We start from the raw sequence: 130,242 nt of genomic DNA on the forward strand, positions 1-130,242 counted from the left end.
TCCATCGCTGATGGGTGGCGCTTCCTTGTCTTCTTTATTTCAGTTGCCTGGAGAAAGAAATAAACAAAAATTACTCTTGCAATAAAAATCAGGTGAAAATCACAGGCAGGAAATAAAAATAAATAATAAAAGTCAAATTAGCAGTTACATGATCAATATAAGCAATGATGTAAAAATGGGGAAAATTGTTATTTTCACTTCTTCTCATTTCAGAAAGATTTTCACATTTGTTCTGATTTATTAATTGAGCATTTTGAGATATTTTCTTGCTTAATCATTTTACTTTATTTCAAGGTAGATAACTTAGCATGAATAATGCATAACACTTTGTGATAAAGTTTTTTTACAATGGGAGATACCTATATACTTGTACCCTAATAGGCAATCAATAGCAAACAGAGGGATTATGAGGAAAACAAAGACCTGAAACATTGGTTCTCTTCACAACTCATCACAGTTTATTTACATTCCTTTGAGACCAACCATGCCTTTGCTAGACCATTTCTGAACTGGATTAAAAACGGCCGGTCTAACTCTTGGTCTGATTCAGGCATATTTAATAAGATGAAAATATAATGAAGACAAAGATGTATTATGCAGGTCACATTTGTTACAGGGTGTAACAAAGAATTATAACAAAGCATGGATATTTTTATTCTTATAAGTTGTTGATGCGGTCAAATAAAAAGAAAAAAAAAACATTTCAAAAGTTACTTGGTTTATATTCCAATCCAAAAATACAAATTTGTAAAAAAAAATATTTTGTCCAACGGAAGAATGGGTAGTGTAAAAAAAAATGTTTTGTCCTTTGTCTGCTAATCATTCAGCATAATGGATTGACGGTAGGTTGAAATTGTGTGTCTGGATTTCCAGTGTCTTGAGTGATACATGTGTAAGTTCAACACAATAGTTTGCAATTTGTGAGCATAGTATTGGGGTCCTTGTGTGCCAAAAGTCACTCGTGGCAGGCCAGCGTACGTGCCAAAAGTCGTATGAAGCAAGCTAAAAGTTAAATACTTGAGGATAAATCTAGATCTATAGTCTAAAATAAATCTGTTCTCCCACATGCAGCACACTTCTGCAAATTGACGGAAAGCATGACACAGCCTGCAATAAAACAAAAAAAAAATCTTCCTAGTTAGGTCTAGACCTGAACATTTATCAAGCCTACATGGAGTCAAATTATAATAGGTCTAGATCTAACTTAGATCTAGACCAGTTTATGTTTCATTTTGATTTGTTTTATTCTCCTTACGACAGAATGTTAAATATTTTTGTTTAATATTATGATCAGCCCCATCTTCACAGTTTTTCAATAGATGCCTCCATGGGGGTAACATAGTTTAGTCTAGATCTAGACTCTATAGTCTAGTCCAGTCAAAAGTGGACTTGTGAAACTTGTTTCAAAGAAATTATGTATATGATTAGGAGTGGGCTATACATGGGTCAAAAATACTTTTTTTGTAATTTCAATATGGGAACAGTTTTTTTTTATTCCTTGTAATGTATCTCAACATGAAATGACAATATTTTTTGTCACGGGTCTGAGAAAAAAGTGTGCTGGGCCAAAATCCAAAATGGCCGCCAAAACCCCCCAAAATCACAGTTTTGGCCACAACTTCTTTATTTGGTGGTCTTTTTCTTTGGTTTTGGTGTCAATTCATATGTATTTAGGGGCAGGCAATTTGTTTTTCCTATAATAAATACTTTTAAATCAATATTTGTAGATTTAAAAGGTAATTAAACCTAAATTTTCCAATTTTTATAGCCTTTTTTCAGTCAAAAAGTAGGTTTTATCGTCCTGGGGTTCTTTGATATTAGATGGTACGAGGTCAACAATAGCAAGCAGCTTCTTAGAGCTATATCGCTTTTATTCCCCTACTATGGGTTTACGGATATTTGTGAAATATATCTTATTAAATAAAAAATGTTAATTATCCATAGCGGCTATACAGTATACAATGCAATGTACATGCTGCACTGCATGAATGCATTTGCCACCATGACAAGGCCTGTATAAACTTATAGTGTTATTCATGTAGAAATGAGCTCTTAGGTTTAGAATTAGATGCCACAGAAATTGAAGATATGTTTTTTTCCAGAAACTGAGGACATGTTTTGTTAAATTCAGGGGGCGGCCAAAGGTAATTAAGCCCACATCATGACATTTACACTGTAGCTATTCTGGGCCCCGTTGCATAAAATAATACCATTATGTTAACTTAACCTAATGATAACTTGTATGGAATCCTTGGTTCTGATTAGCTGTTGATCAACGTTACCATGATAGTTACCTGACCCTATAAACATAGGCCAGTTAGACACCACAACCAGGTAAAAAAAGCCTCAAAATGAAGAAGATATGGCTAGATATGTGATGTACATATATAATATATATGTGTGATATTTTCATGTGCAAGTTACGTTGCTGGTTTCATCATGTACATCAGCTGACAAGCAATCAAATTCACAATTCACAATCTAATTTGAAACCTTAGGAGCTTATTTCTATGACACTATAGATTATATACAGGCCTTATCCTACATGTATGTCATGGTAGTCAATGCATGGATACATGTATGCAGTGTAGTATGTACAGTAACAGTACATTGTATACTGTATAGCCCCTATGGATAATTAATATTTAACCTATAGTAGAGGAATAAAAGCAATATAGCTCTATGAAGCTGCTTGCAATTGTTGACCTCGTACTATCTGATATCCAAGAACTCCAGGACGATAAAACCTACTTTTGGGCTGAAAAAAGGCTATAAGAATTGGAAAATTTAGGTATAATTACCTTTTAACTATACAAATAAATATTTAAAAGTGCTAATTATAGGAAAAATAAATTGCCTGCCCCCCAAAACATATGAATAGACACCAAAACCAGAGAAAAAGACCACCAAATAAAGAAGTTGTGGCCAAAACTGTGATTTTGGGGGGTTGTGGCGGCCATTTTGGATTTTGGCCCGGCACACTTTTTCTTCAGACCCGAGACAAAAAATATTGTCATTTCATGTTGAGATACGGTAAAAGGAACACAAAAAAACTGTTCCCACAGTAAGACCAAAAGTCACTCATTTATAGCCTACTCCTAATATGATACATATAAATTAATATTAGGCCTGTGATCAAGTAGATCTAATGTTTACATTAAGACTTACATTATATTCTTCAGTCGAAGTTGGGTCAGTCTTCTCATGAACAGGCTTGCCATCATGAAAACCCCGATTCTGCCCCATCAGTCCTTGTCTATCCTGCTGCTCTCCATCCCCGCTTGGCCCTGGTCCTGGAGAAGTTGGATGACTCTGGCCCTGACAAAATAAAAGTCGTATGAAGCAAGCTAAAAGTTAAATACTTGAGGATAAATCTAGATCTATAGTCTAAAATAAATCTGTTCTCCCACATGCAGCACACTTCTGCAAATTGACGGAAAGCATGACACAGCCTGCAATAAAAAAAAAAAAATCTTCCTAGTTAGATCTAGACCTGAACATTTATCAAGCATACATGGAGTCAAATTATAGGTCTAGATCTAACTTAGATCTAGACCAGTTTATGTTTCATTTTGATTTGTTTTATTCTCCTTACGACAGAATGTTAAATATTTTTGTTTAATATTATGATCAGCCCCATCTTCACAGTTTTTCAATAGATGCCTCCATGGGGGTAACATAGTTTAGTCTAGATCTAGACTCTATAGTCTAGTCCAGTCAAAAGTGGACTTGTGAAACTTGTTTCAAAGAAATTATGTATATGATACATATAAATTAATATTAGGCCTGTGATCAAGTAGATCTAATGTTTACATTAAGACTTACATTATATTCTTCAGTCGAAGTTGGGTCAGTCTTCTCATGAACAGGCTTGCCATCATGAAAACCCCGATTCTGCCCCATCAGTCCTTGTCCTTCCTGCTGCTCTCCATCCCCGCTTGGCCCTGGTCCTGGAGAAGTTGGATGACTCTGGCCCTGACAAAATAAAAGTCGTATGAAGCAAGCTAAAAGTTAAATACTTGAGGATAAATCTAGATCTATAGTCTAAAATAAATCTGTTCTCCCACATACAGCACACTTCTGCAAATTGTCGGAAAGCATGACACAGCCTGCAATAAAAAAAAAAAAATCTTCCTAGTTAGATCTAGACCTGAACATTTATCAAGCATACATGGAGTCAAATTATAGGTCTAGATCTAACTTAGATCTAGACCAGTTTATGTTTCATTTTGATTTGTTTTATTCTCCTTACGACAGAATGTTAAATATTTTTGTTCAATATTATAATCAGCCCCATCTTCACAGTTTTTCAATAGATGCCTCCATGGGGGTAACATAGTTTAGTCTAGATCTAGACTCTATAGTCTAGTCCAGTCAAAAGTGGACTTGTGAAACTTGTTTCAAAGAAATTATTTATATGATACATATAAATTAATATTAGGCCTGTGATCAAGTAGATCTAATGTTTACATTAAGACTTACATTATATTCTTCAGTCGAAGTTGGGTCAGTCTTCTCATGAACAGGCTTGCCATCATGAATACCCCGATTCTGCCCCATCAGTCCTTGTCCTTCCTGCTGCTCTCCATCCCCGCTTGGCCCTGGTCCTGGAGAAGTTGGATGACTCTGGCCCTGACAAAATAAAAGCAACAAACAAACTAGATTTAATTCGTTACTGCGACGAATGGGGTGATCTGCAGCACATCAACCTGATGATCATGTATAAGCATATTTGATTGTCATATTTCATTTTCAATCAGGGTGACCAGATTTCACAAAATGAAATACGGGACAATCGACAAAAAGATCAAATAAGGCTACACGTGTTACACCTGTGAAAAATTATAAAGAACTGGAAGGGAGGGTGAACGAAAGAATGAAGGAGAGAACGAGAAAGACGAAAGAAAAGAGATGAATTGAGAAGAAAGAAAGACAAAAGTAAGGGAAAATGAAGGGGAAAAAAGAAAGTTAGAATAAAAGGATGAAAGAAAGAATAAAAGAGAGAAAAATGTTTCCGTCATTCTTTGAATTGAATACAGAAGGAAAGAAAAACAAAGAAATGGAAGAAGAATACAATTTGTGAAAGATAACATAAAGGAGAGAAAGAAAAAAAGGAGGAATAAAAGAATGAAGGAAAGAAAAATGTTTCCTTCATTCTTTGAAAGAAAGAAGGAAAGCAGTAAGGGAAGAGGAAAGGAAGGAATTAAGGGAGGGAGGGAGAGAAAGAATAAGGGAAAAAATTAGAATAGTAAAATGAAGAATGAAAGAAAGGAGGAAAGAGAGGGAGGAAGAATTGAGGTGAGGAGGGAATGAAAACATAATGGAAGAAGAGAAAGAATTAAAAGAAAAAGGAGAGGAAGGGATGGGGAGAAAAAAAAGGAATATTTGTTAAAGAAGACGGGTAAGAAAAAGGAGGATAGAAAGAAAAATGAACAGAGAGAGAGAGAGAAAGGATCAGGAAAGACAAATATGAAATAAAGATAGATGGAACAAAAACGGGCAAGCAGGAAGGACGAAGAAAGAAGGATAGAAAAGAAAGAAAGGTGAGGAAAAAAGTTCAAACATCAAGCAAAAAAATCCAATCATCTAACAAAAATCATAATATTTGGTGTTTTTCAAATATATTGTTAGAATAAAAAAAAATGTTTTAGAAATGAATAAAATTTCAAAGTGATATTTTTACTTAAAATTGGATGAAACATAGCGGCATCATTTTAACAAGACTCAAAACGAAAGCTGAAACAACTAGATCTAGTTATGAAAACTCAATAACTTGTTCCTCCGAGATTACTTTGGCATCTCCAAATCAGTAATCTGAGAACCCATAATATAGTCATACAAATTTCCCGCCTATTTTGTGATTTTTTGCATGTTTGGTGGAGAGAATCTGCTCAGATCCTACATGCCTAGCTAGTAGCCTGCCACATAATGGCAGGAGGCCAGTTTGTTTGCGATGTATTGGGTTAGCAAGAAAATAACAGCAGAACTTGCAAAAGTTTATTTAGATCTATAGATTTTATTGTCTCTGCTTCGTCATCTGTTGCAGTGTTGGTTATTTTGATGAAAATTCGTCCGTTTAAATACATTTTGTTCAATATTCTGAAATACGGGACAAATAGGCGTCCCGGGAAGGGTTTGTCGGGACGCCGGGACAAAGAAGCAAAATACGGGACAATCCCGGGAAATACGGGACGTCTGGTCACCCTGTTTTCAATGGGCAAATGTTGGCAAAATTGTTGCCTACACAAAAAAGCGACTGCAATAATTTATTAGCTAAGTAACGTCTGGAGATGAGACTAATAAAGAGAGAAGTGTTTATTATGCGTCAAAATTTTATAACCACAAAAACGACAAATTGATATAGGCGCAAATATTTATATCTGAATGACACGCGCCTTAAAACCCAAGCGAACAACAACAACAACAAGTTTTGGGTTAGAATATCACGCACCAAGTTTGAATGCGATTGGAGATGATTTGTTTTTATTATGAATTTTAATTGAATATTTTAAATATATTGTAATAAATTAAAATTCTACATTAAATGTGGACAGACGATGAGGTCTGGTGAATTTTAAAGGAAAGACAATGTGACATTCATTTTAATCTCAAATAATTAATTTTGCCTTGGAGTTTGTACACAAAATGTCTAGTATACTATAGTTATTCATTAGCCACGTCAAGTCTGGAGATGAGACTACTACAGAAGAAGAGTTTGTCCTTTGAACGTCAACTGAATGCTGCAGATCACCTAACAAGAAAAATCTTAGTTTTGTTAGATCTAGATTATAACAAATTATTCAGTTTTGAGATCTACACTAATAAATCTTTGCAGAATACCCACCTTTCAACTTCTCCCATTCAAAAACATGTACGTAGGCCTATGTAGGATTGGCCCAAGACTGTCAGCTTTTTCAACTGATAGAGAGTTATCTTTTTCATATAAAATAAAACACAGAACGTTGACCTTTGTCTGCCAAACATTCAGCATAATGGATTGACGGAAGGTTGAAATTGTGTGTCTGGATTTCCAGTGTCTTGAGTGATACATGTTTACGTTAAATACTCATGTTAAATACTCAAGGATATCTCTAGGTCTAGAGCTATCTAGTCTAAAATAAATCTGTTCTCCCACATGCACCACACTTCTGCAAATTGTCCGAAACCATGACACAGCCTGTGATAAAACAATTTTAAAAAATCATTTCCTACAAATCCTAGTTGGTCTAACTTAGAGCTAAAAATTTATCAAGCCTACAATACAAACTAGCCTACACGGAGTCAAATTAGATATTAATACAATTAGACCTCTAATAGGTCTAGATCTAACTTAGGCCTAGATCTAGACCAGTTTATGTTGCATTTTGATTTGCTTTATTCTCCTTAATTATGACAAAACTAAACATTTCTGTTTCATTTCATGATAGTCTAACTTAAGTTAGATCTAGACTCTCAGAGTCTAGTCTCTCTAAAAGAAGACTAACTTAGACTAAAGTTAGACTAGAGTCTCAGACTCTGAGACTCTAGTCTAACTTTAAGTTAGTCTTCTTCTAGAGAGACTAGACTAAGACTCTAACGTTAGATAGTCCCGTCAAGAGTGGACTTGTGAAGCTTGTTTGAAAGAAATTATGTCTAAAAAGTATGATACATATAAATTAATATTATTAGGCCTATATAATCCAGTAGATCTAATGTTTACATTAAGACTTACATTATATTCTTCAGTCCAAGTTGGGTCAGTCTTCTCATGAACAGGCTTGCCATCATGAAAACCCCGATTCTGCCCCACCAGTCCTTGTCCTTCCTGCTTCTCTCCATCCCTGCTTGGCCCTGGGCCTGGAGAAGTTGGATGACTCTCGGCCGGACGAATCAACACCAAACACCAAAATAACAAAGTTATGATTTTCCAATTCATTATGAAAATTTGATGAAGGTTCTCGCGAAATTTTAGGCCAGCAGACTTAGCAGAATCAAACAACTTTCGCGAATTGCATGAAGTGTTTACGTACATGTATACATGTATGCACAGCTAGCTGGCTCAATTTCTCGCGCGAACGTGTGCACGCACAAAGAGTGCATTGCTATTGAGTAAACAAGACTAAACTTTTTTTCTACAAGCTTAGGCGGCGATTTGCGGTTTAGGTGCAATTTGCGGTTTAGGGCCTTAACAATCATCTCTCCTTCCAGTGTAGATTTCTGCATGAACGATGTAACCACTGTTGCTGTCACACAAGAGATATGTCTTTATACCCCACCGAATAGGTTTGTCTTTGATGTACTGTTTGATAGACAAGGAGTTCTTCGTTGGAATCATGCCCTCATCAGTCCAGGAACGAAATGTCGTTTGAATCGTTCAAGAACAAAGTTGAACACTGGTCTTGATTTATATATTTTATCAGTTTTGTCAACAGTTGGGTCAGCCTCATCAACACAATGCAACATCGACCAGATTGAAAGGAATCTGTCACGAGTCATGACTTTTGGAAACCCAGGCGTTTCTGTTTGCAAGTTGTCCTTTGCCCTCCAATACTGTTCGTAGCGATCCTTGTGAATGAGCATCTCGATTGTTACTCTGCATCCAAAAAATGCTTTCATTTCCTCAATACTTACATCTTGCCACTTGTTCGCAACATAGTTATTGGGCTTAGCAATCTTTGTAAGGGCTGCATAGTTGTTTGTCTCAGTAACAAGTACCTGCCATAAGGTATCTTCCCAAAAGAGAGAGAAGAAATCCTCAGGAGTACTATCTGAAGAAATATTTTGAGGTAAATTTTTTGGACCAGGTCGTTCATTTGGTCGAAAGTTCTGTTGAATATAACCACCTGTGTCTGCCTTCCATTGATCGTTTGCGTCATCATTTCTAACTTGTCCCCTGGCCCTTTGTTGACCTCCACGACCATGACCTTGACCACATTGAACTGCAACAGCCACTTGTCTATGTGCAGCGCCTCGTTGTGGAGTATGGTCATTTCTACCAGGACTGCTGTCATCACTGCTGACATCAGACCTGTCACTTTCAGTATTTACCTGCAATGAAAATAATTGAAAAAAATGAAGTGTAAAAAAAAAAGAAATTGGAAAAAACGAAGACAAAAAAGGCAATTTGAGAAATAACTTACTCATTCTATGAAATTTTCCAAATATATTTCAATTCTGTTTTTGTCTCACCTGCTAAGCAAAGTGAGACAAGAGGCGCCACTTTTCCGACGGCGGCGGCGTCAACATCAAATCTTAACCTGAGGTTAAGTTTTTGAAATGACGTCATAACTTAAAAAGTATATAGACCTAGTTCATAAAACTTGGCCATAAGGGTAATCAAGTATTACTGAAAATCCTATCAGAGTTTCATGTCACATGACCAAGGTCAAAGGTCATTTAGGGTCAATGAACTTAGACCATGTTGGAGGAATCAACATCGAAATCTTAACCTGAGGTTAAGTTTTTGAAATGTCATCATAACTTAGAAGATATATGGACCTAGAAACTTGGACATAAGGTTAATCAAGTATCACTGAACATCCTGCATGAGTTTCACGTCACATGACCAAAGTCAAAGGTCATTTAGGGTCAATGAACTTTGGCCGAATTGGGGATATCTGTTGAATTACCATCATAACTTTGAAAGTTTATTGGTCTAGTTCATTAAACTTGGACATGAGAGTAATCAAATATCACTCAACATCCTGTGCGCGTTTCAGGTCACATGACCAAGGTCAAAGATCAATGAACTTTGGCCGAATTGGGTGTATCTGTTGAATTACCATCATAACTTTGAAAGTTTATGGATCTGATTCATGAAACTTGTACATTAGAGTAATCAAGTATCACTGAACATCCTGTGCGAGTTTCAGGTCACATGATCAAGGTCAAAGGTCATGTAAGGTCAATGAACTTTGGCCATGTTGGGGTTTTTTGTCTCACCTGCGAAGCAAAGTGAGACTATAGGCGCCGCTTTTCCGACGGCGGCGGCGGCGTCAACATCAAATCTTAACCTGAGGTTAAGTTTTTGAAATGACGTCATAACTTAAAAAGTGTATGGACCTAGTTAATAAAACTTGGCCATAAGGTTAATCAAGTATTACTGAACATCCTATTAGAGTTTCATGTCACATGACCAAGGTCAAAGGTCATTTAGGGTCAATGAAATTTGGCCGAATTGGGGATATCTGTTGAATTCCCATCATAACTTTGAAAGTTTATGGATCTGATTCATGAAACTTGGACATAATAGTAATCAAGCATCACTGAAAATTTTGTGCAAGTTTCAGGTCTCATGATTAAGGTCAAAGGTCATTTAGGGTCAATGAAATTTGGCCGAATTGGGGATATCTGTTGAATTCCCATCATAACTTTGAAAGTTTATGGATCTGATTCATGAAACTTGGACATAATAGTAATCAAGCATCACTGAAAATTTTGTGCAAGTTTCAGGTCTCATGATTAAGGTCAAAGGTCATTTTGGGTCAATGAACTTTGGCCAAATCGGGGGTATCTGTTGAATTACCATCATAACTTTGAAAGTTTATTGGTCTAGTTCATTAAACTTGGACATTAGAGTAATCAAGTATCACTGAACATCCTGTGCGCGTTTCAGGTCACATGACCAAGGTCAAAGGTCAATGAACTTTGGCCGAATTGGGTGTATCTGTTGAATTACCATCATAACTTTGAAAGTTTATGGATCTGATTCATGAAACTTGTACATAAGAGTAATCAAGTATCACTGAACATCCTGTTTGAGTTTCAGGTCACATGATCAAGGTCAAAGGTCATGTAAGGTCAATGAACTTTGGCCATGTTGGGGTTTTTTGTTGAATAACCATCATATCTCTGTAAGTTTATTGGTCTAGTTCATAAAAAAGAGAAATAAGAGTAACCATGTATCACTGAACATCTTGTGCGAGTTAGAGTAGTATTCAAAGTGAGCACTGCTGCTATATTGAACCGCGTGATGCAGGTGAGACGGCCAGAGGCATTCCACTTGTTTGTTGAATAACCATCATATCTCTGTAAGTTTATTGGTCTAGTTCATAAAAAGTGGACATAAGAGTAACCATGTATCACTGAATATCTTGTGCGAGTTAGAGTAGTATTTAAAGTCAGCACTGCTGCTATATTGAATTGCGTGATGCAGGTGAGACGGCCAGAGGCATTCCACTTGTATTGACTAAATCATACAAAATAGAGTTCCGTTACCAAAAATTCATCATTTTGTCCAATAATCATAAGAATGATAAAAGTAAACATGATTATTATGGTAACAATAAAAATGATGATACTGATAATAAAAATAACAACATTGATATTAATATATTAGATGTTATTCAAAATTTTGTTTCAATATATAAAATACTTGTGCCACATTGTGTAGACCTCGACCACCACGAACTTGTACCCTTCCTTGTCCCCGGGTAGGTTGAACTCTACCAATGCCACCATGAGAAACAACATCATTTGCGGCTATATCGGTATTCACCTAGAAAAAAAAAGGGAATTACTTATTTCTGAAGGTAGGGTGATGATTATATATGGATAAGGTTGCATTTTTTTTTACATGAGTCATCACTAATAACAATTATCAATATAAACTAGACAGAGACAGAATGAATAAAGAAAAGTTCAATAACTATGATGTCGATAGTTCTGAGTAAAATAATAAAAAATAAAAAAAGACAATATATATAACAACAATGATAATTACAATAATAATGATAATAATGGAATACGGACAAGTGTTACAAAAAAGTATGATAACTCACTTTTGCTCCACGACCACGACCTCAACCATGACTTCTGGGAAAACGGCCACCACGAACTCGAGTCCTTCCTCGTCACGGGGCAGCGCCTGGAAGATGAGCTCTACCATCACCACATGCACCTCTATAATCACCAATGTCACTTTCACTGCTAGTATCCATGCTTTCCACCTAAAAATAAACACATCAAGAAAAAAAAGATTTTGATGTCAATGCACTGCAGGATGCAGAGTGGAAGTGCTTCACCAGCTAAAGCTATGTCCTTATATTCATGATTTATCACGCATTTAGAACTTCAGACAAGAGACATGACTAGAGGCAGTAGCGTACCTAGGATTTTCCACAGGGGGGGCAAAATCGTCCGCCAAAAAATTTGACAAGCAAAAAAATAAAAAAAAGGTCTTCAACCAAAAATATAAAGGATTTCGTACCAGAAAAAAAAAATTGACAAGCAAAAAAAGTTCCTCAACAGCATATAAAGGACATTTCGTACCAGAAAAAAAATTGACAAGCAAAAAAAAAAGGTCCTCAACAGGTTATAAATGACATTTTGCACCAGAAAAAAAAATTGACAAGCCAAAAAAAAAAAGGCTCGTCAGGGATCAGCTGTGACGCTTCAGAGGGGGCAGGCATACGTCCCTTGCATGAGTTGTGACTCGTCAGGGGGTCAGTCTGCCCCCCCATAGGTACGCTAGTGACTAGAGGGGACCAATATAGGCAACTGAGTGGAGCATGATTATTGTAATAATGTTTTATAATACAGCTTGAACTACAACAAAAAATATAATAGGGTTTATGTATTATAATAGAATAATAATAAATAAAGTCAGCAGAAGTGTTTACCTCAGTCAATGGCGGTGACACGCCCCCTTTGCTTTGTTGACTTGGATGACTACCACCATGGTCTCCTCCCGGGTCTCCTCTCCCAGCCCCAGCGGCATCCTGATCCGTACTTTCCCCGTTGGTACCCGGCTGATGTCGTGCTGCATCTTGTAAATTTGATAGCTCATCCTCAGTGTCCGTTTCCTCTTCAAAGTCACTGCTTTGACTGTAGTAAGATTTATCAATAGCTTCCTCGTATTCGGCGCAAGAATCGCCAAGTATTATCGCACGAGCTTCCTCAGTAGAATAATACCTTTTGGCCATTTTTTTATGCTAAATCAAACTCGAAACCATTGAAATGTCGGCCTGAATATTTCTAAAAGCCGTGATTTCAAGATGTCATTTTAGAAAGGTCACCTGACATCTACAGCTCAGGTTTTTCAAGTCACATGCTTTTTGGCCAGTATACCGGCCTATCGGGTATTTGCGAGTTTACGCTCAGGCCGGTATGCCGGCCTATCGGGCTCAAAGGGTTAAGCAACTCGTTGGGAAATATGAGATTGATCGGTTGAGTCATGCATGAGTAATCAAAGATTGAATTAAAAATGACCATTTTTTAAAGTCACTAGAGTGGTGTTTCAGATTGTGCAAATACAAAGTTGTTTTTTGTGTGAATTTTATGGTGTTATACTGTTGTACTATCCATCATTTTAGCCACTCCACACAAGATTTTGATATTGCATGGTTGAGTGAGCACATTGTATTGCAGGGGCCGCGGAAGCAGGAGGGGGGTTCAGCCCCCCCCCCACTTTCTTAAAAAGCATGTACACAAATGTAAAAATGACCATACGATTGTGATTTTTTGCATGGTCAGACCCCACCCTCCCACTTTTGGCTCAGTTCCCCCTCCCACTTTGAAAACCATTCCGCAGCCTCTGTATATTGTGAAGTATCATCATAGGGGTTTATGGTAGTATCCTTTACAACTTGCTAGATCATGTTAAAATTTGTAAATATTGGTGGCTCCCCCAATTATAAGCCCTCCCCATTTTAAAATTCTGGGTCCACCACTGATTTGACCATAAATTAAACTGATCATGAGAAATTGTTACGAAAAGAATACATTTATGCCGTATAAACAGTATTCATTCCTAAGTTTTCGAATGTGCTCGCTCAACTATAAAAATTTTTAAAGTTCGGAAAGTGTGTGGTGATAGAAATGATGGATTATAAAACAATAACATTTGAAACCGTATTTGCCCTCAACGTTCACTTTATCATCCTTTAAAATGAGTCTGTGACATTGAAAATACCAATTTTTCCACTTTGATGCATGCTCACTCATCCATGAATAAACATATCGATTTCATTTTTGCACAGAATTCTGCCCCCAGAATGATAAACATTACTGCCATATTACATTGCTAAAGACAGCCTTGAAAAAAGTTCCACCATATTGAACGAGCGGTTACTTATTCTTAAACATAAGCACCCATAATGTACACAAATCTATGAGAGAAGAAGTCAAAATTTTCACAAATATGAAATGAGGTTTTGTTTCATGGACGGTTTTTGCTACTTCTGCCAACAGTTATTTCATGAAACTTCGCACATGGCTTCAGAGTAACACTATCCAAAAGGCGAGGACACCAAAATAACCATTCAACACGGCACAGAGTGGGGCCAAGGCCTTGAACTTTCTTCTCATTTGCGTAATTTTCGATTATTGTGTGCTCACTGATGCATAAAGCATCGGGATTTTCATAAAAATCAAATCAAATGAACTATGCAAGGAGGTTTGTGACAGATATCCAGTTACAAATTGCATTTTTTCCAATAACGTAAAAAAGAGCTAATCACATTCCACATGTTCATTCAAGCGTGAATGTTTAATTAAACGCCTTTGAATCATTGAAGAATGTTAAATGGTCGTGAACATAACAAAAAAGTTGAGAAAAGATCATTTTCAGTTACCAAAATGAAACAATACTTGCCTATGATATTTGAAAATTGTATTTTTTGTTTTCAATAAATGTACATTGAACCGAGAAACGATGAATATTGTTGAAGATACTCTTCCCAAAAATAACTGTCATCATATTCTTTCATTCTTACTGATAAAAATTTGTAAAAAATCAAATTTACTATCAATAACTGGGATATACTCATTTGATTTGCTAGTTCATTACAATTAGCTAGCACACCGAATAAAAGTACACAATTTTTCCTGCGCGCACGCAGCATCTCCCTACGCACGCACTATCCCAAGATCATCACGCAAATTGGCGTCCATATCCTCTTTTACTTTCGCCTGCCGCCGTGATCAGACGTTAGCTAAGTACACTCCCACTTTGCTCTTTTTAAAGTGTCCGTTGTTGACATATTTATTTATATTTTTACTACCTATTTCAATCCTTTGCCCTTAGGCTTCTGATTGATTTCATTTTTATGTACTCTGCGTGGAGCTTTCGTGTTATTTATTCACGTTTTTCTTTAATTAAGTTGTGTGAGGTCCGAACAGTCAGTTTCGTTTTCACACAGACGGGTTTCTCCGCTCCCTTATCCCATAGCTCCGCGCTCTACTGCGTGCCGCGGGCTTTAATGCGACGCTTCATTTCCTTTTTAATTCATTATAATTCTTTTAATTCTTTACTTGCTCCTTTACCTCGTCTTGAATTGAATTAATTTTATTTTCCTCTCCACAGCTTAGGCTATGCTGGACAGGTAGGAGCGTCGCCCTTTATTTGTTCTCAAACTTGTTTTCAACTTGTTGTTGTTCTTGTTTTGAGTTGATTGATTGTTCTCTTATGTTTCAATCGATCTTTTATTCTTAATTGATTAATTGATCAATTGTTATTCAACCTTTTGATTAATTGTTTAATTAATCACCCTTCTTTTGTTCTCAAACTTGTTTTCAACTTTTTGTTGTTCTTGTTTTGAGTTGGTTGATTGTTCTCTTAGGTTCCAATCAATCTTTTATTCTTAATTGATTAATTGATCAATTGTTGATTAACCTTTTGGTTAATTGTTTAATTATTAATTAATTTTAATAATTATTTTGTATAAAAAAATTTTCTCTTAAATTTTTGGGAAGCCCTCCTGATTCTTGTTAGCATCTTTGTTTTCGCTAATTAGTTTCCGGCTTCCAGTTTAAAGGAAGTGAGCCCTTGCTACTTCCTCTCAGATCAGCTTAGGGCGTCTTTTTGCCGCCTATTACTTGTTTCCTTTTCGACCCTTGTCAAAAGAACAAAAAACAAAAAAATCCTTGTTTTTTTTTTTTAGCTGATCCTGCTCTTCGTCTTGGACTTAGACATTTTCTGTTTTTAATTAATTAACGTCATGTCGAGCCCTGCCCGCTCGTGTTGTTTGTTCTCTTAACTCATGTTTAAGAAGGTGATCCTGTTTTTTACCTGACTCATTAATTTTATTAATTTCTGGAATGGATCTTATTTTGTCACCATTCTTGCCCACCCACCCCTCCACCCCCTCTCTGTTTTCGCCCCTACTTGTTCTTTTCAGGTTAAGAACTTACCAGGTAGATGAGCTCTTCGACTCATCTCTTGATGACTCCAACCTGCCGCTGGGAGAGAACCGGACATGGTATTGTCCCTGTGATCAGCGGCGGTAGGTATGAGGGCAAGAGAGCGAGACCCTTTGCGTTGGGCTCTTAGGGTGGAACCGTGGTTTGCGTCCACGTGCCCTGGAAAAGGAAGGGTGGAACCGTGGAGTTGCGTCCACGTGCCCAACAGGGTGGAACCGTGGAACTGCGTCCACGTGCCCGAGCGTTTCAGTGTGGAACCGTGGCGCAGTGGCCATGTGCCTGAAAGGTGATAGCCAAGGCTCCCTCGACGGGACCTGAACCTATTTGGGGAGTGTTGTACTAGTATAGAAAACCTCACTCCTCCAGGACTGCTTGACCCACCGGCTATCGGGTCCGACAAGTCCAGGTTAAGAGCGTGGGACTCTTTTCATGGCACAGACTAGGCTCGATGCTTTGTCAGTCTCCGTCAGGGAGCATTAGCAAAGGGCTACCAGCCCCTAGTCGCTAGAGACACGTGAGCTTGACCCCGTCAATCTCACGATTAACTGATCAGGGTGGAACCGTGGAATTGCGTCCACGTGCCCTTTAAGGTGGAACCATGAAATTGCGTTCATGTGCCTGAACGGCTTGATCAGATTGGGTGACTTTTCTCATGCGAGATATCACGTCCCCCTCCCTGTCTCTTGTGCCCTCTTCTGCCCCCCCGGCGGGGGCCACTCAGAAGAGGAAGAAGAAGAAGAAATTCTAGGTCGCTAATCCCGCTTTGCGGGCAGACCTTTCTTTCTGATTCTTGTGCCGATGGCCAGGCGTCGTAACTTCATGTTACAACAGAACGCCCTCGAGCATCACGGATCTTTATCCTCATGCTCCCTGTCAGCTAAAACCGCCGTGTCGAGCACCGGGCAGGTCAAGCAGACAGTTGCCATCTCGCACCTCGGAAAGTCACCGGCAATATCATGATTCGCCGGCTCACGCACCTGCAAGGGAAATCCCCGCTAATACACGGGTGTTATTGACATACGGGCGTCGCCCTCCATTATGTCCCCAGACTCCCGATAATTGTACCCTCTTCTGCCCCCCGGCGGGGGCCGCACAGAAGAGGAAGAAGAAGAAATTCTAGGTCGCTAATCCCGCTTTGCGGGCAGACCTTTCTTTCTGATTCTTGTGCCGATGGCCAGGCGTCGTAACTTCATGTTACAACAGAACGCCCTCGAGCATCACGGATCTTTATCCTCATGCTCCCTGTCAGCTAAAACCGCCGTGTCGAGCACCGGGCAGGTTAAGCAGACATTCGCCATCTTGCACCTCGGAGAGTCACCGGCAATATCATGATTCGCCGGCTCACGCACCTGCAAGGGAAATCCCCGCTAATACACAGGTGTTATCGACATACTGGCGTCGCCCTCCATTATGTCACCAGACTCCCGATATTTGTGGGTCAGGCGTCGCAACTCTCATGTTGCTTCATACTCCCATGAGCATGAAGTATGAGCATGAGTGCGGGTAATTCACCCACGCTTCATATCAGCTTCAGCCGCCTTGCTAAGCACTGTGCGGTTCAAGCAATCACCTGTCCTCTCACACCGGGCATTTATTGAAACGCTTTTCACCTACACGGTGACCCCCGTTTCTATGCAGGTGCTTCCGACATACGGCTTTCAAGCATCAACATGTCGGCAAGCTCTCGGTGAACGACGGCTGGACGTTGCATCCGTACAGGTTGCATCTATGCGTCCCCGAACATTACGGGTTCTTACCCTCGTGTTCTCCGTCATTATAAGACCGCCGCGGTCTTATTGCCGGTGTCGGGTATTGAGCGGATTAAGATTTCTCCCGCCAACCCGCACTCTGGGCAGCCATCGGCGAGTTTACCTGCATGGGTATCCCCCATTATTATGCAGGTACTCCGAATTCGCCCTCTACGTCAAGTTTCACGTATGGCGACGGCTCTTTCAGCGGTAATTCTCTCCATTCTACCCCCTAAGCGGGCCTGTAGATTGAAGGTAAGAATCTCTCGCATGCCGCCCTTCTCTCGTGAGAATGTTTGGCTGCTTTTGAGAGGGCAACCTATCACGCCCGCGGACCGTCCGCCCAGGCGACGGGACCGTCGGCTTTTGGCCTGAACCTCACTTTCTATTCGAAAGTAAGGGTGCCCTGTCTTTACTTTAACTCCTACTCTTGTAAGGTTAGAGTCAGGGCTAGTACAGACACCCGTCCTCCAGCGATCGCCGCTGTAGAGAGGGCGTCTCCGATATGAGCACCATCACCTCTAAGCGGTATGTCTCACTATCTTGTAGCTCTCCGAGCTTATGAGTATGTACATGTATATCGGATCTGAATGTCACGGCGATTAATAAGTTCACCTGTCCTTAGTAATCGCTATGCCTTCACCACCCGGTGCATTATGGTTATTTTAACCTATTTGTCTCGTATTTGGGCGGCTCGTACGAGCCCTGCCCGAGCTGCCATCACCGGTCGTCCCCCCGGACACCGCCGGCAGCACCCGCACCGAATACCTGGAGAGAATCAGCTTTTCATATGCTAGATATCCCTCCTGTTGACATTCACAGCTGTTCCCCGAGTCTTTCCCGGTCGGGTAAGCATCATCTCGGAGGAAAAGAAACAGCCGTATATCTCATGAGATTGTTGGCTGTGTACGTGCGTTCAGGCTTGTTTAAAGCCCCAGGATTCTCTGTCGGCATTTCTATGCCTACTTTCTGGGCACACCCACCGTGCCGGGTCGGCGAGTTTACACCAAACTGTACGCCGCCAGGCCATCGGTCGAGCTCTAACAGTCTATCTTATAGACTGCCCTCTATGTGGGTCAAGCTTGCGGGCGTCTCCGCCGTTTCCTCCTTGTGTGGAGTGGGCTACGGTCGATGTTTTTACCGTGCCCGTTTGTCGAGTCGTCTTCTTATTTAGAAGCTTTTTCACTCGGCACACTCGAGTCGCCTCGCATGCTGCTTTCATCCTCCTTCCATGCAATGCAGGTGGCCATGGTCACCGCGCGACCGAGGATGATGTTACCGTGGATGTATGCTTATGCCTGCCTAACCACGATCACCACGACCCGCCTTCTCTCGGGCCGACTGGATGAGTCTCTCCATTTAAGTGATTTACTTCACTGGAGTTCTTCTTTTAGAAACTTAGATTCTCATCCCCCGCTGCTTAGGGCGTCATTTTACCGCCCCCCGCAGCTTTTCGGAACTCCTTATCGGACGATATCGGACTGTTCCACGCTGCCGCAACCGGCGCCGGCGGTGCTTGCTCTTACAATCACCAGAGAAACCAGGCCTTGTGGCTGTTTTCATAAACAACTGGTTCTCACCGCAGACTGAGGGAAATTTTTGTGATTATTTTCCTCAAGTCTCCTTACTCCTCCGCTTGTTTCTTCAAGCGAGGACATCGACACTCTTGGCCAGTTTCCGTCCCTAACTTTGATAGGACAGGGCCGTTGTTACCTCATTCGATTCCGTGGGGAACGTAGCTGTTGAGGTATCATATCTGGCGATGTCTGTTGGTTTAGAGCATCTCTTGATTGTCGTTTACACGTAAGATCATGACAGAGACTTTGTTCGCCAGCTCACCTCTGGCGTACGCTTGCTGCTGCTAGGGATTTCCCCGCCCAGCGGACATCCATCGCAGCCTAGCCTTATGGGCTCTCTCGGCGATGGTGGCTTGAGGCAAGCCACCTCTTCCACCGCGGGCACTGCACCCTCTGGCGGGTGCTTTATTTAGTACGGGAGAAAGGGGATCCGGGATTCTCTCTTGATCACTCGGTCTATCACACTTGTTTTGTCGTGATGCGTACCGCGTTATTTCTCTGACACGCCCGGTTGAGCTGTTTTGACCAGACTGTTCTATTCTACATAGGCAGCAGGTCCGTGGCATTTTCTTATTAACAGGATGGCACTCAGTCGTTTTTCTCGACACATTGACTGCCTTACGAGTGGTTTTCTTTAACCTTACTCTCTGTCGTTCCAGGTCCTTATCAGACCGCTAGAAACGTTCTGCCACAGCTCTCTATCAGAATTCTGCAGATGTTCTGCCCTCACGCATTTGAGACAGATATCAAATTCTGGGCGCTTTCTCCCACGCGGAGGCTTCTGAGATATCTCGCCTTCTCAGATTGATTGATCACTTACTGAACCTTCAAAGCTTCAGTTTTCCGATCACGATTCTTGTTGAAATTTTCAACAAAATCCGAATCTTACAAACTCTTGAGTTCTTCTCAAATGTCGAGCTTGTATAGCTTAGTCCGTCATGGCACCTGTCGGTCGTTTTTGACGCTTGACTAACTCCCTCTTGGGTTGGTTTTCAGGGTATCTTGTCTGTCTATCAGTCGAGTTCCCTCCTGTATCTGTTTAAATGTAACCGTTTACAGTACAAAACTTGCATTCCTATGCATTGCTCCCGAACCGTTGCCGGGATTGGCTTAGATTAGGTGCGACTTCTAACCCTGGTCTTTGCCATTCATCAGACAATTCCCAACTCTGTGCAGTTGGTTGTTTTGTCGCGCGAGCCGTTTGCGACAGCTTCTTGAGACATCTTTCACTCTGGATTGTTGAAGCGATCTAGTCAGTTGGTGATGATGTTCTCCTGACACTAGGCCGAGGGCCCATGATTCTATAGTATCTTTCTTATTGGGCTCTTTCTATGGAATCGTCGTTTACGACTTCTTGAGGACCGCCTATTGACGCTCTTCTTTCCTTCACTTCCTTGTATTTAAGGACTTTTCTTCACATGAGGCCTTATTTGCCTCCTCTGTCCTTAAGGCAGCGGCCTTTGTGTCTTCATCTCCCTATTTTTACGCACTTCTTAGTCTAGACATGCCTCCCTTCACGTTGAATCCGTGTTGGTCTAGCAAATCAAATGAGTATATCCCAGTTATTGATAGTAAATTATGAAAATACTTATCATGATTTTTTTATTTACGAGATAACTGGATATACTCATTTGAACCCTCCCACCGACCCCTCGCCTTGCGTGGCAACATATCCTGCGTTCAGGCTCTTAAGAGGATATGGACGCCAATTTGCGTGATGATCCTGGGATAGTGCGTGCGTAGGGAGATGCTGCGCGCGCGCAGGAAAAATTGTGTACTTTTATTCGGCGTGCTAGCTAATTGTAATGAACTAGCAAATCAAATGAGTATATCCAATTATCTCGTAAATAAAATCATGGTAAGTATTTTCATAATTAGAGCAAATAAGGACCTGTGTTTATTCAACCGTGAAATTTAGCCAAAAAGGTTGTATCGTCTTTTAGACAGTACCTTTAACAAGCTTTCTGACTATTTTTCATGATGAGAATGTGGAATTAGTTCCAATAAAATGGAATCAAAGTCATGATATTTTGCTTGTGACTTTTGAAAAGTGACATTTTTGCCTTCTGACGGTGCTCACTGAAGCATGACGCAAAATTTGTCCACAACATTTACGCAGAGGATAACTTATAAAATTACCTACACGCTCATGTAAAAATATATTAAAAACTCGCATTGGATCGGAAATTATTGATGTTTGTTTAAGGGGGGACTTACTTTTTTGTTGTGTATAGATCAATAATTGATTGGTGTTTGACTGGAAGTCAGTTGATCACTGTATTAATCAATTAAATGAATGATACATACATGTAGATTAGTTATTTGTTAGTTGATTAATTCATTCATCGATATAATATTTACATGTATGTATAAACATATACTAAACCCCAATACAGAAACTACGAGATGCACAAGATGCTCTTCATGATATTCAGGCTGAGAGGAAGGAGCCGCAAAGCAAGTCAGACCCTGAGAGCGATGCTAGGCTTCAAGCTGCCATTGAAGAGACTAATAAACTTAAGAATGCTCTTCGGAGACAACAGAGGGCCGCAGAGGTAAGAAATTGATATTCATTGATACATAACATGGATTGCCTAATTTAACACATGTTAAATGAAATTATGCAGAAATCACTAATATTGCATAACTCGTTGTTATAATTCAAGACATACATACATGTATTATTTACTCAGTCCATGGATTGCCTAATTTAACACATGTTAACCCTATCTAGGCCTCGGAGGCCCCCCCCCTCAACAAATCGCGCGATATTTTCGCCGTGCAAAATTTTTTGACCGCGCCGCTCGCTGACTTTTTACTTTCAAGTCTTGTGCAACTTTTGAGACCAATTTTGTTTCACCCGGGTACGTGGTTCTGAAATTACGCAACATTATGTAAGTGCATGTCAGACCGAAAATTGCTCAAAAACGTGATTTCGTGTACAAAGTCAATGCAAATTGTGTTTTCAACCAAAATACATAAATGTATGATTATTTTTAGTTTTGCTAGTCTAAATGTATTCATTTTATGATCACAGAAGAGTCCCCAACAAATTTCATTGAAAAAACAATGAAAAACAAAAGGTCAAAAAAACAAGGAAATACATAAGAAAATGATTTGCTATCACCAATTTTTTCATGTACACTTGCTAAGGACACCACAAAGAGTTTCTGTACCAAAAATTAGTACATTTGGAGCTTTATTTAGGGAGTTAGAGGAAAAAGTAAGATTTCGCATACTAATTACGCATAAATTAGCATAATCACTTAATAGTGATTCGCGTGAAATAAATTACTATACAATCTTGTAGATTATGTCCCAGGCAACCCGCGTGCCAAATTTCGGCGCGACCGTGCGGTCGACGGCCGAGATCTTGGGGGGGGCCTGGGAGGCCCCCCCCGGCCATAGGAACTCCCCAAATACTCCGGCCTAGATAGGGTTGAATGAAATTATGCAGAAATCACTAATATTGCATAACTCGTTGTTATAATTCAAGACATACATACATGTATTATTTACTCAGTCCCTGTTTGACCTTGTAAATATAGGCTGAAAAGGAGGCACTAGAAGAGGAGATAAAAGCTCAATGCAGTGAACTAGAGCAGTTATCAGAGCAGTCAAGAAGAAGACAAGCCAGGGGTAGTCAAACAGAGGCTCAGAATAGAAATATTACCAACCAGCTTGCAGAGGCACAGGTACAGTTGATTAATTCCTTAGTTTCTTTTCTGAGAGATTAGATAACATTCTACATATTCCATTCAATACTACATGTACTCTTTCACAAGCAGCTTAAGATGAATTAATAACGGACTTCTGTTTCCTCATTGACTGTGGTACAGAAGTTGCAATTAGATTCTTATTTTTCATTTTTTGTCAGAAAAGAAAAATACCAACAAATATCAGAATTTTGTATAAAATGAAAACATATCACCTCATCTCTCAGAAAAGTTAGCCATACATGTAAGTCATGGGATTCAAGCATTGATCACAGAAAGGACTGAAAATGTACACTCTGAACTACAGTGTAAATGATTCATAAGTCACTCATACATGACTGATCACAATATGCAACCGGGTAAAAACAATTGATATACAATTCATTACATTCATGATAGGCGGGTTAGGATTATTTGTTTAAAGCATACATGTACTTCATCTTCTCCTTGACAGTATGTTTAATATCAAGTGTACAGAAAACAAATTAGGGCTTTGTATAATTGTTGCCAATTTTATTGCAAAGTAACACTTACATGTATCCCATTTAAATACATGAAAATTCTTTTAAACCAGTACACACTGGTAATCAAATGATAACAATCATGTTTTCGAGGTTACTAATTTAAAGTCAAAAGTCATGAAAATTGGAAGTCAATATAAACTAAACTGGGTTCTAAAAGAAACTGATCAAACTTTAGAAAGGCATGGCACAAATTCTATGCGCCCAAAATGAACAATATTTTTACACAGGCTAGCTTCAATATTCTTTGCTAAGCACATGTCAATAATTGAGAGATTAATTCAATCTCAGAGAGGCTATAACCCATCACTTCAATTGGTTTCAGGTTCCAAAGTCACAAAAGGGCAAAGGAAAGACCAATGAAAATAAGATGGGATTAAACAAACTTCCCAGTTTATCACAAAGATCCTTCACAGTTATTGGCTTGATCACAAAAGAATCTACAGGAAGTTAAAATTGAAATGATTGGAGCAATCACACAGCCACACACCCTTTGGGTATGATCTTAACAGTGTTATCTGTGTGTGGCTGAGTGAGATACAGTGTTCAGATTATCGCTTACTGGGACATCCCAATGGGGCTTTGTGTGGCTGTGTAATTCATTTAAACTTTTGATGTTAATTTCCTTTAGCTTCTTTGAAATTTAGCCAATCATTAAACATGCCAGTGAAGGACATGTAATAAACTGAAAAGATTGTTTAATCCCACCTCATTTTCATTGGTCTTTCTTTTGCCCTTTTGTGACTTTGGATTTTGAAACCAATTGATGTGAGGGGCTATAGACTCTCTATGATTGAATTAATCTCTTAATTATTGACATTTGTTTCGCAAAGATTATTGAAGCTACATGTAGTCTGTGTAAAAAAAAATTGTTTATTTTGACTAAGGGGAATTGTAATCTATAATAAGTTTTTGTCTCACCTGCATAGCAGAGTGAGACTATAGGCGCCGCTTTTCCAACAGCGGCGAAAGGTTAATCAAGTATTACTGAACATCCTGCCTGAGTTTTATGTCACATGACCAAGGTCAAAGATCATTTAGGGTCAATGAACTTACCGTAGACCATGTTGGGGGAATCAAAATCAAAATCTTAACCTAAGGTTAAGTTTTTGAAATATCATAACATAGAAAATATATGGACCTAGTTCATGAAACTTGGACATAAGGTTAATCAAGTGTCACTGAACATCCTGCATGAGTTTCACATCACATGACCAAGGTCAAAGGTCATTTAGGGTCAATGAACTTTGGCCAAACTAGGGGTATCTGTTGAATTACCATCATAACTTTGAAAGTTTATGGATCTGATTCATGAAACTTGGACATAATAGTAATCAAGTATCACTGAACATCCTGTACAAGTTTCAGGTCACATGATCAAGGTTAAAGGTCATGTGAGGTCAATGAACTTTGGCCACGTTAGGGGGTATTTGTTGAATTACCATCATATCTCTGTAAGTGTATTGGTCTAGTTCATAAAACGTGGAAAAAAGAGTTACCAAGTATCACTGAACATCTTGTGCGAGTTCTAGTAGTTTTCAAAGTCAGCACTGCTGCTTTATTGACTGACGTGATGCAGATGAGACCGCCAGAGGCATTCCACTTGTTGTTTTTACCCACCTTATAACTACCCCTTAATTTCAATTTGAAATTATTTTTACAGAAAGAAAACCAAGAAGATTTTGTGAAGGGAATTTGTGCAGTGCCCTTGTAATGTTATTTTTTTTACCCACCTTATAACTGCCCCTTAATTTCATTTTGAAATGATTATTACAGAAAGCCAACCAAGACATGAGGAACCGCCTCCGTGACCGACAAGCCCAGTACGACGACCTCCTCAACTCATCCCTCCAACCTGAAGATGTAGCTCAGCGTATCAACCATGTTGGCAATATGATGGCAACCGAGCAAGTCAAGGAAGAGAGTCTAGTGGGACCTCAGGGAGAGGGTGATGTAGTAGGGCAATCTCTGGCAGGATTACAGGTACAGGTGATGGAGAGGATGAGACAGGCACAACAGGAAGCCGAGAGGGCCAAACGCTACCAGCAAAAGGTTGAAGATATGCAGGCCTTAAATTTCTTTATATTTAGGACCAGACCACAATATGTATATTTCTATATTGTAGCACAAAAGAGAAATTAAAAGAAATCTTCATGGCAAATGAAAGGGGCATCAAGGTCAGTCAAAAGGTCATCCATAGTCATAACCTTCAAGAGCATTGTATTGACTGACGTTCTTGTAGAGGAAATGTTTTGCCTAGGAGCGATGAGTATGAAACAACAAGGCATTCTTCCAGGTTCAGAATAATTGTTTTGATAACTGAACTCTTCACTATTGAAAATTCTAGTTAATTTTCTGAGAGCAAATCTATATTGAACATTCACTACAGAATTTTGTTATGGCAACATGCTTTTAATGAAATTGTTAACAGCTTAAGAAATATTGGAAAAACTAGGTTTAAATGCAAGTTACATGTAATTTACTTGTTTTAAAACTTATTTTTGTATGTGATAATAATGATATGGTTGATGACTTTGTATATTGCAGCCAATATAGAGATATACTCTGCTGCACTCTGGTACCTGTATTATACTGCACACTTAAAATTTCAAAATATTCATAATAATTGTTATGGTAGCAGCAATACATGTATTGTGCTAAATTAATTTTGAAAAACAAAATACACTGAAATAGAACTCTGATAACTTGGAAGTGAAAGATAATGGCTCAAATTCACAAAGGTGGTCTTGAAAACTCACAGTTCAGTCCATGGATTATGCAAATTTCATGTATAAATTACGCTTATTTTACCGCATATATTGAAAAATGTCCAATGCTGATGCACGCTTTTGTCACAGTGCGCCAAATTGACGCCTGTTGCCGTGGTTATCCACGCTATTTTATTAATGAGTCCACATTTTTTATTCATGAGTCCACTCATGAATAAACTAGCGTATCTAACCATGGTAACCGGCATCAATTTGGCACACTGACAAAAGCATGCATCACATTGGACATTTTTTATACACGCGCCCGATACACGCTAAATTAAGCGTAATTTATACAAGAAATCTGCATAAACCATGGATTCAAGTGGGTTTTCAAAACCACCTTTGTGAATTCCGGCCAATAAGGTATGGTGCTTATTATTTTTTAACAGGCAGAATGGGAGGCAAAGTCTTTGAGACATCACCTAGAACAGATGCAAGCAAGGATGAGAGACATGGCAATGAGAGACAAAGACCAAAACAAGGTTAGAAGATCTCAAACATGATAGCTTCATGGTCAGGTTGATTATATGTTGATTACAAAATGGAAAGCAAAAGAAGGAGACGACGGCAGGGGCCCATCATACAAAGAGTTGTGATTGATCGGATCAGCTATGTTAAAAAGAGCACACACATTTTTAAAGAAATTTGTGCATACATGTACAGTGTATAAGTGGAAATAACATTTAAACAGACGCAGAAGAAACAATGTTTTTGGGAAGAATACATGTAGGTAGCACATCAGAAACAAAAGGCAACGACCTCCAAAATCATGTCTGCCAACATGGCAATTTGTTGGATTAGAATAGCTTTAGAGGATGAGGTGAGTATGATCATCACGTTGTTGGATAGACGCTGAAGGAACAGCTGTTTGAGGATGCTCTCTTTGAGAGTCAAATTGCCAAGAAGCTGTCTCATGAGAGTTGTGAAGGTTTCTAATCACCAGGTTCTTTTGCATTGAGACGCTAATTTTCAGAAACAGTTCTCAAAACTTACTCCGCTTACAGCTTGTAGTATCTGTCTTGGACTTGTAGGGCTGGTGATGAAATCCTGAATCTCCTGCGCCAATTTGGCTTGCAGAGAACTAATAACATGAGCGAACTTGTACATGTAGTCTCTTGCTTCATAATATTGCAAATAAGGAACTGTACTTCCACTCGCGCGAACCATAGTCCTGGGTACCTGGACCAGTACGGCAGAGTTTTCAGTCCAAGGTAAGCAGCCACAGCTGACCTGGTGTCGTAGTTCTCGTTCTTTGTGCATGGATAGAAAGTGAAAAAAACATATCTATTTCGATCGGAGAATCACACACAACAAAAATATGGGTCACCACAGAAAAAAATATTCTTTTTTTTCTAACAAAGGAATGCATCTTAAGCTCTGAAAATGAAGCAAGCATGGATTGTAGCTGGCAGTAGATTTACTTGGATTTGATCAGTCGGCTGAACAATACTGTAGAGTTCAGAAAGACTCATGAGTCGCAGAATATCTTAAAAGAGGCCAAGAATATATGTAATGCATAAATGAAGAAACATTCTTTTGAAACAAGATGAAAGACATGACTAAAATATGGCTGATAATAAGTAATACATATGATTTGGGCATTAAAATTTTCATGTTTTCATTATTCATCAACATATTTTTGTCGTGCTTGCATAGCACCACTTTATTGACAGCAGTTGCGGTGTTGTCAACATTGAAGTCTTAACTCTTAACTTGCCACGCACACTACTAACCCAACGCCACAGTGCTAATCCGATGCTAATCCCCTGTGCCAGCCACAAAACCCCCCTGTGCCACATTGATTTTTGGATCGCGAGTCGTATTCACTCCTTTCAATAGTCATGATTACAATTGCTTGTAACTCTCTAACGATTAGTTTATCCACGAAATATTGTGTAGTAAAGTTGTAGGAAATTTCATACCCCTTATAATGGTGTCCTCATTATATGGATTGGTTATTATCTTTACCGCTAAAATATGAATTGTATCAAGTAGTTCCATTTTGTGGAGTGTTTTGTATGGATCAAAAAACCTACATGTAGGTCTCTTCCCTCTCAGAGGCGGAGCCATATCTTGTAAAAAATGTAGAAATACTCGAAAAAATTGAATGTAAGCCGCGTGAGTAAGTTGATCTGTCAGAAAGCAGAGTTCGCACTGCACACAATAGTGCTAATTACGGCGTGCATGCGATGCACAATACAATGCAAAACGGCGTAACAATGATTGTGATTCCGAATGTGCGCAGTCATGCACGAAGCAGGCGAGGGTAGGAAACAATGCAAGCACAAAGCAATCAATAGTAAGCGTGCGAGCACGAGTGTGGCATGTTATAGTAGGATACGTAGCGTGCACGAAGCACTCATTGAGTTAACCAAGATTAAGTGTTTGAAATGTCACCATAACTTAGTGAATTAACCTAGTTCATGAAACTTGAACATATGAGTAATCAAGTATTAACATCCTGCCTGAGTTTCAGGTCGCATGACTAAGGTCGAAGGTACGTATATTGGGGGGTTACTGTTGAATTGCATCACTGAACATCTTGCGCAAGTCTTAGGTCACATGATCAATGTCAAATGTCATTTACTGTCAATTATTACTGTAAATGAATGGTGTTTTTTGTATTTTATAGTTGTTTTCAAAGTCAGGACTGCTGCTATATTGAATTGCGTAATGCAGGAGAGACTGCCAGAGGTACTCCACTTGTTTACGGCAAGAGTTTGGCATCTCTATTTAAGGCCCTCCTCAGTCTTTTAGGTTAAAACTTTTTACGAGGGCCAATTCATAAAGCTGTAAGTTTAGAGTGGCTTTACATTGAAAGAACAATTGGTGAACCTTTGTGGTACATGTAAATGATATTCACCATTAATATTTACTATCAATAACTGGGATATACTCATTTGATTTGCTTGTTCATTACGATTAACTTGCACGCCGAATAGAAGTACACAATTTTTCCTGCGCGCGCGCAGCATCTCCCTACGCACACACTATCCCAAGATCATCACACAGATAGGCGTCCATTTCCTCTTTTACTTTCGCCTGCCGCCGTGATCAGACGTAGCTAAGTACACTCCCACTTTGCCCCTTTTAAAGTGTCCGTTGTTGACATATTTATCTATATTTTTACTACCTATTTCAATCCTTTGCCCTTCGGCTTCTGATTGATTTCATTTTTATCTACTCTGCGTGGAGCTTTCGTGTTATTTATTCACGTTTTTCTTTAATTAAATTGTGTGAGGTCCGAACAGTCAGTTTCGTTTTCACACAGACGGGTTGCTCCGCTTCCTTATCCCATAGCTCCGCGCTCTACTGCGTGCCGCGGGCATTAATGCGATGCTTCACTTTTCTTTTTAATTCCTTATAGTTCTTTTAATTCTTGACTTGCTCCTTTGCCTCGTCTTGAATTGAATTGATTTTATTTCCCTCTCCACAGCTTAGGCTATGCTGGACAGGTAGGAGCGTCGCCCTATATTTGTTCTCAAACTTGTTTTCAACTTGTCGTTGTTCTTGTTTTGAGTCGGTTGATTGTTCTCTTATGTTTCAATCAATCTTTTATTCTTAATTGATTAATTGATCAATTGTTAATTAACCTTTTGGTTAATTGTTTAATTATTAATTAATTTTAATAATTATTTTGTATTGAAATGAAAAATTTTTTGGGGACTTTTTGTCTTAAAATTTTTTTTTCTCTTAAAACTTTGGGAAGCCCTCCTGATCTTTATTAGCGTCTTGTTTTCGCTAATTAGTTTCCGGCTTCCAGTTTAAAGGAAGTGAGTCCTTACTACTTCCTCACAGATCAGCTTAGGGCGTCATTTTTGCCGCCTATTACTTGTTTCTTTTTTCGACCTTTGTCAATAGAACAAAAAAAAAAAAAATCCTTGTGTTTTTTTTTCTTAGCTGATCCTGCTCTTCGTCTTGGACTTAGACGTTTTCTGTTTTTAATTAATTAATGTCATGTCGAGCCCTGCCCGCTCGTGTAATTAAAAAAAAAAAAAAACTTCTTAACTTTGTTCTCATAACTCATGTTTAAGAAGGTGATCCTGTTATTTACCTGACTTATTAATTTTATCATTAATAATTTCTGGAAGGGATCTTGTTTTGTCACCTTTCTTGCCCACCTACCCCTCCAACTCTCTGTTTTCACCGCTACTTTGTTCTTTCAGGTTAAGAACTTACCAGGTAGATGTGCTCTTCGACTCATCTCTTGATGACTCCAACCTGCCGCTGGGAGAGAACCAGACATGGTATTGTCCCTGTGATCAGCGGCGGTGAGTATGAGGGCAAGAGAGCGAGACCCTTTGCATTGGGCTCTATATAGGGTGGAACCGTGGTTTGCGTCCACGTGCCCTGGAAAAAGAAGGGTGGAACCGTGGAGTCGCGTGCACGTGCCCGAGAGGGTGGAACCGTGGAACCGCGTCCACGTGCCCGAGCGTTTCAGTGTGGAACCGTGGCGCGGTGGCCATGTGCCTGAAAGGTGATAGCCAAGGCTCCCTCGACGGGACCTGAACCTATTTGGGGAGTGTTGTACTAGTATAGAAACCTCACTCCTCCAGGGCTGCTTGACTCACCGGCTATCGGGTCCGACAAGTCCGGGTTAAGAGCGTGGGACTCTTTTCCTGGCACAGACTAGGCTTGATGCTTTCTCAGTCTCCGTCAGGGAGCATTAGCAAAGGGCTACCAGCCCCTAGTCGCTAGAGACACATGAGCTCGACCCCGTCAATCTCACGATTAACTGATCAGGGTGGAACCGTGGAATCACGTCCACCTGCCCTTTAAGGTGGAACCATGAAATTGCGTTCTTGTGCCTGAACGGCTTGATCAGATTGGGTGACTTTTCTCATGCGAGATATCACATCCCCCTCCCTGTCTCTTGTGCCCTCTTCTGCCCCCCCGGAGGGGGCCGCACAGAAGAGGAAGAAGAAGAAATTCTAGGTCACTAATCCCGCTTTGCGGGCAGACCTTTCTTTCTTATTCTTGTGTCGATGGCCAGGCATCGTAACTTCATGTTTACAACAGAACGCCCTCGAGTATCAGGGATCTTTATCCTCATGCTCCCTGTCAGCTAAAACCGCCGTGTCGAGCACCGGGCAGGTCAAGCAGACATTCGCCATCTCGCACCTCGGAGAGTCAACGGCAATATCATGATTCGCCGGCTCACGCACCTGCAAGGGAAATCCCCGCTAATACACAGGTGTTATCGACATACGGGCGTCGCCCTCCATTATGTCACCAGACTCCCAATAATTGTTGGTCAGGCGTCGCAACTCTCATGTTGCTTCACACACCCATGAGCAGTGCGGGTAATTCCCCCACACTTCATATCAGCTTCAGCCGCCTTGCTAAGCACTGTGCGGTTCAAGCAGTCACCTGTCCTCTCACACCGGGCATTTATTGAAACGCTGTTCTACACGGTGATCCCCGTTTCTATGCAGGTGCTTCCGACATATGGCTTTCAAGCATCAACATGTCGGCAAGCTCTCGGTGACCGATGGCTGGATGTTGCATCCGTACAGGTTGCATCTATACGTCCCCGAGCATTACGGGTTCTTACCCTCGTGTTCTTCGTCATTCCCGACCTTTCGTTTGAGGACGCTTACGCTTATTTAGAACGGTAGTTCCTTTTGGGCCCGTCGTCATGGTCGTAAATCTCCGTCCTGTAATGCAAATTGTGTGACATGAGATTTTTTTTCGTTTCGCATCTGGAACGGAAACATGCAATTTGCGTTTCGTGTGCAAAATTCTGGTTGCTACTATGGTAACAGCGATATATCTGATTTAGGACGACTTTCCAAATCCTAATTTGGTTCCTCCCAGAGCTCGAGAGGCCGCCCGGGGGACCCACTTCCATTGAATGGTGGATACCAGGCGCGACCACACGTAAAAAGGGAAAGAGTGGGTATACGTATAGGCCTATGGGTGTGAGAAACAATGATTAAAATACTAAAAAGGATATATTTCCACTAATTGTAGGGTGTCACAACCCAAATACTTGTTGAGAGATTCATTTTCATAATCTGGAAAAGACCTTCCCTTGTTTAGGGTGCTTTTCGAAACCCCATGGTCGCGCCTGGTATCCACTCATCAATGGAAGTGTACCCCCTGGCAAACCCCCCATTTTTGCGGAAAAGTAAAACATACTGCCCATTACATTGTGTGCTAAAGGCATATCGTTTATGTAGAAGGTGCTGGCAAAAGAAAAAAAACTCTGCAAATTTAGACGGTTTATGGCCTGTTGCATGCTGTGTACATGTCAACGCATGGGAAATGATTCGGCTTGAGAGGTGATCAATTGCCAGTGATCCACAAATAATGCACATTAAATGCAATATCGATTCAATGGACTGTAATGATCTATATATATCTAAGCCTTAATTCGGTAAGTTTTTCCTTACTCAATATGTACTCGATTTGTTTGAAAAAACACTTTCTTATCCATGTCATAATGTACATTTTGCATGTCTCCAGCCAGCTGTAGTCATAGCCATGATACGTACAGGTACAGTCCCGCCGCGAGTTTAGGCATGCAAATGGCATGGCATGCTGGTATCGTATGAAAGAGCTTTGCACACGAAAAGCAAGATCTATAGGGCCTGTAACACAAAGCTTGGCAATGATTGTAAAACAGTTTTCTACGTTTGATTGTATTGACTGTAATGTATAATCAGTCTAGAAATTTGAGTCTATGATTAATCGTTAACTTTTGAGTTACCCGACTCTAATCTCGCGTTGTAGAGATTTGCGAAAGGTGCCTATTATAAGGCTACGCGGCGGCCGAGCTTCATCGGCAGCCTCGCACCAACCGCCGGCTCTTTTTTTATGAAATTGCCGGCCCTTTCACCCACACAGGTGAATTCTCTATGTACAGGTGCTGCCGTCGTATGGGTCTCACCAAGCAAGTCGGCAAGCTCTTGAAATCGCTGGTTGAGATTTCTCCCGCCAACCCGCACTCCGGGGAGCCATTGGCGAGTTTACCTGCATGGGTATCCCCCATTAATATGCAGGTACTCTTGAATTCGCCCTCTACATCAAGTTTCACGTACGGCAACGGCTCTTTCAGCGGTAACTCTCTCCATTCTTAAAGGGGGCCTGTAGATTGGAGGTAAGAATTTCTTACATACCGCATGCCGTCCTTCTCATGAGAATGTTTGGCTGCTTTTGAGAGGGCAACCTATCACGCCCAGGCAACGGGACCGTCAGCTTTTGGCCTGAACCTCACTTTCTATTCGAAAGTAAGGGTGCCCTGTCTTTACTTTTAACTCCTACCCTTGTAAGGTTAGAGTCCGGGCTAGTACAGACACCTGTCCTCCAGCGATCGCTGCTGTAGAGAGGGCGACTCCGATATGAGCACCATCACCTCTAAGCGGTATGTCTCACTATCTCGTAGCTCTCCGAGCTTATGAGCATGAATATCGGATCTGAATGTCACAGCGATTAATAGTTCTCCTGTGCTTAGTAATCGCTATGCCTTCACCACCCGGTGCATTATGGTTATTTTAACCTATTTGTCTCGTATTCGGGCGGCTCGTACGAGCCCTGCCCGAGCTTCCATCATCGGTCGTCCCCCCGGACACCGCCGGCAGCACCCGCACCGAACACCTGGAGGGAATCGGCTATTTATATTGCTAGATACCCCTCCTGTTGACATTCACAGCTGTTCCCTGAGTATTTCCCGGTCGGGTAAGCACCATCTCGGAGGAAAGAAACAGCTGTATATCTCATTAGATTGTTGGCAGTGTACGTGCGTTCAGGCTTGTTTAAAGCCCCAGGATTTTCTGTCAGCATTTCTATGCCTACTTTCTGGGCGCACCCATCGTGCCGGGTCAGCGAGTTTACACCAAACTTTACGCCGCCAGGCCATCGGTCGAGCTCTAACAGTCTATCTTATAGACTGCCCTCTATGTGGGTCAAGCTTCCTCCTTGTGTGAAGTGGGCTACGGTCGATGTTTTTACCGTGCCCGTTTGTCGAGTCGTCTTCTTATTTAGAAGCTTTTTCACTCGGCACACTCAAGTCGCCTCGCATGCTGCTTTTATCCTCCTTCCATGCAATGCATGTGGCCATGGTCACCGCGCGACCGAGGATGATGTAATCGTGGATGGATGTATGCTTATGCCTGTCTTACCACGATCACCACGACCCGCTTTCTCTCGGGCCGACTGTGGATGAGTCTCTCCATGAAAGTGATTTACTTCACTGGAGTTCTTATTTTAGAAACTTAGATTCTCATCCCCCGCTGCTTATGGCGTCATTTTTGCCGCCCCCCGCAGCTTTTCAGAACTCCTTATCTTACCAATATCGGACTGTTCTACGCTGTCGCAACCGGCGCCAATTGCTTGCTCTTACGATCACCAGAGAAACCAGGCCTTGTGGCTGTTTTCACAAACAACTGGTTCTCACCGCAGACTGAGGGAAATGTTGGTAATTATTTTCCTCAAGTCGCCTTACTCCTCCGCTTGTTTCTTCAAGCGAGGACTTCGACACTCTTAGCCAGTTTCCGTCCCTAACCTTGATAGGACAGGGCCGTTGTTACTTCACTCGATTCCGTCGGGAACGTAACTGTTGAGGTATCATGTCTGGCGATGTCTGTTGGTTCAGAGCATCTCTTGATTGTCGTTTACACGTAAGATCATGACAGAGACATTGTTCGCCAGCTCACCTTTGGCGTACGCTTGCTGCTGCTAGGGATTTCTCCGCTCAGCGGACATCCATCGCAGCCTAGCCTTACGGGCCCTCTCGGCGATGATGGCTTCAGCCAAGCCACCTCTTCTACCGCGGGCGCTTCACCCTCTGGCGGGTGCTTTATTTAGTACGGGAGAAAGGGAATCCGGGATTCTCTCTCGATCGCTCAGTCTATCACACTTGTTATGTCGTGATGCGTGCCGCGTTATTTCTCCGACACGCCCGGTTGAGCTGTTTTGACAAGACTGTTCTATTCTACATAGACAGCAGGTCCGTGGCATTTTCTTATTATCAGGATGGGACTCAGTCGTTTTTCTCGACACATTGACTGCCTTACGGGTGGTTTTCTTCAACCTTACTCTCTGTCGTTCCAGGTCCTTATCGGTCCGCTGGAAACGTTCTGCCACAGCTCTCTATCAGAATTCTGCAGATGTTCTGCCCTCACGCATTTGAGACAGATATCGAATTCTGGGCGCTTTCTCCCACGCGGGGGCTTCTGGGATTTCTCGCATTGCTTACGTTTGCATGGTTTGCGGCTTGGCTTAAATTATTAAGCTGGTGACTCTACCGTGGCTTTTATTAGCCCCGCTGTTGCCTTCTCAGATTGATTGATTGATCACTTACTGAACCGTACAAGCTTCAGTCTTCCGATCACGATTCTTGTTGAAATTTTCAACAAAATCCGAATCTTACAAACTCTAGAGTTCTTTTCAAATGTTGAGCTTGTATGGCTTAGTCCGTCACGGCACCTGTCGGTCATTCTTGACGCTTGACTAACTGCCTCTTGGGTCGGTATTCTGGGTATCTTTTGTCTATCAGTCGAGTTCCCTCCTGTATCTGTTTATATGTAACCATTTACAGTACAAAGCTTTGCATTCTTATGCATCACTCCCGAACCGTTGCCGGTATTGGCTTAGATTAGGTGTGACTTCTAACCCTGGTCCTTGTTTGCCATTCATCAGACATTTCCCAACTCTGTGCAGTTGGTTGTTTTGCCGCGCGAGCCGTTTGCGGCAGCTTCTTGAGACATCTTTTCACTCTGGATTGTTGAAACGATCAAGTCAGTTGGTGATGATGTTCTTCTTCTGATACTAGGCCGAGGGCCCATGATACTATAGTATCATTCTTCTTGGGCTCTTTCTATGGAATTGTCGTGTACAACCCGCCTATTTGACGCTCTTATATTCCTTCACTTCCTTGTTCTTAAGGACTTTACTTCGCATGAGGTCTTGTTTGCCTCCTCTGTCCTTAAGGCAGCGGCCTTCGTGTCTTCATCTCCCTATTTTTACGCACTTCTTAGTCTAGACATGCCTCCCTTCACATTGAATCCGTGTTTGTCTAGCAAATCAAATGAGTATATCCCAGTTATTGATAGTAAATTATGAAAATACCATGATTTTCTTATTTACGAGATAACTGGATATACTCATTTGAACCCTCCCACCGACCCCTCGCCTTGCGTGGCAACATATCCTGCGTTCAGGCTCTTAAGAGGATATGGACGCCAATTTGCGTGATGATCCTGGGATAGTGCGTGCGTAGGGAGATGCTGCGCACGCGCAGGAAAAATTGTGTACTTTTATTCGGCGTGCTAGCTAATCGTAATGAACTAGCAAATCAAATGGGTATATCCAGTTATCTCGTAAATAAGAAAATCATGGTAAGTATTTTCATAGTTCATTTGTGATTATGCAGCGCGTAAGAACGTTTCACCAGTTGTTCTTAGAGTCGCTGTTAACAGATTTACATGTATGAAACGATTCTAGGACTTCTACCCCTTGGACATCCACCATCCGGACATCCACCCACGGGACACCACCCCCTTAAGACAAGTACCCCCTAGGACAAGTACCCCTAGGACATCTACCCCCTGGACCAGATTGATAAAGAGCGCAAAGCGCGAACAAAGAAAAATTGAGATCTAGAAAAAGGTGGATGTCTGGGGGGTTAGATGTCCGGAGGGTTGATGTCAGTGGGGGGTAGATGTCCAGGGGTAGATGTCCTCGGGGTATTTGTCCTAGGGGGTAGTTGTCCTAAGGTGGTGGATGTCCAGGGGGTGGATTTTTAAAAATTAATTATGCAAATTAGCATATGAAATTTGCCCTTAATTTGTTTTTGTTTTTTTTGTATGTTTTTGTCTTTAACTCATTTTGTATAGCTAGTAGAATGCTAATCTTGATGAGAGTATCAATTTGATCCCCCCCCCAGTTTAATAATGGTTAAATATTAAATGTATGTGTTTTTGTGTTACAGGGTAAAGGTACTGATGAGGAGGAGATGATGAGAATGAGGGATGAAGTTGGAAGATTGAGACGTCAACTCCAGCATGCCAAAAACCAGCAGGTGATAATGAAAATTGTGACTTTTACTCATGAAAACACAGAAGCTTTATTAAATCCATGTACCTTGCGAATCATATCATTTTTCATATTAATGTAATTTTGTAGCTGGCATGGTGAAAGGAGTCTCACTCTGACCAATAAAAGTAGAAGTCCAACAAATAGAGAAGCTGTCCATCAAGAAGCATCATCATTGTTGTTATTATTTTTACTATCATCACCAGCCTCCACCAAGGTCTCCTCCTGAGCCGTCTGCTGTAATGATAGATTCTAGAGATGAGCCCTCTCAGATGTACCCTGGGGTCAATGAACACATGCAAAGGTTGCAAGGTGATGTGGCCAATTTGAGGGACCAACTCCAGAACAAGGATCGAATGGCGGCACAACAAGTATGTCACAATACCTTTATTTGGCCATTCTATGAAATGTGAATGTCCAACCCTCTACGTGTTGGGGTGGGTACTCTGTATATTTTGGGCCTTGGGTTTGTGCTTCGGAGGGGACCCCCCTTTTTCCACAAAATTTTCTGTTACATGGCATACCATTTTCCCTTTCATGGCCAGGTGCAAAAGAAAACCTGTAACGAGAAAGTTTCTCTCCACTTCACACATACATGTAGAAGTTAGAATCCCCATACCATCGTAGTTGAGGGAATTCCTGGCCACTGATTGACTGTTATCCTCTTCCCTTCCTTTCCGAGCTCTGTGTATGAGAATCACATACCTTAGAGCACTACACGCTGTTGGTAAAGCTGCCAGTGTGTAGAGTTTTGGTATACGTTTAGTATTTAGCATTTGAAGTCAAATTAAGAAACATGTGGTTTTCATTAAGGCATTAGAAAAGTCCAAGAAACAAGTTCCTAACACAAATTTAGTCAAGTAGACTATGTGGGATGAAACCACCCCCCCGTATGTTGGATCTATCCGAAATGATTTGTCTCTATTTTGTAGTTATGGAAATGTGTTAATCTCCTAAATTATAATGTATGTTGTGGGATTGCCTCACGTCGGTTCAGAAACATAGCCTATGTCAGCTTACTCTTAATCCTGACTTGAGAGCTATGTACAAGACATGACTGATTTCCTTAATAAATTTTCTTCCATTATCAATCCCAAAAGCTTGCTGGTCACTATGGATGTACATGTAACTAGTTAATAATAATAATGTGACTATATAAAGCGCCAAATCCACTCCGTAGAGTGCTCAAGGCGCATAAAGAGCTTAGAGTTAAATAAAAAAAGTTTATAGAAGATATTTGAAAGTTTCGACAGAGGTACATTTTTTAATGCCTTCAGGAAGGCTATTCCACAAAGTGGGGCATGCAAAAGCAATTGATCTTTCCCCCCAAGATTTTGAAACTTTTTGAATGACAAGGAAGCCAGAAGTGGATGAGCGCAAAGACCTGCTTGGTCTGTAGTGATTAATAAATGAAATACTGTATTGTGGTGCTGATCCAAGAATACTATGAAAAGCGAGCAACAAAATCTTAAAGATAATCCGATTTTCGATAGGGAGCCAGTGCAGCGAATAATAACATTCCATATTGGGATGGTTTATAAAATATGAGAAGTTTCCTCACTAAGCACAAGTCAAAAGACACTCTTTGCAATGATCTCACTAGGTTGGCGGAATTTTGTCTTAAGCACAATTACTTTCTTTTTTCAATGGTAATATCTACAGACCCAAGTAATTGAAATCCATGGATACAAAATATGCACCATCGTACGCTTGCATATTCATAGCCATGCTGGAAGAACAGTCTCTTACTAAATGTCCAAAGAAACCTAAAGTGTACTATATTCATGATTTGGCCACATGGTGAGCTCAAACTCGATTCTGTCTTCAATCGTTTCAATGAAGAACATCCTGGTATCAAATTCACTATCCAAAAATCAAACGAAATAAAAATCAATTTTCTTGATGTCTGAAATTTTGAGGAATGCAAGCTTTCTACCACAGTGTACAACAAAACTCCTACCTCCAAAAGTTTTCATTGTACCATTAAAGGGCTTAATAGTATACAGTCAGATGCTACATTACAGGAAAAATTATTTCGGATCATGAAAGTTTGCTAAGGCATCACTTCATTCGAGCTGGATAATCTTTGCAGGACGCGACAAAACTACTTGCCTGTTGCAAGTGAATATGACGTGCTGACAAACATTTCTTTAAGTCCATTACCCAATCGGGCAGTAAGTTGTTTCGAAAATAAAAAAATAAATTACAGTAAATTTCATTAACTTTTGGATAAATAACAATTATCCTCCAATTATTTTTCAAATTAGTATAAAAAAAGTGGAAACATGTAAATCAGCAGCAAATTTACTGATAATTTATCATTAGGTAACTCGGAAAGACGTTCAATGGGGGCTGCCATTTTACGCTCTAAAATACGTACTATCTTGCGCAATTTTAACATAGAGGGCAGCAACACACAGCATGCACATTATAAAGAAAGTACTGAGTAAGATAAAATGAATGTTAGGATGATAGAATAAATGGGCTTTAACCCTATTTGGGAAAATCCAGTTAATTCAAGCCTTTGGAATATCAAAATTGTTACATGTATTTTCCATAATGTCTGTACCCCAATGGTTGCCCCGGGGACCCCGACACGTCTACAGACAGTGTCGGGGTCCTGAGTGCCTCCATGCATTCTCACCGGAGTACAAAACTTCGCAATGTTTGGCATTAGAAAACCGGTGATAATAATGAATTAAAAATCTAACAATTAATATCAATCTTACCTAAACAAACTGTTCCTAAATCAGCTTAACTTTCAATTAAAACTGATGTATACAATTCCAAGAAATCCTTCGAAAGAACGTCAATTTTCAGACTTTTGTTCCAATCGCGAGATCGCCATGTTTGAAGAACGTGAAAATAGTTTCTGCGCATGCGTATATATATATTCATAAGATGACGTCTCTGCCTTTACAAAACAGTTTAATGAATATGCATGTAAGTCAAAACTTTCGGCAAGTCGCCTTGATTCAGTTAAATCGTGATTTAGGCATGTAATTCAATAAAAAAAAATCATTTTAATTTGAAGAAAAAAAATCTGTATTAATGAAAAAATAATTTATTTCATATATATTTCTATTTTGTTACATTCTGTGTTTTTATAATATATATTTTTTTTATTTGTCATTTGTTATAAACTTATATTTCTTTCTCCTTTTCATTCTTTTTATGCTTTGTTTATTGGAAGGGGGGGGAGCATGACTGTTCTCTTGGTGTGTGTGTGTGTTTTATATACTGAACAAAATAAAATTTACGAATAGCATGATTGCGTTTTATAATTATATTAAGAGATATCTAGATCATGTAGAAACTTTTAGTCTGTATTATGATTATTCCCTTTGTGATTATGAGATATTAAAGAAATAGTTACAGATTCTAATTTTACATTTAGAATAACTTAACGATTTTCTTAAATATGAATCCTGATTTTATTGATGTTATTCATCTTTTTCACTTGTTATAGCAATTAGGAAGGAATGAATATGATTTTAAATGAAAGGACATACTTAAAAACAACTTTGCCTCCTTTTAAAATAAATATCAAGATATTGTAAAGAAGAAATAATTATGATTAAAAAAAAATTCTGCCGCTTTGATAATCTCTAATCACCATGGCAGTAGCATAGGTTTTTTTAATCGCCCCCCTTCTAAAGAAAATTGATACGAAACGACCTCCAATTTTATGTTGAAGACCTTTTTTTGCTTGTCAAATTCACATTAAAAACATCGAACTCACTGCCGGATCCGGGGGGGGGGGGGGGGGGCAAAGCCGGCTCGTCCTCCCCCCCCCTTGAGAAGCATAATGAAAATTTGTGATGTTAAAAATGGTCTTAAAACCGAACTGTGCCCCCTCCCCTTTTTTTTTGTCAAATTTTTGGGCAGACGAATTTGCCCCCCCCACGGAAAATTCTGGGTACGCCCCTGAAAATATTCCTTTAATATATGAGTATTAATTTATTTCTTCGCTTGTTTATTTACCTATATCTGTAGATTTCTATAATAATAATAATGATAAAAAATTTGTAGTACAACACCATGAGTATTATCTCTCGAAAACAAAGAAGACAAGAAGAAAATTAGAGACAAAAAAAGAGAAGGAAAAAAATGAAGAATAAAAAAAAAACAAAGGCAAAAACTAAAAAAAAACGACCCAAAAATGAAGAGAAGGTAGGGGAACAAAATAACGAGAATAAAAAAAGGGCAAAGGAAAATAAAATAGAACAGAAGAAAAGAAAAAAAAATGAAGGAGAAAGAAAGAAAAAACAAATAATTCAAAAGAAAATATGTTATTTCTTTCAAAGAAAAAAACCAAAGCCGTATGTTGACTGGTAATCAGGCAAAGGGAAAAGCAAGAATTTACGGAACTAGACTCATGAATATTCATGTAAATCTTTCTCCGACTCATCGAATGATAGCCTTTTGTCGGGGCCTTAAGTTATATTTTCTATATGGACTTTAGTGCTATTGGCAAATCTGATGAACATGCGAACTTACTAAAATTCACACATATTACGCATATTCAATTATTATTTTATTTTTTAAGTATTATTTTTCTTTTATTGTTTGTTTTTGTTTTTTTCGCCTGTTTGCTGACAAAAATCAAATTCATCTCGTTGCCTCGTCAAAAGGCTATATCGATCCTCCATTGGTTCCTGTACAAATGACTTTTAATGCACATCGGAAAAACATCCCTCCATTTTTGCCTAGTTTTGGGACATTACTTCTTCGTTTTGAGGATTGTGAATATTGTGGCTTAAGTTGTAAGTATGTATTGATTCCTTCATTCCAATTTTGTCTAATATTATTAATAATCATTAAATTCCCGAATCTCTTCTGGCCGATCCGGTCCGGATCCAGTGAGCTGGGGTGAAACACTTCGCAGCCGCAGTAACCCCAATGGGTGTTCGAAAAAGGTAGAGAAGATCTGTTTTAATTTCCTTTAGAATGGTCATGCTAAGATCAAAAGCAACATCCATAATACACTAATTATGATGCAGGAGGTTTGGATTTAAATGCATGGTTTGTGCTCATCGTGTTATGTGGATTAAAAAGACTTCTTGGTGGAAATAAGGAAACAAAATGGCAACAATTTTTCCAACATATATTCAGATCTATACGAGGGAGTTTGATATTTCTTCATATTTCTAATCCCTGAGCTTTCAACATTAATGCTCCTATCCTCTTCTTGGAATTTTTTGGATATTGGAATTATTTAATAGAAAGGGAATTCAGAGAAATACATAGTGAAAACCAAATATTTTTTAACAATACCTTTATCAAAGGTTAACATTTTTCAAATTAATCACATTGTTGACACAGATGGCAAAATGAGAACAGAAGATTTTTCTTTGGAAAAGGTTTAAATGTAAAGGATCTATTTTCTCTTAATGATTTGTAGAACAAGAAGCCAATTTAATGGAAGAACATCCTCAGGGAGACACATGGCACGATAATATTGATTTTTCTAACATCTATTTTGATATTAAGAATAATGTGCTTTCCTTTACCTCTGTGTCGCCCAAAATTATCTGTAATATATATCTATTAATACAATGCAGGAATCATTCGCTTTTAAACATCCAGATGTCCATGTATCAGCTTTAAACTTGAATAAGTCGGTATTTGCAACTTGTTTTTCTATCCCTTGAGTCTCCACCTTAGACTGGAAGTTAGGAGAATTTCCATACAAACTCAGCATCATAGCATCATATTTTGTAATGGCAAACTTTTCCAGTTTGGTATAAAACATTCCAATACATGCTCCTTCTGTAGAAAAGAGATAGAAACAATGTGCTGAAGTGTCTAAGATTTGGACTGAAATATGAAACAAATTACATTTCTTGAAATTCCTTGATATACAATGCAGGGCTCGACACTAGCGGCGGTCCGACGGTCCCAGACCGGTAAAAATCGCTGTCGGGCTGGTAGATTTTCAGAAATAGGAAAATTTACTGGTCCGACATGACCAGTAAAAAATATCATTGTCGGGCCAGTAATTTTTCCAAAAATAGCAAGATTTTAAGGGTCCGACATGACCAGTAATAAAAACCATTGTTGGGCCAATAATTTTTCCAAAAATGGTCAAATTCACTGCAAACCATTTCATCCCGATAAATTCTGTCATTCACACACAGAATGAATCGCACGTAATTGCTACTAGAGCAGATACAGTGTACATGTAGCCAGCCACACAACCCAGGTGGTAAATTCTTTACTGGCTGCGCGAACGAAGCTTGGCTAAACTCTGGCAGAAATCTCTCACAGAACTGTCAAAATTCACGGTTCATACTCATGAAAGGCTCTTATGATGTCCATATTTCCTAAAAATTGGAGTAACTCTGTCATTTGTCAGCAGTAAAAGGATACATTTTCACTTCTGTTTGGTTCAAACAGATCGGGAGTTTCGGGTGATATCGTCTGAATACATATTAGCACCACATATGCATGTGTGTGTGTGTTGATACACTTGGTTTCTGACTTTCTTTCATACGGGCTTTCGTAGCTATTTTAACTGAGCCAAAAAGAAATTGATAAATTATTTATGATAGTTTTAGCTTTCTTCCTCTGTTTTCTTCCTATCTTTCCTTCATTCTTTCTTTTCAATCTTTCTTTGTTTCTTCCCTCTCTTCTTTCATTTTTTTGTTACTGTCTTTCTTTTTTATTTTCCCTTGTTTTCTTTAATTCGTTCTTTCATTTTTTCTATCCTTTTAAAAAATATTTTTCGCTATTTCTTTTTTTTCTCTCTCTTCCTTCCGTCCTTCCTTTTTGATATTTTTCTTTCTTTAATTCTTGAGACCATCCATCTTATATTCATCTCTTCGCTTCTTTCTTTCCTTCCTTTTACCCTTGTCTTTCCTTCATTCTTCGTTACTTTCTTTGTTTCTTTCTTCCTTCCACCCATCATTTATTTACCTTTTTTATTTCTTCTTTTCATTGTCTCTCAGTCTTTCTTTTTTTCTTCCTTTCATCTATTCTTTTACCTTTTTATATTGCATGCTTCTTTCCTTCCTTCCCTTCCTTCCTTTATTTCTTTCCTTCTATCTATCATTTTACCTTTCCTTTATTTCTTTATTCTTTCTTTCTTTTCCTTCCTTCCTTCCTTCCTTCCTTTCTTTCCTTCCTTCCTTTCTTTCCTTCTTCGTTTCTGACTTGCTTTCTTTTTGTCCTTCATTTCATTGGGGGGGGGGGGGAGGTAACGAAAGGCTAGAAAAATAACCTTTTTTTAATGTTTTCTATATTTTGGGGGACCAGTAGATTTTAGGTTCGGACCAGTAAAAATTTGAAAAACTGGGTATCTACTGGTCCGACATGAATAGGTTGGACCAGCAGAAAAATGGGTTAGTGTGGAGCCCTGTGTAACAATGGCTTGAAGTATTACTTGGTGTTAGAGACAATATAAAACAAAATGCTCTATTAAATCATGTAATAATTTTGGTCAAATACATGTAGGGGAAGGCGGGGTAAGTTGAGCACAGGGGCAGGTTGAGCCACCACCCCTGGGCTAATATGAATGAGTCATACATTGTGGTGGTGTCATGTATTGATGACCCATTGCATAAATCTTAACCAAACCACTTTATTTCCAACTTTGAACAAAAATAACTTTTTTCAGAGGGAAAAATACAAATTTCAGCCAAAAAGTAAAAAAGGGTGTGAAATAGATAAGTGCTTTTTATCCACACACGTCTTTAAATATATTATAGAAAAATGAACAATATTGTTAGTCCAGGTATGGATTCTCATTCTTGTCATACTCTTTTACATGATGAATGCATAAGAAATGTGTGGATGTGAAAATATCGCAATAAGTTTGGACTGGGGTAATTTAAGCCAAATCAACATGGGGCAAGTTGAGCCATGTTAATTCTTATGGTGATGGTATAATAAAAAAAATTTAAAAATGTAAAAAGCCATTGATATGCAGGCAGAAAGGAGCAAATTCACATGACAGTTCATTTAATTTTAGAAGATGTTAGAATTTATCGAGAATTAGCAAGTGGAAAGACTTTAAATGAAAAATTGACATTCTGGTTCTTCCCGCATACATTTTGTAGATAGTTTTTGTGGCTCAACTTACCCCAGACGATGGCACAACTTACCCCATATATGGGGCAAGTTGAGCCATTTGACATCTTTTTTTTCAAAGGTCACGATGACTTTCAGTGTGGGGGTCAAAAGTTATATGTAGGTGAAACACATTTCCCAAGAATCAAATTTAAAGGCAAGGTACTTATTTCTACAATAGTACTAGTCATATCAATTCTAACATGCAAAATGCAAAAAGTGTCACAACTTACCCCGCCTTCCTCTACATGTAGGCGTGTATATGATTTACTATAACCGTTAACTGGAAAGGGTCCCTACATGTAAAGAAATTTGCACTGCCATTAAAAGGTCAAAACAGATTGAATATGAAAAGGCAAAAAGAAAGGATAAATTGACTCTACACCATACATGTACTATAGCCTATAGGCACTGCTTTGCAGGATTTAGATGCAACAGTAGCTTCAAGTAAACATGCTCAACACTGCAAACATAATTGATTTAGATTGTCTGGTGGTCCAATGTTTATGCCTTATTTGATTTTGTTTTATTGATGTTTTTGCTGCCCCTTCTTTTCTCTGCAATTTTGTGAACAAATTTTTCAAATTCCATGTAAGTTTATGGATATTCTGGCATTATCCCTGTTGCAAATATTTCTATTTTAATCATATGTTGATAGCTTGCAGATGCAGAGAATGAGATTCTTCAGCTTCAGGTGGAGCTTCGTAAAAGGGAAAAGGAGTTAAGTGAAGGAGAACGAACCAAGCGGAATGCCCAGGAGAGAGAAGCTAAAAATGCAGAGAGAAGACAAGCTTCTGCATTGGCACAGGTTAGTTTGTATTGAATTACTTGGTAACAGCTGATCATGTGTGTTAAAAATTGTCACAAGTCATCGGGATAATATTCTACTTGGTCTAAAGCAATTCTGTCTACTTCCTGTTTGGTCTCATCCCAAAGGTCTAATCCTAGTTTGGTCTCATTGCACATGGTATAATCCTAGTTTGGTCTCATCCCACATGGTATAATCCTAGTTTGGTCTCATCCCACATGGTCTAATCCTAGTTTGGTCTCATCCCACTTGGTCTGATCCTAGTTTGGTCTCATCCCACATGGTCTAATCCTAGTTTGGTCTCATCCCACATGGTATAATCCTAGTTTGGTCTCATCCCACATGGTCTGATCCTAGTTTGGTCTCATCCCACTTGGTCTGATCCTAGTTTGGTCTCATCCCACATGGTCTAATCCTATTTTGGTCTCATCCCACATGGTCTAATCCTAGTTTGGTCTCATCCTACATGGTCTAATCCTTGTTTAGTCTAATCCTAGTTTGGTCTAATCCTATTTTGGTCTCATCCCACATGGTCTAATCCTAGTTTGGTCTCATCCCACATGGTCTAATGATTGTTTAGTCTAATCCCACATGGTATAATCCTAGTTTGGTCTCATCCCACTTGGTCTGATCCTATTTTGGTCTAATCCCACATGGTCTAATCCTAGTTTGGTCTAATTCCACATGGTATAATCCTAGTTTGGTCTCATCCCACATGGTCTAATCCTATTTTGGTCTCATCCCACATGGTCTAATCCTAGTTAGGTCTCATCCCACATGGTCTGATCCTAGTTTGGTCTCATCCCACATGGTCTGATCATAGTTTGGTCTCATCCCACATGGTCTAATCCTTGTTTAGTCTAATCCCAAATGGTCTAATCCTAGTTTGGTCTAATCCTAGCTTGGTCTCATCCCACATGGTATAATCCTAGTTTGGTCTCATCCCACATGGTCTAATCCTAGTTTGGTCTTATCCCACATGGTCTAATCCTAGTTTGGTCTTATCCCACATGGTCTAATCCTTGTTTAGTCTAAACCCACATGGTCTAATCCTAGTTTGGTCTCATCCCACATGGTCTAAGCCTAGTTTGGTCTCATCCCACATGGTCTAATTCTTTCTAGTTTGGTCTCATCCTACATGGTCTAATCCTTGTTTAGTCTAATCCTAGTTTGGTCTAATCCTATTTTGGTCTCATCCCACATGGTCTAATCCTAGTTTGGTCTCATCCCACATGGTCTAATCATTGTTTAGTCTAATCCCACATGGTATAATCCTAGTTTGGTTTCATCCCACTTGGTCTGATCCTATTTTGGTCTAATCCCACATGGTCTAATTCCACATGGTCTTATCCTATTTTGGTCTCATCCCACATGGTCTAATCCTAATTTGGTCTCATCCCAAACGGTCTAATCCTAGTTTGGTCTCATCCCACATGGTCTGATCCTATTTTGGTCTCATCCCACTTGGTCTGATCCTAATTTGGTCTAATCCCACTTGCTCTAATCCTAATTTGGTCTCATCCCAAACGGTCTAATCCTAGTTTGGTCTCATTCCACATGGTCTGATCCTAGCTTCATCTCATCCCACATGGAGTAATCCTTGTTTAGTCTAATCCCACATGGTCTAATCCTAGTTTGGTCTCATCCCACATGGTCTAATCCTTGTTTGGTCTCATCTCACATGGTCTAATCCTAGTTTGGTCTCATCCCAAATGGTCTAATCCTACTTTGGTCTCATCCCACATGGTCTGATCCTAGTTTGGTCTCATCCCACTTGGTCTGATCCTAGTTTGGTCTAATCCCACATGGTCTGATCCTTGTTTAGTCTAATCCCACATGGTCTGATCCTAGTTTGGTCTCATCCCACATGGTCTAATCCTAGTTTGGTCTCATCCCACATGGTCTAATCCTAGTTAGGTCTCATCCCACATGGTCTAATCCTAGTTTTTCTTTAACCAGTTTGTGCTTGCTGGTAGGCTATAAAGTGCATAATATAAGCAAAAAAGATTATAGATCTTTTGGTCCTTATAGTAAATGACCGTTGACCGAGACCAGGTGATGGGTGTACCAAATGGTAATTATACCAAATTCATAGTCAATGTACATGTAGTTCAAGTGAGTTCAAGTGATGGTATTAAGCCTGACTGTAAACACCTTTGGGTTATAAGATGTGTATTGCTGCATTATCTGTAGAAAGCAATGCACAACCTAACACAACATACTACGCAGCAAATTATTGGTTGCAATCATGCTTTTGACTAAAAATATTCAAAATAATACATAAGATTTGTAAAGCGCTCTTTCCATCTTGATTAGATGCTCACGGCACTTCAGAGAAGAAAACGAAAAATATTTACATATAATACATGTCTGAACAATAAGTCAATGTCTATCAAAAAACACTCTTATACAGGTATGTTTTCAGGTTGCCTTAAAGGTGGTCACTGAAGTCTGGGTTTGCAAACTGTGTTGGAGAGAATTCCACAGGTTAGGCCCTGCATGAGCAAAGGCCGGTTCACCTCACAAATTTTTAGCAACTGGAATTTGGAAGAGATTAGATGATGAGGATCGTAAATTTCTTGAGGGTTGGTAATTATGCATCAGAGACCTATTATAACTGGGGGTAGTTCCATTGATTGTATGAAAAATCAAAAGAAGGATTTTAAAGACTATGCATATCTTCAGGGGCAATCAGTGAAGAGTTTTTAACATAGTGTGATGTGACTGCGTTTGCTAGATAGAGTTACAATATGCAGTATTTTGCAACCTTTGCAATTTTTCAAGTTGAGAATCTGGTAAGGAGGCTGTTATCAAATTGTGAAGTGAATGTGCCAGTTTCTCTGTTGCTGAGTGAGTGAGATATTTTCTTATGAAGCCAATATTGCGCAATTGATAATGCGTATAATCTGGTTGGACATGGACATATGAGAATAAAAAATAACTCCAAGATTGCGACATGATTTTGACATGGAGATGTCATTGTCGGGTAGATATGATCAACATTATTGCATGACTGTCAAGTTGGGTATGACTGCGATTTTCTTGCTGGAAGCTGTAATATGGGGTGTCAACTTGAAGAATCCGACGAGTGCCACCTGGGCACCCTTGGGCATTTTTGTTATTGACGTCATAGATCACGCCCATTTTTTCGCATATCTCTTAAATATGAATTTCACATTTTAAGGCATAATTATGTCATATTTGATATCAAATTAAAGCTAATGAAAAATCAAATGTAAATTTAGAATCATTGGACAATAAATCACGCATACGTCAGTTAAAGGTCATTTAAGGTCATAAAAGGTCAATTGTCTGTAAGAAATTCATATAATATGGAACGTATCATGTTTTATATACAAAAAAAGTTGGATATTATGTGAATCTATTGGCAAAGGTTGAGTTGAGGGTGTGCATATCAAGAATCCGACCAGTGCTTCTTTGGCATCTGGAGGAATTTTATTTTTGTAACCTCATAAACCACACCAGTTTTCTTACATTCCTCTTAAATATTTAGCAGAATAAACATATAATAGTTTGAAATCCAATTAAATCAAATTCAAAATAAAATCTATAAATATGAATTACTAAGGCATGTAAAACTTTTCCAGGAGAATTAAAGGTCATTTTAAGTTCACATAAGGTCAAACTGGGCCACAAATGTAATTGATGCAACATATAATGTGGAATATCTCAAGTTTGGTTGAGGGTGTGTATATTAAGGATGTGATGAGTTCTACCTCCTCACCCTTTGGCAATTTCTATTTCTGACGTCACAAACCACGCCCACTTTTCTCATGTATATGGCCTAGAAGAAATTATGACAGAAAGTGACACTATATAGAATAAACCTAACGTGTTTGGTAATTGATTTAAGCTTGTGGCAAGTAAAATGCAATTACACATGTAAAATTTACAAGAGATTAAATTCATGACATGATCACCTAAAGTGCAGTAATGTTATTAGTAGGTCAAATGATGTAAGACTTTAATCAAAACATGTAACATAAGCTTGGTATCATATCACCAATTTACATGAAATAAAACGCCACAGTTTTTTTTTTTTAGTTTACAATCAAGGACAGAATCATACATAGTAAATAATGTTTTACACACGATTTCCGGTTTAAGAAATAATGTTGGAGACACCTCACAAAATGACTTTTTCACCACAAAATCATATTTTAGACAAGTATCCAATTAGACAAATTTGACATTTTATATCATCCCAACTCCACTACATTTTGTTCTCTCATTCATCTTCCAGACTTATTTCCCCCTCTTTAGTCTCAACTGCATGTTCAACTTTCTTTTTATTTAGAATGACACAATGTTATTTTCATACGATACACGATAAGTGGCAATTGCTTACCCTAGAGCATGATGGCCCCGATTTAACCCTTTGCGTGCGGACCCGCGAAAAATGAAACCTCCCCGCTGTGGCGGTGCATTGCTGGTATTTGGATCTGTGGTGGTGTTTTCCGAATCAATTGCTAATTGCGCCAAACTGATGTATTTTCAGGATTTTTAGTAAATGTAAAGATGAAAGATGAGACATTTTTCTTACTAGAAATAAAGGTTTCGCTTCTGAAATCAACAGAATAGTTAAGAAATTTATGAGGAAAAGTTGTGCTATTTTGTCAAATCTTTGTTTTTTTCCCAAATTAATAGGCACTGCGTACAAAAATGCGTAAGGGCAATCAGCATTCACGGACAGGTCGAGTTTGATCGATACCGCTTTGTTGTCTGCTCTGACTAGCACTTTTTTCATCGCCTATTGTCACGCTACTCAATGCTCTCTTTACCTTCTTGTGTAGAGATCATTTGTAAAGTGTATAAATATGACAATCCGTTTTGGGTGAAATCACAACATACCAACTACCTTTATTTTCCAGAACGAATAAAAAAGGGTGAACATTTCATTGCGAGTACAATGTTGATGCTGCGCAACAAAAGTCTGAACTATTTTGTGATATGTCTGGGCTTCAAGATGGTGTCCTCAATGTTTCACCCCAAAAAAATTGCATTTGGTATCATCTTTTCTTAAATTATAGTTTGCAATAAAAAGTAATTTTGTTCCTGAAGATTGCATACCAGTATTCAATATTTTTTTCCTGTTGCAATTTCAAAGAGGGAAGGGGGTAAATGTGACTCAAATAGTAGATCTGAAATCACATCTCCCAACGCTCTCCTCATCTTGTCTACGTACGTCTCATTTATCTATCTCCCTTTTCCCTCTCAAATAACCTTGCTACCGATTACTGCTCGTCACAATGAGAGAAAGTAAATTATTTTGATTTACTTCAATAACTCCATACATCTACTTGATTTGCTAGTTCAGCCCTCTGGACTGCCATACCCGAATAGAACTCCCAAGGATTTAAAAAGCGCGAGCGCGCCCTCTCCCGTTCAGGCTTACTACCCATGATCACCGCGCAACTAGCGTCCATCTTCCTCTTTTGCTTTCGGCAAGCCACCTGTCAAGACGTGCTCAGATAAGTCTCCTAAGAGCTCAAATCTTTTTGAGCTTTGGTATATTATTTTCGCTTATCTGTGGTGCATTCTCCCTTTTAATTTCAATCTTTCCATTTGTGTGTAAGATTGTGTTCAGAATTTACACTTGGCGTGACTTTTTAGACGTGTTTTTGGTGACACTTAAATTGTTTTCTAACGTTTGAGTTCTCGTCGCGCCGCATCGCTAGCGCATTCGCGAGGCACCGGGCTTGGCCTGCCTACGTGGCAGCAAGCCTTCACCACCTGTCATGGTTATTGTTCTTCACGTTCAAAGCGTGGTGGCTTTTGGTGCCGTTTTTGAATTAAATTCTAGACAGCCTCTACACTTTGTTGTCGAGGGTGTTATTGTTATTTCTTTTTGCAGGTTGGGATCTTCAACTCTGTTCCTTCCTTGCTTCTGGAATTGATTTATTAAGATTTTCGATTGATTATTGATTGATTAATTCTTCAATTCTCTTTCCTTTCTGTTCTGAATAAATTTCTTAATTGATATTTTATTCACAGGCGGATCTTAAAGCTCAATTCCTTTTTCCTTCTGTTCTGAATAAATTTCTTGATTGATATTTTATTCACAGGCGGATCTTAAAGCTCAATTCCTTTTCCTTCTGTTCTGAATAAATTTCTTGATTGATATTTTATTCACAGGCGGATCCTAAAGCTCAATTCCTTTTCCTTTCTGTTCTGAATAAAATTCTTGATTAATATTTTATTCACAGACGCTTCGGGGATTGTTTAATTCGGCTTACGCAATTATACCTGATGATTGTTTGGTTATTCAATCCCCCCTAAAAAAAAAAAAAAAAAAAAAATTTTTTTTTGTTCTTTACAGGTGGGGTCTCCTTCCTGTTAGAAATTTTTTTGACCTGTCCCGGAATTGTTTTCTTCGTTCAATTCCCTCTTCCCTCCTAGTCTTATATATTTTTTTTTTTTATTTCGACAGGCGGGCTCTACGATTCCCTTTGAGGATTTACTGTGTCGTTCTTCCTCTTGGAATCGTTACTAGAGACGTTCCTCCTTCCTCCTGTTCTGAATTTCTTTACCTTTCCACAGGAGGTTACTTTTTTTTTTTCCTCTTGGAAATTATCGTAAAGTTTCTCTTATCTAGGAATTATTTGTCTCTCAATCCCTTTTCTTCCTGCTCTGAAATGCTTGTTTTTGTGTTTCTTCGCAGGTGGAAACTTCTTTCTCTTCTGAACTTGCATTCATTTTTGAATTTTTGTTTCGAATTTTTCCTTCGGGCACAAAAAAAAAAAAAAGAGAATATAGTAGGGGAACCTTGTAGGAGTTCTTTTTTCAAAGTCTCCGACCTCCTTTTTATTTTCTTACAGGCAGATACCTAAACTATTCTTAGGTTCTTCTTCCTCCCTACCCCTCCCCTCTTGTTTTGTTCTGTTTGCTCAAACAAACTCCTTTTAGGAGGAGGGAAAGACCACTCCGGTCTCCACTTTTAATCTAAGCGAGATCTTTGTAAAAAAAAAAAAAAAAAAGAAAAAGAAAAATTCTTGTTTTTCCTTTTTCAGGGTAGAGAGAGGTATCTTTGAATGGGACTAACACAGCCCCAGAGGACCTGGTGCCCTCCACGGGGACCGTCCCGATTGCAAGTTACAGAAGTCGGCCGCCTCCAGGCGAGCAGGAGGGACGCCGCGGTGAGCGCCCAGCGGCGGTGAGTATGAGGGTGCGTCGATCAGCATTCCGAATTTGCGGTCGGATGCTAAGAGAAGGAAGGCCGAGACTGTGGTGCCACGGTCTCGGACAAAGGAAAAAGTGGTAGCCAAGGCTTCCAAGCCTAAACTAGGTCCTGCCGCCGCAGCACCCATAGGGCTATGCGACCCACCGGCTACCGGGTCACCAGAAGTCCGGAGGGAGAGTGCGGTTCTCTCCCCCCGGCACAGGTCAGGATCTCTGCCGTATAAGTCGTCCTCCGTTGACAGCATCGGGAGAGATCGCCCAGCCCCTGACCGCGAGAGGCGTCACACAGACTGTAACCACAATCTGATCGTGACCACAATCTGACCCCGTCAGATTCGGGTGAAGTTTCGTTGTTGGCGGCCGCCCTGCCAGGGGCGGCAAATCGTAAGAGATCACCCGTGCCTCTTGTGCCTTCTTCTGCTCCGGCCACGCCGGCGGAGCCCGCAAATTAAGAAGAAGAAGAAGAGGTCGAAGGAGAGGTCGGCCAGCCCTGTTGCCATGGGCATTCCTCCTTCAGACCCTCTTATCGGTGGCCAGATGTTACAGTCATACATGTTATGCTGCTATATTCTGCTACCGCGAGAGGCGTCACACATCGGGCTGTGACCACAATCTGACCCTGTCAGATTCGGGTGAAGTTTCATTGTCGGCGGCCGCCCTGCCAGGGGCGGCAAATCGTAAGAAATCACCCGTGCCTCTCATGCCTTCTTCTGCCCCGGCCACGCCGGCGGAGCCCGCAGAAAGAGAAGAAGAAGAAGAGGTCGAAGGAGAGGTTGGCCAGCCCTGCTGCCATGGGCGTTCCTCCTTCAGACCCTTGTGTCGGTGGTCAGATGTTACAGCTATTCATGCTGCTACATTCTGCTACCGCGAGAGGCGTCACACATCAGACTGTGACCACAATCTGACCCCGTCAGATTCGGGTGAAGTTTCGTTGTTGACGGCCGCCCTGCCAGGGGCGGCAAATCGTAAGAAATCACCCGTGCCTCTTGTGCCTTCTTCTGCCCCGGCCACACCGGCGGAGGCCGCGAAGAAGAAGAGGTCGAAGGTGAGGTCGGCCAGCCCTGTTGCCATGGGCGTCCCTCCTTCAGACCCTTGTGTCGGTGGTCAGATGTCACAGCTATTCATGCTGCTACATTCTGCTTTCGAGTAGTGCGGGTTCACCCCACCCTCGACGTCTACTCACCCCGCTGATGCCCCTGAGCATCAAGCGAGACAAGTGGGCAATAACCACCAGACACCCGGGAAATCCTCGAGCGATTCTGTTAAATCGCCAGCCAGTGCACCGACTAACCGGGTGCCCCAAGATCGCGTGTGCTTTCCAGCATTTTCGTCGATCTCAGAGCACGTGTCCCAGCCGACACGCGGGGCCACCCCGGCGCTTACTGGACAACCTCCCGGTTCAGTCCATAGAGCGAGACTCCCTTTACGAGGACAACCCCTATCCCGCGGGCGACTTTTCAGTAAGCGCTCAGGCGCTGCTTGACAAGTATCTACCTCACATCTACCCTCCGAGCGGGGGTATTGATGAAGCAAGGGAGTCCATATTTTCTCGCCCCGCCTCTTCAGGCGCTCCGAGCTCAATCGGCCGAATTGGGGGTCTTGGAGAGTGACGGGGTCGCTCTAGACGAGGCGGCTCCTACGACGAGGAAGCCGCCAGCTCCGTGGGTGTAAAACCACCCCCGCTCTGCTGCTGCCCGGAAGCGCCAGGCTCCGGCGCCGCCGTCTCGAAATTTTCAAGCCTCTCGAGGCTAGCGAGAAGGCAGAGGCAGGGGGGGGGGGCGATTATTATGCAGGTACTCCCGAATTCGCCCTCTACGTCAAGCTCACATACGGCGACGACTCCTTCAGCGGTAACCCTCTCCATTCTTCCCCCTAAGCGGGCCCGTAGATTGGAGGTATGAATCTCTTACATACCGCATGCCGCACTTCTCTCGTGAGAATGTTTGGCTGCTTTGAGAGGACAACCTATCACGTCCGCGGACCGTCCGCCCAGGCGACGGGACCGTCGCTTTTCTGGCCTGAACCTCACTTTCTATTCGAAAGTAAGGGTGCCCTGTCTTACTTAGCTCCTACCCTTGCAACGCCAGAGTCAGGGCTATAGTACAGACACCCGTTCTCCAGCGATCGCCGCTGAAGAGAGGGCGACTCTGATATGAGCACCATCACCGCTCAGCGGTATGTCTCACTATCTCATAGCTCTCCGAGCTTATGAGTATGTATATCGGATCTGAATGTCACGGCGATTAAAAGTTCTCCTGTGCTTAATAATCGCTATGCCTTCACCACCCGATGCATTATGGTTATGTTAACCTATTTGTCTCGTATTCGGGCGGCTCGTACGAACCCTGCCCGAGCTGCCATCACCGGTCGTCCCCCCGGACACCGCCGGCAGCACCCGCACCGAATACGTGGAAGGAATCAGCTTTTCATATGCTAGATATCCCTCCTGTTGACATTCACAGCTGTTCCCCGAGTCTTTCCCGGTTGGGTAAACATCATCTCGGAGGAAAGTAACCGCCGTACATCTCATGAGATTGTTGGCTATGTACGTGCGTTCAAACTTGTTTAAAGCCCCAGGATTCTCTGTCGGCATTCTATGCCTACTTTCTGGGCACACCCACCGTACCGGGTCGGCGAGTTCACACCAAACTGTACACCGCCAGACCATCGGTCGAGCTCTAACTGTCTATCTTATAGACTGCCCTCTATGTGGGTCAATCTTGCGGGCGTCTCCGCCGCTCCCTCCTTGTGCGGAGTGGTCTACGGTGGATGTCTTTACCGTGCCCGTTAGTCGAATCGGCTTCTTTCTTAGAAATTTTTTCACGGCACACTCGAGTCGCCCCGCATGCTGCTTTCATCCTCCTTCCATGCAAGGCATGTGGCCAGGGTCACCGCACGACCGAGGATGATGTAACAGTGGATGGATGTATGCTTATGCCTTCCTAACCACGATCACTACGACCCGCCTTCTCTCGGGCCGACTGTGGATGAGCCTCTCCATGTAAGTGATTTACTTCACTGGAGTTCTTCTTTTAGAAATTTAGATTCTCATCCCCCGCTGCTTAGGGCGTCATTTTTGCCGCCCCCCCCCGCAGCTTTTTGGAGCTCCTTATCTTACCGATATCGGACTGTTCCACGCTGCCGCAACCGGCGCCGGCGGTGCTCGCTCTTACGATCACCTGAGAAACAGGCCTTGTGACTGTTTTCATAAACAACTGGTTCTCACCGCAGACTGATGGAAATTTTGTGATTACTTCCTCAAGTCTCCTTCGCTTGTTTCTTCAAGCGAGGACTTCGACACTCTTAGCCAGTTTCCGTCCCTAACTTGATAGGACAGGGCCGTTGCTACCTCATTCGATTCCGTTGGGAATGTAACGGTTGAGGTATCATATCTGGCGATGTCTGTTCGTTTAGAGCATCTCTTGATGGTCGTTTACACGTAATATCGTGACAGATTTTTTTTCGCCAGCTCCCTCTGGCGTACACTTGCTGCTGCTAGGGATTCCCCCGCCCAGCGGACAGCCATCGCAGCCTAGCCTCACGGGCTCTCTCGGCGATGGTGGCTTGAGCCAAGCCACCTCTTCCACCGCGGGCACTGCACCCTCAGATGGGTGCTTCAATCAGTATGGGAGAAAGGGGATCCTGAGTTCTCTCTCGATCACTCGGTCTAACACACTTTTGTCGTGATGTGTACCGCGCTGTATCCCTGACACGCCCGGTTGAGCTGTTTTGACCAGACTGCTCTATTCTACATAGGCAACATGTCCGCGGCATTCCTTATTAACAGGATGGCACTCAGTCGCTTTCTCGACCCTTGTCTGCCTTACGAGTGGTTTTCTTCCTAAATCCCTACTCTCCGTCGTTCCTGGTCCCCTTCGGACCGCTAGTAACTTTTTACCACAGCTCCCTATCAGAATTCTGCAGATTTCTGCCCTCACGCATTTGAGACAGATATCGAATTCTGGGCGTTTTCTCCCACGCGGAGGCTTCCCCTACAGAAATTTCCAAGCTTGCGGGAAGCGTGCGACTAGCTTGCGCAAGCTTGCGGCATGCTAGTAACTAGCATGCGGTTAGCTTAATAAGCGTGTGATATGCGTGCAGAGTAATAGTTAAGCGATCTTTTAGCGAGCAGGGACTGTTCGCTAGCATGCACTCGCTTATTAGGCGAGTGCCCTGCTAGTCGCATGCTAGTTACTAGCAAGCGGCACGCTTAAATTTCGGTAGGGGTTCTGAGATATCTCGCCTTCTCAGGTTGGTCGATTGATCACTTACTGAGCCTTAAAAGCTTCAGTTTTCCGATCACGATTCTTGTTGAAATTTTCAACAAATTTCGATTCTTACGCTCTAGTCAGCAGGTGATGTTGTTCTCCTGACACTAGGCCGAGGGCCCATGATACTTAGTATTCCTGAGTATACAGGGCATTCCTCTCGAGGACATTTTTGAGGGCCGCCTTTTGGCGCTCAACTAACTCCTTCACTTCTTTCTACTTGAAGGACATTCCGTCCAGCGAGGCGAGATTTGCTGCTTCGGCGCTTAAAGCAGCTGCGGCTTTTTCCCCCTCTCCCTAAATTTCGTTGTTTTTGTTTTTTTCTTTTAAATTTTCTTAGGCTTACAATTGAAAACATGCCTCCCTACGGTTTGAGTCCGTGCTGGTCTAGCAAATCAAGTAGATGTATGGAGTTATTGAAGTAAATTATGAAAATACTTACCTGATTTTCTTATTTACGAGATAACTCATACATCTACTTGATACCCTCCCACCGACCCTCCGCCTTGCGTAGCAACATGTTTCAACGTATGGGCTTGCGAAAGGTGAGGAAGATGGACGCTAGTTGCGCGGTGATCATGGGTAGTAAGCCTGAACGGGAGAGGGCGCGCTCGCGCTTTTTAAATCCTTGGGAGTTCTATTCGGGTATGGCAGTCCAGAGGGCTGAACTAGCAAATCAAGTAGATGTATGAGTTATCTCGTAAATAAGAAAATCAGGTAAGTATTTTCATAATCTATTACAATTATAGCATCTAGATTATAAGTATTTTATTTTGTTCTTTCATTTTATTCATTTTTTAACCGTTCTGGGGGTTTTCACAACTGAAAACAAAAGTAATAAATGAATCATGAAAGATTTGTATCCCCTGTTGTTTTTGTCTCTGTCTTTTAATCGTTCAATTAAATAGTACAGATGCGTTGGAGTCGGTAGGGGGGGTCAGTCCACCCCCCTCCCCCATCAGCAAACGTATACAAAAACACGAAGTCCATAGATTTGTGATTTTCGAGGGCCGGATCACACCCTCCCACATTCATTTTCTATTATTTTTCTGAATCTCACTTGCATTTTCTTCCATCCCAATGCGTATCATCACCCAGGGGAAATTATATTTTTTTTATAAAGAAAGCACTGTCATGCTCAGAAGAAAATGTTCTTGCCATGTCTTAAGCACCTGCATGTTTTGTCAATAAATGAGTAAACATTTACTTTTTAAATTTTATTCCTAAGAGCTTTTTATATTGCTAAAGTGCGCCAGAGGCCAGAAAGCTACTGAAAGCTACTAATATCCTTCTATTTGACTGGCGGATGGTAAGTTTGTTTAAGTTATTGCGCATTTGTCAATATATAATATATTTCCTCGTATTCTCTGGTTTCAAGCTTATAACTGAATATATTATCTACAGCTTTCATTCCCTTTCTTATGTCTATCGTCTTTCTATAAGGTCTTTTTTTTCTCTGAGTTTTCATTTAAATTATATCTGTATCACCTTCCTTCTCCCCGATTAGGATTATGAGGTATATACCCGCTTACATCCCCTCTATTCTTTCTCCCTGATTTTTTATTCTCAGTACCTGTCATTTTACATTACATTTAACATCTCCCCCCCCTCTCTTCATCGGAAACCGTTCCGAGAGTATGCCTCCATTTTGCCAACATGTATTGATCGGAAATGGTTGCATTTATGGGCCTCTAGTCCTGTTGCATCGTGGCCATCATGTCAAAAATTAAGGGGATTTTCCCCCAGTTTTTCAAATAATGTCCCCGAAAACCTTTTAAAACTACTATTGTAACTGTCATTTCACACTAAATTCTATATCATCTTCCATTTTCAATATTGATTCAGTGACATATGAATTTTTTTGGTATAATTTCTCTAAATGATTCTTCTTCCATCATTATGCATCATTACCCAGGGGAAGCGCTTTTATGCAATATGAATCACCAACGAATGTCATAAGTACCTGTGTTGTCGGTAAATGAGACAAAGTTTTTTTTAGATATGGTATGTTGGTCGAAAAAAAGTATTCTTAAAAGTATTCATCCTGCTGATAAAATCTAATCTTCCTTTTGTTCGGGGCATTGACCATCTGTATCCTGCTCTTTTCGGAAGGAATTTGTTTGAGTGGCCGCCCAGACATTCTTTTGTTTGGGTAGTGCCGATATCATGGACTACATGGATTTTTCCCCTTTGAAAAGAGCATAAGATGAATGGTGTGCTAGATTGCTTTCTTTTTTCCTTTTTTTCAGAATAGTAGGCTTAGACAAAAATAATGAGAAGAAGAGGGGAGGGAAAAAGTTCAAAACTGCACCAAGATCAGCTCAAAGTACTAAGACATTACTTTTGTAAATGCTTCTTGTTTTTTCTGAAAATACAGTCAATAAAACCAAGGAGATATCATTTTAGAGTGATATCTCCTTGATGAATAAATAATGACAAATAATTAGACGAAAATGATGAATAAACGCGTAGCTTATTACATGACAATCTTGCAGAAAAAAATGTTAGCGTATCTATCAGAACAACAATATGGATCAAATCATGTGATCAGAACAAATCATGTGATCACGCCTTGTGTGCGCGCGTATGTGCTCGTCACAGAATTTATCGTCCCTGTGTGACTCCAACAAAAAAATCAGGTGAAGTTGAAATGATTTCCTATTTTCGCCATTTTTTTTGGTGAATAAACGCAAAGCTTATTACATGACGATTTTGCAGAAAAATGTAAGCGTATCTATCAGAACAACAATATGGATCAAATCATGTGATCTCGCCTTGTGCGCACGCGTATGTGCTCGTCACAGATTTTATCGTCCCCGTCTGACTCCAATGAAAAAATCGGGTAAAGTTGAAATGATTTCCTATTTTCGCGATTTTTTTCCCACGTAGCTGTGTATTTTTTTCATTCTGTTATCGAAATAGATTCATAAAGGATATAGTGGCAGAGGTTTTAGTACATAACAATTACGAAAAAGCTGAAAAATTTAATCGAATTAAATCAAACAAATCTTGGCTTCTGTAGAAGCCCGTCGTAGCTAAGTGAACAACTCGCTCGGCTTCTGTGGAATCCCGTCGCACGCAAAGTGTTAAATCCACATGGAACAAGTTCTGATAATTACTCCTTCGGAGTAATTAATGTGCTATGAACAGGTACAGGAGTGTTCTCCTGACTTATACTTCCCACCAATACATGGGAGGCAAGTTGCAGGGGAGTTATTATGATTAATTGCTCTCCAGATCAAGCTCCTGAGGAGATAATCATGCTCTTTCGCTGACTTATCAGTTGGGGTAGTCTCATGAACTTTGAAGCATCTATATTCTTGCTTAATGATGTGAAGTAGAACTAACTGATTTTAGAGAGACCATTACATTTGTTATATTAGTTAAGAAAGACGAATAGTATAAATATTACACCTTTAAGTGATCCAGTCCACTTCTTCTGCATCAGACTCTATATATTAAGATCTTATTCGAGGAACTTTCCCTTACCATATTGACACAACATGGTATCACAACCTGATAGGGAATTATCTGTGCAAAGCTAGCATTTTTCTCCAAACTTTATTGCAATACATGTACCTTTTAATGTCAATTACTTTTTCATCAGTATGCAGAAGACTTGTAAACCCAAAATGGGAACACTGGTAGAACAGAAATGTTATTGTCGTCAGAGAAAAAATTATACATGCATCTACTGCTATTACATCTTCAGAAGATAGCTGATACAATATGGAACAGGACATTGGGCCTACCCATACTTGTTCATGACACTGTGGTTCCCAAGGAATTAAAAGAACTTCCTTGTCAATACAAATCAGCGTCATCCTGTTCTACAGCTTTCAATAATTAATGCAGTTGCTGGTCGGCCTTCGAATCACATTGTTCATACTGCAAGTGTGAATCAAGGTAATACAGATCTTGCAGAGGCATGTGTAGTTGAGGTTGTCGGTGAAGGGGAATCCTATGAGCATCTGGTCAAAGAAGTATGGTACAGAGGGTACATGTAGGGTGGCATGTAAGCCAGCAGTAGTTGGTTCAAGGTCCAGACTCTTAGTTGATGTTTTATTTTACAATTTATTTAGGGAAAGCTTTACCCATAATATTTCAAAACCGAGATGATAATGTGCACTATAATTGAACATGTTAATGCATGAAGGATATGCTATTTGAAGATCATACACCTTATTCAGGAATTCACTATACATTTATAGACAATGTTCAGGTGAAAGCCATGCTAGACTAGGCATAGATTGTGGGAGGTCAGAGAGCTTTCAATACATGTAGACTTGACAATGCTCAAGAAGATACAGATGACTTGAAAAATATCCTTGCTAACAGAGACACTTATCTTCTTTATTTTTTTAAGGTGGAGATTGAGGGAGGTCAGATAGCTCAGAGAGCTATCAATGAACTTGCCAAAGCTCAAGAAGAGATAGATGGCTTGGAGGATATCCTTGCTAACAGAGAGAGGGAGTTGAAGGAGACATTACTTCAAGGAGAGACTGCATCACAGGAAATTGGTAAAATATTGATCATTTCATGTCACAAATAAAGAGTAGCAGTTGGATATGAAGGAAATAGATTTTTCAAGTCAAAGCCTAAATAATATGTCACCTGTGCACATAAAGTTTGTAACTTTTTTCTTGTTCCTAACTCATCTTTTCATCCATTTTTATATGCCCGTCGTAGATGGGACGTATTATGGTATCATGCTCGGTGTCCGTCCGTCTGTCTGTCTGTCCGTTCGTTAACTTTTCCTTGTAAACGAGATAACTTAACCCTAAAAAGACTGGGAGGGGGCTGATTCAGCCCCCCCTCGACATTTTTCGTGATAAATCCGCTGCACAAAATATTTTGACCGTGTCGCTCACTGAGTTTTTACATTCAAGTCTCGCATAACTTTTTAGACCAAATTTGCGACCCCCGGGTTTCGCGGTTCCGAAATTACGCAACATATCGTAACTGCATGCAGACCCAAAATTGCACAAAAACATGAATTTGTGTACAAATCTAATGCAAATAGAGTCTTCAGCCAAAATTCATAAATGTATCATTATTTTTCCTTTTACCGATTTGAATAAATTAATTCCATCTTATTTACAGGGTTCCCACTGTCATGGAAAATCATAGAAAAATTAGTGGTCCTGGAAAGTCAGGGAATTTGGAAAATTTGTGAAAAGTCATGGAATTGCATTTACCTCATGGCTATGGCAGCTTTCCGTTTTGCCATGTCTCGCAAAGTTCTCTCATACTTAATAATCATACTCTGCTATTATAATTGGTGTTCATAATTTCCGTTTTTCCTAGTTTTGTGACATCCCAAATTCTACAAAACTCTTGGGACATAGTTTGCCAATCAGTCAATGTATTTTTAATATGTCACATTTTGTAACCAGTTTTGCGTTCTTAGTTGTTTTTAGAGAATTTAAATTTCAAGTTTTGTACAATTTTACTCAACATTCATGGCAATTAGTTGACATATCAAGTCACAACTGATTAAGCACTACCAGCATGGCTATCAGAACACAATACATTAAAAGGGTTCTGAATCTCTTAGTTACACAAGATGTTTCAATTGCTAATTTAGCATCAAATAATGTTTCCTCTCTGGAAAAGTTACTTGAAAATGAAGTTCAATGAAATACCAAAATAGGCATCAAATGTCTTATTTTCAAGATATTCTCATTATTTTGGAGCATATAGAGAAATACACTTGTTAATTTAGCTGGTGTCCTCAAGTTGTATCACAAATGGCTGCATTTTTTGTAATGTAGAGTGAAATGCAGCACTATGTTGAGAAATTTAGGATGAGGATTTCTTTGTTAGGCTTTTTTTTCATTTCACCTTATTGTAAAACTTAAATGTCACTCTTGTAATAATTGGCTCATGTGTGACATATCGTCGCACGCACCAAGAACCGTCCTCTCTGCGCACTTCGATGCGAAAGTTAAGCGCACTGTATCTATTCCACGAACCGTCCTCTCTGTTACGTTGCCCACTGTGGTGTAAATAATTAACTTCAAGAAAATATAAAGGTACGGGATGAAACTTTGGAACCTGATCTTTTTAACGAAGACACTGGTAAATAATTTGCTCTCCTGGTAGGTGCACTTATTGCTGGTTTAATAAAAACTTTTCTTTAAATGCGTTTTCTGCAAAAGTAACTTTTGCATAGAAGTGCGCAGAGAGGACGGTTCGTGGTGCGTGCAACGATATGTAAAGTGTTTCATCTTCATATAATTCAGGGTTCCCCCCCGAAATTTGAAAACAGAATTCAATGACTTTTATGTGGAAGTTTTGTAGTAAAAATTAATTCAGGATCCTAATTTCAATATGCCTGGAAAATTTGACATTTACATCTATTGCATAGTTTACTTTTGTGACAAGATCTGCATGCTATGCTCTGAAAATTTGGAAATAGTTCATGGAAATCTGTCAGTTCAAGAAATTACATGAGTTTGTGTTCAAGACAATTTTGAATCTTGATGTTGGTGAAACGAAAATGGTACTGTACCCTGGTCAGAAACAGACCATATACCAATGATAATACATGTAGATGTACATGTCATGAGTAAGGTAGTGGGTGGAATGGATGGCTGTGAGGGGAGGTTATGGAGACCATCATAATGTGTCTGATTTGGAAACCGTGCCAGAAAGCAAGTCATGGAAAGCAGCAATTTAGTCATGGAAAAGTCATGGAATTCTGTTTTCAAATTTCTGTGGTAACCTTGTATTTATGCTCCAAATAAAGTCCCCAACAATTTCCATTGAAAAAACAGAAAGTGGAAAAACAAAGAAAAACATAAGAAATTTAGAAAACAAAAAATACATAAGAAAATAAATGTGATTTTGATTTTTTTTTTGTATATTTGATCAGATTCATATAAAGTGACTGTATACCAAAAATAAGCATTTTATGGGCATTATGCTTAATCAAAGCAAAATTTTGATTTTACGCATAATTAGCATAGTTAATTAGCAATGAGATTTTCACAGAATTTGATTCAGTAGTTTTGTAGATTGCCATGGGTGACGCGCGTGTCAAGTTTCGTCGCGATCGACGCCCGAGATCATAAGGGGGGGCTGAATCAGCCCCCCCCCCCGGTCTTCTTTAGCATCGAAATAGCCCAGTCTATTTAGGGTTAACCCTACCTAAGCTGGGGTATTTTGGGAGTTCATATGGCCATGCGATCGCACCGAAAGTTAGCACGCTGGTTGCCTGGGACATAATCTACAAAAATTGTATAGTAGTTTATTTCATGCGAATCACTATTAAAGTGATTATGCTTATTATGTGTAATTAGTATGTGAAATCATACTTTATCCTCTAACTCCCTAAATAAAGCTCCAAATGTACTAATTTTTTGTATAGAAACTCTTTGTGGTGTTCTTAGAAAGTGTACATGAAAAAAATCAAATCAAATCATTTTCTTATGTATTATATTGTTTTTTGCAATTTCTTATGTATTTCTTTGTTTTTTGGACCTTTTGTTTTTCACTGTTTTTCTATGAAAATTGTTTGGGACTCTTCTGAGATCATAAAATGCATAAAATAAATACATTTAGACCAGCAAAACTCAAAATAATCATACATTTATGAATTTTGGTTGAAAACACAATTTGCATTGACTTTGTACACAAAACCACGTTTTGAGCAATTTTCGGTCTGACATGCACTTACATAATGTTGCGTAATTTCGGAACCAAGTACCCAGGTGACGCGAAATTGGTCTCAAAATTTGTGCCGCTGCTCACGGACCCGTGCCGCTCTTGGGGCTCTGCCCGGAGAGGAGACGTGGATTGATTCCCACCTTGGGTGGCGGAATTGGCTTTATCAGAGGATGACTGTATTCCTGATCCTCCAGGTAGCCCGGCACCTCGGCCGTCTGTCAGGATGCCATAGAGGTCCTACAAAGATATCTCCCACATATCTACCCCGCCAATGAGCTAGTAGAGGGAGAAATGGATTTTCTAATTTTCTCGCAGCCACACAAGATCTATCAGGGCATTCCCCTGACTAAAGATTTTAAGGCTGCGTACAAGAGTGCGGCCTCTCAGGTCAGCATGCCTGCTACCCAGGGGAGAAAACCGGTAGCCTTTGGCAAGGCTTTGGCCTTTTCCAAGGACGACACCAAGGCATTTTTCTCCCCAAAAAGGTTCTTTCCCCAGTTTGATCACATCAGGGCATGTTTGGGTACCCGTTTCTCTTTCAATGACTTTGTTGAGAAAACAGACCTCAAATATGAGACACTAGCCACCTTTTGCAATCCTCACGAACGCTAATATTAGGGTCCCCTAACACAAAAGGTAACTTTTAATCATACACTTTATTTTTAAGATTGATTGTACATTATAGTCAATAGAATCAAACGTAGAAAACTGCTCTACAATAAATGCTTAGTTTTGTGTTACAGGGGGGTTATAGGCCCTACAGATCTGCTTTTTGTGTGCAATATTCTTTCCTGCGACACCCGCACCATACATGCATTAGACTGATGGCTAGAGATGTTAAAAAAAATGCAGGACGTACAAAAGATTATGACATGGATAAGAAAGTGGTTTTTCAAACAAATCAAGTACATATTGAGTGAGGAAAAACTCAGTGAATTAAGGCCTAGATATAGATCATTGCAGTCCATCGAATTGATATTGCATTAAATGTGGATTATTGGTGGATCTCTGGAAATTGATTCCATTGGTCAAATCACTTCTCCAGCCGAAACCATTTCGCATGCGTTGATTATGTACACAGCATGTATACGTCTGAACATGTACCAGCCGAATTTGCGGGGGGTTTTCTTTTGTTTACTCCTACACAAACGATAAGCCTCTAGCACACAATGTAATGGGCAGTATGTTTTACTTTCCCCAGAAATGGGGGATTAGATTCGAATTTCGGAGGGACCACTTCCATTGATGAGCAAATAACAGGCCCTACCATGCGGTTTCGAAAAGCACTGTAAACAAGGGAAGCAAGGCTCTTCCACATTATGAAAATGCTTCTCTTCACAAGCATTAAGCTTATAAGGGGCCAAAGCTTTCGATCCTAACAGAATCTTCTTCGGAGGCAAAAATGCTCCTATTTTTCCTCCCTTATTCAGGCGATATAACATTTATTTTTTTTTTTTTTTCTCTCCCTTCACCTCTTAGATTTACCACTTATTTATATTGCTTTTTTTCATGTTTACTATGTTTAGTTTTTTTGTCTCACCTGCGAAGCAAAGTGAGACTATAGGCACCGCTTTTCCGGCGGCGGCGTCAACATCAAATCTTAACCTGAGGTTAAGTTTTTGAAATGACATCAACTTAGAAAGTATATGGACCTGGTTAATAAAACTTGGCCATAAGGTTAATCAAGTATTACTGAACATCCTATTAGAGTTTCATGTCACATGACCAAGGTCAAAGGTCATTTAGGGTCAATGAACTTAGACCATGTTGGAGGAATCAACATCAAAATCTTAACCTGAGGTTAAGTTTTTGAAATGTCATCATTACTTAGAAAATATATGGACCTAGTTCATGAAACTGGGCCATAAGGTTAATCAAGTATCACTGAACATCCTGCATGAGTTTTATGTCACATGACCAAGGTCATTTAGGGTCAATGAACTTTGGCCGAATTGGGGGTATCTGTTGAATTTCCATCATAACTTTGAAAGTTTATGGATCTGATTCATGAAACTTGGACATATTAGTAATCAAGTATCACTGAACATCCTGTGCGCATTTCAGACGCAATCTTCAAGGTTGCTCAAGAGAGATCAAGAGCACAGCCTACCTCGCAGTAGTTAGACCTCATCTGGAATACGCAGCCAGTGTTTATGACCCCTATGAGACCAAATACATCAACCAATTGGTAATGGTGCAACGTCGTGCAGCCAGGTTTGTCTGCAACGATTATGGCCAACGCTCAAGCGTTTCTGACATGGTGAGAGATCTTGACTTGGGCCTGCTTGAACACAGGCGCGAGGCTGCGAGACTCGTCCTTATGAAGCAGATACAGTGTGGTCAATCGGCCATCCCAAAGTCCCTAGCACCCCCTGCTGTAACCAGGTCTCGGAGATCGACAATTAGCAATAGCCAACAGCTCAAACAGAACTATTGCAGGACTGACTTCTTCAAATTCTCCTATTTCCCTCGTACTTGCAAAGACTGGAATAAACTGCCTGATGATATCATCTAGTTGGGATCAATAGACACTTTCAGATCCCATACTTTGAAACACCTAAAAGAACGTACACTCTAGACCATGACCACGTAATTTAGTTCCGTGTCTTTATATGGACTAGCAAGTCTGTCGGCACGTATTGAAGAAGAAGAGACGCAGGTCACATGACCAAGGTCAAAGGTCAATGAACTTTGGCCGAATAGGGTGTATCTGTTGAATTACCATCATAACTAAGTTTATGGATCTGATTTATGAAACTTGGACATAAGAGTAATCAAGTATCACTGAACATCCTGTGCGAGTTTCAGGTCACATGATCAAGGTCAAAGGTCATGTAAGGTCAATGAACTTTGGCCATGTTGGGGTTTTTTGTTGAATAATCATTATATCTCTGTAAGTTTATTGGTCTAGTTCATAAAAAGTGGACATAAGAGTAACCATGTATCACTGAACATCTTGTGCGAGTTAGAGTATTTTCAAAGTCAGCATTGCTGCTATATTGAACTGCGTGATGCAGGTGAGACGGCCGGAGGCATTCCACTTGCTGCATTTTGGGGGCTCTTTTTCAAATGCTACGTTTTTGTATTTTAAGGAATACCTGTCTACTTATTAATACATTATTTTAAATTTCATTGTTTAAAATATTGTATGATTTTTTAAGTTATTTTTTTCATGCTTAGAATCTTGGATGGGTTAGGGTTAGTACAAACAATACAATACAATAACCTGTACTCAGCCATGTAATAAAGGCCCACATATCCTAACTTTTCCTGAAGTATTTTGAAAACGCAGATCAATTGCATTTCTCTATGGGGGAGTGTAAATTTCGTGAGAATGAACTCATTAATAACTTAAATATTTGTGACAATGAAGAAATCATCAAACTTTATTTGCAGTTTTGAATAATATATTCGAAATGTAAACTCTGTCTGAAACAGAAAATCACCATCATTGAGGCCTTTACTGAGCAAATTGACCTTGTAAAATAGATGGAGCTTTGTTTGATGATTTATTGTCTGAAATTTACCTCATCCCTTAGAAAATAAAAAAATGATTTTTGTCTCACCTGCATAGCAGAGTGAGACTATAGGCGCCGCTTTGGCGACGGCGGCGGCGTCAACATCAAATCTTAACCTGAGGTTAAGTTTTTGAAATGTCATCATAACTTAGAAAATATATGGACCTAGTTCATGAAACTTGGACATAAGGTTGATCAAGTATTACCAAACATCCTGCATGAGTTTCACGTCACATGACCAAGGTCAAAGGTCATTTGGGGTCAATGAACTTTGGCCGATTGGGGGTATCTATTGAATTACAATCAAAACTTTAAAAAAGTTTTTGGATCTGATTCATGAAACTTAGACATAATAGTAATCAAGTATCACTCCACATCCTGTGCAAGTTTCAGGTCACATGATCAAGGTCAAAGGTCATTTAGGGTCAATAAACTTTGGCCGAATTGGGGGTATTTGTTGAATTACCATCATAACTTTGAAAGTATGTTGGTCTAGTTCATAAAACTTGGACATAAGAGTAATCAAGTATCACTGAACATCCTGTGTGCATTTAAGGTCACATGACCAAGGTCAAAGGTCAATGAACTTTGGCCATTATGTGGGTATCTGTTAAATTACTATTATAACTTTGAAAGTTTATTGATCTGACTTTTGAAACTTGGACATAAGAGTAATCAAGTATCACTGAATATCCTGTGCAAGTTTCAGGTCACATGATCAAGGTCAAAGGTCATGTGAGGTCAATGAATTTTGGCAACATTGGGGGTATTTGTTGAATTACCATCCTATCTCTGTAAGTGTATTGGCCTAGTTCATAAAACATGGAAACCAAGTATCACTGAACATAAAACGTGGAAACCAAGTATCACTGAACATCTTGTGCGAGTTATAGTAGTTTTCAAAGTCAGCACTGCTGCTATGTTGAATCGCGTGATGCAGGTGAGACGGCCAGAGGCATTCCACTTGTTAAGTTATAATTAGCAAGTAAGATAAGTTACTTTGGATGTTACAAGGCCGTTTTGAAAAGCAATGCCAAATGACATCTCACCAATGCGAGGTTACTCGACTCTGGGATTTATTTCCTGTGTAATTCGAATAATTTTATCACAGAATTGTGATATCTGTCGCGGGAAATGTGCATTAGAAATTGCACATGGTGGTAGTCAGAATGGACCCCTATTTATGCAACCGTTTCATTTTTTTTCATACCATGTGTATGGAAAAACGTGGTACACTGTACAGGAAAAAAGACGCAACTTTGGAATTCGAAACTGTGCTCCTCGCTATTTCCAAGGCTTGTTGATGATTTTCAGTGCAAATTTTTTATTATGTTTGAATGGTATGCGGAGCTCGATCATATGGCGCTCGTGGGCCGTTGAGTTATCGCTCGGCAATGATTTGATTTTGAGGGCGACTTTAGGCATTTCCAGGGTGAATTCGCCCGCCGCGCCCGTATATTTGTAAATTTGCCCACCTGCCCCCTGCCTTGCATGGCTACATGTCTTGCGTTTAAGGTTACACTGGCATGTTTTCATCAATACCCTTCTGCAGTCCTTATAAACGCGATAACTTCAGTTTAACTTAAGCAAGGCTCATGTAATTTGGTACGTATGATACTAGCATGGATCACAGGAAGTCTATTGATTTTGAGGTCAAAAGGTCAAAGGCCAAGGTCACACTGACATGTTTCATCAATACCCTTCTGCAGTCCTTGTAAACATGATTACTTCAGTTTAACTTAACCCTAAATCTCCCGGGGTATTTTGATTCTTCTCATTCCTGGGGGTGGGGCGTTTGGGCCCCCCTGAGATCTCGGCCGCGGATTTCGCGATCACAACAAAAATTTGCATAGTGGTAGAGAATGACATAATCTACAAAGTTGCATTGGTAAATTTCACTGAATTCATGTATTTTTATTTTATATGAATTAATTATGCTAATTTATTCATGAAATCATGCTTTTTGCTCTGATTCACTAAATAAAGCTCCTAGAATGCTATTTGGTGAAAATATTCTTTATAGCATTCCTAACAATTGTGAATGAAAAAAATTCTGGTACCAAGACCAATTTCTTATGTATTTTATGTTTTTTTTTAATTTCTTTGTTTTTTTATTTGTTTTTTATTGTTTTTTTCAATGGAAATCATTCCAGACATAATTCTGATCATACATGTAAACAAGGCATAGGGTTACATGAAATCACGTTAATGAGCAAATTGGGTCTGACATGCACTTACATGATGTTGCGTAATGTCGTAACCGCGTTCCCAGGAGTCACAAATTTAGTCTCACAATTTGCGCGAGACTTGAAAGTAAAAAGTCAGGCAGCACCGAGGTCAAAAAATTTTGCGCAGCAGATATATCATGAAAAATGTCGAGGATGGGCCATTATGGCCCCCCCCCCCCCCGGGAGAATTAGGGTTAAGCTAGGCTCATATAATTTGGTGTGTATGATACTAGCATGGATCCCAGAATGCCTATTGATTTTTAGGTCAAAAGGTCATAGGTCAAAATCACAGTGACATGTTTTCATCTTACCCTTCTGATGTTTTTGTTATTGCAATAACTTAAGTTGAACTTAACCTAGGCTCATATAATTTGGTGTGTATGATACTAGTATAGGTTTCAGCAATTCTATTGATTTTGAGGTCAGAAGGTCAAAAGTCTTGCTTGACCAGTAACTCCATTTTCCATGTTACAGGCGTATTGTGTGGTTGCCTAAGCGACACTCTTGTTTAAGCTTTGCTATATTGGTCAGGATTAAGGAATAGCAATGTTCTAGCATTTTGTTCTACTTTTGTTCTGCAAGTATTACTGAACATCCTGCCTGAGTTTCATGTCACATGACTAAGGTCAAAGGTCATTTAGGGTCAATGAACTTAGACCATGTTGGGGGAATCAACATCAATCATTTCACGTACATGTAAGGTTAAGTTTTTGAAATTTCGTCATAACTTCGAAAGTATATGGACCTTGTTCATTAAACTTGGCCATAAGTGTTTCTGTTTCTGTTTGTGGTAACTCCAATTTGTGGAACTCGGCAAGACAGCATTTTTGTCTCACCTGCGAAGCAAAGTGAGACTATAGGCGCCGCTTTTCCGACGGCGACGGCGGCGGCGGCGGCGGCGTCAACATCAAATCTTAACCTGAGGTTAAGTTTTTGAAATGATGTCATAACTTATAAAGTATATGGACCTAGTTAATAAAACTTGGCCATAAGGTTAATCAAGTATTACTGAACATCCTATCAGAGTTTCATGTCACATGACCAAGGTCAAAGGTCATTTAGGGTCAATGAACTTAGACCATGTTGGAGGAATCAACATCGAAATCTTAACCTGAGGTTAAGTTTTTGAAATGTCATCATAACTTAGAAAATATATGGACCTAGTTCATGAAACTTGGACATAAGGTTAATCAAGTATCACTGAACATCCTGCATGAGTTTCACGTCACATGACCAAGGTCAAAGGTCATTTAGGGTCAATGAACTTTGGCCGAATTGGGGATATCTGTTGAATTCCCATCATAACTTTGAAAATATATGGACCTAGTTCATGAAACTTGGACATAAGGTTAATCAAGTATCACTGAACATCCTGCACGAGTTTTACGTCACATGACCAAGGTCAAAGGTCATTTAGGGTCAATGAACTTTGGCCGAATTGGGGATATCTGTTGAATTCCCATCATAACTTTGAAAGTTTATGGATCTGATTCATGAAACTTGGACATAATAGTAATCAAGTATCACAGAACATCCTGTGCGCGTTTCAGGTCTCATGATTAAGGTCAAAGGTCAATGAACTTTGGCCGAATCGGGGGTATCTGTTGAATTACCATCATAACTTTGAAAGTTTGTTGGTCTAGTTCATTAAACTTGGACATTAGAGTAATCAAGTATCACTGAACATCCTGTTCGAGTTTCAGGTCACATGATCAAGGTCAAAGGTCATGTAAGGTTAATGAACTTTGGCCATGTTGGGGTTTTTTGTTGAATAACCATCATATCTCTGTAAGTTTATTGGTCTAGTTCATAAAAAAGGGAAATAAGAGTAACCATGTATCACTGAACATCTTGTGCGAGTCAGAGTAGTATTCAAAGTGAGCACTGCTGCTATATTGAACCGCGTGATGCAGGTGAGACGGCCAGAGGCATTCCACTTGTTGCTGGTAAACGCCATGCTGGTATTTAACCAATTACCTTGGAAACATTTTACGTCTAGTTTAATCAGTCATAGTGGCTGACGTATTAGACAACAGATATTACTCTTGGGCCTTTTTATAAAAGTGGAGACAATGGGAGAGTTGGGATTCGAACTCACAACCTTGCGATTATGAGTCTAATGCTCTAACTACTGAACCACACGCCCTGAAGGGTAATCAAGTATTGCTGAACATCCTACATGTACCTGAGTTTCAAGTCAAATGACCATGCTGGGGGTATTTGTTGATTACCATCCTAACTCTGGAAGTGTATTGGTCTAGTTCATAAAACTTGGGCATAAGAGTAATCAAGTATCACTTAACATCCTTTGCTAGTTTCAGGTCACATGACCAGGGTCAAAGGTCAAAGAACTTTGGCCATGTTGTGGGTATTTGTTGAATAACCATCATAACTCTGAAAGTGTATGGATCTAGTTTAAAAAAACTTGGACGTAAGAGTAATCAAGTATCATTAAACATCTCGTGCAAGTTTCTGCCCACATGACCAAAGTCAAAGGTCATTTGAGGTCAGTGAACTTTGGCCATGTTGGAGCATATCGAAGATTTCTGCTAAATCATGTAAATGCTTCCATCTCTCGAAGCTTTATGAATTCGTTATTTGTTTGTACATGTATGTGTTTTCGTTTCTCTGTATGTCTGTTACTTATTTGTTCCCACACAGGACCTTTTATCTTAATTACTCTTCTTTTATTAACTCAATGCCGAAAGTAGTAGTGAATGTTGAGACGCTAAGTGTACTTCCGTGAATACCTTAATTGATATGCCGTTTTATTCTTTGAGTAATGATGACCTCTCCATTAATTTAAATACGCCTAGTAATTCAAATGGCTACCCTCAGGTTAATTCGGTGTACAACCACTTTGTAGCAAACAACATTAATGCATCATCAGAACTTCTTGATTTCCACACTGATCATGATTTAATTCGCAATCCTTCATCAGAATACATCACTGAACTTCAATTCAAAAACACTACTAGACAATTCTCCAAAGATATTTTTTCTTTATTACATTTAAACATAAGAAGCATAAATAAACACTTCGAAGAGTTCCAACTGCTATTAGACAATAATTCATCTAGAAATTCATTTTCCATTATTGGACTTACAGAAACTTGGTTAACTGATGAATCCAATATTCCATTTTCACTAGATCAATATGATTTCGTTTTTAATAACAGGAAAGATAGACATGGCGGTGGTGTTGCATTATATGTTTCCCACAATTACGAATACAAAATTCACAACGAAATCACTAATATGAATGAATATGTAGAGTCACTTTTTATCGAAATCAATGTCCCAAATTCCAAAAATATAATCATAGGTGTTATATATAGACCACAAATTCTAATCATAATGATTTTTTACTTTACCTTTTTAACTTGGTTAGAAATCCATTGTTGGTGAACAAACATGTTTTTATTTTAGGGGATTTCAATATCGATATATTGAAGCATGACAGTAACAATACTGCCCATGAATTTCTTGAAACATTTTTGACATCTTCATATTTGCCATTAATATCAAAACCCACTCGCATTGCCGATCGCTCTGCAACACTTATTGATAACATATTTTGTAACGTCATGCCGACTCCTGATTCTGAAATAATATTATCTGATCTGACTGATCACTTTCCTATTATGTCACATTTTACCCTTAAGCACTCATGTATTAATCCTTCCAAGCCATCAAGGCGGAGACCTACTCCAGAGAATCTCGCAAGACTGGGTGTTTCGTTAGAGTCTGTTGACTGGTCACCTATTTATAACAATAATGATGTAAACATATGCTTCAATAACTTTCTGAATATTTTTATTAGTGAATTAGTGAACTAACTACAAAAAATCACCAAGACTTCCTTGGATATCTAAAGCACTTTTGCGTTCAATCAACAGAAAAAATAATTTATATTATAATTCCAAACTTAAAGGCACTCTTCAGGCTAAAACTAAATACACCACATATAAGAATACTTTAACCAAAACAATACGTTTGGCAAAGAAAAGATATTTTACTGATCAAATAATTCTGTATAAACACGACATTCAAAATACATGGAAAGTTCTTAAACAAGCTATGAATTTATCCAATAACAAGTCCGATATAACTGAAATAAGGTCTAACGGTGATATTATTGGAGATCCTGATGATATAGCTAATATTTTTAATGACTATTTTTCATCTATAGGAACTAACCTAGCTAGAGGCATCCCCCCTTCAACAAAACACTTTTATGATTACCTAGGTACACCTAATTCTAGTTCAATATTTTTCACTCCCGTAGTTAAAAAAGATATTACTGATATTGTATCTAATTTGAATAATAAAAAAAGTCCTGGTTATGATGATGTCAATAACTTTATTTTAAAAGACCTGTATAATATCTGAAATTGTCGATCCTTTGACATATATTTTTAACATTTCTCTAACCTCCGGTCAAGTCCCTGATCGCATGAAAATTGCCAAGGTCATTCCATTATACAAAAAGGGTGACAAGTTAAGTGTCAGTAATTATCGCCCAATTTCTTTATTATCATCCTTGTCAAAAATTTTAGAAAAAGTGGTTTATAGCAAAACAATTGATTTTTTAAAATCTCACAATATTTTTTCTAATTTTCAGTTTGGATTTAGAGAAAAACACAACACAGAACATGCATTACTGAATTTCGTTGATAAAGTGGCTCACGCTTTTGATAATTGCTCACATCTAGTCGGCATTTTTCTGGACTTCTCCAAGGCCTTCGACACCATTAACCATGATATCTTATTACATAAACTTTCTCATTATGGTGTGCGCGGGAAGGCCTTGGAGTGGTTCAGAAGCTACTTATCCGACAGACGTCAATTTGTATCTTTGAATGGTCATGCATCCAATATGCAGTACATTAATTGTGGAGTCCCGCAAGGCAGTCTGTTAGGCCCTTTATTATTTATATTAATGACTTTTGTAAATCATCTGATATCCTTTCGTTCATTCTTTTTGCAGACGATTCTAATATATTTTATTCCCATAAAAATCCATATACCTTAGTAAATACAATTAATAATGAACTTTTAAAAGTCACACAATGGATAAGATCCAACAAATTGTCTCTTAATTTACTTAAAACTAAATATATGCTATTTAGCAATTCCATTGATACACTTCCCATGGACATTGTTTTAGACGAAACTAATTTAGAAAGTGTCACATTCATTAAATTTCTCGGTGTTACCGTTGATAATAAGCTTTCCTGGAAATACCACATAGATTGTATATGTAAGATTATTTCGCGAAATATTGGCATTATTTACTTCAATAACTCCATACATCTACTTGATTTGCTAGTTCAGCCCTCTGGACTGCCATACCCGAAAAGAACTCCCAAGAATTTAAAAAGCGCGAGCGCGCCCTCTCCCGTTCAGGCTTACTACCCATGATCACCGCGCAATTAGCGTCCATCTTCCTCTTTTGCTTTCGGCAAGCCACCTGTCAAGACGTGCTCAGATAAGTCTCCTAAGAGCTCAAATCTTTTTTGAGCTTTGGTATATTATTTTTGCTTATCTGTTGTGCATTCTCCCTTTTAAATTCAATCTTTCCGTTTGTGTGTAAGATTGTGTTCAGAATTTACACCTGGCGCGACTTTTTAGCGTGTTTTTGGTGACACTTAAATTGTTTTTCTAACGTTTGAGTTCTCGTCGCGCCGCATCGCTAGCGCGTTCGCGAGGCACCGGGCTTGGCCTGCCTACGTGGCAGCAAGCCTTCACCACCTGCCATGGTTATTGTTCTTCACGTTCAAAATGTGGTGGTTTTTGGTGCCGTTTTTGAATTAAATTCTAGACAGCCTTTACACTTTGTTGTCGAGGGTGTTATTGTTATTTCTTTTTGCAGGTTGGGATCTCCAACTCTGTTCCTTCCTTGTTTTCCGGAATTGATTTATTAAGATTTTCGATTGATTATTGATTGATTAATTCTTCAATTCTCTTTCCTTTCTGTTCTGAATAAATTTCTTGATTGATATTTTATTCACAGGCGGATCTTAAAGCTCAATTCCTTTTTCCTTCTGTTCTGAATAAATTTCTTGATTGATATTTTATTCACAGGCGGATCTTAAAGCTCAATTCCTTTTCCTTCTGTTCTGAATAAATTTCTTGATTGATATTTTATTCACAGGCGGATCTTAAAGCTCAATTCCTTTTCCTTTCTGTTCTGAATAAAATTCTTGATTAATATTTTATTCACAGACGCTTCGGGGATTAATTCGGCTTACGCAATTATACCTTGATTGGTTATTCAATCCCCCCCCAAAAAAAAAAAAAAATTTTTGTTCTTTACAGGTGGGGTCTCCTTCCTGTTAGAAATTTTTTTGACCTTTCCCGGAATTGTTTTCTTCGTTCAATTCCCTCTTCCCTCCTAGTCTTATATTTTTTACTTCGACAGGCGGGCTCTACGATTTCTTTTTGAGGATTTACTGTGTCGTTCTTCCTCTTGGAATCGTTACTAGAGACGTTCCTCCTTCCTCCTGTTCTGAATTTCTTTACCTTTCCACAGGAGGTTACATTTTTCCTCTCGGAAATTATCGTAAAATTTCTCTTATCTGGAATTGTTTGTCTCTCAATCCCTTTTCTTCCTGCTCTGAAATTCTTGTTTTTGTGTTTCTTCGCAGGTGGAAACTTCGTTCTCTTCTGAACTTGCATTCATTTTTGAATTTTTGTTTCGAATTTTTCCTTCGGGCACAAAAAAAAAAAAAAAAAAAAGAGAATATAGTAGGGGAACCTTGTAGGAGTTTCTTTTTTTCAAAGTCTCCGACCTCCTTTCTATTTTCTTACAGGCAGATACCTAAACTATTCTTAGGTTCTTCTTCCTCCCTACCCCTCCCCTCTTGATTTGTTCTGTTTGCTCAAACAAATTTCTTATAGGAGGAGGGAAAGACCACTCCGGTCTCCACTTTTAATCTAAGCGAGATCTTTGTAATAAAAAAATAAAATAAAAAAAGAGAAAAATTCTTGTTTTTCTTTTTTCAGGGTAGAGAGAGGTACCGATGAATGGGACTAACACAGCCCCAGAGGACCTGGTGCCCTCCACGGGGACCGTCCCGATTGCAAGTTTACAGAAGTCGGCCGCCTCCAGGCGAGTAGGAGGGACGCCGCGGTGAGCGCCCGGCGGCGGTGAGTATGAGGGTGCGTCGATCAGCATTCCGAATTTGCGGTCGGATGCTAAGAGTAGGAAGGCCGAGACTGTGGTGCCACGGTCTCGGACAAAGAAAAAAGTGGTAGCCGAGGCTTCCAAGCCTAAAATAGGTCCTGCCGCCGCAGCACCCATAGGGCTATGCGACCCACCGGCTACCGGGTCACCAGAAGTCCGGAGGGAGAGTGCGGTTCTCTCCCCCCGGCACAGGTCAGGATCTCTGTCGTATAAGTCGTCCTCCGTTGACAGCATCGGGAGAGATCGCCCAGCCCCTGACCGCGAGAGGCGTCACACATCAGACTGTAACCACAATCTGACCGTGACCACAATCTGACCCCGTCAGATTCGGGTGAAGTTTCGTTGTTGGCGGCCGCCCTGCCAGGGGCGGCAAATCGTAAGAAATCACCCGTGCCTCTTGTGCCTTCTTCTGCTCCGGCCACGCCGGCGGAGCCCGCAAAATAAGAAGAAGAAGAAGAGGTCGAAGGAGAGGTCGGCCAGCCCTGCTGCCATGGGCGTTCCTCCTTCAGACCCTTGTATCGGTGGTCAGATGTTACAGTCATACATGCTATGCTGCTATATTCTGCTACCGCGAGAGGCGTCACACATCAGACTGTGACCACAATCTGACCCCGTCAGATTCGGGTGAAGTTTCGTTGTCGGCGGCCGCCCTGCCAGGGGCGGCAAATCGTAAGAAATCACCCGTGCCTCTCATGCCTTCTTCTGCCCCGGCCACGCCGGCGGAGCCCGCAGAAAGAGAAGAAGAAGAAGAGGTCGAAGGAGAGGTTGGCCAGCCCTGCTGCCATGGGCGTTCCTCCTTCAGACCCTTGTGTCGGTGGTCAGATGTTACAGCTATTCATGCTGCTACATTCTGCTACCGCGAGAGGCGTCACACATCAGACTGTGACCACAATCTGACCCCGTCAGATTCGGGTGAAGTTTCGTTGTTGACGGCCGCCCTGCCAGGGGCGGCAAATCGTAAGAAATCACCCGTGCCTCTTGTGCCTTCTTCTGCCCCGGCCACGCCGGCGGAGCCCGCGAAGAAGAAGAGGTCGAAGGAGAGGTCGGCCAGCCCTGTTGCCATGGGCGTTCCTCCTTCAGACCCTTGTGTCGGTGGTCAGATGTCACAGCTATTCATGCTGCTACATTCTGCTTTCGAGCAGTGCGGGTTCACCCCACCCTCGACGTCTACTCACCCCGCTGATGCCCCTGAGCATCAAGCGAGACAAGTGGGCAATAACCACCAGACACCCGGGAAATCCTCGAGCGATTCTGTTAAATCGCCAGCCAGTGCTCCGGCTAACCGGGTACCTCAAGATCGCGTGTGCTTTCCAGCATTTCGTCGATCTCAGAGCACGTGTCCCAGCCGACACGCGGGGCCACCCCGGCGCTTACTGGACTCCCTTGCCTTCATGAGAGCCGGCCGAGAGGCCGTACGGCTCCCGGAGCTCCTCCAGGGGAGGAAACTTGTCATGGGGACAACCTCCCGGTTCAGTCCATGGAGCGAGACTCCCTTTACGAGGAGTCTCTCGAAGGCGGCCAGTGCGAGGACAACCCCTATCCCGCGGTCGACTCTTCAGTAAGCGCTCAGGCGCTGCTTGACAAGTATCTACCTCACATCTACCCTCCGAGCGGGGGTATTGATGAAGCAGGGGAGTCCTTATTTTTTCGCCCCGCCTCTTCAGGCGCTCCGAGCTCAATCGGCCGAATTGGGGGTCTCGGAGAGTGACGGGGTCGCCCTAGACGAGGCGGCTCCTACGACGAGGAAGCCGCCAGCTCCGAGGGTGCAAATCCCTCCCCCGCTCTGCTGCTGCCCGGAAGCGCCAGGCTCCGGCACCGCCGTCTCGAAACTTTCAAGCCTCTCGAGGCTAGCGAGAAGGCAGAGGCAGGGGAAGGGGGGGGGGCGATTATTATGCAGGTACTCCCGAATTCGCCCTCTACGTCAAGCTCACATACGGCGACGACTCCTTCAGCGGTAACTCTCTCCATTCTTCCCCCTAAGCGGGCCCGTAGATTGGAGGTATGAATCTCTTACATACCGCATGCCGCACTTCTCTCGTGAGAATGTTTGGCTGCTTTGAGAGGGCAACCTATCACGTCCGCGGACCGTCCGCCCAGGCGACGGTACCGTCATTTTCTGGCCTGAACCTCACTTTCTATTCGAAAGTAAGGGTGCCCTGTCTTACTTAGCTCCTACCCTTGCAAGGCCAGAGTCAGGGCTAGTACAGACACCCGTTCTCCAGCGATCGCCGCTGAAGAGAGGACGACTCTGATATGAGCACCATCACCGCTCAGCGGTATGTCTCACTATCTCATAGCTCTCCGAGCTCATGAGTATGTATATCGGATCTGAATGTCACGGCGATTAAAAAGTCTCCTGTGCTTAATAATCGCTATGCCTTCACCACCCGGTGCATTATGGTTATGTTAACCTATTTGTCTCGTATTCGGGCGGCTCGTACGAGCCCTGCCCGAGCTGCCATCACCGGTCGTCCCCCCGGACACCGCCGGCAGCACCCGCACCGAATACGTGGAAGGAATCAGCTTTTCATATGCTAGATATCCCTCCTGTTGACATTCACAGCTGTTCCCCGAGTCTTTCCCGGTTGGGTAAACATCATCTCGGAGGAAAGTAACCGCCGTACATCTCATGAGATTGTTGGCTATGTACGTGCGTTCAAGCTTGTTTAAAGCCCCAGGATTCTCTGTCGGCATTCTATGCCTACTTTCTGGGCACACCCACCGTACCGGGTCGGCGAGTTCACACCAAACTGTACACCGCCAGACCATCGGTCGAGCTCTAACTGTCTATCTTATAGACTGCCCTCTATGTGGGTCAAACTTGCGGGCGTCTCCGCCATTCCCTCCTTGTGCGGAGTGGTCTACGGTGGATGTCTTTACCGTACCCGTTTGTCGAATCGTCTTCTTACTTAGAAATTTTTTCACTCGACACACTCGAGTCGCCTCGCATGCTGCTTTCATCCTCCTTCCATGCAATGCATGTGGCCAGGGTCACCGCGCGACCGAGGATGATGTAACCGTGGATGGATGTATGCTTATGCCTTCCTAACCACGATCACTACGACCCGCCTTCTCTTGGGCCGACTGTGGATGAGTCTCTCCATGTAAGTGATTTACTTCACTGGAGTTCTTCTTTTAGAAACTTAGATTCTCATCCCCCGCTGCTTAGGGCGTCATTTTTGCCGCCCCCCGCAGCTTTTTGGAGCTCCTTATCTTACCGATATCGGACTGTTCCACGCTGCCGCAACCGGCGCCGGCGGTGCTTGCTCTTACGATCACCTGAGAAACAGGCCTTGTGACTGTTTTCATAAACAACTGGTTCTCACCGCAGACTGATGGAAATTTTGTGATTACTTCCTCAAGTCTCCTTGCTTGTTTCTTCAAGCGAGGACTTCGACACTCTTAGCCAGTTTCCGTCCCTAACTTGATAGGACAGGGCCGTTGCTACCTCATTCGATTCCGTTGGGAATGTAACGGTTGAGGTATCATATCTGGCGATGTCTGTTCGTTTAGAGCATCTTTTGATTGTCGTTTACACGTAATATCGTGACAGATTTTTTTTCGCCAGCTCCCTCTGACGTACGCTTGCTGCTGCTAGGGATTCCCCCGCCCAGCGGACAGCCATCGCAGCCTAGCCTCACGGGCTCTCTCGGCGATGGTGGCTTGAGCCAAGCCACCTCTTCCACCGTGGGCACTGCACCCTCAGATGGGTGCTTCAATCAGTATGGGAGAAAGGGGATCCTGAGTTCTCTCTCGATCACTCGGTCTAACACACTTTTGTCGTGATGTGTACCGCGCTGTTTATCTGACACGCCCAGTTGAGCTGTTTTGACCAGACTGCTCTATTCTACATAGGCAGCAGGTCCGCGGCATTCCTTATTAACAGGATGGCACTCAGTCGCTTTCTCGACCCTTGACTGCCTTACGAGTGGTTTTCTTCTTAAATCCCTACTCTCCGTCGTTCCTGGTCCCCTTCGGACCGCTAGTAACTTTTTGCCACAGCTCTCTATCAGAATTCTGCAGATTTTCTGCCCTCACGCATTTGAGACAGATATCGAATTCTTGGCGCTTTCTCCCACGCGGAGGCTTCTGAGATATCTCGCCTTCTCAGATTGGTCGATTGATCACTTACTGAGCCTTAAAAGCTTCAGTTTTCCGATCACGATTCTTGTTGAAATTTTCAACAAATTCCGAATCTTACGCTCTAGTCAGCAGGTGATGTTGTTCTCCTGACACTAGGCCGAGGGCCCATGATACCGAGTATTCCCGAGTATACAGGGCATTCCTCTTGAGGACGTTTTGAGGGCCGCCTTTTGGCGCTCAACTAACTCCTTCACTTCATTCTACTTGAAGGACATCCCGTCCAGCGAGGCGAGATTTGCTGCTTCGGCGCTTAATGCAGCTGCGGCTTTTTCCCCCTCTCCCTAAATTTCGTTGTTTTTGTTTTTAAATTTTCTTAGGCTTACAATTGAAAACATGCCTCCCTACGGTTTGAGTCCGTGTTGGTCTAGCAAATCAAGTAGATGTATGGAGTTATTGAAGTAAATTATGAAAATACTTACCTGATTTTCTTATTTACGAGATAACTCATACATCTACTTGATACCCTCCCTCCGACCCTCCGCCTTGCGTAGCAACATGTTTCAACATATGGGCTTGCGAAAGTCGAGGAAGATGGACGCTAATTGCGCGGTGATCATGGGTAGTAAGCCTGAACGGGAGAGGGCGCGCTCGCGCTTTTTAAATTCTTGGGAGTTCTTTTCGGGTATGGCAGTCCAGAGGGCTGAACTAGCAAATCAAGTAGATGTATGAGTTATCTCGTAAATAAGAAAATCAGGTAAGTATTTTCATAATCAATAAACTGAAAAATCATTTTTCGTCGTCATCACTTTTAATGCTATATTCTTCCCTGATCTTGCCTTACTTGAATTATGGGATACTTGCCTGGGGCAGCACCCATCAAACCATTTTAGATAGACTGTTATTACTGCAAAAGAAGTCCCTTCGTGTTATTCATAATTCAGCTTTTCGTTCACACACTGACCCACTATTTTTTGATAGCAAATTGCTGAAGATAAGCGACCTATATTTATTTCATTTAGGACAATTTATGTTTAATTTTGACAAAAACACACTTCCGCGTGTATTTGATTCTATGTTTCCTCTTAATCGGTCTTTTCATAATTACCCTACTCGGCAATCTGACGAATTTCATTTACCCCTTCATTTACCCCGTTTTAGAACTTTATTAGCAAAGAGTACATTTATGTTCGATGGCCCTAGATTTTGGAACTCCCTCGACAATAACATAAAAAACAGCCCTTCCATATATTCTTTTAAAAGAAAACTTAAAAACGTTTTACTTAAATCCTACCGAGGTCTTCAGTTCTAATTCCCGCTCGTTATCATCTCCTCTCAGACTTAAAGTTATTTTTGTTAGTCTATCATTTTGTTTTATCCTCTCTTTTCGGTCGAAATTTGTCCTGATTCTATTTTACGTTTATTTCTCCTTTTGTCGTCCTGTTTTTTTTTTTTCTATTATTTTTTCGTTTTGTCTTGTTCTGTGAGTTATCCTGTTCTTTTTAATCTATTCAGTAAATCTCCGTAGGCAAATAGCAACCATTGCGTCTCTCTCTCTCCCTCTCTCCTCTATTCTCTTTCTTTAGGGGGATTCACATTATACAAGCTATGCTTTTTAGTGAATCCCCCATTTCCACAGATACTTTTTTTTCTATCCTAACTATATATATTATTTGTCTATAATAATATTTTGTATTATATTTTTATATGTTAGTTATGATTATTATTAATGTATTGTAAATATTTGTTATAATCTATGAAAATGATTTGTATCAATATTTGTTATTTCTGTTGGAAATAAAACTGAATCTGAATCTGAATCTGAATCATTTAATTGCTGTCATAACTTAAAAAGTTTTTGGATAAAGTTTATGAAATGTGGACTTAGGGGTAATCTTAGGGGTAATCAAGTATCACTGACAAGTCTTAGGTGAGCACTGCTGCTATATTGAATCGGGTCCATGTACTGTATGATATGTAATTTAATTTTTTTACTTTTGTTTGTTTTCAAAGCTAATCAACAGGAGGAGATTGGAGCCTTACATGATGTATTGGAAGCACAGAAAGATGAAATCCTGCGATTAAATAATCTCTTAGATGGAGTTACACAGCAACCATCAGGTATAATTAATACAATAGGGCATTGCAATGTTCAATTGCAAATTAAGCATAAGTCCAGAGTCTCCTGAATTCTATGGGAGTCTTGAAAAATGTCATCTCTCCCTTCTTTCTCTGGAAAAATCACTGGGATTCCATTCACTTTACGTGTATATATTATATGTACAGTATATATGTATATATATATATATATATATATATATATATATATACCTGTATGTATATATATATAAACATATATATATATATATATCAGAAATGCAAAACAAAATCACGAGTAATGCAGTTTTTGCAATGCCAACAATTAAGTTCTTTTATTCACTCTCCAAATTTTCAGTAGACCTCTACCTTCTTCAGGGAAGATTCGTGAATTGTGACAAGTTTGAGTGACAGTTGTTTTTATTAAAGCGTGCGTGATCTCAGCGGGACTAGGGTAACTGCTGCTAGGTGCACAAAATGCTGTTATGAATGTATATTGCCCGCTTTTGGGTAAAATATCATTAATGACGTAAGTTACGTGATAATAAAAGAGTATGATTTAAGTTTCGTAACAATAAAAAGATTTAGTAATAATAAGAGTGTCTAGCTGAGATCGCGCACGCTACACATTGCACAGAGAGATCTTAATAAACATGAAAATTGAATTAAGGAAATTAAGGCAAAGAGAAGAAAGATATGATTATCTATAGAATGTGAATGCGTTGAGCCAAGACAGATCTTTGTTGAGGCCGCTTTCAAATGTGCGGCTTTTGACGATATGTCTCAGCTCAGCCCATTTCCGTTCCTCTGCCGATCAGTATCCTCCACCGAAGATGCAGACTTTGATATCTTTGACAGAGTGATTAGGGAGGTTGAAGTGGTCGGCCACAGGAAAGTCCTTTTTGTCTTTGGTGATGGAGCTTTTGTGGTTATTGAATCTGGTGTGAAATTTGGTGCTGGTTTCACCAATGTAAGAGAACCCCGGGCATTTGGTACACATTATGCAATACAAGACATTCTGTGCGTCACATGTGTGGTTAGGGGGGTGGACAGTAAGGGACTGAGAAATTTTTACTCTGCTGTCGGTGGTTAAGTGAGTGCACACTTGGCATTTTGGCTTACCACATCTTTTGTTGCCTTTTGGGGGTGAAGGCTTGGGCAGTTCGCTGCATACTAGTAGCTTTCTAATGCTTGGGGGCTAGCGTTGTGAGTGAAGGGGAGGATCGCCCATAACGGTTGAGAGTTTAGGGTCAAGGTTAATATTGGCAGACCATTCCCTCTTTGTGGTATTGGCAAACCTTTTGGCCTGGGGATGGTACGTAGTAACAAAGGATCCTTTCATTATTCCCTTGTTTTGGTTCTGCAGATAGGAGATCCTCTCTTGATTTTTTTCTAACCTGGGCCAGGGCATGGTGGACAAGTCTAGGTGGGTAGCCTCATCTAATGAAAAGTTCACCGAGGTTTGCAGCGTCAGCCTCAAACACTTAGGGGTCTGATGTGATACGTTTGTACGTTAGGAGTTGGCTGTACACAATCGACTTCTTTGTGTGGGATGGATAGAATGAGTTATACTCAAGATAAGAGAAGGAATCGGTTGGTTTGATGTATACACTAGTACTTAATTTACATCAATAACTGGGATATACCCATTTGATTTGCTAGTTCATTACAATGAACCTGCATGCCGAATATAGAGTACACAACTTTTCCTGCGCGCGCGCTGCATCTCCCTACCAACGCACTATCCCAAGATCATCGCGCAATTTGGCGTCTATTTCCTTTTTTACTTTCGCCTGCGGTCGAGTTCAGTCGCAAGCTAAGTACACTCTCAAAATTGCAATTCTGTTTCCTGTTTGGATACTTTATTGTGCAATTCTTCCCTTATTTCAATCTTATTTTCTCTCATCTAAGATTGTTGTAAGATTATCCCGTCGCGCGGAGCTTCCGTGATATTTATTTCATGTTTCTTGTTCCTCTTTGTGAGTTTTTTTTTTTAAGATACGTTTCTCAACAGGCGGGTTGTCTTCACTTCTCCGCCCCATAGCTCCGCGCCTTCCTGCGTGTTGCGGGCGTTGTCTTCGCTCCTTTTTAATTCCTTTAATTCTTTTATTCACTGACTTCCTCGTTTATATGACTCGTGAATTAAATTGATTTATTTCTCCACAGATAGGTTCTGTAGGACGTCAGGAGCGTCGTATTTCAGCCTCGTTTCAAGTTCTTTGTCTCTTGTTTCGAGTTAGTTGATTGTTCTTTTGTTTCAATCAATCCTTTGTTCTTGTGTTTATTAATTGAATTAATTAGTTAATTAATTAATTATTCGATTAATTTAAAAAAAAAAAAAGAAATTTTTTTTTTCTGACTTTGTCTTAAAATTTTTTTTCTTTTCTTTTCCTTCACAAGAATACTTAGAAATTTTTTTTTAGGAAGCCGTCTCCTGTCAGTGTTCGTCGCCTTTGACTCGGCCTTCCTTCTCGGGAAAGCTAATTTTGTTTTTCCCCCCTTCCTTTTCAGGTCAGCTGCCGGTCTCCGGACTTATAATTTTTTTTCTTAAACTTCTTGTTTAAAAAAAAAAAAAAGAAAGGGAATCTTGTTTCCTTTTTTTCCTTAGCTGATCCTCACCTCAAGAAAAATTATTTTTTCTTTTGAACAGGTGGACACAAAAAAAAAAAAACTTTGTGTTTTCTTTTTTTGAGATGCTTCCCCCCTTCCTTTTCAGAATTTTGGCGGAAGCACCTTCTTGTTGTGGTAATCAAATAATTAATTAATTTTTATAACGGACTTCAGGAACAGTGTCTCATAATAATTCTTTAATTATTACTGTTTCTTTTGTTCTGGAATTTTACTTGTATCATCCTTGTGAGATTTGTTTTGACTCTCAAAAGTCCGCTTTTGAGGTCCTTGACTTCTGGGTTGGGGTTTATTACCCCCCTACCCCCTTGCTTCTCTGTTTTTTTATCTTACTACTAGATCACCCTACGGCAATAATGAGCCTTTCGGACTCTCTTCCTGAAGAGCCTCAGGCGACTGCTGTTTCGGGGCCCGACACGGGGTCTTATCCCCCACCACAGGTAGTATAGATAGCGAGAACAGAGTCAGAGCCCCGTGGGCTCTCAAAGGGGTGGAACCGTGAACGCGCGTTCACGTGCCCCGCTTAATAAGGGTGGAACCGTGGATTTGCGACCACGTGCCCGCACGGTGATGGCCAAGGCTTCCGTCCCGGAACCTGAACCTTATCGGGGAGCGTCGCACTAGTACAGAAAACGGCGACTCCTCTAGGGCTGTCAGACCCACCGGCCATCGGGTCACCTAAAGTCCGGGGGGAGAGCACGGGTCTCTCCACCCGGCAAAGACTAGGCTCGATGCCGTGTAAGACCCCTCTAGGGAGCGTCGGCAAAGGGCTACCAGCCCCTAGTCGGAAGAGGCACCTGAGTCCGACCGTGTCGGACTCTCAATTCAATCTGACGCCGTCAGATTCGGCCGACGTCTCCTCTCGCTCAGCTAGCTCTCCCCGTGGGAGAGCTAAGGAGAGGAAGACAGGCGCAGTCCAGCCTCTTGTCCCTTCTTCCGCTCCGGCGCCGGAGCAACCGAAGAAGAAGAAAAGAAGAAGAGGAGAACCACAGACGTAAGCCCCGCTCCGTCGGGCGGTCTGTCCTCTGATTCTACCAACCGAGCGGATCAAGCAGACACCGGCCATCCAACACACTGAGGTGCCTCTAGCGATTCTCACGAACCGCCGGCCCTCAAACAAATGGCCAGGCGTCGTAACCTCCTGTTACAACAAAACGCCCTCGAGTATCACAGATCTTATCCTCATACTCCCTGTCAGCTAAAACCGCCGTGTCCAGCACCGGGCAGGTCATGCAGACAGTCGCCATCTCACACCTCGGAGAGTCACCGGCAATATCATGATTCGCCGGCTCACGCACCTGCAAGGGAAATTCCCGCTAATACACAGGTGCTATCGACATACGGGCGTCGCCCGCCATTATGTCACCAGACTCCCGATCATTATACCCTCTTCTGCCCCCCGGCGGGGGCCGCATAGAAGAGGAAGAAGAAGAAATTCTAGGTCGCTAACCCCGCTGTGCGGGCAGACCTTTCCTTCTGATTCTTGTGCCGACGGCCAGGCGTCGTAACTTCATGTTACAACAGAACGCCCTCGAGCACCACGGATCTTCATCCTAATGCTCTCTGTCAGCTAAAACCGCCGTGTCGAGCACCAGGGAGGTCAAGCAGACAGTCGCCGTCTCGCACCTCGGAGAGTCACCGGCAATATCATGATTTGCCGGCCCACGCACCTGCAAGGGAAATTCCCGCTAATACACAGGTGTTATCGACATACGGGCATCGCCCTCCATTATGTCACCAGACTCCCGATAATTGTGGGTCAGGCGTCGCAACTCTCATGCTGTTTCATACTCCCATGAGCAGTGCGGGTAATTCACCCACGCTTCATATCAGCTTCAGCCGCCTTGCCAAGCACTGTGCGGCTCAAGCAATCACCTGTCCTCTCACACCGGGCATTTATTGAAACGCTGTTCACCTACACGGTGACCCCCGTTTCTATGCAGGTGCTTCCGACATATGGCTTTAAAGCATCAATATGTCGGCAAGCTCTCGGTGACCGACGGCTGGACGTTGCATCCGTTCAGGTTGCATCTATGCGTCCCCGAGCATTACGGGTTCTTACCCTCGTGTTCTCCGTCATTATAAGACCGCCGCGGTCTTATTGCCGGTGTCGGGTATTGAGCGGATTGAGACTTCTCTCGCCAACCCGCACTCCGGGGAGCCATTGGCGAGTTTTACCTGCATGGGTTTTCCCCCTTATTATGCAGGTACTCCCGAATTCGCCCTCTACGTCAAGCTCACGTACGGCGACGACTCCTTCAGCGGTAACTCTCTCCATTCTACCCCCTAAGCGGGCCTGTAGATTGGAGGTAAGAATCTCTTACATACCGCATGCCGCACTTCTCTCGTGAGAATGTTTGGCTGCTTTTGAGAGGGCAACCTATCACGCCCGCGGACCGTCCGCCCAGGCGACGGGACCGTCGGTTTCTGGCCTGAACCTCACTTTCTATTCGAAAGTAAGGGTGCCCTGTCTTACTTAGCTCCTACCCTTGCAAGGTCAGAGTCAGGGCTAGTACAGACACCCGTCCTCCAGCGATCGCCGCTGAAGAGAGGGCGACTCCGATATGAGCACCATCACCGCTCAGCGGTATGTCTCACTATCTCATAGCTCTCCGAGCTTATGAGTATGTATATCGGATCTGAATGTCACGGCGATTAAAAGTTCTCCTGTGCTTAGTAATTGCTACGCCTTCACCACCCGGTGCATTATGGTTATGTTAACCTATTTGTCTCGTATTCAGGCGGCTCTTCGAGCCCTGCCCGAGCTGCCATCACCGGTCGTCCCCCCGGACACCGCCTGCAGCACCCGCACCGAATACCTGGAGGGAATCAGCTTTTCATATGCTAGATATCCCTCCTGTTGACATTCACAGCTGTTCCCCGAGTCTTTCCCGGTCGGGTAAGCATCATCTCGGAGGAAAGAAACCGCCGTACATCTCATGAGATTGTTGGCTATGTACGTGCGTTCAAGCTTGTTTAAAGCCCCAGGCTTCTCTGTCGGCATTCTATGCCTACTTTCTGGGCACACCCACCGTACCGGGTCGGCGAGTTTACACCAAACTGTACGCCACCAGACCATCGGTCGAGCTCTAACAGTCTATCTTATAGACTGCCCTCTATGTGGGTCAAGCTTGTGGGCGTCTCCGCCGTTTCCTCCTGGTGTGGAGTGGTCTACGGTGGATGTCTTTACCGTGCCCGTTTGTCGAATCGTCTTCTTATTTAGAAGCTTTTTCACTCGGCACACTCGAGTCGCCTCGCATGCTGCTTTCATCCTCCTTCCATGCAATGCATGTGGCCATGGTCACCGCGCGACCGAGGGTGATGTAACCGTGGATGGATGTATGCTTATGCCTACCTAACCACGATCACTACGACCCGCTTTCTCTCGGGCCGACTGTGGATGAGTCTCTCCATGTAAGTGATTTACTTCACTGGAGTTCTTCTTTTAGAAACTTAGATTCTCATCCCCCGCTGCTTAGGGCGTCATTTTTGCCGCCCCCCGCAGCTTTTTGGAACTCCTTATCTTCCTATATCGGACTGTTCCACGCTGCCGCAACCGGCGCTGGCGGTGCTTGCTCTTACGATCACCTGAGAGACCAGACCAGGTTCTCACCGCAGACTGATGGAAATTTTTGTGATTACTTTCCTCAAGTCTCCTTACTCCTTCGCTTGTTTCTTCAAGCGAGGACATCGACACTCTCAGCCAGTTTATCTTCCTATATCGGACTGTTCCACGCTGCCGCAACCGGCGCCGGCGGTGCTTGCTCTTACGATCACCTGAGAGACCAGGCCTTGTGGCTGTTTTCATAAACAACTGGTTCTCACCGCAGACTGATGGAAATTTTTGTGATTACTTTCCTTAAGTCTCCTTACTCCTTCGCTTGTTTCTTCAAGCGAGGACATCAACACTCTCAGCCAGTTTCCGTCCCTAACTTGATAGGACAGGGCCGTTGCTACCTCATTCGATTCCGTTGGGAATGTAACTGTTGAGGTATCATATCTGGCGATGTCTGTTCGTTTAGAGCATCTCTTGATTGTCGTTTACACGTAAGATCATGACAGAGACTTTTTCGCCAGCTCCCTCTGGTGTACGCTTGCTGCTGCTAGGGATTCCCCCGCCCAGCGGACATCCATCGCAGCCTAGCCTTACGGGCTCTCTCGGCGATGGTGGCTTGAGCCAAGCCACCTTTTCCACCGCGGGCGCTGCACCCTCAGGCGGGTGCTTCAATCAGTACGGGAGAAAGGGGATCCTGAGTTCTCTCTCGATCACTCGGTCTATCACACTTTGTCGTGATGTGTACCGCGCTGTTTCTCTGACACGCCCGGTTGAGCTGTTTTGACCAGACTGCTCTTTTCTACATAGGCAGCAGGTCCGCGACATTTCTTATTAACAGGATGGCACTCAGTCGCTTCTCGACTCTTGACTGCCTTACGAGTGGTTTTTTCTTAAACCCTACTCTCCGTCGTTCCTGGTCCCCTTCGGACCGCTAGTAACGTTCTGCCTCAGCTCTCTATCAGAATTCTGCAGATGTTCTGCCCTCACGCATTTGAGACAGATATCGAATTCTGGGCGCTTTCTCCCACGCGGAGGCTTCTGAGATATCTCGCCTTCTCAGATTGTTCGATTGATCACTTACTGAGCCTTAAAAGCTTCAGTTTTCCGATCACGATTCTTGTTGAAATTTTCAACAAATTCCGAATCTTACGATCTAGTCAGCTAGTGATGTTGTTCTCCTGACACTAGGCCGAGGGCCCATGATACTTAGTATCATTCTTCTTGGGCTCTTTCTTGGAATCGTCGTTCACGACTTCTTGAGGTCCGCCTATTGACGCTCCTCTTTCCTTCACTCCTTGCTCTTAAGGACTTCTTCACATGAGGCTTTATTGCCTCCCCTATCCTTAAGGCAACGGCCTTCGTGTCTTCATCTCCCTATTTTTACGCACTTCTTAGTCTAGACATGCCTCCCTTCACGTTGAATCCGTGTTGGTCTAGCAAATCAAATGGGTATATCCCAGTTATTGATGTAAATTATGAAAATACTTACCATGATTTTCTTATTTACGAGATAACTGGATATACCCATTTGAACCCTCCCTCCTACCCCTCGCCTTGTGTGACAACATGTCTTGCCCGCAGGCTCATGAGAGGAAATGGACGCCAAATTGCGCGATGATCTTGGGATAGTGCGTTGGTAGGGAGATGCAGCGCGCGCGCAGGAAAAGTTGTGTACTCTATACTCGGCACGCAGGTTCATTGTAATGAATTAGCAAATCAAATGGGTATATCCAGATATCTCGTAAATAAGAAAATCATGGTAAGTATTTTCATAACTAATCATCATTCTTAGAAACATTGACATCCAGGAAGTGGATTTTCTCTCTTGAGCTTTCAATGGTAAATTGAATGTTTGGGTTGTGGACATTGAAAGCATTGTGAAACGATGCCAGATCGTCCTCGGTATGGGGCCAAATCATAAAGATGTCGTTGATGTATCTGATGTACAATGACGGTTTGAGACTACATTTGGAGAAAAAAATCCTCTTCAAGGACAGCCATGTACAAGTTAGCGTACTCTGGTGCCATCTTTGTCCCCATTGCTGTACCTTTGCACTGAAGGTAATACTTCTCATTTAACTCAAAGTAGTTGTGTTTCAGAATGAAATCCACCATGGAGGACAAGTCCTCAATTTCCTGATCGGGAGTACCCTGTTTTTGAAGAAATGAACGAAGGGCTTCTACACCCTGGTCGTGGGGGATGTTGGTATAGAGGCTCTTAACATCCATGGTTACAAGTATGGAGTCTGATGTGATGGGAGCAGACTTGATCTTGTTAAAAAAATCTGTCGTATTTTTTCACATAGCTTTTAATATTAGGTAGAAATGCCTGAAGTTTTTCGTCGACATACTTAGACATAGGCTCTGTTAGAGAATCTACGCTTGAGACAATGGGTCTACCAGGGGGAATGGTCTTAGTCTCCCTACATTTCTCGACTATTTTTTGTACATCAGACTCGTCGCTTCCACAGATATTCTTAACCAACTGAGGTAATTTGTGAATTTGGGGTAACAAGTAAAATTTACTCAACCTAGGGTTATCGGGCACTAGGGTACTACTAGAGCCACTAACAGTTTTGAGATTCTCCACACATTGTAGGGCTTGTTGTTGGTACTCCTGTGTGGGGTCTTCTGTCAAAGGAGAATAGAATGCCTCGTCAGTGATCTGCCGTTGGACCTCGGAGATGTAATCGTCAGCATCCTGGATTATATATATATAAATATATATATTCATATACAGTATATATATTTAGATATTCATATATTTGTGTATTTATGTTTATATATTTATTTATAGATATATATATATATATATATATATATACACAACAAAAAAAGTAAGTCCCCCTTGAACAAACATCAATAACTTCCGAACCAATTCGAATTATTGATATATTTTTACATGAGCATGTAGGTAATTTTATAGGCTACCCTCTGAGTAAATGTTATGTACGTATTTTACGTCATGCTTCAGTGAGCACCGTCAGAAGGCAAAAATGTCACTTTTCAAAAGTCACAAGCCAAATATCATGACTTTGATTCCATTTTACTGGAACTAATTCCACATTCTCATCATGAAAAATAGTCAGAAGGCTTGTAAAAGGTACTTTCTAAAGTACGATACAACTTTTTTGCTAAATTTCATGGTTGAATAAACACAAGTCCAAATTTGCAATAATTGGATTTTTTACACATTTATATCACTAAGAATGAAAGAATATGATGACAGTTATTTTTGGGAAGAGTATCTTCAACAATATTCATCGTTTCACGGTTCAATGAACATTTGTTAAAAACAAAAAATACGATTTTCAAATATCATAGACAAGTATTGTTTCATTTTGGTAACTGAACATGATCTTTTCTCAACTTTTTCGTTATGTTCACGACCATTTAACATGCTTCAATGATTCAAAGGCGTTTAATTAAACATTCACGCTTGAATGAACATGTGGAATGTGATGCTCTCTTTTTTACGTTATTGGAAAAAATGCAATTCGTAACTATGGATATCTGTTAAAAACCTCCTTGCATAGTTCATTTGATTTGATTTTTATGAAAATCTCGATGTTTAATGCATCAGTGAGCACATAATATTCGAAAATTATGCAAATGAGAAGAAAGTTCAAAGCCTTGGCCCCACTCTGTGCCGTGTTGAATGGTCATTTTAGTGTGCGCGCCTTTTGGATAGTGTTACTCTGAAGCCATGTGCGAAGTTTCATGAAAAAACTGTTGGCAGAAGTAGCAAAAACCGTCCATGAAACAAACCCTCATTTCATATTTGTGAAAATTTTGACTTCTTCTCTCATAGACTTGTGTACATTATGAGTGCATATGTTTACGAATAAGTAAGCCCTCATTCAATATGGTGGAACTTTTTTTCAAGGCTGTCTTTAGCAATGTCATTTGGCGGGAATGTTTATTAGCCTATGGGCAGAATTCTGTGCAAAAATGAAATCGATATGTTTATTCATGGATGAGTGAGCACGCATCAAAGTGGGAAAATTGGTATTTTCAATGTCACAGACTCATTTTAAAGGGTCATAAAGTGCATATTGAGGGCAAATTCGGTTTCATTTTTTTTTTGTTTTATCATCCATCATTTCTATCACGACACACTTTTCGAACTTAAAACATTTTCATGGTTGAGCGAGCACATTCGAAAACTTAGGGATGAATACTCTTTATACGGCATAAATGTATTCTTTTCGTAACAATTTTTCTTGACCAGTTTAAAGTATGGGCAAATTAGTGGTGGACCCAGAATTTTAAAATGGGGGAGGGGCCTATAATCGGGGGAGCCACCAACATTTTCAAATTTTAACATGTTATATAGCAAGTTGTAAAGGATACTACCATAACCCCCTATGATGATACGTCACAATACAGGGGCCACAGAACGGTTTTCAAAGTGGGGGGGGAGGTGGGGGTAGCTGAGCCAAAAGTGGGAGGGTGGGGGCCGACCATGCAAAAATTCACAATCGTATGGTCATTTTTACATTTTTGTACATGCTTTTTAAAAAAAGTGGGGGGGGGCTGAACCCCCTCCCCCCGCTTCCGTGGCCCCTGCAATACAATGTGCTCACTCAACCATGAACATACGATATCAAAATTGTGTGTGGAGTGGTTAAATGATGGATAGTAAACCATTATAACACCATAAAATGCACCTAAAAAACAACTTTTGTCCAACATTGTATTTGCACAATCTGAAACACGACTCTTGTGACTTTCAAAAATGGTCATTTTTAATTCAATCTTTGATTATTCATGCATGACCCTACCGATCAATTTCATATTTCCCCAGGAGTTGCTTAATGAGTGTAGAAATCCACCTACGAAATATCATATCTCAAAATAATTCCGTTCGAAAGTTACAGCAATTTGATTTAGGGGGGACTTACTTTTTTTGTTGTGTATATATATACTAAGTATATATATATATATAGTGTAATGAAAATTGATGAAGAGAACAATGGTAGGCGTAGCTTAAATCAAGGTTCCCCAGAGCTATCTACCCTTTGGAAAAATTGGTGATGCTGAAAAAATGTCTCTGCCAGGAATCGAACCTGGGCCCCCAAGCTATTAACGCCGGTGCCTTAACCACTAGACCACAGAGACGGGTTAGTGGCTAGGCGAGCTTGATCCAATTGACCGTCAGATAGACAGATTTTCGAGACCATACCAATTATAATTTCCTTTGTCGGGTGAAGTTGGGTTTTGAACAATGACAAGCCGCCATGCCTCAGCTGGATCAAAGCTATTGCTTTGATACAAAGCCAGTGCTTTGATACAGTACACGTATGGGAGAAAGTATGCAAATGTGTGTGAAGCTATACATGTACAACAGCTTTGGCAACTCATTTATTTTAAATATTGTGTAAAGAAAATTGATGAAGAGAACAATGGTAGGCGTAGCTTTAATCAAGGTTCCCCAGAGCTATCTACCCTTTGGAAAAATTGGTAATGCCGAAAAAATGTCTCTGCCGGGAATATATATATATATACACAACAAAAAAAGTAAGTCCCCCCTAAATCAAATTAATGTAACTTTTGAACAGAATTATTTTGAGATATGATATTTCGTAGGTGTTTTTTACACTCATTAGGCAACTCCTGGGGAAATAGGAGATTGATCAGTTGAGTCATGCATGAGAAATCAAAGATTGAATTAAAATTGACCATTTTTGAAAGTCACAAGAGTCGTGTTTCAGATTGTGCAAATACAATGTTGGACAAAAGTTGTTTTTTAGATGGATTTTATGGTGTTATACTGGTTTACTATCCATCATTTAGCCACTCCACACACAATTTTGATATCGAATGTTCATGGTTGAGTGAGCACATTGTGGAAGCGGGGGAGGGGGTTTAGTCCCCCCCCCCTACTTTTTTCAAAAAGCATGTACAAAAATGTAAAAATGACCATACGATTGTGATTTGTTGCATGGTCAGCCCCCACCCTCCCTCTTTTGGCTTAGCTCCCCCCCCCATTTTAAAAACTGTTCCGTGGCCCCTGTATTGTGATGTATCATCATAGGGGGTTATGGTAGTAACATTTACAACTTGCTAGATCATGTTAAAATTTGAAAATGTTGGTGCCTCCCCAGATTATAGGCCCCTCCCCCATTTTAGAATTCTGGGTCCACCACTAATATGCCCATTAATTAAACTGATCATGAGAAATTGTTATGAAAAAAATACATTTAGGCCATATAAAGAGTATTCATTCCTAAGTTTTCAAATGTGCTCGCTCAAACATGAAAATGTTTTTAGTTCGGAAATTGTGTGGTGATAGAAATGATGGATGATAAAACAAAAACATTTGAAAACGAATTTGCCCTCAATATTCTCTTTATTGCCCTTTAAAATGAGTCTGTGACATTGAAAATACCAATTTTCCCACTTTGATGCGTGCTCACTCATCCATGAATAAACATCGATTTCATTTTTGCACAGAATTCTGCCCTTAGGTTGATAAACATTACTGCCAAATGACATTGCTAAAGACAGCCTTGAAAAAAAGTTCCCCCATATTGAATGAGAGGTTACTTATTAAACATATGCACCCATAATGTACACAAGTCTATGAGAAAAGAAGTCAAAATTTTAACAAATATGAAATGAGGGTTTATTTCATGGATGGTTTTTGCTACTTCTGCCAACAGTTATATGAAACTTCGCACATTGCTTCAGAGTAACACTATCCAAAATAACCATTCAACACGGCACAGAGTGGGGCCAAGGCTTTGAACTTTCTTCTCATTTGCATAATTTTCTAATGTGTGCTCACTGATGCATTAAACATCGGGATTTTCATAACAATCAAATTAAATGAACTATGCAAGGAGGTTTTCAACAGATATCCATAGTTACGAATTGCATTTTTTCCAATAACATAAAAAAAGAGAGCATCATATTTCACATGTTCATTCAAGCGTGAATGTTTAATTAAACACCTTTGAATCATTGAAGCATGTTAAATTTTCGTGAACATAACGAAAAAGTTGAGAAAAGATCATTTTCAGTTACCAAAATGAAACAATACTTGCCTATGATATTTGAAAATCGTATTTTATGTTTGTATTAAATGTTCATTGAACCGTTAAACGATGAATATTGTTGAAGATACTCTTCCCAAAAATAACTGTCATCATATTCTTTCAATACTGATATAAATGTGTAAAAAATCCAATTATTGCAAATTTGGACTTGTGTTTATTCAACCGTGAAATTTAGCCGAAAAAGTTGTATCGTACTTTAGAAAGTACCTTTTACAAGCTTTCTGACTATTTTTCATGATAAGAATGTGAAATTAGTTCCAGTAAAATGGAATCAAAGTCATGATTTTTGGCTTGTGACTTTTGAAAAGTGACATGTTTGCCTTCTGACAGTGCTCACTGAAGCATGACGCAAAAGAAGTCCACAACATTTATTCAGAGGGTAGCTTATAAAATTATGAAATTACCTGCATGCTCATGTAAAAATATACTAAAAACTTGCATTGGTTGGGAAATTATTGATGTTTGTTTAAGGGGGGACTTACTTTTTTTGATGTATATATATATATATATATATATACAATATTATATAACATTATATAACATTATATATATATAAACATTAGAAAGCTACTAGTAAGCAGCGAACTGCCCAAGCCTTCGCCCCCAAAAGGCAACAAAAGATGTGGCAAGCCACAATGCCAAGTGTGCACTCACTTAACTACTGACAGCACAGTAAAAATTTCTCAGTCCCTTACTGTCCACCCCCCTAACCACACACGTGACGCACAGAATGTCTTATATGGCATAATGTGTACCAAATGCCCGGGAGTCTCTTACATTGGTGAAACTAGCACCAAATTTCGCACTAGATTCAATAACCACAAAAGCTCCATCACCAAAAACAAAAAGGACTTTCCTGTGGCCGACCACTTCAACCTCCCTAATCACTCTGTCAAAGATATCAAAGTCTGCATCTTTGGCGGAGGATACAGATCGGCAGAGGAACGGAAATGGGCTGAGCTGAGACATATTGTCAAAAGCCGTACGTTTGAAAGCGGCCTCAACAAAGATCTGTCTTGGCTCAACCCATTCACATTCTATAGATAACCATTATCTTTCTCCTCTTTGCCTTAATTTCCTTAATTCAATTTTCATGTTTATTATGATCTCTCTATGCAATGTGCAGCGTGCGCGATCTCAGCTAGACACTCTTATTATTACGAAATCTCTTCATTGTTACAAAACTTAAATCATATTCTTTTATTATTACGTGTATTAACGTAACTTACGTCATTAATGATATTTTACCCAAAAGCGGGCAATATACATTAATAACAGCATTTTGCGCACCTAGCAGCAGTTACCCTAGTCCCGCTGAGATCACGCACGCTTTAATAAAAACAACTGTCATCCAAACTTGTCACAATTCACGAATCTTCCCTGAAGAAGGTAGAGGTCTACCGAAAATTTGGAGAGTGAATAAAAGAACTTAATTGTTGGCATTACAAAAACTGCATTACTCGTGAATTTGTTTCGCATTCCTGATATATATATATATATATATATATATATAATAAATGTAACCAGGTATCTACTCCTTAACATGACTACCATGTCTTGTACCAAATACTTAGGCGAAAGAAATGACAAGACGATTGGACGTAGCTGATACAATTTAATCCGAGCTTTCGGCCTTAGGCCTTCTTCATGGGTTCTATGTTAACAAAAACGAACAAAACATATCAGTAGTATAAAGGGAGCAACATGTAGACATATAGGCTTGTACATGTACAGGTATAATAATGATATAACAACATATGTACATGTAACAACAATGTCGTATGTAATATATGCACACATACACATATATATACATACAGTATACACATATATACATATACATACACATATACATATACACACATACATATGGAGATTAATCCACTGGGCCACAACACTCCGCACATATCTTTGAAGAGGTTCATCTGTTGGGTGTGATGAGATGAGGTATTACTCTTATGCCACAATTTTCTTATTGTTAACCGTTTTACCTGTTTTGGAAATGAAAAAAAAAAAATTGTGGAAAACAGAAGTTCGGGGGTTTGATATAGCAAAAATCATCAGATATATGAATAAATCTATTCTTTGAATTATTCCAAAGAAAGAAGATGTGATTAATTTTCCATTAATTTTGTTGAACTTATTTTCCAGCTCCCCAGATGGCGACTGATTTGGAGAATTTATTAGGAGAGATAGCTGGTTTGAGACAAGCCTTGTATGGGCAGCAGCACCACTTGAAAAACAGAGGACCCACAAGAGATGCATCGTTACCTCTCATTAACTCCTCAGTAGATCCGGCATTCAGTAATACAGGTATAGTCACTTCTTATCAAATGGCTCTCAGACAAAAATGTTAATACATTATATGATGCATTATTTCATAATCAATTTTCTCTTGTTTTTAGAGTTAATTCCACTCTTTATTTGATCATGTATTTGTAATCTGCCTGTGAATTTACTTTGTAGGAATGACTTACATTCACCAGTGATGTATTTTGCAGAATCATACTACATGTGAAGTGAACATATACATGTATGGAAATGTCTGTTTTGTTTATTGTTTACCATGCAAATCATGTTTACCATGCAGAAAAGTTTATCAAAAATCTTATACATAGTTGGAACAAAGAGGAAACAAATTTGAAATGCATCAAATTAGTCTTTAACTTGATGTACAACTGTGAAGAACTCTTGACCTTTTTCTTCTTCAGGTTACAATGGAAACTTGTCTGTTATGCCTCAAAGTAATCTACAGCTACCACCAACAGCAAACATGAATTACATGCCCCAGCCTCTGCCTTACACTCGTCAACAGTCTGTACTGCCACCAACACAGATTCAGGGTACCCCAGGACCCATATTTCAACCGTCCGTTTCATTTGCACCTTTGGACCAAAGTCAGGTGCCAACCATGCAACCACATATGCAAGGCAGTGCTCCAGTACAGCATACCATAGTACCAGCCACACTGTCTGGTGTATCATCTCAAAGTAATACTATACACATGGAAGGTGTTGCTGGTGAACAAACAATATTTCAACCACAAGTGCAGCGTGCTCATGCTTCTCAAGGGGAACATCCAGGGAGAATGCTAGGCAGTACCTTGTATAACGGCAGAAAGGGCAAGTTGAGACACGTTGAAGGACAAGTGGAAGGATTATTTTGCAATGTTCCAGAGCACCATGATTTAGTAAGGCACACATTCATGACTTACAACTTATTGTTTGCAGATTAAAGGCGTAGGCTAACATTGATTTGACTTTGAAAAATCTCGGCTGTAAAGTCCTACTTTTCACATGTGTATGTGATATATTATAAAAGTGATGATGAAGGTGATAATTGAACTACATTAGATGATCATGTACATTTGAAATATCATTCAATTTACATGTATCTTTTTTTTAACCAACAGGAGGATGAGATCAACAAACTTCACAAGCAACTCGACAACCTGAAGAGATTTACTTCAAAGGTATGATGGTAAAAGGGTGGTTAATGCAACTGTGTATGTACATTAGTAAAACTGATGGTAATGATAGATAATTTCAATATACTACTGATACTATACCTACTTTTTCTAATATAACTGCTACTACAACAATTACTACTATGACTACTTCTACTACTACTTCTACTACTATTTTTACTACTTCTTTTTTATACGCCCGTCTTGACGGGTTGTATTATGGTATCATGCTCGGTATCGGTCCGTTAACTTTTCCTTGTAAACGCAATAACTTCAGTTTAACTTAACCTACATGTAGGCTCATATAATTTGGTATGTATAATACTAGCATGGATCCAAGGAAGCCTATTGATTTTTAGGTCAAAAGGTGAAAGGTCAAGTTCACAGTGACCTATTTTCATTGTACCCTTCTGCAGTCTTTGTAAACACAATAACTTCAGTTGAACTTAACCTAGGATCATATAATTTGGTATGTATAATACTAGCATGGATCCGAAGAAGCCTGTTGATTTTAAGGTCAAAGGTTAAGGTCACTGTAAAATATTTTCATTGTACACTTCTGCAATCCTTGTAAACACGATAACTTCAGGGCCCTGTTGCATAAAAGTTTATGTATTGATTTATGTCATATAGCATAAATCATGACATAAATCCGTTGCATAAAGCTTTATGTCTTAAATCACGACATAAAATCATGACATAAATCCATTTGAATGACATAAATTTATGTCGTGATTAAAATCAAGACATAAACGGCGGCTTTGCGCAATAAGTGACTTATGGCTAATTTCACAATTATTTTCTATAATTATGCCCTCTGTAATTTGATGATATTTTTGGTTTTACCTGGACTTTCGAAATAATTTTTGTGTCATTGGATAGCGTATGATGTATTCTTTCAATATTTGAAAAACTAACAATCATAAATATTTCCCTTATTTTTGTAAGCAAAAACTAGGCCTAAGCATAATAGTTAATGTGTTTGCTTCGTTGAGGAGAGGACATTTTCCTTAGAATGATGACATAATTTATATCAACGCCACATATTTTTCAAGCACCACCACTACCTCCCAAAATAATGATAATAACTCTGACTTTCAGTCTAGAATCGCCCCTTTTGTGCTTAATTCAAATGTGATTAAACAAGAAATTTGGTACACACATTGGGTGATTTCAAGTCTGGTGTTGGCGTTGGTATTGGAATTTGAATTGCTTCCCTTAGCTTTAAAATATATTCTGTGTGTCAGAAATCATGTTGCCTGGTAACGGCATATTATATGACATAAAATTGGTAAAAACTTTCAATTTTAATTTATACTAGATCAATTTTCAACCGATTCTCATGAAATTTGGTTCACATATTGAGTTTGACGTAAAGATTTGAGAGACACATATTTTTTGTGTGTCGGAAATCATGTTCCCATGGTTATCACATACTATTTGCCCCAAATTAGGTAAAAATATATTGGTTCCTGCTTCTTGGTTAGTTTTCAACCAATTCTCATGAAATTTGGCTCACACATTGGTCTCGAGGTAAAAATGTAAATGACATATTTTTTAATGTGTCAGAATCATGTTGCCATGGTAACAATATATAATATGTCAAAAATTAGGCAAAATCTTTCTGTTCAAACTACTTCATCAGTTATGCTCATGACTTGCTCGTGGAGGTCTTGGGTAAAGATGGGCAAGACATATTTTTTTCATAGTTGGAATCTGTTGCCATTGTAACGGCTAAGGGCAAGGGTATTTATCACCTTCATTGATAGTTCTAGTTTAATTTTCCTTCCCCGCAAGAAAGTGCATATAGGACGTGCCTTGTCTATTTCATCATCCTTTTTAATATCGCCTTTTCTTTGTTAATTTTCTTTATTCAGGTACATAGCCTAGAGGAAATACGAATTATAATTTAAAAGAGGAAAGAAAAGGGAAATATCAAAAGGTCATCAAAATTGATAATTTATAGGTCATCCAATTCTTTTCAAAAATCTCAGATGCAACTTCCCGCTTGCATTATTCATCTAGTTTTTAGTTAATAGTCTTGTTGGAGAAAGAAAGGTAGCATTATCATGAAAAATTCGGTCTGACAAAAAAAAGGAAAAGAAAAAAAGTGAAATATGATATATTCTATTTCATATCATATCAACATCAATCACAAAATTAAATTTTGTATTCAAAAGTCAAAATGTTTGCTCGCTCGCAGTTTTTATAAATTTTGTCCTTTATGCCATGTCTGCCCCATAACAATTTAGATTTACTACACTGCGCTATACTTACCTATACCATCTCATCAAATTGCTATTTGTTACCCTGACTCGAATAGCCACCGATAAAAAACTCCCCGAAAGAGGCTAACTGCAATCAGGTAGCCTGGGAAACCCGTCACGGGACGAGACACATAAAACCCCCTCGCCACATATAAGCCTCCTCTTTCGTTACCGCGACGTCGTTGAGTACACTCGAAACGTTTAGCCACCGCGCAATTTTTTTTAATGAATCACAATGTCTGAAGAAATTATTGACATAAACATTATTAATTCTCAAGCCTCCCCCAACCCAAAAGATCTCAATATAGGGGAGATCAACTCGGTCAAGACAAAGCCAAGGGCCATTATCTCGGTCAAGACAAAGCCGAGAAATAATAACAGCAAGATGATAAGGCGGCCAAGATAAAGCCGAAGAATAAGAAGTCTAACACTTATAACCCGGCCAAGACAACGCCGGCTAATGACACTACACAATCAGACACCCAGCCCGTTAGCTTAGGCGGGAGGTAGACAAGGGTACGGATAAATCGGAAGAGGCTGTTTACACTCCTTCCGATCGGGGTAGCTCCTTATCAAAGAGTAGGGCGGGCAAGGAGAAGCCTCGCGATGACCACTCGTGCTCTAATGACAATCAGGCTTGAATTAACGACCCACTACAACCCCTATATTTTATAAGAAGATTCGACTGACCCGGGATTGTGACCGGTCAGTCCATTCATTGCCAGACCCCGCCGAGACGGGTCATTATCATCCGTTATCTATAGTACAGTCCACCAGGTTGGTGTATCATCGTACTTGTAGAATTGTGCAGGAGTTTATACAGTGCTGTGGAATTAAGATCTATTCTACGTACATGCTGTTTATAATAATAATAATAATAAAAAGGAATTATTAACAATTGTAGCAGTTGGATCTTGGAAGCCTTGCAGGCTATCCTCCCCCATCGGGCGCTGCAATCGACCCATCCCGACCCCGAGCCGCCCGAGACAATGGGCTAATGAAAACTCGACTCATTCTAGACCATAATGTTCTAGACGTAGAGAGAGGCCTAGATCGCCTCATACAGATCGCGGAGTTGGGGCTAATGATAACTCGCCTCGTACTAGCTGTAGATAAAAGGAGTTTTCTATCGTGGGATAATCTGATTCGGAATTCGTTTACCACCGACCCAATTCATCAGAAGAGATTGGGGGCGATTTCCCCCCATCAAATTCTTATAGCAGCTCCTTGCATTCCCTGAAAGCTGCCCAGCAAATGGGATTCGATCGAAGTGAATCACCATTAGGGGTACGAGAGAGTTCTGGCTTACTCAAACGCGATACTCCGACTAGTGGGAACAGGCATTCTAAATACTGCCCTCATCTTCGGGCCGAAAACAGTATACCAGTAGCGAGTAATGAGCTGAGCGAGAGAAGTCAATCTTCCGCCTGAACTCGTCCGTCTGCGATCAAGATGGACGCTCCGTATTTAGATCCTGCTTTCGGGACGTCCGCTCCTAGATAAGCAACACTCTCGGCTTATACCCATCAGTAAAGAAGTCTCGAACTATTATCGGTTTGCCGCTCAAGACCTTGAGGATTTTTTGTGCATCCCTTCGGCCCCGGACGTTGCTTTCCGTGTCGGGGATGCGGGAGCGAGGAAGACTAGATCGGGCCGTAACCCTCTCCGCGGCACTGGTTACCACTCAGCCGACTATAGTATCAGCTTGCAGTGTTGCAGCGCTGGACGTGGCCGCCCGGAGCGGTATGATTTTCGCGATGTACTAGGGGTATCTGATATCCGCTCGTAGTGAGGCTGAGCGGCTTGGACCGAGTTTCTACCAATGACAAGAACTTATTGCTAGACTCTGAGTCACAAAAATCGCTGATTTCCAGTATGAGCAAGTAGCAATCAACTCTGCTATGCACAAGGGCAAGGAGGGCTAAAGACTAGATGCTCTCAAGATGATTGAGAAAGGGGCAGCTACTGAGCTGGACTTCTCATTCTCAATAAGCTTCCTTGCGAAGGTAAGGACTTGTTTCATGGACACTTTCAAGAAGTATTGGTCAAGTCTTTTTCAGCCAGCACCACAGCTGGCAAGACTTTTTATAAGCTCTCCTCGAGTAGACCTAGTCCGCCAGGCCCAGACCAGAGACCTCCATACGCTAGCTCTAGCTCCATACCCCAGACCTATAATGAACATAAGGGGTCATCCCCCTCTTCCCTCGCTCTGGTAGCGACGCCGTGAATGAAAGAGGCCGCTGGGAAAGTCATAGGAATCCTTGTGGTGGGGGACGGGGCCGCCAGACGTTCTTTCAATGCACCAAATTCAGGGCCCCCACTCATAACCGGGACTTATGACAATCTAACACTAGCCCTTCCCCACCTTCCCAGTAGGGAGAAGACTATTTCTTTGCTTTTGCATTTCATTATTTGAAATCTGTTCCAAGTCCACAGCAATATGTGATATGTGATAAAAAAAACAAAAAAAACTTTTTCATATCAGAAGAACATAGAAAGGAGGAAATAGTGGTGATGGATGAGGTTGTCAAAATCATACCAGGCAAATCATACAGGCATAATGGTAAAACTTGCTAAACTTGGGTTACTTACAAAGTTGCATTCACTTGTATAGAATGTAGACCTAGTAATATTCTTGATAATTTTGTGGCATCATGAGGTATATATCTACACTATTTTTGGCTTATAAAGCAATGACAGAAGTAACTTGTAGATGTGGTTTATGGAGTGGTCTTTGGATGCTCAGACAGTCTTGAGATCTCAAACCAAGGCCTGAGGGTGGTGAACCCTTAAGAATTGCTACTATTGTCCATCAGTTTCTACCACACTTGCCACAATGATATCAGCTTCTCCTTGGAAATGTTTATGATATAAATCTACTGTGTGTTCCAATGATAAAGACTCCCCATACAATCCCAGAGTTCTCAATCAGGGATTGTGATTAAGATAATATTTTATTGTTCGTAATAGAAATCTGAGTTTAGAAATATTCCAAAATTCTTTTTACCCAATTTATCGTGAGCCCGGCAGCCACTGTGCAGCTCCAGACCGATGAGGCTCTATACTCTATATGTTGAACGCCGAACAGGGTGGTAGCAAATACCCCCCCCCCCCCCCACACCTGTTTGTGAGAAGTACATTCTTCCAACTAACTGGTTCTGAAAGTGTACAAGGGGTGGTCAATTTTTTTTTCCTACATCAAATTGAAGGCCAATATGGTATCTCATATATATTTTGCCTGCAACTTTCTTTAGGAATTGGTTAATGATAATAATGCAGTTCTTGTTTAGCACATATCACATTGTGTCCAAAGACCTGGATATTATTACCCTGGGTTTTCGAGGAATAAAGTCCTGCCAGGTACCCATTCATCTCTCTTGGATTGAGTGCTGCGCAATGTGGATAAAAAAAAAAAAAAAACATTTGCTGAAGGAAATTATGCCATGACTGGGATACGAGCCCACGACCCTCTGTTACAAAGTTGGAAGACTAATCCACAGGGCCACAACGCTCCACATCATCTGTACGATATTCATTACTCTGCAAATGTCATTGGTTTGATCATGAAGCCCTCGATGTTTGGATCTAGAAGTCCTTTGTATGATATCAAAAAGTCGCTATGGACCTTGCAGCAATCCAACAACTATCAAAAGGGTTGAGCAAGTGCTGTGTAAAGAGGTTTCCATCCAAAATAACTATTTGAAAAGGATAGGAAAGACAATTCTAGATTTGTTGGGGATTCCACCAGAAAGGTTATATCTTATGATATGACAGGTTTGTTCTCAAACCAGATCCCTGTCTTACAAAGAGTTATGATCGATCCAATCAATCGTCCAATTAATCGTAACTATATTGAAATCCATCAGTGTCATAAATTTTTTTCTACAGGAAATTTGCATAATGTCATTTGTAAACAAGAGAAGCTCACTGAAATTTTTAGAAAACAATGAATGCATGAATATACATCATAATTAGAACACTCATGATTCTAGACTCCAGAGATACTTCGGATGGCGTGGCAGTTTACAAATTGATCCAATTTCTGCCTCTTTAAGTCAGATAGCAGATTTATTTCCTTTATTATTTGAAGAAGGTTTATCAGTCTCTTTTATAAGGGGTTACAGGTCGGCCATAGCAGCCATTCATTCAGGCTTCTATAATAGGGAAACTACCTCAATTCAGCTGTCCTTACCAGGCTAACAAGATCCTTCTTAACAGATTCCTCCCAGCCGAAGACTCTTCCCCAATTGGAACCTGCCAAGAGTCCTTCTGTGCCCTAGCCAATCCCCTTTAAACCCATATATAATTGCTCCCTTCTTGATCTTTCCATGAAGACAGCCTTCTTGTTGACTATAGCTTCAGGTCAAAGACATAGTTTGCTTCATGCACTCACGGTGAGACCGGGTCATATTCGTTGGGAGATGGACAGAGTCCGCTTGATCCCTAGACCTGATTTCCTAGCTAAGAAAAAGAAACACCTAAATCCTGTGATGTTGTTCTTCCAGCCATTAGGGGGATATCGTGGCTGAATGGATAACGCACTTGAATAGCGTCCTTGGAGTCCCAGGTTCAAGTCCTGGGGTGAACAATGTGATTTTACAATCTCTCGTCAGTTTTCCGAAGATAGGTTATGTTGTCCCGTACGTGCCTTAAAGTGGTACATTGATTAAAGTGCATTCGCACTTCCCACCAACTGTTCATTAGTTCAATAGAACCTCACAGCCCTGTTAATCCATTTACAATTTCTCTATGGTTAGTGCAGGGGATCAGGTCAGATGGAGAAAATGCCATTTTATCAGGATCCTTTAGAGCCCACGATTCACGGGGCATAGCAGCATCTTGGGCGCTTTTTCAGGGTACCTCTTTGGAGGAGGTCCTCCAGGCTTCCTATTGGACCTATTCAATACCTTTGTATCTTATTACTTATTTGATGTAATAGCCAAGACACAGGTTTTGCCTTGGCGGTTCATGTCTTGTCCTAATATTTCCTAGGCTATTTCCAGTTGATATATTTCATTAACGTGGTTGATGATTCTTATCCCTTTATTCCAAGAGTAGCTTCTCCAGTTGGGAGACTACTCCATTTTATAGTAAATCAGTTTCTTTATCATTGTTTTGCTAACTTATCTGGAAAGGGTCTCGTTTCTGCCCCTCCTCCAGTTTTTCCGTGCTATTCTAGCAATTTGATGAGATGGTATAGGTAAGTATAGCGCAGTGTAGTAAATCAGAATGCTCAGTAGTGAGCATATTATTTACTAACAAGCTATACTTACCTATAGCTCCCCACCCGTCCTCCCCAGCAGACCTCGCCCCTCTTTGGCAACGAAAGAGGAGGCTTATATGTGGCGAGGGGGTTTTATGGGTCTCGTCCCGTGACGGGTGTCCCAGGCTACCTGATTGCAGTTAGCCTCTTTCGGGGAGTTTTTTACCGGTGGCTATTCAAGTCAGGGTAACGAATAGCAATTTGATGAGATGGTGTAGGTAAGTATAGCTTGTTAGTAAATAATATGCTCACTACTGAGCATTCTGATTTCTAAAGTCTTAAATGGAAAGAAAACTCCTTCACAGAGAACAATATTTGTGTCAGTCATCCCCAAACCATGAACACCGATTGACAACCATGCATATATCCCTGTAATCAATGATTATTTTTTCTTTATAATTTCAATTTTGTATTATATATGCATGTCATGGAACCACCTTGCCAGTGCAGTTGGGGCGAGGGTTACAAATGTGGAAGCACAATGGGGGAATTTCCTCAAGAAAATATTTGACAGAAAAAAACAAATAAACAAGCCTAAATAAAAAAAACAGGGTTTAATCCTTGCCAAAAACTGGCGATCAGAGATGGGGGGTCCACTTAAAAATATGCTTACTTATTGCCCAAATTCCAAGAGGAGTGCACATGAGGGGCCACTACTCATCACAGCTTTCCATACCTCTGTCACCAATCATTTATATCTATTCATTTTGAGCACCTGGCCATTTTTCTTTCTCTCTCTCATCAAATGTAACCCCCCCCAAAAAAAAAAAAATGCGTTATCCTTTTATCGCTTTCATTATCTCCCTCCCTCCGAGATTAGGCAACTATCATTCACAAAATTTATCTTAACAACTCTATATACATCTCTCTATCTCTGTTAATGACTCCTTCACATTTATACTTTTTCATTTCCCTTCTCCCATTCTGTTATGTACTCCTCATTAATCTACAGTAATTGGTAATTAAGGCACATAAATAAGCACACGTCTGATACCATTGGTATATGATTCCAAAGCAAGTTTACTCCGCATTGCGCCTGCGCAGCTACAATTGTGAGTCATGGCATGACATCATGAATGACATCATTATCAATATATAACATCTCCCCCCCCTTAGGTTAAACATACCTTTTCAACATCCCAATTCAATTTGCAACTCAAAACTGTACCAGTAACTATTCAACTGGTTATGGTTATGAAACTATATATTGAAATGTAACAATTTCTTTCAGTTCCCATATTCGAATTTTACCTTTAAGAAACTTTTGATAATTATCAAACAATATTAAATGATATACGTCAGTCAGGAACTGAAGTTAGAATCAAAACAAACAAATTCAATGATACTTTTTGTTTCACTGAACTAGACAATTAAATCAGGAATTTTGACAAGGTCCAAAAATATGTGATTTTATAATCCAAGACAAGATCTTATTAAAATTATTGTTGCGTCCAAAATTACGAAAATCCATAATAGTTTGGTTTTCTACGCTCTCGTCTAGGATAATGCTTTATACCGTCATCGTGTTCGACTTCAGGATTGTCTTCACGATCCGCGCGAATGTCTATCTGATCTTCGTTGACATCGTGATCATCATTATCGTCATCACGGATGATAACGTCATCTTCGTGTGTCGGGCCGGTGTCGTCGTTCAAGGTCGATGAAGTCGAGATTCGACTCCGTAATTGGTCAACATGACGTTTCCATTTCAGCGTCGAGTTATTGGCACTGACATTTACGACATAGGATACCGGACCGTTACGTTCGACTACTTTTCCGGGTAGCCATTGGTTACCTCGCCCGTAATTTCTCACAAGGACTTCTTCTCCTATCTTAAATTCGCAAAGGCAGAACAGAAGATATGCGAGTACGCAACTTTCGGTTCATGAGCAATTCTGCCGGTGACTGATTTGTGGTAGCTTGTGGAGTTGTACGGTAACTCAACAAGAACCTTGCTAATCTCGTCTGAAGGGGTCCACTCATTTTTCTGAGTGCTCCTTTCACAGTTTGCACTGCTCTTTAGTAGCTGGGTGATATGGTGCACCTCGATGTGATTGATTGCGTTCATTTTCATGAACATAGCGAATTCCTCACTCGTGAAACAAGGCCCATTATCCGAAACCAGCGTTTGAGGAAGACCTTGTGCCGAAAAGACTTCTCTCAATTTGTCTATTGTCGCTTCGCTAGTCGATTTATTCGTAATGTGAACATCTATCCACTTTGAATATGCATCTACTGTTACTAGTAACATTTTCCCTTCTACTGGACCTGCGTAATCGACATGAATTCGCGACCATGGTTTACTTGGATATTCCCATTGATGTGGTGGAGCTTTCGACGGTTGTCACTGGTGTGATTGACATTTTAGCAAGATTTAACTTTACGCTCCAAGTCTTTGTCAATCTGTGGCCACCATACACAACTTCTCGCCTTTGCCTTCATACGCACTATCCCCGGATGTGCATCGTGCAATTCTTCCATCATTGCTTCTCGACATTTCGGAGGAAGCACCGCGCGAGCTCCCCACAATATTACTCCCTCATGAACACTAAAATCTTTCTATTCAAATACGGACCGAATGCCTTATCTTGTAATTCATCTGCGGTAGGCCATCCTTGTAAGATGAAGTTACGGACCTGCGACAAGATCGGATCTTTGTCGGTAAGAGAACGGACGCGCGAGGGCGTTATCGGTGTCTTATCTAATGTATCCATGAGAAGTATGATATCCCCCGGGATCGGAGGATCCGGAATGGTTGATTCTAGCGGTAATCTACTGAGTGCATCAGCATTTGAATTTCTCTCTCCCGCTTTATACTTTATTTCATATTCGTATGCCGCAAGTGTAATCGCCCACCGTTTGACGCGTGGAGAAGCCATCTGTGGAATGGCTTTCTTCTCGCCAAGGAGACCAAGTAGCGGCTTATGATCCGTAATTATTTCGAATTTACGGCCATACAGATAATGGTGAAACCGTTTTACACCAAATCGCAAGACCTTCCTTGTCTAATTGCGAATATCTGCGTTCTGCAACATTCAGTGTTCGCAACGCGAACCCGATGGGTTTTTCGGTCCCATCCGAAAATCTATGTGCGAGTACGGCTCCGATACCATACGGACTAGCGTCACAAGCTAGTATAAGTTGCTCTTCCGGAATGTAGTGAGCTAACACTCTAGTTGAATTAAGCAACTGTTTGGCTCTCCCGAAAGCCTGTTTTTGCTCTTTACCCCATTGCCATCTTGCGTCTTTCCTCAACAACCGATGAAGAGGTTCTAGATTCGATGCGAGGTCGGGTAGAAATTTACCATAGTAATTTAGTAAGTCTTGGAACGAGCGGAGTTCCTTTACGCTCTTCGGTTCGGGCGCATTTGTAATGGCTTGCACCTTGTCCCCCCGTGGGACGAAGACCCTTTTCAGTGATTGTGTGTCCGAGGTAATCAACCTCGTCCTTGAGAAACACACATTTCTCTTTCTTTAATCTTAGTCCAGCTTTCAGAAGAACATCCAGGACTACTCTCAGGTTCTTCATGTGTGCATCTATTGACTCTCCTGTGATGAGAAGATCATCTAGGTAGACAGCCACACCTTGTATACCGGCAAGCAATGACTCCATCGTCCGCTGAAACACAGAAGGCGCAGTTGAAACTCCAAAAGGCAGTCTCTTATATCTAAATAACCCTCGATGTGTGTTGATAGTGACAAACTCCCTGGATTTCTCAGACAGGACTAGCTGTTGGTAGGCATGAGAAAGATCCAGTTTTGTGAATTTCTTTCCATTTGCAAGCCTTGCAAATAGTTCTTCAACTCTCGGGATCGGATAGGTATCCGATCGAGCTGCTGTGTTAATTGTGGTTTTATAATCCCCACAAATGCAAATGGATCCATCTCCTTTGACAACTGGGACCACTGGAGCCCTCCAGTTTAAATATTGAACTGGTTCAATTATATCATCTGCTAGAAGGCGATCCAGCTCTTGATCCAGACGACTTCGAAGCAAAAATGGAACTGGACGGGCCTTCAAAAACTTAGGTGATGCATCGGGGTCAATATCCAGATCTACTTCTACACCTTTCAACTTTCCAAGTTCTCGTGTGAACAGTCCCGCGTAGTCTGAACACAATCTGTCTACTGCGTCATTGACCCTGACCAAGTTTATCTCCCTCCAGTCCAACTTTATTTCGTGCAGCCAATCTCGTCCCATGAGATTCGGCCCTCTGCCTCTCGCATCTATCAAAGGCAAGCGTTCCTCCGTGCTGCCCTTGGATACGGCGACTTCACATTCTCCGATAATTTCGACCAAGTGCTCGGTGTATGTACGAAGCCGCGTTTTTTGGTTCGCTCAGCTTAGGCCTCTCTTTGTCACTCCACTGAGAGAGCCACGTTTTCGTCGAGTGTGAATACAGCCCGTAGCTTCGTTTTCATCCTCCTCTCTTGTTTCGATTTGCAGAGTGCGAGATTTATTGGAGGCGGTCCGTTTCCCTTGCTGCTGGAAAACTTTTCTCTGGTCCTTCCTCTCTCCTTTCGCTCTGCATACCACGGCAAAATATCCCTTTTTCCCGCAGTGGAAACACTCTCCGTCTTTTGCTGGACAAGCCTCTCCTTGATGCTGTCCCTTTCCGCAGCGACCGCATGAGGAATGTTTCTTGGAAACGGCGTTGTGACGACTTACGATGACGAACACCATGAGCGATTTTGTTCACCATCTCGCCTTTGTTCTTATCTCTGAGATCGGCTGTATTTTTATCAGCTAATTCCATAGCTAATGCAATATCTTTAGCTTTTTCAAATATTAGAGTTGGTTCAGCCAATAATCTCCTTTGTATTCTATCATCCACCACTCCGCACACAATGCTATCTCTCAACATCTCCTCTAAAATAGTATCAAACTTACATTCATTAGCCAATCGTCGCAGTTCAGCAATGTAAGTTGACAGCGATTCATCTGGTCTCCTCGACCTGCTGTTAAACTTGAATCGTTGGACGATCACCGATGGCTTTGGATCTCGATGATCAGTCATTAATTTCACAAGTTCCTTGAACTCAACTTCACCTGGTTTCCTTGGTGCCGCCAAACTTGACATTAACTTGTAGGTTGAGGCTCCACAAACACTTAGTAAAATGGATCTTTTCCTCCCCTCATCAATGATGCTATTGGCGTCGAAGTAGTGTCCCATACGCTCAATATACTCGGACCAACTCCCTTCGTCTTCCCGAAATTCACCAATTGTTCAAAAAGTAGCCATCCTCAGGTACTCGAACTTTACCAAAGTGAAGAACAAACACAAAAGTTAATCCTCGTCGCCAGATTTGTTGTTATGTACTCCTAATTAATCTACAGTAATTGGTAATTAAGGCACATAAATAAGCACACGTCTGATACCATTGGTATATGATTCCAAAGCAAGTTTATTCCGCATTGCGCCTGCGCAGCTACAATTGTGAGTCATGGCATGACATCATGAATGACATCATTATCAATATATAACATCCTAATTCACCTCGCCCCTGCTTTCTCATTATTACTTTTATAGTGTAATCTTATCATCTCTACATAGACCTATCTCATTTTCATTTCTCGCCCTCAATCAATTACTTTCAAAATTAACAATTCATGGGACAATATTTAGAGTTCATACAAACAATCCTACAATTTTCTACAAATATTGATTACTATTTTTAGTAGGGAAACAAGTGTGTCCTGAGAGGCAAATCATATTTTGACCACCCCCCCCCCCCCCCCCCCCCCGATTCAATAAAAGCACTAAATAGATGAAGCAAAAAGAATGACATTTTATGTAAATTTATTACTTTTAAAATAAATACACACTAAAATTTGTGAAACAATGTTATCTTGTCACCTGTCCTATGACTTTATAAACATGATTAAAAGTGAAAATTGGATTTAAATAAAAATGTATTTTTCATATCATTTATATATTATTCATAAATATTTCTCTTAAAAGAGATGAAGATTTCTGTAATATCATGAAGAGGAACTCAGTGTTGTAATTTATTCTTCTCCTTTTCTCCTATTCCATCCCTCTTCTTTTTCTTCTTCTCTTCCTCCTTCTTGGTTGCCTTCTTTTCTACTTATTGTTCATTTGTATTATTATGACCTATCATCATTAACATTATAATAATTTTATGATAATCATAAAATATATCCACTATGTCAATATAATGATTATCATCTTTGAAAAAATGAAAATGAGTACTTTTGTTCAAAGTTTTAAAGCGTTTTTAGGATACTTGAGTGTGAACAGTAATATAGTTCCCTTGCCAGGTGCTACCAGGTCCATGACTTCACCTCTTCAACAGTCTTGACTCTTGAACAGTCTGAAATAAGAAGAATCAGTGAAAACAACTTTAGCAACTCAACTTGATAAATGCAGAGTGTTCACATACATTTACATGTATGATGTATCTCTAAAAGATTATGAAAGAGCCTTTTGAGAATGCAATCACAGGCATAATTGAAAAAAATATAGAATGTTCAATAAAAATTAGGTAAATAGCTTCCGAATATTATTTTTTATATCCTTATGATTTACTATCAATAACTGGGATATACTCATTTGATTTGCTAGTTCATTACGATTAACTTGCATGCCGAATAAAAGTACACAATTTTTCCTGTGCGCGCGCAGCATCTCCCTACGCACGCACTATCCCAAGATCATCACGCAAATAGGCGTCCATTTCCTCTTTTACTTTCGCCTGCCGCCGTGATCAGATGTAGCTAAGTACACTCCCACTTTGCCCCTTTTAAAGTGTCCGTTGTTGACATATTTATCTATATTTTTACTACCTATTTCAATCCTTTGCCCTTAGGCTTCTGATTGATTTCATTTTTATGTACTCTGCATGGAGCTTTCGTGTTATTTATTCACGTATTTCTTTAATTAAATTGTGTGAGGTCCGAACAGTCAGTTTCGTTTTCACACAGACGGGTTGCTCCGCTTCCTTATCCCATAGCTCCGCGCTCTGCTGCGTGCCGCGGGCATTAATGCGACGCTTCACTTTTCTTTTTAGTTCCTTACAATTCTTTTAATTCTTAACTTGCTCCTTTGCCTCCTCTTGAATTGAATTAATTTTATTTCCCTTTCCACAGCCTAGGCTTTGCTGGACAGGTAGGAGCGTCGCCCTTTATTTGTTCTCAAACTTGTTTTCAACTTGTTGTTGTTCTTGTTTTGAGTTGGTTGATTGTTCTCTTATGTTTCAATCAATCTTTTATTCTTAATTGATTAATTGATCAATTGTTAATTAACCTTTTGGTTAATTGTTTAATTATTAATTAATTTTAATAATTATTTTGTATTGAAATGAAAAAAAAAATTTGGGGACATTTTGTCTTAAAATTTTTTTTTTTTCTCTTTAAATTTCGGGAAGCCCTCCTGATCTTTGTTAGCGTCTTTGTTTTCACTAATTAGTTTCTGGCTTCCAGTTTAAAGGAAGTGAGTCCTTACTACTTCCTCTCAGATCAGCTTAGGGCATCTTTTTTGCCGCCTATTACTTGTTTCTTTTTTCAACCTTTGTCAAAAGAACAAAAAAAAATCCTTGTTTTTTTTTTCTTAGCTGATCCTGCTCTTCGTCTTGGACTTAGACGTTTTCTGTTTTTAATTAATTAACGTCATGTCGAGCCCTGCCCGCTCGTGTAATTAATTTAAAAAAAAAAAAAAAATCTTAACTTTGTTCTCTTAACTCATGTTTAAGAAGGTGATCCTGTTATTTACCTGACTTATTAATTTTATTAATAATTTCTGGAAGGGATCTTGTTTTGTCACCTTTCTTGCCCACCCACCCCTCCACCCCCTCTCTGTTTTTGCCCCTACTTGTTCTTTCCAGGTTAAGAACTTACCAGGTAGATGAGCTCTTCGACTCATCTCTTGATGACTCCAACCTGCCGCTGGGAGAGAACCAGACATGGTATTGTCCCTGTGATCAGTGGCGGTGAGTATGAGGGCAAGAGAGCAAGACCCTATGCATTGGGCTCTTTATAGGGTGGACCCGTGGTTTGCGTCCACGTGCCCTGGAAAAAGAAGGGTGGAACCGTGGAGTCGCGTCCACATGCCAAAGAGGGTGGAACCGCGTCCACGTGCCCGAGCGTTTCAGTGTGGAACCGTGGCGCGGTGGCCACGTGCCTGAAAGGTGATAGCCAAGGCTCCCTCAACTGGACCTGAACCTATTTGGAGAGTGTTGTACTAGTATAGAAAACCTCACTCCTCCAGGGCTGCTTGACTCACCGGCTATCGGGTCCGACAAGTCCGGGTTAAGAGCGTGGGACTCTTTCCCTGGCACAGACTAGGCTCGATGCTTTGTCAGTCTCCGTCAGGGAGCATTAGCAAAGGGCTACCAGCCCCTAGTCGCTAGAGACACATGAGCTCGACCCCGTCAATCTCAAGATTAACTGATCAGGGTGGAACCGTGGAATCGCGTCCACGTGCCCTTTAAGGTGGAACCATGAAATTGCGTTCATGTACCAGAACGGCTTGTTCAGATCGGGTGACTTTTCTCATGCGAGATATCATCGCCAGCTCACGCAGCTGCAAGGGAAATCCCTGCTAATACACAAGTGCTATCGACATACGGGCGTCGCCCTCCATTATGTCACCAGACTCCTGATAATTGTACCCTCTTCTGCCCCCCCCCCCCCCGGCGGGGGCCGCACAGAAGAGGAAGAAGAAGAAGAAATTCTAGGTCGCTAATCCCGCTTTGCGGGCAGACCTTTCATTCTGATTCTTGTGCCGATGGCCAGGCGTCGTAACTTCATGTTACAACAGAACGCCCTGGAGTATCACGGATCTGTATCCTCATGCTCCCTGTCAGCTAAAACCGCCGTGTCGAGCACTTGGCAGGTCAAGCAGACATTCGCCATCTCGCACCGCGGAGAATCACTGGCAATATCATGATTCGCCGGCTCACGCACCTGCAAGGGAAATCCCCGGTAATACACAGGTGTTATCGACATACGGGCGTCGCCCTCCATTATGTCACCAGACTCCCGATTATTATGGGTCAGGCGTCGCAACTCTCATGTTGCTTCACACACCCATGAGCAGTGCGGGTAATTCCCCCACACTTCATATCAGCTTCAGCCGCCTTGCTAAGCACTGTGCGGTTCAAGCAGTCACCTGTCCTCTCACACCGGGCATTTATTGAAACGCTGTTCACCTACACGGTGACCCCCGTTTCTATGCAGGTGCTTCCTTCATACGGCTTTCAAGCATCAACATGTCGGCAAGCTCTCGGTGACCGACGGCTGGACGTTGCATCCGTACAGGTTGCATCTATATACGTCCCCGAGCATTACGGGTTCTTACCCTCATGTTCTCCGTCATTATAAGACCCCCGCGGTCTTATTGCCGGTGTCGGGTATTGAGATTTCTCCCGCCAACCCGCACTCCGGGGAGCCATCGGCAAGTTTACCTGCATGGGTATCCCGCATTAATATGCAAGTATTCCCGATTTCGCCCTCTTCGTCAAGTTTCACGTACGACGATGGCTCTTTCAGAGGTAACTCTCTCCATTCTACCCCCTAAGCGGGCCTGTAGATTGGAGGTAAGAATTTCTTACATACCGCATGCCGTCCTTCTTCTCTCAAGAGAATGTTTGGCTGCTTTTGAGAGGGCTACCTATCACGCCCGCGGACCGTCCGCCCAGGCGACGGGACCGTCAGCTTTTGGCCTGAACCTCACTTTCTATTCGAACGTAAGGGTGCCCTGTCTTTACTTTTAACTCCTACTCTTCTCCTGTGCTTAGTTATCGCTATGCCTTCACCACCCGGTGCATTATGGTTATTTTAACCTATTTGTCTCGTATTTGGGCGGCTCGTACGAGCCCTGCCCAAGCTGCCATCATCAGTCGTCCCCCCGGACACCGCCGGCAGCACCCGCACCGAACACCTGGAGGGAATCTGATATTCATATGCTAGATACCCCTCCTGTTGACATTCACAGCTGTTCCCCAAGTCTTTCCTGGTCGGGTAAGCATCATCTCGGAGGAAAGAAACAGCCGTATATCTCATTAGATTGTTGGCTGTGTACGTGCATTCAGGCTTGTTTAAAGCCCCAGGATTCTCTGTCGGCATTTCTATGCCTACTTTCTGGGCACACCCACTGTGCCGGGTCGGCGAGTTACACCAAACTGTACGCCGCCAGGCCATCGGTGGAGCTCTAAGAGTCTAATAGACTGCCCTCTATGTGGGTCAAGCTTGCGGGCGTCTCCGCTGTTTCCTCCTTGTGTGGAGTGGGCTACGGTCGATGTTTTTACCGTGCCCGTTTGTCGAGTTGTCTTCTTATTCAGAAGCTTTTTCACTCGGCACACTCGAGTCGCCTCGCATGCTGCTTTCATCCTCCTTCCATGCAATGCATGTGGCCATGGTCACCACGCGACCGAGGATAATGTAATCGTGGATGGATGCATGCTTATGCCCGTCTAACCACGATCACCACGACCCGCTTTCTCTCGGGCCGACTGTGGATGAGTCTCTCCATGAAAGTGATTTACTTCACTGGAGTTCTTCTTTTAGAAACTTAGATTCTCATCCCCCGCTGCTTAGGGCGTCATTTTTGCCGCCCCCTGCAGCTTTTCGGAACTCCTAATCTTACCGATATCGAACTTTTCCACGCTGTCGCAACTGGCGCCGGCGTTGCTTGCTCTTACGATCACCAGAGAAACCAGGCCTTGTGGCTGTTTTCATAAACAACTGGTTCTCACCGCAGACTGAGGGAAATGTTGGTGATTATTTTCCTCAAGTCTCCTTCCTCCTCCGCTTGTTTCTTCAAGCGAGGACTTCGACACTCTTGGCCAGTTTCCGTCCCTAACCTTGATAGGACAGGGCCGTTGTTACCTCACTCGATTCCGTCGGGAACGTAACTGTTGAGGTATCATGTCTGGCAATGTCTGTTGGTTCAGAGCATCTCTTGATTATCGTTTACACGTAAGATCATGACAGAGACATTGTTCACCAGCACACCTCTGGCGTACGCTTGCTGCTGCTAGGGATTTCTCCACTCAGCGGACATCCGTTGCAGCCTAGCCTTACGGGCCCTCTCGGCGATGGTGGCTTCAGCCAAGCCACCTCCCACCTCTTCCACCGTGGGCGCTGCACCCTTGGGCGGGTGCTTTATTTAGTACGGGAGAAAGGGGATCCGGGATTCTCTCTCGATCGCTCGGTCTATCACACTTGTTATGTCTTGATGCGTGTCGCGTTATTTCTCCGACACGCCCGGTCGAGCTGTTTTGACCAGACTGTTCTATTCTACATAGACAGCAGGTCCGTGGCATTTTCTTATTAACAGGATGGCACTTAGTCGTTTTTTTCGACACATTGACTGCCTTACGAGTGGTTTTCTTCAACCTTACTCTCTGTCGTTCCAGGTCCTTATCGGACCGCTGGAAACGTTCTGCCACAGCTCTCTATCAGAATTCTGCAGATGTTCTGCCCTCACGCATTTGAGACAGATATCGAATTCTGGGCGCTTTCTCCCATGCGGGGGCTTCTGAGATATCTCTCATTCCTTACGTTTGCATTAGTAGAGCGGATTAGCCGAACAATTGTGCAAAAATTTGACTAAAGCATGAAACTTTCATAAGTATTAGTACATGCCGTAAGATTTATTTTAAAGATGGGAGGTAAATTTAAAAATGCCATTTTCGGCCGTTGCCATGGCAACGGAATATTTTCTCAAAAATGACATACATTTCCATGTAAATGGTAAATAAACATGATATAGATGAATAAAATGATAATTTTCAAGCTTCTAATTAAATACATATAAAATTTAGAAACATTCAAAGTCAACAAGATAGTTCCATTTGGTACGTTGCCATGGCAACGGCTTGTTTTTCCCCAGAAAAATAAAAATTTTGATTAAAAAAACGTTGTAGAATATGATTTATCTTTAATTTCCCCTAATTTTACAGTGTTAAACAAAGATATTTTGGTTGCTAGATGTATAAATTAAATCTCAAGCCATTGCCATGGCAACCAAATAACAACTGATTTACAAAAATAACATGGTTGACAAGACAATGGGCAGGTGGAAAAATCAACTGGAATTGACTTTATATGTATGCTTTAGTTTTGACCCCCTCATTTGAACCAAAACTACAGAAAGTGTTCTGCAGGAGTTCTTTATAAAGATAAAACTTTATGTTGCATTGGTAATGCTTGAATTAAATTTAAAAAAACAAAAACAATGTTGCAAAGATCCCGTTGCCATGGCAACAGCTTATTTCCCTCTAGAAAAGTAAAAATATTGATAAAAATGTAAAATACATGTATGATCATCAGTCCATTTTCAATCATTTTTGAGGTACAAATCGGGATATGCTTTTGACTAAATTTATAAATATAACATCTTAAGTCATTGCCATGGCAACCAGATAACATCTAATTAAAAACAACAACAACAGGGATGACAAGGTTATGGAAAGGGGAAAAGTACAATGAAAATTAACTTATATGTACATGCATAAGGTTTGACCTCAATTAATTTAGGGGAAATAATACAGTGAGTGTTCTGCATGAACTAATTGGAATGATACAGATTGATGTTGCCTTGGTAATACTTGAATTAAATAAAAAGAAACAATGTTGCAAAGAACCCGTTGCCATGGCAACAGCTTATTTCCCTCTAGAAAGGTAAAAATATTGATAAAAATGTAGAATACATGTATGATCATCATTCCATTTTCAATCATTTTTTAGGTACTAATCGGGATATACTTGTGACTAAATTTATAAATATAACATCTTAAGTCACTGCCATGGCAACCAGATAACATCTAATTAAAAACAACAACAACAGTGATGACAAGGTTATGGAAAGGTGAAAAGTACAATAAAAATTAACTAATATGTACATGCATAAGGTTTGACCTATTAATTTAGGGGAAATAATACAGTGAGTGTTCTGCATGAACTAATTGGAATGATACAGATCGATGTTGCCTTGGTAATACTTGAATCAAATAAAAACAAACAATGTTGCAAAGAACCCGTTGCCATGGCAACAGCTTATTTCCCTCTAGAAAGGAAAAAAATGATAAAAATGTAGAATACATGCATGATCATCATTCCATTTTCAATAATTTTTTAAGTACTAATCGAGATATGTTTGTGAGTAAATTTATAAATATAACATCTTAAGTCATTGCCATGGCAACCAGATAACATCTAATTTTAAAAAAAGAAACAACAGGGATTACAAGGTTATGGATAGGTGAAAAGTACAATAAAAATTAACTTATATATACATGCGTAAGGTTTGACCTCATCAATTAATTTAGGGGAAATGATACAGTGAGTGTTCTGCATGAACTAATTGGAATGATTCAGATTGATGTTGCCTTGGTAATACTTGAATTCAAGGATAAAAATCAATGTTGCAAATGGCCTGTTGCCATAGCAACGGATCATTTAGTACCAATTTTTATTAAAAAAGGACTATAGGAATCTTATTTTTCTTGCATTTCCCCTAATCTTAGTGTGTTAAACATCGATATGTTTGGTGCAAAATGTTTAAATAACATCTAAAGCTATTGATATGACAACCAAATAATATCTAATTTACAAAAATATTAATTTGGATGACAATATCATGGACAGGTGGAAAATACAATATAACTCAATGTGTGAAAGGTTTGGCCAGTCATTTAATTTTGGACAAAAAATTTACTAAGTATTCTGCATGAGTTCATTAGAATAATAAATTGATGTTGCCTTGGTAATACTTGAATTTAATGATAAATATTAGTAATTCAAATGTTCCCCTCCTTCCAGAAAAGTATAAGCAACTTTGATAAAAAAAAACATGGTTAAATTTGATTTTTTTTTCATTTCACCTAATTTTAGGGTGCTAAGCATATATATGCTTGTTGTTAATATGTAGATAACATCTTTAGCCATTGAGATTAAGATGTAATTTATAAATACAAAAAAAATACACTGTTGAAATGATAATGGTCAGGTGGAATGTAAAATAAAATTTTACTTAATGTACATAATGTTTGAACAGTCATTAAGTTTTGAACAAAAATTACAGTGAGTGTTCTGCATGAGTACAATAGCATGATAAAACTGATGCTGCCTTGGTAACGGTTGAACTTAATGATATCAATGTTTGCAAATGTGTGTTCGGTTGCCATGGCAATGGATCATTTTTCCTCCAGAAAAGACCATCTTTGATTAAAAAAATACCTAGTAGAATCTTATTTTTCATTTATTTTTACTAAAGTTAGGGTGCCAAAGATACGCGTACATTTTTGTTGTTTATAAATAACATATTGAGGCATTAATATTGCAATAACATAACATTTAATTTACCCCAAAAATCTATAGCTGACAAAATAATGGACAAACGGAAAATACAATAAAATTAACTTAATATGCACAAGATTGGACCTGCTCTTTTACATGTAATTTTGAACAAGAGTTACATTAAGTGTTATGCATTGTTCCATTAGGTTGACAAAAATACTTGTTTTGGTAATGCTGAACATAAAGATGAATATCAATGTTGCAAATGGCTCCAGAAAAGTACAAATTTCGATAAAAATATGTTTATTTATTTATTTTTTCCCCTTTTAGGGGGGGGGTGCTGAACATAAAAATGCTAAATGATAAGCACAATCTTGCTTCATTATACATGGCATCGAAATAAGACCAACAAAACTCGTATCAGAGTTTTGTGGGCTCAAATAAATGCCCGAAACTCGATGCTGGACAATTTCGTTCAAAGTATTCGCAGGCGGCCATTTTGAAGAAAGCGTCTTGGGGTGATGTGTTTTAAAGCTGTTCAACATATCAATATATAAGGGAATTATAGGGGTTGATAACTCAAAATCTTAGGTCTATGTAAGGAGTCGACATGGTCTTGATATCCAAATCAAGGTAAATACAGTAAATCATCTTTTACATGGAGATCATTGAAATCATGCCTTGTCTGACTGTTTTAGCATACTTGGCTTGAAATATGATAGCAAAGCACTATTAAGCATCATCTGCCAGGATATGCCTATTTCCTGCATATAAATATCAGAAAATTGTTACTTTTTGAAAATTCCCGTCATTTTTTTTTTAATTCCTGAAAATTGCCAAAAATTTAAAAAATTCCCACAAAAGTCAAATTTATTCCCATGGAAAGTTTCCATCAAGAAAATTCCCAGTAATTTAGCAACCCTTCTCCCCCCCCAAAAAAAATCATTACTAAAAAAATAAAGAGAAAGTGAAAGAGAGATGGATGAAATATTATTTTACGAATAACCCTTATAAAAAAAATTGAATGGTATACCATTGACTACCATTTATCATACACCATTGATATACCATTGGAATACCATTCGCACAGCACCCACCATACACCAATGGTATGCCATTCAAGCCTCAATGGTATACCATTCAAACTAATTTAAATAATTCGGACGTTACTATTACCATATTCATGAGCACCATTTACCATTCATATACCATTGATCAAACACCATTCACCATTGATCTACCATATGGCCACTATAGACAGGTTTACCATTGACCACCATTCACCATTCAGCCACCATTCACTGGCCTACCATTTACCATTCAGCCACCATTCACTGGACACCATTGGCCTACCAATTACCTTACACCATTCGCCTACCATTCAACATACACCATTCGTGTACCATTCACCATATACCATTCGTGTACCATTCATCGTATACCATTCGCGTACCATTCACTTTACACCATTCGCGTACCATTCACCGTACACCATTCGTGTACCATTCACCGCTCACCATACACCATTCAACTACCATTTGTCGTACACCATTCGCGTACCATTCACTGTACACCATTCACCGTACACCATTCGCCGTACACCATTCGTGTACCATTCACTGCTCACCATACACCATTCAACTACCATTCGCCGTACACCATTCGTGTACCATTCACTGCTCACCATACACCATTCAACTACCATTCGTCGTACACCACACACCGTTCACCATTGATTGACCATTCACTTTACACCATTCTACCATACACCGTATACCATTGACCTACCATTTACAGTGCACCATTGGCCTACCATACACCATTGAACTACTATTCACCGTACACCATAGGCTTTACCATACACCATTGGCTTACCATACACTGTACACCATTGACCTACCATTTACCATACAACACTGTCATACACACTATACTATTAGTCAACCATTCAAATAACATCATTGGTCATACACTATAGACCACAAGTGTAAATTCAATGGTAGACCAATGGTTTACACTGAATGGTAGACAGTAGAACAACGATGTGCAATGTATAGTAGGCCAATAAAGTACAGTGAATGGTAGACCAATGGTGAACAGCATATCTCTGGGGTTAATGGTAGGCTTAATAATGGAATAAGTATACACAAGAAAAAAAATGAAAACAGTTACTTATTTCAAGAACGTCAATAAAATGTTTTTACTATAAGAAGTTTAAGTACAGCATAAATGGCACAGAGTATTCACAAGTATAGACTTTATAATAAAGCACATAAGTTATTAATATATATGACTTAGCTACTCGTTGATATCTATACTCTGTCAATCTTGTTATCTAAAAATAAACATGCATCAAGACAGAGTTTGATTGAAAAACACAACAAATGAAGACTAACATTTCCAAGAATAAACCTGTTCTCTCATATTGCTTTTTACATGGATTGAGTACTTGGCAAAACCACTGTTCTGCATACAAACCTGATACTTGTAATACAATAAACTTGATGTTAAATCTGTTATGTGTAATTGCTTTCAACGACATTAATACACATTTTTTACTAATAAGTTCAAGTACAAAAGAGTATTGACAGGTATGGCATAAAAGCACCATATTATGAATACATGTGACTGTGCGACTTCACAAGAGATCAATGATTGCACTCCACATAAATATTATGTTAATCTTCCTATAAACAAATTTACATGTAAGACAGAGTTTGGACAACAAACTAATGAACACCAAATTTCGAAGATTAAACTCAAAATGTGTGATAGCCTTCACATGGCCAAATGAATAAAGTGTACCACACCTAGAAGAAATGAAATATCCCCAAAAGGGGGGAAAATAGTACCCCCAAATTGGTCTCTTTTTTCTTTTCACCTAAAAAGATATATCAATGGCATGTTTCTACATAGAATTGTTAAAAGGTATTACCCGCCTAAGTATCCAGAATCCCGGATAACTGTAGAAACAGACGCGATGCGGTTTATTGATAAATTGCATCGCACAAAATACGGTTTCTCATAACCATCTCTCTGAGAGGTGGTTATTGCCATGTTAATCCGTTTAAATTTTTTGTAAAAACATGGGGCAAAATAGCATACGTGTCTGGCTTAAGTGCGTGAACCAAGAAGTGCGATCTCACAGTATACATATATTCTGGCCGGTTTTTATCTCGCCAGCTGATCGCGAAACGTGTGTACCTGTTACAATGAGTGAGATCTACCATGAATTTTGAAAATTTTCCTAACGAGATGCAATTTTTGACATACCAAAATGCAATGTGAGGTTATAGGTTGAATTTTCCGATTTTCCGATTTCCGCCGTATTTGCGACGCGAAATGCAAGTTAATCAGATTATTCAGTCTGTAGAAAGAGGTTGGTTTAAGAACGATAAGGTTATTCGAGTCCGGAAAAGATAAACTGTTTTTAATGATTTAATGTACAAACACGCCAAAAGTTTATCATAAATACAATAATGATACATTAAGAAATAAATAATATATCACACATAGAAAAAAAATATAATGAAAATAGGGAAAGAAAATTATTCAATTTGGAACACTAAAAAACAGAAGAAAAATAGAGACCTTTTTTGCAAAAAATATAGAAAATAATATATACAAGATACCCACTTATTTCTTTCTATTTTTGTTGTGTTAAATCATTTGAATAACTCAACTATGTGTGAGAAATAATATGATTATTGTCTTACACAGTAAATCAGTAGTCAATCGTAATTTTTTACAAGTGAGCTTGGACAAAATTTAAATTCATATAATACAAAAAATATATAAATTGTGATCTTGTATATTCATGAGGACTTGCAGAGAACAGTTTTACCAAAAAATAACAACTTTAATTCGTCAAAACTTTGTTAATCCTCAACAAATTTTTATGAAATTTTCAGTGTTTTTTGTTGTCTGATGTACACTTTCAATTATATCACATAGCTTTCAGTCTCGAGTACCTCTAGCCCTTCAATCAAATTGGTTGGACGACCGGTTACATTTTACATATAACATAGTTATAAGGAGAATGAAGGGGACCATAGAAAGAAAGCATGAGAAAAGGGGAGATTTTGGTAGGGAGAGAATGAATCAGAAAAGGATCATGCTGAAAATTTCATTAAAATCTGATAATAACAAAGTTATTGAATTTGAACAACATTTTGGTAAAAAATTAACCCAATGTACACATGATCGTCAGGAATATTTGTTAGGCTTATTCTATAAAATGAAATAATTATTTCATATTTTCATACATGTGTGTATGATATGTCCCAAGTATCATATCATTATTTCCAGCAATGCATATCTTCACATTAAAGGTAAAGTCCACCACAGAAAAGGTTGTTTTGAATCAAAAGAGAAAATCAGGCAAGCATCATGCAAAATATTTCATCTAAATCGGATGCAAAATAAGAAAGTCATGACATTTTGAAATTTCGCCTATTTTTCACAAAATAGTTATATACACAATTTACCCACATGCATATGAGAGAATCGATGATGTCCCTCACTTTTTGTTTTGGTTTTCATTGTTTGAATTGTACAATATTTCAATTTTTACAGATTTGACAATAAAAAAATCAAAATAAAACTTTATTTCATAGGACAATGAGGAGAAAATTATAATATTTCATATTTAAAAAACAAAGAAAAGTGAATGAGTGATGTCATCAGTTCCCTCATTTGCATACCGACCTGGATGTGCATGTAACTATTAAGTGAAATTGAGCGAAACTTTAAAATGTCATGCCTTTCTTATTTTTCATCCGATTTTTATGTTTGATTTTTCTCTTTTTAATCAAATCAACTTTTTTGTTAGGGTGGACATGTCTTTGAAATAAATTTTCCCTCCATTTTTTATAGTTCTCGGAGGACAAAATGTAAATTAGCGCGACTTCTTGTAATAAAATACAAGTGGGGATATGACATCAGCTGGTTAGTGGTTCTGACTCTCACCTTCCAAACAGAGGGTCGTGAATTTGAGTCCTAGCCATGGTGTGTTTTCCTTCAGCCCGAAATTCATCCACACCGTGCATCACTAGACCCAGATGAAGTGAATGGGTACCCGGCAGGATTAATTCCTTGAAGCTGTAATAAGAAATATTGGATGATAACAATGCAAAGGACAGTATATTAGCTAAGGGTTCAAAATATGAATGCTTGTCGTGTGTGTAAGCTTTCTTTAGAAGTTCATATATTTTTTTATATATCGAGAAATTTGCAGTATACTCTACCATTCAATTGAATGATACCAATTAACAAATATCAACAAAACATTTGGTAACATATGATAAATAAATTAATGTTTAACCATAGATGGGTAGACAATAACCTATCTAATGGGAGGTTGCCCCAATGATGAAAAATACCACAACAAATGAATACCTGGGGACAAATTGTCCACCCTTCCCCCCTCAGCCAACATAATGATATTTTTTCTGGGGGGGGGGTGTCAGAAAAGACTTGTGCTCCTCTAAATAGGGATGACATTTGTCCTTTCTCAGGATTTTTTACCATTCCTGACAAGGTTTTTTTTTCCAGCTATGCCACTGCAGGAATACAATCTGTTTTATCTCATGAAGCTTTGCAATTTTTTCTACTGAAGAAAATTCTTACACACCTACCTTTCATAAACTCCAATTGTTTCTTGTACATGGCAAGTTTTCTGTGTTCAACACCCGTCGTGTCATTTCCAGATAAGGCTGGACCATCTACCTTATCATCCAGTGTATCCGTCGTCCAAACTTTGAAAATGAAATAAAATCAATTTGAGTGTTGTAAAATCTGCATGTATGTGTAGATACAAGCAAAAATAGAATACTAATATAGTAATAGAAAAAGAATGATCTTAGAACTTTAATGTTAAAGATATTTTTCATGGATCTCTGATTACCAGCCCAGAATTCAGGATAAAAATAAGGAAATGTGATAGTATTCAGCGTAGTTCAGACAAGGCTGTATTATAACTGTGCATGCTTTATACTAGTAAAAGCTAGGTCATCTGAAATCAAATGTCTATAGCAGCAATTTTCAAGAGGGTAATCGATGACATAAATTCCATTTTTCTGGTATTGACAACCGCAGAAGCAGATCCAAGAGGGCACATTTGACCTGTGCCCCCACCTTGAGAGCAATAGTCAATGTGTTTGATAAAAATGTGGCTTTCTTACACAAGTGTTCCCCCCCCCCCCTTCGAAAGTTACAGCAAATATTTATATTAAAAATATTGTCTCATACAAGAGGATCTCTTTTTTGGTTTGCTTGTTATTTAAAGTTTCCTTGGGAAAATGTGCCCCACTACCCCCTTTGAGAAATCATGGATCTGTTCATGGACAATCATATGCCAGTGGATGGACTCCAGACGTTTTTAGGCAATTTTTGATCAGTAAATAAATAAAAACAGATAAAATGTGATCACAGGACAAACTTAACTTTAAAAAAGGATAAAATTTACTTTAAAAAATTGATATGCCTAGCCCCATGAAAGGATCTAAGAATACCCTCCCGCACTAATGCAGTTTCACACCAGCCAACTCACAGTGAACAATTGTGTACAACGGATAGCGGAGCGTGAACGAAGTGGTCGTGTACATTTTTGCTTATTACATGACGTCATCCAGCCACTGCCGAGAACCAATTTATGAATGAAAATATAGTAAGCATGCGCAGTGCAAGCCTTTTGTTTCCCCACACAGAATTCCACCAAAACAAGTGTGCAATTCCCTATCACCTCATACCAAAATCGACCTAGAATTTCAATTTCGCATATTTTATATGAATTATGAAAGGTATTCTCGGAGGATCTATTTTCTCACCGATACCGCACAGGTAAGCGAATTTCGAATACTTCTTGCTTTTCCATCAAAATTTTACGAATTAGCGTCTATATGTCATTGTGTTCCTTGGAATTTATAGAGTCTATCGCAACGTGCAAAAAGTCAATTGGCTTCCGGGTTTCAGAGCGTCGCGTGAATATGCATGAAATTGCAGAGTTTCGATAATTTTTGATCGATACCGGAGCGATCCGATCACGAACCAAGACCATTTACCGCGTACACAACATGACCGGATATCGTTATCGCTATTTCCGCACGCAGTCCAAAGGAAT

The 130,242-nt window shown here is 40.4% G+C and overlaps 1 protein-coding gene and 1 non-coding gene across 2 annotated transcripts; one reads left to right on the top strand and one right to left on the bottom strand.

Moving 5' to 3' along the window:
* Positions 1-21,821: 21,821 nt before the first annotated feature.
* LOC121428611 (cingulin-like) lies at positions 21,822-101,625 on the top strand. Its single transcript, XM_041625371.1, has 12 exons — positions 21,822-21,999; positions 22,993-23,139; positions 25,458-25,733; positions 26,842-26,934; positions 37,386-37,475; positions 37,696-37,860; positions 46,218-46,367; positions 62,202-62,355; positions 84,535-84,642; positions 100,015-100,176; positions 100,575-101,053; positions 101,276-101,625. Exons 3-12 carry the CDS (start codon positions 25,473-25,475, stop codon positions 101,339-101,341), a joined length of 1,728 nt encoding a protein of 575 aa, XP_041481305.1. The 5' UTR covers positions 21,822-21,999; positions 22,993-23,139; positions 25,458-25,472; the 3' UTR covers positions 101,342-101,625.
* On the bottom strand, positions 95,851-95,923 carry TRNAL-UAA. The gene has a single exon. It is a non-coding gene; the product is annotated as a tRNA-Leu (tRNA).
* Positions 101,626-130,242: the final 28,617 nt, after the last annotated feature.

This window comes from Lytechinus variegatus, chromosome 15 (assembly GCF_018143015.1).
Source record: "Lytechinus variegatus isolate NC3 chromosome 15, Lvar_3.0, whole genome shotgun sequence".
In the NCBI taxonomy this organism is placed as follows: Eukaryota; Metazoa; Echinodermata; class Echinoidea; order Temnopleuroida; family Toxopneustidae; genus Lytechinus; species Lytechinus variegatus.

Excerpts from the sequence above, each read along its gene's own strand:
- LOC121428611 (XM_041625371.1), top strand. The coding sequence starts at position 25,473 with ATGAGGAACCGCCTCCGTGACCGACAAGCCCAGTACGACGACCTCCTC. Across the intron at positions 26,935-37,385 it reads GAGACAAAGACCAAAACAAG|GGTAAAGGTACTGATGAGGA; the intron begins GTTAGAAGATCT and ends TTTGTGTTACAG. Across the intron at positions 84,643-100,014 it reads AGTTACACAGCAACCATCAG|CTCCCCAGATGGCGACTGAT; the intron begins GTATAATTAATA and ends CTTATTTTCCAG.